The 144,179-nt window shown below is 37.7% G+C and overlaps 2 protein-coding genes, 2 non-coding genes and 1 pseudogene across 4 annotated transcripts; 2 read left to right on the top strand and 3 right to left on the bottom strand.

Annotated features, from left to right (window-relative positions):
* Nucleotides 1-26,497: 26,497 nt before the first annotated feature.
* Nucleotides 26,498-27,392, top strand: LOC124896693. Its single transcript, XM_047408378.1, has 3 exons — nucleotides 26,498-26,711; nucleotides 26,797-26,956; nucleotides 27,152-27,392. Exons 1-3 carry the CDS (start codon nucleotides 26,498-26,500, stop codon nucleotides 27,390-27,392), a joined length of 615 nt encoding a protein of 204 aa, XP_047264334.1.
* A 20,399-nt stretch (nucleotides 27,393-47,791) lies between these two features.
* Nucleotides 47,792-50,514, bottom strand: LOC124896602 (annotated as a pseudogene).
* Nucleotides 50,515-50,522: 8 nt separating this feature from the next.
* On the bottom strand, nucleotides 50,523-73,585 carry LOC107863602 (protein cornichon homolog 1). Its single transcript, XM_016709599.2, has 4 exons — nucleotides 73,201-73,585; nucleotides 72,542-72,723; nucleotides 50,932-51,054; nucleotides 50,523-50,835 (listed from the first exon to the last, which is right to left on the bottom strand). The coding sequence occupies exons 1-4, from the start codon at nucleotides 73,273-73,275 to the stop codon at nucleotides 50,664-50,666; spliced, it is 552 nt and encodes a 183-aa protein (XP_016565085.1). The 5' UTR covers nucleotides 73,276-73,585; the 3' UTR covers nucleotides 50,523-50,663.
* Nucleotides 73,586-103,125: 29,540 nt separating this feature from the next.
* LOC124897442 lies at nucleotides 103,126-103,232 on the top strand. The gene has a single exon (XR_007054161.1). It is a non-coding gene; the product is annotated as a small nucleolar RNA R71 (small nucleolar RNA).
* Nucleotides 103,233-126,215: 22,983 nt separating this feature from the next.
* LOC124897376 lies at nucleotides 126,216-126,321 on the bottom strand. The gene has a single exon (XR_007054098.1). It is a non-coding gene; the product is annotated as a small nucleolar RNA R71 (small nucleolar RNA).
* Nucleotides 126,322-144,179: the final 17,858 nt, after the last annotated feature.

Here is a 144,179-nt window from a genome sequence, read left to right as displayed (position 1 = left end):
GTTAGTTTTTTGTACTATCTTTATTTTGTTTGTGATGATATCTGACGAGCATTTCCCTATGATAGAATGACTGACAATATTCTTAAGGGAAAGTCATTGGGATTGGGTTTTGAGCCATGGATACTGAGGAAGTCCAAGTACCCGTAGCATCAAGGTAATAAATACAAGGGAAATCTAAGTACTTATGGCATTTTGGGATTTGGGATCGCACTTGTACCTATGGCAAAGTCTGAGTAGCCATATGGTTTGCCTATGTAAAAGCCAAAATGTGAGACGAAGGCTTATGTTGGTACCATAGTTAGCAAATTATGCTTAGTGCAAATGCAAAGAAAACATCCCCCTCCGTCCAAAAAGTTTTCAAAAAAATCGAGGGCACGAAGGTGAGAAACCTTGTATCGACATTTTTTTCTCTTTTTTTGTGACTCCAAAAATTTTAGCTTGTAAAATTGGTAGATACTCCATTTTGTCTCTAGCGGAAGGGTAAATATAGCCTCCTTGGTGAATTTTCATGCCATGTGTTGTGAGCTTATTTTTCCAAATCTCATGTGTACTTGTACCATCTAGAACTGGCCACATTAGTCTCTCAAGGCTATTTTTTATTGTACTTGGTTGGGGATATGATCTTAGGCCATCTTTGTGACATTAGAAGTCCACTTTAACCTAACAAGCCTACCCTTGCATAGATGTTATCCCTAATCACCCACTTTGAGCCTTTAGAACTTTCTTTGACAAACACATTGCAAGCCGTGAGCCTTTTAATTTTTATCCCTCTTTTGATCCCTACCCTTCTTGAACTTAAAATTGCAACTCGATGCTAAAAGCCTAAGTTGGGGTGGTGTTGAAAAAGGTAACTTTGGACCACAAAGTTATAAGTGAGTACCTATGATCTTAAGTATTAAGAACAAATAAAAAAAGGATCCAATAAAGGAAAAAGAAACAGAAAGAGTGCAAGAAAAAAAATGAAAATAAATTGGGTGAACCAAGGAAATACTTGTAGACACATGTGTAAAAGTAAAAACAAAAAAAAGTGGCACCCATGATCAAAAGTTTGATGGAATAGTGTTATGTATATGTTCAGGGAGGGTATAGCCATGTTGTTCCTAAATTTTATCCTTCCCTATCCTGAACCTACATTATAGACTCAAAAAGCCCTTCGTGATTTCCAACCAAGTATTTTCATTGTAGTGGTGATTGAAAATAGGGGCAAGCCTATGGCATGGTACTTGTTAGCATTGAGAGTTTTTGAGAGAGAGTGTGTGTTTTACACTTAAAGTTCTTGTTGCATAATTGATGGCTTGGTGTTTGGAATTTTCTTTCTTGTGAGAAGGCATGTAAACAAGTCAAGGTGGGTGATTTTGTCATCTCCCACAAAATAAGACAAAAAGGAGTATAATCAAGTTGAGGTCAAAGGTGAGTCATTTCTAAAGTATTAGTGATTGTTTCATGGTTGCTCTTTAAAGTCTCTTGAATCCTTTAAATATCATGTTTTATGATGAGGGGTATCATGAAGATAGTTTTGCCCATGTTTGAAAAGCTAAATTATGGTATTAACTAAGCTTGAAGTTATTATGATTATTGGGTCATTCAATTTAGGCATAAATATGCATAATCTCATGGTAAGAAGTAGTATTGCTTGAGGGCAAGTAAAGCTTTAAGTTGGGGGTGTTGATGAGTGGTGTATTTAGGGCTCATTTTCACTTATCATTCATTCACACTACTATGATTTGAAGACATAAATGAGACAATATTATCATTAAATGCACTAATTTTCATATTTTATAGGCATACAGGTGATGAGATAGAATGATGTGGAATTGAGCTGAAAAGGAACAAGGAGAAGAAGAAAATTACACAACTGAAGGACAAGTATAGAAAGAGGATCATTTACAGCAATCACTATCATAGCCAGAATTCTAATTTTCACTCCTTGTGGATTCGACCTAAACAAAATTTGAGTTATTGACAATGACCATTACCACTTTATATGGTATAGGTGAGCGTTATCACTTTTCCAAATACTTTTAGGCCTACCTTTAGATTGTCCCATACCCAATATACTAGCCTTTCTAAAACACCTTGGGTTTTGGCCCTTGGAAATTTCCTAAACTTTGAGCTCACTGATCTTGTAACAACTCACTATATGAGTTATGTGGTGTGGTTATGGTTCTAGGGACCCTAGTCATATGTTGGTTAGATGTTGCTGTCCAAGTTCTTTCTTAGATACAAGAGGCACCATACAACTCGTATGTTGATGTAACGAGGGGGTTGAGTCTAATTATATGTTGTCCAGTGTCTAGCCCTTGATGTTCTTCTTAGGATATGACGTGATGGTACTAGTCGTATGGTATGGTGACTGGTTGGGCAAAGGAGTCATAAGTTGGACAAAATGTGGTGTCCAACTTTCTGATCTAGTGACGACTTGAGGGTACCACTCCTATGTTATGGTGATGAGATGGAGGGTCCACTCGTATCCACTTGAAAGTTATCTACATCTTTTAAGTTGTGGGTATTTTGGACATTTCCCTCCCTAAGCCCTTAAGACCCCACGTCTTATAATATTTTTTGGGCAATCACTCTACACTTAGAAAAATTAAAAACTCCCTAAACTCTCTCAAAAACCTCTCAATAAGATTTGTCTATGGTTTCATCAAGCTATCCAATTAACACTCCCAAGAGTGGTTTCTCACTGTCTTCCTTGGTATCTAATCCATATTACTCCTCCTTCATTGTTAGTTCAACTGAAAGTATATTTTAATGAATGGTTTTCATGGTATTATTGTGGATTTGTTTTGGTTTTGAAATAGATACTGAGGGTTTTTGGTTGTTTTGGATAATGTTTTCCCATGTTTTATTTATGGTTTTTCATGTTATGATTATGGTTTGAAGATGTAGATGAATGGGAATGGTCAATTGATACTTCATTTTGGTTTTGGAAATTATATGCCCTCAACATGTTCGTTAAAATGCCAATGAGAAGGATTTTGTCACATAGTTTGACTATTCTTGAAACATTTGTATTGTATAATATAGTAATGGAACCTAAAGTGGTTTGGTTGATTTTAAATGTTTTAGAAAGGCCTTGGTGGCCATGGCTTTGGTTTAATCAAAAATCTTGTGGGGTACATAGAAATCCCCTAAGACTTGGCTAAATGGCATTGCTCCCAGGCTATAGTCAGTATGACGATACCATTTTATAATTCCTTGATAATTGAATTTTGGAATTGGTTGTTTGGTTATATGCTAAATATTTTAATTGGGCAATAATGGTGGGTTGTGATAACTAATCGTGAAAGTGTAAGTCCGATGGACGGACACTGAAAACTCATGTTTGCCGACAAGAGGGTTGGTATTGGTGATGATATGCTTATGGGGTACACGAAAATCCCCAATTTTATACTTTTAAATATGTATCATGGAGGGAGAAGGGTACACGGGGATCTCCAGCCCCTATGATATCTCTGATTCATGTGGCTACACATACTAGGGACCGTTTAGTAGGTAATATTGGACCCATATAGACCATAGGTTGATTATGAATATAAGGCTACACAACCCAGGTTAAAAGGTTTTGAAGGAATGATAAATCTTGTTCCCTATCGCAACAAGGTATATATATGTATATATGTGATTGCATATGGTTGTTTACTTTGGTTTTGAATTACTGCATTATTTTATTTTATCCCTAAGTACATGCTAGAATTCACTCCGCTAACCATCTTCGGGTGTTGTATCCCTATGCGATGCAGGAACCAGCCATACTACTATTCCTCCTACTTAGTGACTTGGATTCAGGGACAGTTTTGAGTCAGACTCAAGTGGTGGTCTTTCAAACTCCGGAAGACTCCATTTTAGGCTATGGACTTCTTTTTGTTATATCTATTTCTTGGATTTTGGTTTAGGCTATAGTTGGGGGCATATACCGACCGATGTTATTTGATTTTGGTTAGAGGCTTTGTTGGACTACTATAGGCATGGGCAGTGTCGGTATTGGTGTCAGCCTTGGTATTAGTATTTTCATTAGGGTGGGCACCGGTTGGATATTTCATTAGGGTGGGTAGGTTATTTGATTATGGTTACAAACTTTAATTAATTTCTTTGAATTATTATTATTATATCTTGTTATATGTTCAAAATTTATCTGACATAGGGTGCAGGGTGGTCATGGTTAGGTATTAAGGGTGGTCTTTGATCCCGGTTGGGCTTGAGGCACCCGACATGACTAGGCCCTAGTTTGGGTCATGTCAAATTGGTATCAGAGCCCTAGGTTCATGGTCAATTCGGAGGTCATAAATCCATGTCGAGTAGAGTTTCTTTTAAAGGTGTGAAGCGCACCACACTCATAAGGGGGAGGCTACAAGGCATTTAGGAATGTTTCTCTTTTTTGTGTTCTATTTTCAAGTTGTAGAGTCTAAGATTTTGAAATCTTCTCTACTTCTCATTTGTTCTCTTTTCATATCATCCCTCTTCGATAATCTAAAGCTAACAAAAACTCCCTCTGTCCCAATTAAGGATAATATTGATGGAACGTGTTCTATTTATAGGGTCCAGACCAGGTCTAGAGGTCTAGTTCCTGATTGTCCTGTAGTTCCATCGGTTCCCTTTAGTCCTCCGCAAGCTCCTCGGGCTGAAGTGACAAATATTGGTTTCGTCAGTCTATTCATATGTTGCACAGTTGGTAGCTTCTCAATCTAAGCGTGATCTTCCTGTTACTCCATCTTCTGGTTGTCTAGTCTATGAGGTTGAATCCTTCGACCTTTATTATTATTAGGGTTGAGGAGTATCCCCAGGGTCTTCTGGATGAGGTGGCAAAGATCTTCTGTGTTATGCATGCCACGAATATGGAGGGCGTGGAATTTGCCGTCTACCAGTTGAAAAATATGGCATACCAATGGTACAAGAAATGGGATTAGGCTAGGGGTGACGATGTTGAGTTGTCTCTATGGGAGGATTTATCTAATGTTTTTCTAGATCGCTTCTTAGGAGTTAAGGGAATGGAAGGTAGAAGAGTTTGTTAATCTGAAGCAAGGCAAGATATCGATCAAGGTGTATGCCTCAAAGTTCACCAGTTATCTTAGTATGCTCCAGATTTGGTTTCTAGAATAAGGAAGTTCACTTCCGATTTATCCCAAGATTTGATCTTGGAGAGCACGTTTGCCTTATTGAACAAGGACATGGACATCTCCAGGTTAGTTGTGTACATACAGTAGGTAGAGAGAGAGAAGAAGAAGAAGGTTAAGAAAGAAGAGAGGCATAGCAAGAAGTTTAGATTTTTTTAGCAGGGTGGTGGCCAATAGCAGAGTGAAAGGGATGGTGGTAGGTGGACCAAGAAGAAGTATGGCAATTCTAGGACTTACTCGACGGCTAATTCTCCCAACCCAAAGCCATTGGGTGACAAGCATTTTTATAGTGGCAATAATTTTAGCGCACAGGGTGCCCAATTTCAGGCTAGTGGCGCCCAGTCAACTTCATCATATCCTTCCTACAAGTTTTTGGTCATTTGCATTGGGGTTTCTGTGATGAGGAAAGAGATAGGTGTTTCAACTGTGATCAGTCATGGCATATGCTTAGAAACTATAATGTTGGTGAGGTTTTCTCTGGTTGCCTCTTCATCAGCTCCGGCACCAAAGGGTGCACCATCTTGATCCGACACTAGTTCGAACTATTTTTATAATCTCACTACCCGAGAGGAGTCCGAGGCATCGCCTGATGTCGTGAATGGTATGTTAAAACTCTTTTCTCATGAGTCCACACTCTCTTATGTGATCACATTTGTGGTTGTGCATTTTCATTTAGGTCCCGAGTTTATTTTGAACTATTTTTTTGTTCCTACCCAGGTGGGCGACTTTGTGGTGGCTAAAAGAGCCTATAAGGGTTGTGTGGTGTCTGTGAGTGGTCGGAAGACTCTGGTGGATTTATTTGAATTAGACATGGTTGATTTTGGTGTCATATTGGGTATGGATTAGTTGCATTTATGCTATGCATCTCTAGAATGTCAGACCGGTAGAGTTGTCTTTAAATTCCCTAATGACCCAATTATTGAGTGGGAGGGTGGTACCCTAAATCCTAGGGGAGGTTCATATCGTATCTTAGAGCTCGGAGATTAATCTCCAGAGGGAGTCTCTATTATCTAGTCTGGGTTAAAAATTCTAACTCGGAGGGTCCTTCTTTGGATTTCATTCCGGTGGTGAATCAATTTCTTGAGGTTTTCCCTGATGCCCTTTCTTGTGTCCCTCATGATAGGAAGATTAAGTTTGGAATTGATCTTGCTCCAAACACTCGTCCTATTTCTATTCTCTTATATAGAATGTCTCTAGCTGAGCTGAAGGATCTTAAAGAGCAACTAAAAGATCATTTAGATAAGGGTTTCATTCATCCTAGTGTGTCCTCGTGAGGTGCACTTGTATTATTCGTGTATAAAAAGGATGGTTCCCTTCGGATGTGTATTGATTACCGGTAGTTGAATAAGGAAACGATAAAGAATAAGTATCCTCTTCCAAGGATAGACTATTTGTTTGATCAGCTTTAGGGTGCTAAGTTTCTCCATAATTGATTTTCAATCCGGGTATCATGAGTTAAAGATTATGGAGGAGGATATCCCTAAGACTACTGTCCGTACTCGGTATGGATATTTTGAGTTTTTGATTATGTCTTTTGGGCTGACCAATGCCCCAGTGGCATTCATGGATTTGAGGAATATGGTCTTTCATCAATTTCTAGATTTGTCATCATTTTATTCATAAATGATATTCTGATGTACTCTATGAGTGAGGTGGATCATGTTGATCACCTCTGTATGGTGTTGCATACCTTGAAAGAGCAGCTGTTGTATCCTAAATTTTTGAAATGTGAATTCTAGTTGAACGTTGTCACTTTTCTGGGGTATATCGTTTCTAGTGAAGGGATCATGGTGGATCCAAAGAAAGTCCCAGTGGTTAAGAAGTGGCCTAGACCCATGAATCCAATTGATACTCAAAGCTTCTTAGGTTTAGCTGGTTAATACAGATGTTTATGGAGAGTTTTGCTTTTATAGCTTCCCCGTCGACTAAGTTGACATAGAAAAAGGTAAAGTTCCTATGGTCTGATGCTTGTGAGGGTAGCTTTGAAAAGTTGAAGGATAAGCTAACTTCGGCTCCAATTTTTAATTTGTTGGGAAGGCACGGATGGATTTGTGGTCTACTTTGATGTGTCTTGTGTGGGGCTTGGTTTTGTTTTGATTCAACATGGCAAAGTAATATCTTATACATCTAGACAGTTAAAGGTGCATGAGAGGAATTATCTGACACATGATTTGGAATTATTAGCTATGGTGTTCGTATTGAAAATTTGGTGTCACTATTTGTATGAATTTCGTATGGGTATCTTTTCTGATCATAAGAGCCTGCGGTATATATTTACTCAGAAAGAGCTTAACCTCATCCAAAGAAGATAGTTTGATCTCCTCAAGGATTATGATGTGTTTTCACTTCCATCCAAGTAAAGCTAATGTAGTTGTTGATGCTCTTAACAGGTTATCCATAGGGAGTCTAGCTCATGTGGATAAGAAGAAGTAGGAGTTGATAAAGGATATTCACCATTTGGCTAACCTTGGAGTTTATCTCTTGGACTCTAAGGAGAGTGGTGTGTTTGTTCGAAAGGTGGTGCAGTCATCTCTTAGTGCTGAAATTAAGGAGAAGCAAGCGTTAGATTCTGTCTTGATGAGGATCAAGGGTGAGGTATGATATGAGCCAAATTGGCTCCACTCTTTGGGATCTATGCTTCAAAGACCAAACCTAAGGATCCACAACTTGATCATCTCATGGAAGAAATATGTGATTGGAGGATTGCTTGAAGCACGGCAAAGGCTATATTTGATGATGCCCTCTATTGTAGTATTGAGCCACGACACGCTTGGAAGATAGCGTGGAGAGTGCGAGGTCCACAAAGCAAAGGAAGGGCATTTGGGCCCACATGTAGGGCATTTGGTATTTTGAGTCACTTTTGGGCCCCTTGATATTTAAGGTCACTTTTGGGCCCATTTTGTAATAAAGGCCATTGGCCTATAAATAGCTAGGTTTTCCATCATTTATAGATAACTTTGATTATATTTTGAGAGATATCACTTAGAGATTGTTTATACAAGTGTGGATTCACTTATGGCCGAACGTGGATTCATTTGGTGTTGGTTACCCGCTTAGAAATGAAGGTTGCTTAGGGATTTCGGTTCCGTTGAGGTCTTCATAAGAGTGTGGTGTTGTTATTGTGGGAATTTTTGGGGTTTTAGTGTTTGATTCACACTTTAGTTCCTATTTCTTGGTTTCTATTTTTTGAATGTTCTTGTTGTTCTTCATGTTCATCATGTATTGATGAACAAGAACATTCAAAGTGTGTTGTTTGATCTTAAAGAGTGGAGAAATAAAGTGTGTCCTTTGTTAGTCTTGAAACATAATCCTAAGACATCCCAAAAAAGGGGGACAAAAGGCTTTCAAAAGTCTTGTTTAACCAAAAGAGAGAAAGGGCACATTCCAAGACTTACAAAAGAGGAAAGAGTTAAAAGGCTTTCAAAAGGGTGATTTGCCAAAAAGGTGCAAGGAAAGCCAAACCCTTTTTGAATTTTGAAAAGGCTCCAGTCTTGTTGTTTCCCTCCAAAAACCGAAATTCCACTCTTCCAATTGAATATTGATCAATGTGAATTGGAAACAAGAAAATTTCCAAAATTTCAACTACATTTCAACGTCCAATAAGAGGCTGCCATATCATCATCCTTCAAAAATAACCTTAGGCTCAAATTTTGGATTTCTAAGTTTCTTTTCCTTGTTTCTTTGGTTTCATTTCTTGTCTGTAGTACTAATTAGCAACTAGTAATCATCTACTAGGTTGTGGATTAGTTTTTGAATCTGTTTTCTTCGTGTTAGCATTCTTTGTGTGTTTCATTGTGCCTCTCTTCATCGAGTCAAGTCGTTTGACCTTCAAACGCATCATCAATAGTTATTTCATCCCTTTTCTCAATTATTCTAAGGAGCTATGGGTGGAGAAACCGCTGAAACCATATTGAAAGCCCTCATGGATTGGCGACACTAATTGAATAGTTGGAAGGAGGATGGGTCACGCTTGAAAGGGAATTTGTAAAAGGTGACATGTTTTACTCCTCAAACCCAAACACCATACTATCCACCCTATCAAGGAAACCCACAAATCCATACACCTCACTACCAAACACCCCATTACCAAAGACCACACCCGATTCCACCTCAAGAACATGTTCCCTCTACCTAACCCACTACAAACCAAGTTCCCAAAGACCTTATTCAACCAATCCAAATCCAAATTGAAAATACCAATTCCAATATGGAACCACTGTCACTCGCTAACCATGATGCTAGCATTTTACCTAGCATCACTCCTTCATTTGCATAGGTTCATTAACAAATAATCTCAAAGGAGGATGCAAGGAGAATGCCTTCTAAAAAGGAGCTTAAAGTCCTAACGGAGTTCTTACCAAAGGATTCCAAGCTTGGGAGGTATGATGAAAAGTTAAAAATGAGTTGGATTCGAGGACGAATCCTCTTCAAGAAAGGGAGGATGATACGAGCCAAATTGGCTCCACTCTTTTAGGATCTCTGCTTCAAGGACCAAACCTAAGGATCCACGACTTGATCATCTCAAGGAAGAAATTTTATGATTGAAGGATTGCTTGGAGCACGGCAAAGGCAATATTTGATGATGTCCTCCATTGTAGTATTGAGACATGACGTGTTTGAAATATAGCATGGAGAGTACGATGTCCATAAAGAAAAGGAAGGGAGTTTTGGCCCACATGTGGGGCATTTGGTATTTTGGGTCACTTTTGGGCCCCTTGATATTTAGGGTCATTTTTGGGCCCATTTTGTAATAAAGGCCTTTGGCCTATAAAAAGCTACGTTTTCCTTCATTTGTAGATAACTTTGGTTATATTTTGAGATATATCTCTTAGAGAGTATTTATACAAGTGTGGATTCACTTATGACAAGTGTAGATTCACTTGTGGCTGAACGTGGATTCATTTGGTGTTGGTTACCCATTTAGAAACAAAGGTTGCTTGGGGATTATGGTTCCCTTGAGGTCTTCATAAGAGTGTGGCCTTGTTATTGTGAGTATTTAGGATTTTTAGTGTTTGATACACACTTTAGTTCCTATTTTTTTTAATTATATATGTCTCACTATCTATCTATCCTTTATTTTTGTTGTAATCTTAGTTTGGGTTGTTGGCTATTTTTGAATCGTTCCCATGTGTTTGATAGTTGGTTTGTATCAAGGTAGGTGGGCATAAAGTGATGTCCTTCGATATTAGTGATGATGATAACTTGCGTTACCTAGGGAGATTATGTGTTCCTGACATCGATGGTTTGTGAGAGAGGATCTTGGCTGAGGCCATGAGTCACACTATGTTATTAATCCTAGTTTGACAAAAATATATCATGACCTTAAGGAGATGTATTGGTGGAACAATATGAAGTAGGATGTGGCTAGTTTTATGGCTAAGTACATGGTATGTCAACAAGTAAAAGTAGAGCATATGAGGCTACCTGTGTAGAAGTGGGAAGTGATCAATATGGATTTCATTACCGGTGTTCCTCAGTCTCGGAATTAGTTTAATTCAGTTTGGGTGATTGTGGATAGGATGACAAAGTCTGCTCACTTCTTGCCGGTGAGGATTAATTTCTCAGCTAAGGATTATTAAGGTTGTATTTCCATGAGATTGTAAAGTTGCATAAGGCAGCTGTTTTTATCATCTCAGATCATGGTACGTAGTTTTCATCTTACTTTTGGTAGTCGTTTCAGAAAGGTATGGGGATCAAGGTGAGTCTTAGTACTATTTTTCACCCATAGTTGGATAGGCAAGCAGAAAGGAATATTCAAACAGAGGATATGCTTTGCAGTTGCATGATTGTCTATGGTAGTAGTTGGGTTGAGCACTTATCTATTATAGATTTTGCCTATAATAATAGCTATCACTCTAGCATTAGAATGACTCCGTTTGAAACTTTGTATGGTAGGAGCTGTAGGTCTCCTATTGGGTGGTTTGAAGTTGGCGAGGCAGATATATTTGGCCCAGATTTAGTTCACCAACCCAAGGAGAAAGTAAAGGTTATTCAGGCTTAAAGTCTCCAAAAGTCCTATACAGATGTGAGGTGAAGAAAGTTAGAGTTTGAGGTTGGGGATAGGGTGTTCTTGAAGGTATCTCCCATGTAGGGGGTAATGAAATTTGGGAAAAGGGGAAAGCTCAGTCCCCGATATGTTGGTCCGTACTTGGTTCTGAGAAGGGTTGGTAATATTATGTATGAGTTGGAGTTGCCATCTATTTTGAGCTCCATTCACCTGGTGTTCCATGTTTCTATGTTGAGGAAGTGTAATGGTGATCTATCACAAATTGTGCCTATCAAGGATATTGGTATTTTGGATTCTTTATCTTATAAGGAGATCCCAATTGAGATCTTTGATTGGTAGGTTCGTTGGTTACGGATCAAGGACTTGGCCTCGGTAAGGGTTCAATAAAGGAACCACAGGGTTAAAGAGGCTACTTGGAAAGTTGAAGAGGACATGAAGTCCAAGTATCTGTTCTTGTTTTTCGCTATGAAAATTCATGCGTAAGGTATGTATTCTTCGTAACATCTTTGTTTTCTAACTTAGTTAAAGAAAATATTGATTTCCTTGCATCTTTGTTTTCTAACTTAGTTAAAGGTCAGAGCAGTGGTGTTGGGGTTTAATCGTGTTTGTACTTCCTTGTTCTATCATTTGAGGACGAATGATCCAAATGAGAGAGAATTAAAACACCTTGTTTTTTGGCCCTTGGAAATTTCCTGAGCTTTGAGCTTGTTGTTCTTGTAACAACTCAACATATGAATCATATGGTGCGGTTACGATTACAGGTCTAGTGTTGATGGCCAAGTTCTATCCTAGATAGGAGAGTGATCGGAGTACAAAGAGTACAACATCTCCCTCAAAGGACCAAGATCGAGATTACAAGTGGGTTAAGACCTTTTGAACAATTTACAAGTCTTGGCCCAAGTTGAAGAGAGAAGAAGGGTCTATGCATTCCAAAGCCACCCCTTGCCTTCTCATTAAGGGCATTGTGCTCTTTTGAAGCCTTTCTTTTACACTCCATGGGAGCCCCCTTCACTAAGGGTATTTTAGTCTTTGATTGTAATAACTATAAATAGATAATTAGGCTTCTATTTTTCATTAGTTTTTAATGAATATTGAAAGACAATTCTCTTGAGAGAGAGTGTTTGTAGTGTAGGTCTTGGAAAATCCATAATTGAAACTAGGGTTACCTTGAGTGTGGATTCACTTGGATTGCAAATTGGCTTAGAAACGTTGGTGCTTTGTGGAGGTTTGAGCCCCTTTTGTGTCAACATAAGAGTGTGGTGTTTCTATTGCAAGATTTAGTGGGTTTTGGGGTTTGATACACACCCTGGTTCCTATTGCATTGTGATAGTTATGTCTCACTATCTATCTATAATTTCATGTTCTTAGTTTGTGTTTTTGTCTCTTAATCCGTGTGTATTGTTGCCTTCTTAGTGTTTGTTCATCTTCATCTCTTTTCTTTAGTTTATTTTTGATTTTCATTGTTAGATCAATATCATTTGGTATCAAGAGCCATGTTTTATAATTGGTCCTACAACTCTAAGTCTTGGATTGTTATTACCTTGAGAAAATCAACACAAAAAGAGTGTTAAAAATCCAAAAATCAAAAAAAATTATTGTTCATGTTTTTGTACTTTGGTAATATTTTTAAAACTTATATCTAGGTAATTTTTGTGTGTTTTGTGAGTTTCTAGTGCTAAATCCTTGTTCCCTGGCACTAATAGAGTATAGATCTAAGGTTTGAGCAAGATCCGGGTTGTTTTGAGCATTCCACCATTGTTAGACTTGAGTTTGAAGCTTTGTGAAGGCGGATTTCATGTGGTGTATGGTGGTTGTGACGTTTTGAAGGAGATTTTGTGTTATTTGTGCTTGGCTTGGCAAAGGGAACCTAGATCTACAAGAAAATTTGAAGGAGGTCATTTGCCTTATGGTCAAACTTGGTTAACTCTTGAATATTCATGTTGTTCTTCTTCATCTTCATAGATTGTTGAAGAAGAACATTTAGAAAGAGGGTGTTTGATCCACAAAAAAAACTAAAATAGTTTGTACAAAGAATATTCCTAGCATATTCTAAGTCATCCAAAAGAAGAGGGAACAAAGGAATATTTAAGTACAATAGAAAGTACAAGGTGGGGGACCAATTCAATTCAAATTCATTTTGAAGCTTGAAAAGGCTCCAAAACTTGGATTTTCCCCCTCAAATTTCGTCCCTCAATCTCTTAATTGAAGTTTGGCCGAGACGCAAAAAAAATTAAAGTTCAAAAATTTGCAAAGTCGACGTCCAATCATGAGGTGCCACATCACCATTTTTGTAAACAAGCAAATTGTAGCTCAAACTTAGATTTCCTAGTTTCTATTATTGTTTCATAGTTACATTTTGTTGATTCTATCACTAATTAGCAAACTAGTAACTTCCTACTAGGTTGAGAATTAGTTTAGAGTCCTTTTTCTTTCATGTTAACATTCTTTGAGTGCTTTTATCATTTTGTAATTCGATGAATCTTGTTGTTTCAAGTCTGAAAGAAAATTTTCTTTGAGTCAACTCAAACAAAAACCTATTCCTGGCAAAAGTAGACTCATCCCTTAACCACTCACGAAGTACAAGCTGAATTTTCAACACTTGTGAAACCAAGTGTGAGGTAAACACTGAGAGTGAACGTGGTGAGGTTATTTGAACTAACTTGTTTGCTCGTTTTGTAGGTTTGTTCTTTGATTTTAGGTACTTTAGCTATGGAACCCGAGGGTTCAACTTCCCAAGCCATGGACAACAATGCCACTAATGTTATATTGGCTCGTTTTGAAGCCATTTCCCGTGACATGGCTAGATTGAATGCGGGTTGTGATAGACTATGTCCACCAAAACATCCAAAAAATCCAAACTACCAAGTCCCAAATCCACTTGACCAAAGACCCTACACTCCACAAAATCCAATGCCATAAATCCAAATCCATCATTCACTAAATCCAATGCCTCCTCTCCAAGCTCCACTAATCTGAAATCACCCCATCCAAGTAGAATACTATGGTAGAGGGGAACAAGAGGGTTATGGTTCTTACAATTATGACTACTTGATTAAAGAAGGGGAAGAGTTAGAATCCGAGGAGAATGAAGTCGAGCCTCAAGATGAAGAGAAAATTGATGGTAAGGTACAAGAAGAATGTAAAGAAAAAGACACTTGGACACAAGATGGTGAGTGTCAATTTCCAAACTTTGTGGTGAGAAGGGTCATGGTGAGCAAGGCAATAGATGGTCCAATTCAAAGAGAGAACCTATTTCATACCAAGTGCCTTATCAAGGATGGTGTGTGTACCACAGTGATTAATAGTGGGAGTTGCACTCATGGCTGAAGTTTCACTCTCCATCCTCTTTCACCATCTAAAGTAAATGAAATTCGTCAACCAGTGGGGGATTTGAAGAAGAAAGAAAAGAGAGAAAAGGAAAGAAAAGTCGCGGGTAGTGAAGTTTGAAAGGGAAAGAAACACTTGATTATGGGTCTTGCCCTCAAAGGACCCTTGTTACTCACCAACCCAAATGCTATACTTTTGACTAGCATTGATTCTTCTTATGTGAAGGTTCAAGGTCATATACTATCAAAGAAGGATCCAAAAGGAGTTCCACCCAAACACATGGTTGATGAGCTATTGAAACCCTTGGCCGAGAGTTCCAACTTTTGGAAGGGTGAAGAAGAAATGATCCAAAAAGGGATTCTTGACACATTCCCTTGTAATGAAAGTTTCCTAAAGAAGCATGTGGACTTCCATGGTACAAACTGAGGTAACAATGCAACTCTCTACACTCTTTTAAGCTTACAATATCGTGATGTGGCTAGTAGTAGATAGTGTGTTGTAGTTTTGGGTTTACTTAGTGTAGAAGTGTATGCACCTTTCCTTGGTAGTACTTTTGGTGTTTATGATGATCAATTTAATCTTAAGTATAGTTCACTACTTGAGCATGTAAATGGTTTGATTGAAAATTATCAAGTTAGTGTTGATGCCTATAGTGTTGATCATGATAATGGACATGATCCTTTGAAGTCCTTGTGTGGTGAAAACCTTGTTATTAGCTTTGTTCATAGTGATCATATGTATGAAAAGGTTGTGAATAATGGCATATTTGTTTTTGAGGGAGGACTTTTAGGCCACAACCCTTTATTCTTGAATGTTAGTATTCTCTTAAAGACAAATGTCTTGTATGATTGTAAGTATGATACTCTAGTGGAAGGAATGAGTAGTCTCGACTTATTTCCTTGGATACTTATTCCATTTGATCTCGGTGCACTATTGGGGTGGGGAATGGATTGTCTCGGTTTGTGTTTCTTATTCTTTGATATTTACCTTATCCATGCCCTTTGTGCCATCTATGCTAAGCTTTTCATGTCCCACACAAAGGACCCGTGGATGTATTTCAAGTGTGAACAACCTTGGCATGATGATATTTGTGGTACTAATACTAACCCTCATACCATGAGGATTGTGTGCTTGTTTGTCCTCTCTTTGGTTTTGCAAGGTATGCATTTGAGGTCAAATTCCTTTCAAGATGGGGAGGATGATACGAGTATAAAGAGTACAAGATCTTCCTCAAAGGACCAATCTCGAGATTACAAGTGGGTGAAGACCTTTTGAACAATTTCAAAGTCTTTGCTTAAGTTGAAGAAAGAAGAAGGGTCCATGCATTCCAAAGCCACCCCTTGCCTTCTCATTAAGGGCATTGTGGTCTTTTGAAGCCTGTTTTTTACACTCCATAGGATCTCCCTTCATTAAGGATATTTTAGTATTTGATTGTAATAACTACAAATAGACAATTAGACTTTTACTTTTCATTAGTTTTGATGAATATTGAAAGACAATTCTCTTGAGAGAGAGTGTTTGTAATGTAGGGCTTGGAAAAGTCGTAATTGAAACTAGGGTAACCTTGAGTGTGGATTCACTTGGATTGCAAATTGGCTTAGAAACGTTGGTGCTTTGGGGAGGTTTGAGTTCCTTTTGTGTCAACGTAAGAGTGTGGTGTTTCTATTGCAAGATTTAGTGGGTTCTTATTGTATTGTGATTGTTATGTCTCACTATCTATCTTCAATTTTATGTTCTTAGCTTGTGTTTTTGTCTCTTAATCTGTGTGTATTGTTACCTTCTTAGTGTTTGGTCATCTTCATCTCTTTTCTTTAGGTTATTTTTTATTTTCATTGTTAGATCTATATCATATGATTCGTATATTAATGTAACGAAAGGGTTGACTCTAATCATATGGTGTCCAGTGTCTAGCCCTTGATGTTCTGCTTAGGATATAACTTGATGATACTAGTCGCATGGTATAGTGACGGGTTGGGCAAAGAAGTCGTATGTTAGACAGAATATGGGGTCCAACATTCTGACTTAGTGACGGCTTGAGGGTACCACTTGTATGTTGTGGTGATGAGTTGGAGGATCTACTCACATCCACCTACGAGTTTTCTATAGCTTTTAAGCAGGAGGTATTTTGGACATTTCTACCCTTAAGCCCTTAAGACCCCACATCTTATAACACTTTTGGGGCATTCATTCTACACTTATCAATATTAAAACACTCTCTAAACTCTCTCAAAAACTTCTTAAGAAGGTTTGGCTAGGGTTTCATCAAGCTATCCAATTAACGCTCTCAAGGGTAGTTTCTCGCCGTCTTCCTTGGTGTCTAATGCATGTTAATCCTCCCTCATTGTTAGTTCAACTAAAAGTATGTTTTAATGAATGGTTTTCATGGTATTATTGTGGATTTGTTTTGGTTTTGAAATAGATATTGGGGGGTTTTGGTTGTTCATGGTTGGATTTATTTATGTTTTTTCATGTAATAGTTATGGTTTGAACATATGGTTGCATGGGAATGGTCAATTTATACTTGATTTTGGCTTTGGAAATTATATACCCTCAACATGTTTGTTAAAATACCAATGGGAAGGATTTTGTCACATAGTTTGATTATTCTAGAAACCTTTGCACTTTATAATATGGTAATAGAACCTAAAGTGGTTTGGTTGATTTTAAATGGTTTGGAAAGACCTTGGTGGCCATGGCTTTGGTTTAATTAGAAATCTTGTGGGGTACATGGAAATCCCTTAAGACTTGGCTAAATGACATTGCTCTCGGGATATAGTCGGTATGATGATACCACTTTATAATGCCTTGATAATTGGCTCTTGGAGTTGATGGTTTGGTTATATGCTAAATGTTTTAATTAGGCAATAATGGCGGTTGTGATAGCTAACCCTGAAGGTGTGAGTCTGATGGAAAGAAACTAAAAACTTATGTTTGTCGACATGAGGGTTGGTCTTAGTGACCATATACTTGTGGAGTACACGGGAATCCCTTAAGTTTATTTAACATACACCATGCCACCTTATCCTGAATAAACTGTGTCAACTCATCCATCACAAAGGCATATAGAAAATGGTTAAGAACTAATCCTTGGTGCAACTTCATCCTAATAGGAAAGTGCCCTGATTCTCCTCCTCCTGTTGTTCTAATCTAAGTCTTGGATCCATCAATATAAATTAATAAAATAAAAGATTTGTTTTAATAGAAATTCTATAGATTCTTTTATACAATTACAGTTATAGGTGATCATAGCTAAAATACAAACAATGTTTAATAAAATAATAATATTTATAATTTTTCTTCAAAAAATTCATGCATCGAATGGTTCATCTACTAGTAAGTATAATACAATAATATATTCTTAATTAAACTAATATTTTTTTTGTCAAATTCACAAATAAATGATTCATAAGTTTGAATCAAACAAAGGGTATTTGTACATGCAGTCATGATTGATTTACATACATCAATTTATTTTCTTTTTATAATGCAAGTGTCAAGTATTTCTATAACAAACTACTTTTTTTGTGGGTTCCTAATGAAGACATAGATCTACAAAAGAAAATATAATTTTTACAAAATACTTCTTTCATTCAATAAAACTTGATATGCATGCTATTGTAAAAAAAAAAGACTAAAATTACAATGTCTTGAAGACAAGATACAAACTTTAAGACGCAAAGCATTTGTAATCATAGCCATCTTTGCGTCTTGTAACGACTTGTCTTGTCGTTACTAAACACAGCTTGTCCAGGGACACGGGTAAGAGAATTTTGTAAAATATAGTTTTGAATGGGTGCATGAAGACTTAAGTTGAAATAAATTTAAATTTAAATTTTGAGGTGAGTTGACGTCATTTCGCTATAACGAAAATTCTTCCGCTACAACGGTGCCGTGGTAGAGGCCTAACAGACGCTATAGCGGGACACTGAGGACTAGAATCTGTTCCCCATTTTTCTTTAATTTCTTTCTCCTCTACAGTTACAAATAGGACAAGGTTTACTTCTAAAAAACTCCTTAGAGTTTCCTCATAATCTTCGTGCAATGGAGAGAGAGGGGAATACACTTGAGCGGAGTAAAATCCATTATTTTCTTATGCAAAAAATCACTAGTACAAAGTCAGAAATTCAAATCCATGCCCCGAAGCAGCTACTTGATGTCCAGGTATGCTAGATTTAATGACCAGTATAGACCTGCGATAAGAAACATAGACATGATATAAATTGACGAGAGATTTCATGTTTATGCCTGCAAACAATGATGTTCAGATAGATAAAAATAGTAATTCTAGAGTTTCTTAAATACGACTTGATGTTGTGTGTAATATTGAGATTATGATATGAACTGGTGATTGTTATTAATGTTAAATCAATTTGAGGTTAATTGTGTTATTGTTCTAAAAAGTTGTGTTAGAAACCAATGAAGATCAATTTAGAGATGATCGGTAAATCAATATAAGTTAAATAAAAATGCTAGGTAGAGAAGTAGTGATAACTTAGGGTTAAGATGGAAGATTGGAGGTATCAAGATGCAAACCAAGTGTGTGGATGCATGTCTTGGATGTTGAAAAGTCCTAGATAAGCCCTCAATTGATATATGAAATATTGGTGTGGCATGTGACCTAGTAGATGGTGGTTAAATGTAGTTGAACTTGGCTTATATCTATATGTTAACCATTTCTTTGTATACTTGTTACAATGCATGTTTAAGGAGAATAAGTTGTTGAATGATATCCTAAGTGTTAATCATATATAATGAGGTTATATTAAAGTCTTATTGGTTGTACAAGTGTGATTGTTTTATTCTCGTTATGATTGTGGTTGTTGTAATATATGTTATTATTGTGAGATGAGCCAGTAAAGCACATCTTCACAGAATTTACTTATTTTTGTGAGATAAGCCGATATTGATATAAGACTAGTAGACACTAGATGCATGTGATATTTGGTACATGGACAAAAGCCCGTTCCCGACAGATCATGATTGGTGAGCGACCATAAGACACTTAACATGTGTTCATAAGGTATGGATGAGTTTGATGATTTTTTGAGTAGACCGAGTTTATGACTATTGTTATTATTGCTATTAACTTGAATACTTGAATGGTACGGACTAAAATATAAATGGATGGTATATCTTCTATTGATGTTTACTGAGTTATATATTTGAGGCAAGGTATAACGTATTGTCGTAAGTCATGATTTGTTGACCTGATCTATAAACATAGTCATCATCTTGACTTGGTATATTGTCTATGTTGACTTACACTTGATTGAATTCTTAGGTGTTGTTTGAAAAGGTTGATTGGTACATATTTAAGGTAAAGTTATTTGGTAAGTGTTTGTGGGTGCACTTATTTACATGGTTATGCTTATTTGTTCACTCGTTGACATTGTTAAGATTAATTGTGAAGTGTTGATGTCTTGCTAATTAATTGATCATGGACATTTTAGTGGGGTCCTTAATTAGGTGGGTGTTAAACGCATAATTAGGGGTGACAAAGAATTGATAAATGTCGCTTAGAGTTGAATGTGATGCGATGGTTGACTTCCAAATTAGTGAGACTGGCTAAAAGATAAGGGAGTTTTTGATAAGAGTATGTCAAACTAGGGAGATTAACAGTTAATAGAAAGAAGGCTCTCTAACTAATAAAACACTTAAGTGCATGATTATTCTTCTGAATATTTATGTGGTGTTTATGTGATTTAATTTGGATCGACTAATGAATGCTTATCAGTACATGTCATCTGTACTGGTATTACTTTTGCTATATATTTTTGGGGGTATAATCTAAGGATAAACAACATAAATTCCAATCTCTATAAAAGTAATTACATAGGATTCCGGTTATACTTTTTCTCTCCTAATTTTTGAAAAATATTTATACATTACTATGTCTCTTTTACGTTACTATAATGTATGAGGTGAACCGATTTGCCTACAATTATGAAAATAAAATCCGATACCATTATAATCTCTCACAATTAACGTCATTAATTAATGCACTAATTTTATGGAGGCATGAAATTAGTTAGTAATGATAAACTTCAAATATTAATTTAAACAAAGTAGTAGATTTCTTCCATAATTATGCACGTAAAAACAAGGAACATTTCTATTTTCTCCTAAACAATCAACAAGTCCTTTTTTTACCATTAATTAAATACCCCTAATCAATTAACAAATCCTTTTCACTACTAATAAACTTTAAAAATAAAACCTTCTCAACAGCCATCAACGATCTACCCCATAATAAACTTTAAAATAAAACCTTCTCAATAGTCATCTAAGAAACACAAGAAAAGAGGTAAACATAGAATTAGACTGCCAAAATAAATAAAGAACAACCTAATACAACAGTCCTTCATATGTATGTGTAAACCTTATACAAGTCATAAAATAATCTTATATACTTTCACATGTATGTGTATGCCTTATACAACTCACAATGTAATCTTAACAAAATGTATAATGTAATCTTATACATAGAATAAGATTTGATACCATTTTTTTATATAATCTTAACAAAAGTATATTGTAATCTTATACATAGAATAGAATGTATAATGTAATCTTATACACTAAACCAACAACAGTTTCGCATATATGTGTAAACCTTATACAAGTCATAATATAATCTTATACAGTTTCACATGTATGTTTATACCTTATACAACTCACAATGTAATCTTATATAGCTCGGACCAGACTCCATCACAAAGTTTATACTTTAGAGATTAACCACTTTCAAATAAATAGCAAAAAAAGTAAAGATCTGACTTTGAAATATATGAAAAAATACGAAAAAAATCTACTCTCACAATGGTATTGAATTACAAAAACGGATACTTTGATGAGTACATACCTGCAACAAAGAAAAATTTGAATCCAAATTTGATTTGGTAAAGTTGAAAAAAAAAAACTTAAAATTAAATGAAGTTGGTGAGCTTTGTTCAGTTAATGGTTGATAACTTAATAATTTGAAACTCCCCAGATCACATTAGCTTGATTCTAGGCGTAAATAAAGTAGCAAAAAAATGGAGCAAAAAAAATGATGCACAAAATATGAAGCAAAAAATGTTATTTTGGTATGTATGAGGGGATGAGAGAGAAAGAATAAAAGTAAGAGATTTTCTGTAATTAATATGAGATTTTTGTAATTACTTTTCAAAATAAGGATTTTATGTAATATTTAATAGTTAACTTGTGTATATATGTAATTTTACCATAATCTAATTGCAGGATCATTTGGTGTTTCTTGCCTGATATGATAGAATTCTTGAACAACTTCTATCTTTTCATTCCTATGGTGGAAGTTGAATCTTGGTTACTTTCTCTGTCTTATAGTAGCTCTTGTACTAGCTAGACTAGAATCTTCAGGGTAGTATTCCTTGAGTAATTGAAGTATCGTAACTAATGTTAATTGTTAACGAAGGTTTTAATATTTTCTTTATGACTTTCGCATGTTTCTTAAATAAATGGTAGAGTTCTCCTATCCAAGTAGATTAGAGTAGGTGACACACGATCTTGTTAGTTGGATCGGAACATATCTGTTCACATTTAAACTATGTATCATTGAAATATTATCAGTAACTGCGTAAGAAAATGTGATTCATTGATCGTGTAAAACTATAAATTATAATAGTGACCTTGGTAATAAAAAATAATATTGCTAAAGAAACGTTTCTTTCTCTTGTAAAAAAATAAAGGATATCCTTTCAACTTCATTTGTTCACAACTTTAGATAAGATAGTACTTTGAAATGATAACAAATCTTGATTGTAAATATTACACGAATTTTTAAAAGGGAAAACGCAAACAAAGACTAATATTTCCATGGAACTGAAAACTAATAAGTTTATAAAAGCCAATAAAAAGCTTGAAGTAATATCAATATTTGAATTTTAACAATCGAATATCAATTTCCCAAATATGTTGTGGGTGTATTCTGTTGTAATATCAATTTCTCAAATACGCTGGACAAACCTTCAAAGGGCTCTACCAATAAGGATTAAGGCATAAACCAACGAGAAGTAGAAGCAATTCAAAAATAAATCGCGACAAAATCTATTATTCGAATGCACGCTGAATTGCAAGATATACACATATCAAGGCTCTACGTCTCTGCTCATAGTGTTTATATGTTTTCGGAAGCCAAATGAAACTTTCAGAGTGAAAGACCTCATGGCATAAGGGGGAGATGATGACTTCGTAAAATGTGTCAAACAAAAAGTTCTTGATGCAGATGCATTGTATCCAAATGGATTTTTTGACTGATATCAATGTTGTATTTTCAATTACAATTAGTAACGTAATAGTAAGAACAGGCTGAGGATTTACAGAACCACATAATTGATCGCGAGCCTTATTTGTCATAAGGCAACTCTGCCTGGAGATTTGCTTCAGCATTTCTTTCTGTATAACAGAATAATCAGAAATGCAGGGGGATTTAAATAGGACACAGCGGCCTTCTGAGCTGACTTGTATACTTTATGCAAAACAATGCAATAGGAAAACCAACAGAGAGAACCAAAAACAACTCATCTCCAGCCCGGGAGACAATGAGGCTTTCTATTACAAGTCTAAAGGACATTTACAAGTTCACATAGCTCTTGTGGACATTCACCAGCGAGAGCTACACAACCAAAAGTAGGAGTGCGTGGAACCGAGGAAAAAAAGAGCAACCGAATAATGTAATGCCGAAAAGGCGGCCAAAAGTCAACCCTGACACGGTTTGCTGGAAAATAACCAGATACAAATAAGAGTAAGCAGGTTTGGTCAGAGTTCAAGTAGAGATTTTCCAGGACTATGTTGGTTGATGAGACCTCAGCTTCTCCTTGACCAAAAACTGATAAATATACTTCAAATGAAACTGGGCAATTGCAAAGAATCAAAATCTATAGCATCATCTTCATCGACTAGAGCATTGATAGAAGATAGGACCAGACTGCATGGAAGAATTCATTTTGATCAGAAAAGAGAGAGAAACATGTATGTTACAGTCAACAAAATTATCAGCAAGGAATAGAAGGCTTCTAAATATCAAGTGTGCGGTATGTTATACTACTAAATAGGCCCATCCTTTTGTGTAGGAGGAGTTAGAAGCTTGGATGGTCACCCAACTTAGGATAATTGGGCTCCATAATCACCCTGCTTTGTTTTGTCTTTTAAAAATAGCTCAACTTTGGGTAATTGGCCTCCATAACCACTCAAATTTATTGTAATTTCAAAAGTCACTCAACTATGAGAGTTAGCTTTCATGATCATTATTTAAAAAAAAAAAAAAAAACAGTTCGGTGCACTAAAACTCTTGCTATGCACAGAATTCCGGAAAGGACCCGACCACCAGGGTCTATATAAAATTTAATTTTTGGTACCTATTTAGTGACGCAGTAGCTGTAATTTTAAAAGAAAAAATCAAAAAATTATAATTAATATTTAATTATTAACCAAAGGCAAAACTATTAATAGCTTCAACAAAGCTCAACCTTCAAAATTTAAATTGAACATATGACAATCATCCACCACTCCATTGAAAAAAATAGAGGAAACTTTACTCAAGAAGATCTCGTCCCTTTTTTTACCGTTAGATCTTAAATAATTTAAGTAGATAATTATAATAAGTTGTCCATAAAAGATAGGATGATAAATGAAAAATAAGATAAATTATGTATAATAACGAGTTAAAATTTCAAAATCGGATAAAAATTAAATTAAATTAAATTCATTTCAAATGGTCACCATTTTCATTATCCTTTTTTGTTGTTATTTGGCTCAATCAATATGTAGGGATATTTTTTGGAATTGAACTTTGATTTTCTTACGTACAATGAATATGTACAAATTTATTTATTTGAGTATGTTTCAGTAACATATTTAACATAGCCATATTTAAAATAACTCTTATTAATTTAATTAAGAAAAAATACGAGATACAGAAGAAAAATAAAAATTATGGAATTGCTAAGATAAGACGGTAACATTAAACATGGAATTGACTCTTTGAGTACATATGACTAACATATCTAAAGTCATGTTTAAAAGAATACCTTATTTTTTAAAATGAAGAATAATGCAAGACAGAAATTAAATAAAAATTTACACAAATTCTAAGATGAGATGATATAATCAGTTCTAGCAAATATGAATTTCACTATTTTGAGTAGATCACATAACATATCTAAAATATTCAATATTTAAAATATTCAAACTCAAACTGAAGATAACACCATATTAAATTCGATGAGTGAAGCATAACAAGAGAAAAAACTAAAAAAAAAAATAATAAGAATAAGAATAAAAAAGTTGACTGAGAACTCAATAATTAAATATTAATTTAAACTTTCCAAAAAATTTATAGTTGGCATATCATTTTATAGGTATGTAAAATTACACAACAACATACCCAATATATTCCCACAAAAGTTGAGTCTAGGGAGGGTAAGTGTGTGCAATCCATACCACTACCTCAGAGGTGAGACAGAGAAATTATTTTCGATAGACCACTGGTAAGACAAAAACAATTTAGAACAAATAGTTAACGGAATAAGAAACAATAGGTATTTAGACACCAAATAATACATAAACAAGACTATCACTAAGTAATACGACAAACAATGACACATTCTAAAACAAGACGAGCATTATAACCATTAGACGAATAATAAACAAAGTACTCCTACCTAACGTCTCTCTCTACCTAACGTCTTTCTCTCTTACTCTGGCTAACGTCTTTCTCTCTCTCCGGCGAAGTAGACGCCGGAGTAAGAACATCGCCGGCGACAGGTAAGTACGATACCATCTCCCTCTCCCTTCGTCTCTCCCCCTCCCTCCTTCCCTAAAGCTGGTTCACTCTCTTGCCGGACTGTGGGTTACCGTTTCCACTCCGGCGACGGGATAGAATCGAAGTCAATCAAAAAATAATATTCAAAAAAAAAAAGACCAGATCTGACCCGGCGACTTTCCGGCGACACTCCGGTGACGTTATTCCAGCGACCAATCTACCCCAATTTGCTGGATTTCAGCGCAGGAAGCAGGAGCTGAATACTTGATCTACGTATCCCGGTGACTTCTAACCTCGAAACTTTATTTTAACGCACTATCTTGTATCACGCCTTTTTATATTGTCTCCACTGTTTAAATTTTGTGTTGGTTATTTTGCTACGGGCTGCGTGGTATTTCTAGGCTGTCTGGTTATCTTCACTAATTATTTCTAGCATCTGTTCTTGAAATTTTTGTTGCGTTGTATGCTTTGCGTTTGCATTTTATAGTTATTGCAGTTTTTAGCCTTCTCTGTTCTTTCCGTGAGTGGTGGCTTGGGTGGCTAATGGTGGAGTTGGGTCATGTCCTAGGGGGTTGGGGTGGGTTAGGTTGGAGATTCGGAGTACGAGGTTTTAAGGGAGGGGATAAGAGAGATGATAGGTTGAGGGTAGGGTCGTGGAACATAGGGACCTTTCAAGGTAAGTCAATAGAACTGGTAAAGATTCTTAGGAAGAGAAGAATCAATATTGCGTGTGTCAAGAGACCAAGTGGGTAGGTTCTAAGGCTAGGGATGTTGATGGGTACAAGTTGTGGTACTCGGGTAGTAAGACGCGTAGGTATCTTAGTGGACGAAGAGCTTAGGGGGCAGGTAGTAGAGGTTAAAAGGGTTAGTGATAAAGTGATGTCTATCAAGTTAATTGTTGGGGGTCTTCTGTGAACATCTGTAGTGCGTACGCGCCACAGGCGGGCCTGGACGAGGAGGAGAAGAAGAAATTTTGGGAGGTTTTGGACGAGGTGGTAAGAGGCATGCCTACTTCAGAAATATTTTCATATGAGGGGATTTTAATGGGCACATCGGGTCTCTGCCGATGGGTTATGATGATGTGCATGGAGGTTTCGGGTTTGGGGATAGGAATGTTGAGGGAGCTGCTCTTTTAGATTTGCGAGGGCCTTTGGGTTAGTAGTAGTGAATTCCAGCTTTCCGAAGGAGGAGCATCTGGTTACTTTTCGTAGTAGGCTAGCCAAGACTCAAATTGACTTTTTGCTGCTTAGGAAGGGGGATAGAGCAATGTGTAAGGATTGTAAGGTTATCCCAAGTGAGAATCTTGCGACCCAGCATAGACTTCTAGTGATGGACTTGGGTATCAAGAAGGGCAAGAAGAGACGGGGTGGGGAGGGTCGTCCTAGAGTTAGGTGGGGTGGACTGACTCCAACTAGTGCTCTAGAGATAGGGGCGAAGTTGGAAGGGATGGGAGTTTGGGAGGATAGCGGGGACGTGGATAGTATGTGGGATAGGGCTGCGGGATGCATCAAAGAATTTGCTAAAGAAGTGTTGGGTGTCTCGAGGGGATTGGTGGTGGAATGAAGATGTTAAGAAGAAGGTAGAGACGAAGAAGGCGACTTATGTTAAGTTGGTGGAGAGTAGGGATGAAGAGGAAAAACGGGTTAGTATGGAGGAGTATAAGTTAGCTAAGAAGGAGGCTAATTTAGCAGTTTCAACTGCTAAGACAGCAGCTTTTGAGAGTTTGTATACGGGGTTAGAGGAGAAAGGCGGGGAAAAAAGGTTGTTTAGGCTTGCCAAGGCTAGGGAGCAAAAGGGTCGGGATCTGGATCAAGTAAAGAGCATTAAGGGGGAAGATGGCAGAGTATTGGTAAAGGACGCCCTCATTAAGAAAAGATGGCAGTCGTACTTTCATAAGCTCTTGAATGACGAGGGGAATAGAGGTGTTGTGCTAGGGGAGTTGGAGCATACCGGGGAGTGTCGCGATTTCGGCTATTGTCGGCGTTTTAAAGTAGAGGAGGTCAGCGAGGCTATTCGCAAGATGCGAATGGGCAGGGTAACGGGGCCCGACGAGATTCAGGTGGATTTTTGGAAGTTTTCTAGCGTGGCTGGGTTAAGGTGGCTGACCAACCTGTTTAACAACATTTTCAAGTCCGCGAAGATGCCTGAGGCGTGGAGATAAAGCACGATAATTCTTCTATATAAGAAGAAGGGTGTCATTCAGAGTTGCAACAACTACCGAGGAATTAAGTTGTTGAGTCACACGATGAAGATTTGGGAGAGGGTGGTGGAGCAAAGGTTGAGAAATATTGTGTCTATTTCGGAGAATCAATTTGGATTTATGCCTGGTCGCTCGACGACTGAGGCAATTCACCTTGTGCGGAGACTGGTAGCAGTATAGAGAGAGGAAAAGAGATCTTCACATGGTGTTTATTGACTTGGAAAAGACGTATGACAAGGTCCCTAGAGAGGTTCTTTGGAGATGCTTGGAGGCGGGGGGGTTCTTGTGGCGTACATTAGAGCGATTAAGGATATGTATGAAGGGGCAAAAACTCAAGTAAGGATGGTGGGAGGAGATTCTGAGCACTTTTCGGTCTTGACAGGGTTGCATCAGGGATCAGCTCTTAATCCGTTCTTATTTGCCGTGGTGATGGATGTGCTGACGCGGAGCTTACAAGGCGAGGTGCCTTGGTGTATGCTTTTTGCGGATGATGTAGTTTTGATTGATGAGTCGCGGCAAGGTGTTAATGATAAGCTGGAGGTTTGGAGACAAACTCTGGAGTCTAAAGATTTCGGATTGAGTAGGACCAAGACGGAGTATTTGGAGTGTAAGTTTAGTGACTCGAGGCAAGAGGAGGAGGTGGTGGTGAAGTTGGACTCTCAGGCAGTTTGCAAGAGGGATAGTTTTAAGTATCTTGGGTCTACGATCCAGGGAAATGGAGAGATAAATGAGGATGTCTCGCACCGTATTGGGGCAGGTTGGATGAAATAGAGGCTCGCTTCGGGGATTTTATCTGATAAGAAGGTGCCTCCCAAGTTAAAGGCAAATTCTATAGAGTTACAGTCCGGCCGGCTATGTTGTACGGAGCAGGGTGTTGGCCAGTTAAGACTTCCCATATCCAAAAGTTGAAGGTGGCAGAAATAAGGATGTTGCATTGGATGTGTGCTTACAAGGGCTGACAGGGTTAGGAATGAGATTATTCGGGAGAAGGTGGGAGTGGTATCGGTGGAGAAAAAAATGCGGGAAGTGAGGTTGAGATGGTTTGGTCATGTGATGATGAGGGGCACGGATGCCCCAGTTCGTAGGTGTGAGAGACTAGCGTTAGATGGTTTCAAGCAGGGTAGGGGTAGATCGAAGAAATACTGGAGAGAAGTGATTAGACGTGACATGGAGCAATTACGTCTCACTGAGGACATGACCCTGGATAGGAAGGTTTGAAGGAAAAACACTAGGATATAGAGATAAGGTGGGTGGATGAATCGTAGTCCGTAGTTATGAGGGTTTTGGTGTCTTTTGTTTGGTATTGTACATTACTTTTGTGGATGTTGTATCTATGTTAGTTTTATCATGTTTCATGCTTTGAATATTTTTGTATATTGTCCTGTGTCTTGAGCCGGGGGTCTATCGGAAACAGTCTCTGTACTTCTTTAGAGGTAGTGGTATGGACTGCGTACATTCTACCCTCCCCAGACCCCACTAGGTGGGAATATACTGGGTTTGATGTTGTTGTTGTCCTACCTACTAACAAAGATGCACTGCATCCTAATAACGCATCATCCACACCTTCCTATCTAGGGTATATCCTCGGTAAGTTGAAGTTGCTCCATGTCATGTCTAATCACCTCCCTCCAATATTTCTACGGTCTACCTCTACCTCGCTTGAAACCATCTCTAGTCAATCTCTCACAATTCCGCACTAGGGCATCAATGGACCTCTACATTACATGCTCGAACCATCTCAATCTCTCTTCCCACCTCTCGACTGCCACCAAAGTCACTCTCATCTTATCTCGAATAATCTCATTTCTAATCCTATCTTTCCTAGTAAACCCACACATCCATCCCAGCATTCTCATCTATGTTACCTTCATCTTTTGGACGTGAGAGTTTTTGACTGGCTAACATTCCTCCCATACAACATAGCTAGTCTAGCCATCACTCCGTAGAACTTACTTAAAGCTATCTCTATTTTGTATGGCATGAGTATCAACCTTCACAACCACATCAGCCCTCATGTGTCACTTTGCTGAATTTGCGCTCCAAATATTCCGTCTTGGACCTCAACCTAAACCCTTTGAACTCTAGGGTTTGCCTCCACACCTCCAACTTAGCATTTACCCCTCCACGGATCTCGCCAATCAAGACTACATCAACCGCAAATAGCATACACCATGGCACCTCACCTTGAATTTGCCACATCAATACATCCATCACCAAGGCAAATAAAAAAATCGATCCTCAGTGTAACCTCATCAAGACAGGAAAGTGCTCAGAGTCCCCTCCCACAGTCCTAAAACAAGTCTTGGCTCCTTCGTACATATCCTTTATCATTGTAGTATACGCCACAGATATCTAGCTCTGAGCACCCTCACCTCCCTCCCTCCGTCCCTCCCTCACTGGGACTATCACGGGTTTTTTCTAAGTAGATGAACACCATATGCGAGTCCTCTATCTTCCTCTCCCTATGTTGCCTCCCTCTTCCTCTCCCTATGTTGCTCCACCAATCTCCATACGAGATGGATGGCTTTAATAGTCAAGCATCCTGGCATGAAACCGAACTGATTCTTAAAAATAGCCACAATTCTTCTTAACCTCAACTTAACTACCCTTTCCCAAACCTTCATAGTGTGACTTAACACTTTGATACCCCTATAATTGTTGCAATCCTGAATGTCACCCTTGTTCATATACAACAGACTTATCGTACTCTATCTCCAAGCTTCAGGCATCTTTGTCATCCTGAAAATAATGTTAACCAACCCAGTCAGTCACTCCATACATGCTCTTTCTGTGCACTTTTAAAAATCCACCGAAATCTTGTCTTAGCTCAGTCACTCTTACCTGATACTAGCATGGACCCTTCAAGACCATTTACTCATAGTAGAGCAAAAACGCTTCAAGATCTACAAACAATGTTTGCAAGGAAAGAGGCTTTAGAGGAACTTGAAGGGTAACAAAGGTAGACATTCAATGCATGGAAGGTCAATCGATGATAAGAAGGGGAAGAGAAAGGGTTAAGTGTACAAACAGTCACTTTTTAAATTCAAAGATTTACAAAAGAGAAGAAAGCTAAACAAAGCCCTTGTTTCATTAAGGACATATTTGTAAGAACTAATTGTCCTCTTATTTCTTAGTATATATAGGATATTTTCTTCTTTTACATGGGAGTTTGGATGAATATTGACATTTTTGAGAAATTGTATTTTCTTAGTAAATTCCCTTAAGAGATTAGTGAAGTAATTAGTGTAGATATGGATTAATTAGTGTTGATCTTGGAACTATAAGTAAACTTTTGACTTGATTAATCGAAGAATTACCCATTTGTGGTTCTTGTATCATTGATTGTTCAAGCTAGAATTTGTATTTGAGTGTTGAAATTAATTGAGAGGTGAGGATATCAAGTCCCTTGTTGCCCATAATCTCAAAACTTAGATATTAATCCACATATTCATCTGTTTGTTTTTTTTTTGGAAAAAACATGTTTTCCCCCCTAAAGTTGCAACGAAAACTCACTTTAGCCATTAAACTTAACCAGTAATTGTTTACCCACCTTTAACAACTTTCAAGTGAATTAAATACAACCTCAAAATCACAATCCCACTCTCACAACAGAGTGCATCACACGCGTCATGTCATTGTCAAATCAGTGCCACATCAGTGTCATGTCATTGTCATGTAAGAAATTATAATTTTAAAAAAAAAGTAATCTCACACACATACTATTTTTATATATATATTTTAAAAAAGTAAAAAATATATCTGTACTATTTATATATATATATATATACATATAAAATATTTTTTAAAATATATATATTAAATAAAACATGCCTCCCCCCCCCCCCCCCCCAAACCATTTTCCTTCTTCAGACCCCCCACCCGTTCCCCCTGCCTCTAGATTCACTTCTAGAAACCATCACACCTGAGAGCTTGTTGACCTCATACAGCAATGCGGCTGAGAAAAAGAAGCTGCATTAAGAACACCCAATCAGATTTATAAACATTATACTAAGACACCAGCTGTACTGCAGACAAGTTCTTGAATGACAACGTTTCTATGAGCTAAAAAGATTATTTACAGGAAGAATCAAGGTCAACATTCTTCAACCTTGCCCCTCATCTTATATTAGCTTCTCTGGTTTGGTAGATAAGGGGGCACAAGTATTAATGAAAGATATGAGACTGCATCTGCCATTAGAGATAGCAAAAGGGGTAATCGGCTAAATAACTAGTTGTGCATGTTAGTTTGATGAGTATGACTAGCTTCACCACACTTATTACCCATATATTATGGTGATTGGACATTTGTTCAGCACTTCCCCATTCTCTATTCTTTCTTTCCTTTCCCATTGTTTTGATGCCCCATTTTACTGCTCTTCGGGTTTTTTTGGGGGTTGAAATTTAGCAAATTCTTGAAGAATGGTATCTTAAAGATTTGATTTTTATATATTTTTTGGATTTAATTTGTTGATTCTTGATCTTTATAGAAAATTTATTTGTTGTACAATTTGTGTATTTTATTATCGTGTATTTGATTGAAGATTTTTGGTGAATAGGAGTGAAAAAAGAGAAGAAAATTTTGATTGAAGATTTTTTATGCCCCATGATTGAAGACATGGGGTGGTGGGTGTGAGGAGGAAGAAGAAATGGGGAGTGGTGGGGTGTGAGGAAGAAGGAAAAAAAAATAATGGTTAAAATTTTTTAAGTGGGCCCCACTTAATTTTTTTTATACTTTTTTATTATTAAAACGCGCTTTTGACTTTTTTTTTTTGCCACATCAACCATTAAGAGGGGTAAATAATTATAGGTTAAGTTTAATGGCTAAAGTGAGTTTTGGTGACAACTTTAAGAGGGAAAACATTCTCTTTTTTACTTCTTGTTCTTCTCTCATTGATTCTTATCATTTCGGTATCAACAGTCCAGGTTAGATTTGCTTACACAAATCTTAATCTTGGGATTTTGATCTCTCCCAAAAAAAAAAAAGAAGAAATCGACAAAAATTTGTTTTGATTTCTTGTTTTGACATTAGATTTTGTTTCTCTGGTGTTTTTTGAGCCTAAATCTCGAATTTCAAGTAATTTGGAGGTGTAGATTTGAAGATACCATTGAAGGGTTTTGAGCTTTGAAACTTTGTGGATTTTGAAAGGTGAGTTTATTTTTGGCTTGATTGTGAAGGCTAAAAATTAATGGGGTTTGTTTGTGGCGTTGAAAGAAACGCATTGGTGAAAATTTCATAGAATTTGGAATTGAAATGAAGTTAAGAAGTTGTGAAGATTGGGGTTTTTGTAGGTGTCTTAAACATCTTCATCTTGTTCTTGAAGAAGAAGATGGCAAAGTATACATTGATCCAAAAATTTGAGGTCAAAGTTGGTCAAGGCGTTAGTGGGGCCACTTGTGAAAATTTTGAAAAAAAAATATTTTATAAAATTTGAATTTCCACGTGGCAAGCCACGTCAGCAGTCAAAGGGTTGACCGCTGATGCAACAGCCACCTGGACCTGCCACGTTAGCGGTTGGTAGCAAGTCAAGGGGCCAGCGCATGTCGGGCGTGTGACAGTCAGCTTCAGAGGCCAAAATTTGCACTTTTCAACACAGTTTTTTTTAACTTGGGAACTAGGACCCCAAAATTTTTCTAAGTATCCAAACTCCATGGTTCTTTTTTCTCTACCTTCTTCCTTCGATTTATCAACCAGTTAGTGAGTAATTAACATATTTAATTACTTATTAACTAGTTTTAAATCATCAAATCCTTTTTATGATTCCTCAAATTAAGCAACATAAGTAATTTTCTACTTTTGTTACTTATTTTTTTTAATACTGCTTTTTTTTTGTGCTTTTTTCTTCAACTTTTCCCATCTTAATTCATTGACCCTAGACAGGAAAGTGTGGAGGTCGCGGATTAGGGTAGAAGGCTAGTGTGAGTGTGTGGGTTGTAGCAAGGTGGTAGGAGAGCGCTAGTGTAGCCGGGTTAGTAATTCTAGGTCTGTGTCCTTGAGTAGGGAGCCTCTAGTCATTCAGGAGGTTTTGGGTGTGGTGGGTGTCCTTGGTCTGGCTACTAGGTGGGTGTCCTCTTTCTTATGTCTTATTGTGAATTGTTAGTATTTCGCTTATTTTCGTATATCTCTGATATTTATTTTGTATTTTATGTTTATTATTTCTTATTTCGTATTTCGTTTATGTCATCCACCCGGTTTCATGTTTCATTACGGCCTTAGTGAACTATTCTCTATCTTGAGCCGAGGGTCTATCAGAAGCAGCCTCTCTACATCTGCGGAGGTAATGCTATGAACTGCGTACATCTTATCCTCCCCAGACCTTACTTTGTAGAAATACACTGGGACTGTTGTTGTTGTTATTGTAATTCGTTGATAAACTTCTTGATTCAAGTCCTTTAACCTTTAATTGAGTCGTCCTTCTTTCAAGAGACAAGAATCCACTCCACTCCAAAGGATAGGTGATCTTAAATTGATTGAGCCAACTAGTACACTATAAATTTGGAGACGATGCTTTAGGAGATGAGTTGAGAGTTTATATACGAGTGACATGAGGCTTTTTCTACTAATATTGTTTTTTAAGTTTTGTAGGTACCATGTCAAACGCAAGTCCAAATAGGGAGGGCTCCAACCACATCTTACAGGCCATCACCCACCTCCCCAAACAAGTGACGGAAATAAGTGTGGATATAAGTGGATTAAGAATAGAAATAAATGGAAGATTAAGAGGTATGGAGGAAAGGTTAGTGCAGGTAGAGAGAGGGAAATTAATTCAAATAGAAAATGAGGGGGTAAGGAGGTAAGGGGGTAAGGAGGGCATCGGTGCAATCCACCACCATTACTCCGGGGCAAGCTCACGAGTTATGTTACCCTCCACCAAATCAATCCCAAAACATCCAACAACCTACCTTCCAAACAAACGGCACTCCAAATTTCCCAAGGCAACCTACACCATATCCCAACTACAATTCTATTATCCTCCACCAAAGAACCGTTCTTTTGGGGACAACCAAATCTGATACCAAACTCCACTCTGAAACACATCAAAGGCATCCTTACATGATTCCCACACATCAACCCCACAAAAAGCACCACAAATGCCATACCAAGACTACCAATACCAAAATCCACTCTGATGAAATGAATGATGAGTTCAATAACGGCGAATTTAGGGAGCATAAAGGTAGAGGTAGTTATGGAGTACCAAGGGAAAGAATACGGCCTCGGGAATTGAGGTGGGACCAAGAAATAGAGGGTCAAGAATACGGAAATAAAGGAGATAGGATGGGAAATAAGAGATAGGTTTGGGGAAAGGAACGATCAAGACCAAGGCTTAAAACCATCATGGCCACACTTCCCAAGTTCAAAAGAAGTAGTGACCCCAATGAGTTCTTGGAATAGAAAATTCAAAGTTAGCGGATCTTTCTCACAAATAATATCTCGGAGACATTGAAGGCGAAGTATGCTCTCACGCAATTCGAGGCTATGCATCCACTTGGTGGTAATCAAAAAGAGGGAGTCACCATGACTATGAGTTACCTATGTGGCTAGAATTGATTACACTTATGGAGATAAGGTACTTGACCTTGAATTACTACCAAGAAGTGCTCAAGAAGGTAAATATGTTGAGGCAAGGTTCCAAAAGTGTGGAGGAATACTACGATAAGTTTGAAAACTTGAGGATGAAGTATAAACTTGAAGAAAACTTGGAATGTACGGTGATTCGATCTATGGCAAATTTGAGGCATAATATTCTGAGACCTTTGAAGCTTAAACATTATGATACTCTCGACGCAGCCTTTCATGATGCCTCAAAGATAGAAGCGGATTTGAAAGAAGAAAACTCCTACAAGGCCAAGACTTCTTCCACTTCCACATGAAACAAGAACAGAGATACTTGGAGGGTGACATCTTCAAAAGGGCAATCTAAAAGTGTTGGTCAAGATACTCAAGTGAAGCTTGATTACAAGTCCAAGGCAAGTGAGAAGCCGTAAGGAGGTAACTATATCAAACCTAACATTCCTCGACCTTCTACAATCCAATGTTTTCGATGTCAAAGGGAAAGAGACATGTTGCTAGTGAGTGTCTCAATAGGAGAAGGATTGTTGCACTTCGAAGGGGTATAGAATGGAGGATAAAGAAGAGGGTGACGAAAAGACTGAGAAAAAGAAAGATAAAAGTGAGGAAGATGGAGATTCTTCGGGGGATCAGAAAGAAAGGTTGGATGAGTGGGAGAATTTTGTTTGTTTCCATGAGAAAAAAAGACCCTTGATGATGATGAAAAACTAAAGCTGAATACCAATCTTTCATGTGTTGTGAGGCGGATTATAAGAGCCCTCTCTAAAGAAGAACTTGATCAAAGGGAGAATCTATTTCATGCCAAGTGCAAAATCCAAGATAAGATGTTTCTTTGATTATTGAAAGTGGGAGTTGCGCCAATGTTGTGAGTAGTTCTTTGGTGAAGCGTATGCTAATACCAACGAGAAAGCATTCCAACCCTTAAAAATTACAATGGCTCAATGAGAGTGGTAAGATGAAAGTCCTTAAGCAAGCAACTATCTAGTTTAGTGTGGGCAAGTACAATGAGGAGTTGATTTGTGATGTTGTGCTTATGTTGGCTTGTCATGTATTATTGGGATGACCGTGGCAATTTGATAGAGATGTTGTGCACCATGGGAGGTCCAATAAGTATACTGTTGTGATTGAGGGTAAGAAATATGTGCTTGCACCTCTCACTCTCTACCAAGTAAGTGAGGACTATATGGCCATGAAGGAGCTCAGTGAGAGGATAAGGGTGGAAGAGACGAAGGGTGAAGGTCAAAGTTCCACCATTGTGACAAAGGAAGGAGGCGACTTGGCTAAGAACAGGAAGAACATGTGTATGATAGCCAAGCCAAGCAAGTGTCTCACGGGTGTGGATGAGGTACGCTTTCTAGTGTGCCTCGCCAACACCAAGCATTTGTCAAATACTAACCAAGATATTAGCACTTTGCCTAGTATTGTCAGTGCCCAGTATTGTTTTTTCTCTTTTGCAGGACTATGTTGATATATTTTCGGAGGAGATGCCCAAAGGATCACCACCCTTGAGGGGGATTGAGCACCAAACTGATTTTGTGTCGGGTTCACAAATTCCCAACAGGCCGGCCTATAGGAGCAATCCGGAAGAGACATGTTTGGATGAATTGTGTGGCTCAAGTGTCTTCTCAAATGATAAAATCCATCCAAATGGCCTCCATATCATTAGAGAGGATGCCAATGGGTCAAGAGGCACTTGATGACTCCTTGGTGGATATCAAAGGGTGCCATTGGATGATTATGATGATAAAGAAGGTTCAAGGGACGTCACAGAAGACAAGGGAAGGCAAAACGAGGCAAGAAAGCCCCCAGAAGGTGACATGCGCCCCATATGTTTTAGAATTGCTCAAGCTGACGCTTAGTGGGCTTCTATGCCTTGTCTTTCCTAAATGGATCACTTTTGGGCCCATAAGATGTAATAATTAACCCTTGACTATAAATAGGCCTTAGACATTTCATTTCCTTAAGACTTTGATGAATTATGAATGTAAACACTTGTGAGAGTGTGAGACAAACGTCGAATCGTTTGGGTTGATCTTTCATTTAGAAACATGGGATGGACTCCGTACACTTTACCCTCCCCATACCCCACTTGATGGGAATACACTGGGTATGTTGTTTTTGTATCTATCTTTAGTTTCGTTTTCATATAGTAGTTTAGTTTTTCGTTTTCATACTTTGTTTTCATATCATTTGGTATCAGGACTGAGCTTGATTTTGTTCCCATGAAGTCAATCTTTGGTTTGTTATCTCAAAAATCAACAAAAAACTGAGGTGTTAAAATTGAAAATTCCAAAAAAAAAAAGTTACTATTCACGTTTTTGTTCTTAGGTCAAATTTTGAGTTTTTGACTCTGTTTTTCTCATGTTTTTATCTAGATTTGTGTTCTCTAACACTATAGGAGTCTAGATTTCAAATTTGAGCAAAATGAAGTCATGTTGAGTGAGCTACCATTGTTGAAAGCTTAGACTTGAAGAAAATCAAAATAGGTTGAAAAATATGAAAAAATTGATTAAGAATTTGGGCAAAATGACATTCGGAATGAGTTAAGAACGTTGAAAAGTGCTTACGTTTAAAATTTCAACTCATTCCGAGATTGGGTGAAAAAGTTGGTGTTCTTGGAGAAATTCAAATCTTCAAGCTGAAATTTTATCAAAAGATGGTGTTTGATCTAAAAAGAAGGAAGAAAAGTAGTCAAAAGTGTTTGTACTTGAGCATCAAAAAAAGATTCCAAGGATATTCCAAGAGAAAGGTACAAAAAGGGACCACTAGAAAGGCAAAATCGCCCATTCAAGAGAGAGGGGCGGATGACTTGCGCGGTAGGTGCGCCTAATCTGCTCCAGACCTGTGGCCGCACCTCAAGGCAGTAGCTAAGGCCCCCCTCTGTATCCAAGGTGTGTTGGGGATACACCCTAGCTGCTGTAGCAGGTCCCTACGCAGATCAACACTTCTCCAAGGCAAATCAAGCTTCTAAACACATTTAAAGCTTTTCGATTCCATTTTGTTCATGGTTTGATTCCTAAGTTTCAATTTCTTGATTCCTAATCTCTTCTTTTGATTCTTAAAGTACTCATCAACTAGTAATTCATCTACTAAGTTGATTGATTAGTTCTTGAGTCCTATTTCTTTCACTGTCCTATTTCTTTCAACCTTTTCTCTTTTTCAATTCATTGTTAAGAGTTCTTGATTCAAGTTCATACGCAATTTTTGTTTATTTGAGTCATTTCAAACAAGAATCTATTCTGACCTCAAGCCACAATTGGTACCAAGCATTCTCAACTGTAACTTGTTTGTTGTCTTTGTACTTGTTTAGTATTTCTTTTATTAGGTACTATGGCATCGGGAAAGATAACCTTAGAAGATAAAATGGCGGCCATAATGGGTGTGAAACAAGGCATCAATGAATTTGGGAGTCAAATGTAGAGAACATGTGGGAAGATGGATAACATGATAGATCGTATAAACTTCCCTAACTCTACCATATCTAATCCACCAAACTTGCAAGCTTCCTTGGATAAACAAGCTCCAAATGAACTTCAAGGTTACCAAGCTAACTCTTGCACTCTAGTCAACGTGAAAGATTATTGTGAGACTAGTAGCCAACTAAGTGTGAATGATAGCTTATCTTTAGATAAGCCTAATGTCTCTTTACTTCATGATGATGATGTACAACTTGAGAGCGTGGTTACACTAGTTCATCCTAATGATGACCAAATTGACTCTTCTAGTAAGATCGATTTGTGTTCACCTAGTGTTGAAGCTCTTATAATGAGTGATAGTATATTGTCTTGTGGAAATTATGTGGACCAACTTGTGTGTGAACCTAGTCCACCACCTATGGATGTTTGTGATGTGGTTAATGAACCTGAAGTGAGTGATGATGTTGAACGTATTGGTCAATCGAATAGGACTGACTCTATTTGCCTTTAATGATGCTCATACTAATGTAGAGGATATAACTCTTTGTATTGGTGGTACTCTTGGGGGAGAGGAGTGTTGCTTAAACACATATTTACAGCCACTCTACCCATTTGAACCCGGTGACCATGTGGAATGTGGCAGCTCTTATTCACCCCACTTGGTGCTTGGTCAAGATGACAAGCAAAGCATGGTTGAGGTTGTTGGAACTCATCCATGTGACTCCCGCCACTCTACCCATTTGAACCAGGTGACCATGAGGAATGTGGCGGCTCTTATTTACCCCACTTGGTGCTTGTTCAAGATGACAAGCAAACCATGGTTGAGGTTGTTGGAACTCATCCCTATAATGGAGAGTCCTTCTTGAAGATTTCTAATCTACTTGAAGGACCAAAGTTGTGTAAGGAAGGATCTCCAACAAAGATGAGTGTTATAGAGGGATTATGTACTTATTGAGACATGGAACCCATGTGAGCCTTCATGAGCAGTTGATTGATTACCATGGTTCCTTTAGCCTTCCTCGTTGTCCAAATCTCTTGAATGGCCAAGTAGTTTCTATAGTATGGGGTTACACACGCTTGACTGATCATTTTGATGCTTGGTTATATTTTTAAGTGTGAGCAACCTTGGCATGATGATATTTTTCTCATATTGTATAGACCCTTGAAATTGATTGATATCATATCACATCATGAAAGTATTAGTGTCTTCATGATTCTTTTATGGTGTTTGCCTTTGGCGCTTGAATTGTGTAGGTCTTGTAATCTTAATGCCCAATCAATTTGTTGCTTAGAGAAGAGTCCTTGGTGAGTACTTGATGTACAATTTATGTTTCCTAATCCTTGTCACACTTGTGTGGTTGGACAAGTTGAAGTAATAGGAAGTACTCTTAGGAGCATGCTAAGTGCCATGAAAGGAAGTCACCTAACTTCTAGGGGATACCATTTGGCTTAGAGTGAATTGGTTTCTCATGGACCCTTCAATTCCTCTAATTGCATGATTCCATGGGTGAATGCACTTCTTGTAGGAAGTTGCTTGAAGAGAAAAGATGAAATGTGTTTCAATTGTCATGCCCTATCGTACTGTATATATATACTCATGTATGAGAGTAATTTAGATGAGAATGGTGGCCTTAAATCTTTTCTTTTCTATCTTTTTGCCTATGATGATGGCCATGTTGGCGCTAAGAATGTTTTGTGTACACACATGCTTTGTTGTGAAAGGAAGGGTAACCTACACCCTAATGACTATTTGATTTTACCCTTAAATGTTCCAACATATAGTGATTTGTTTCGCAATCATGTTAATGGAACTAACTTAGGAGAATTTCTTGATGCTTATCATAGCCAACTCTTTTGAACTTTAAATGTTAACTTCTCTTCCATTGTCTTGAAGGATGTTTGGTTACATGTGAAATGGGTGTCTCCTTGGCATGGGTGTTTCGATTTTAACCCTAGTGCTAACCCTCGTGCCTCGAGGAAATATTGGTTGTGTTCTACTCTTGTGTTTAAAGGTTGTAGATTCGAGGACGAATCTTCTTCAAGAAGGGGAGGATGATACAATCTATCCAAATGGCCTCCGGATCGTCAGAGAGGATGCTTATGGGTCAAGAAGCACTTGATGACTCCGTGGTGGATATCAAAGGGTGCCATTGTATGATTATGATGATCAAGGAGGTTCAAGGGACGTTAGAGAGGCCAGGGGAAGGCAAAATGGGGCAAGAATGCCCCTGGAAGGCGCCATGCACCCCGCATGCTTTGGAGGTGAGCCCAACCCGCTCTAGATCTGCTAGAGCGGGTCAAAACAGTTCACTATGCGCCCCATGTGCGCCCCATATGGTTTAGAATTGCTCAAGCAGATGCTTAGTAGGCTTCTATGCCTTGTCTTTCCCAAATGGGTCATTTTTGGGCTCATAAGATGTAATAATTAACCCTAGAATATAAATAGGACCTTAGACATTTCATTTCCTTAGACTTTGATGAATTATGAATGTAAACGCTTGTAAGAGTGCGAGGCAAGCGTGGAATCGCTTATGTTGATCTTTCGTTTAGAAACATGGCTTGCTCAGAAATTCAATTCCCTTAAGGTCTACGTAAGATTTAGGTGCTTTGCTTGGTGAATTGATTGAGGGTTTAGGGTTTACACTTTATTTGCTTTCAATTATTTCATTATGTCTATCTTATTGCTTTCTCTATCTATCTTTAGCTCTGTTTTCGTATCATAGTTTAGTTTTTCGTTTCCATACTTTGTTTCCGTATCATCAAAGATTGACCTTCGAAGTGAGTACCATCAAATTCGCATGAAACCGGGTGATGAGGGGAAAATGGCTTTCAAAACAAAGTTTGGGTTGTATGAGTGGCCTATAATGCCCTTTGGGTTGACCAATGTTCCAAGTACTTTCATGAGATTGATGAACCATGTTTTCAAGCCGTTCATCAACAAGTTCGTGGTGGTTTATTTTGATGACATACCTGTGCATAGTAAAACCATTGAAGAACAAGTGACCCATTTGAAACAAGTTTTTGATGTCTTACTACAAGAGAGACTCTTTGCTAATCTTAAAAAGTGCTCATTTTGTTTGAGAAAGTTGTCTTCTTGGGTTTTGTGGTTAATGCAAATGGTATAGAGGTTGATGAAGGGAGGGTGGAATCCATCAAATCTTGGCCAACTCCAACCAATGCAACTGACGTAAGAAGTTTTCATGGTTTAGCAAGCTTTTACCGACAGTTTGTGAAAGGTTTTAGTTCAATTGCTTCTCCCTTAACCGAATCGATCAAAAAAGATGTACCTTTTGTATGGGGTGGTGAACAAAAAAAGTCTTTTCAAGCCTTGAAATCCATGTTGAGTTCCTCACCTTTGCTCCAACTACCCAACTTTGACGAAGCTTTTGAGATTTGAGTGCGATGCTTCGGGTGTTGGTATAGATGGTATGTTGATGCAAGAAGAGAAAACAATAGCTTACTTTAGTGAAAAGTTAAAGGGAGCTACTCTTAGGTACTCGACTTATGACAAGGAGTTGTATGCACTTGTGCAGGTATTGGCTCATTGGCAACACTACTTGTGGCACAAGGAACTCATAATAAGGACCGATCATAAACACCTTAAGGGGCAATCCAAGTTGAACAAGCGGCATGCTAAATGGGTTGAGTTCATTGAGACCTTCCCCTATGTCATCAACTACAAGCAAGGCAAGGAGAATGTGGTAGCGGATGCTCTATCAAGAAGGTATGTGTTGGTTAATGTTTTAGCTTCTAGGATGATGGGATTTGAAAGCTTGGAGGGATTCTTTTCTATGGATCCCAACTTCAAAAAGGTTTTCGAAAGTCTAAATCAAAGGAAACGGGTCGATAGGTTTCAATTGTTTGATGGTTTCTTGTTCAAGGACAATGCCAAATTGCAAACAAGCCAAATCCACAAGTCAGCGTCAAGGTAAGTATACTCATTTCCCTACTCTTAGTGGTCCCATGGATGGACATTTATATGGATTTTGTGTTGGGCCTTCCTAGGACTAAGAGAGAACATGATAGCATATTTATGGTAGTGGATAGATTCTTCAAAATGACTCATTTCATTCCATGCCATAAGTGATGACGCGTCTTTTGATGCATCTTTGTTTGTCATTAATGTGCTTAAATTGCATGGGGTCCCTCAAACTATTGTGAGTGATACGGATGTCAAGTTTCTTAATCATTTTTGGAAGAGTGTATGGGGTACACTGGGTACCAAACTTATGTTCTCTACTTGCCACCCTAAACAAAGGGGCAAGTCGAAGTAGTCAACCGGACTCTTGAAAGCATGCTTAGGCGTATGATTAAGGGAACCCCAACTTCTTTCTTGATTGAGTTTGCATATTATCAGTCTTTTCACTCTCCCATTGGAATATCCCCATTTAAAGCATGTTATGGCTTTAAACCTTTGTTTCCATCAACCATGATTCCTTTGTCTAGCCATGTTGTTGTGAGTTTAGATGCCAAGCAAAGAGCAAGAGAAATGATGAACATCCATTCCAAGGTAAATGAGGTCATTGACAAAAATAATTCAGAAGTGGCCAATCAGTAGAATCGTGGGATAAAGAGGGTGATCTTCAATCCGGATGATTGGGTGTGGGTCCACTTTCGCAAAGAAAGGTTCCCACACGTCCGAAAAGAGAAGCTAAGTCCAAGGGGAGTTGGGCCTTTCAAAGTGCACAAGCGAATAATGATAATGCCCACATGATTGACTTGCCAAGTGAGTATAATGTTAAGTGATCTTTTTGCCTGTGTTGTAGGTGAACCTTTGGATTCGAGGACGAATCCTTTTCAAGAAGGGCAGAGTGATATGGATCCTTCAAGACCATTCACTCGTAGTAGAGCAAAAGAGTTTCAAGATCTACAAATCATGTTTGCAAGGAAAGAGGCTTTAGAGGAACTTGAAGGGTACCAAAGGAAGACATTCAATGTATGAAAGGTCAATTAATGTGAAGAAGGGGAAGAGAAGGGGCTAAGTGTACAAAAATCATAGTCGCGAAGCCTCTCAGAGTGCTCCAAATCCCATCACAGGTATGTAAAATCATATTTTCTGAAATAATGACCATGGAAACTAACTTTTTAAAGTTGAGTGACTTTTGAAAGACAGCAAGGTTGAGTGACTATTAAGGCCAATTACCCAAAACTGAGTAACTTTTAAAAGACAACAAGTTCATGACTATGGAGTCCTATTACCCAAAGTTTTTTTTTTTTATCAAGTTGACTGAAAATGGAGTCCTACTACCCAAAGTTGAGTGACTATGGAGTCCTATTACCCGAAATTGAGTGACCATCCGAACCTCTAACTCGGTACAATCAAACTTGTTTCTTAACATGACATCTATCCCTTCCATACTTGACCGGATTTAGCAAAAAGAGAACATCAAGTGCTTTATGCTATTGAAATCATATCAAAAACAACTGTCATCTAGTCTGTTAAATAATTTGATGCAAAATCTGCAAGTATGAATTGGCACTTCACTATACATAATCTACTATACCAATTATTTCATAGCAACTTCATACTTTGCTTCAATCCCAAAATTGAGTTCAGTAGAATAAATCTTCAATATCATTCTTTGGGTCCATAATATTTCAATATTCAGCAGTTAATGATTATTAAACACTAGGGATTCTCTAATATATTCTAGTGGTTACATCTCTAATATACTAAGAATCTTCTATTCTACCCATCTTCTAGTTGGTATCACCTACATAGAAGATTCTCAACTTCCATTGTTTTCTATCTTTTGCAAGAACTGTCTGGATTCTGAGTATACTAAATCTTTTGAGATATCTTCATTTCATGTAATTTTAGGTCTATTGCTTCACACCTTCGATAATCATATTTTCAAATCTCAAAACTGACATATCTGAAAGTCTATGTAACAGGACAAAACCCTCTCAAGTGATGCTCTCTTATTTTATCCTCTACTTGCACCTTCTTACAGATGTGATCATTTATGATCTTGTATGACCACACATCTGTCTTGACATTCGCATCTACATGACACCCATCTTGTGAATATGTTGGGTTGCTACACAGCCATATGGCTGTTCTATACAACTTAGCTTTCACTTCCACTTTTTAATGTAGCTTTCTTATCGCATTACACGCTCATGACACTCCTCCCTTTCAACTATCCTGCTTTAATCCTATGCTTAGCATCTTTATTGAGCCTAAATTTTAGGTACCTCAATTCATCCAATCTCAACTAAACTTCTCTTACTTTGTTGTCTAACATGCATGTATTTTATTTTCTACTTATTTTAAATCCCTACTCTATAAAGCACTTATCCACAACTTAAACTTTTAATTGAAACCCTCACTAGATTCATTGATTAAACAGGATTATCAATAATGAGCATGCACCATGGTACCTCATCATGTATGTTATTTGTTAGCTCACCCATATAACAAGTGAAAATAGGCAAGGGCTTAGCATAGTGCCCTAGAGAAAACCCATGGTTGTGAGGAATTCCTTTGTGTCTCTTACCACCCTTCTTAAGCTTGTGACAAATATACATCCTTTTTCCTTTTCAACACACAACAAAGGACACTTTTTGACACTCTATCATACGGCTTCTCTAAATCTAAACTCCATCAATCCTCTCCGTAAAAATATAGCCTCTTATAGACGTACTAGGCATAAATCTAAATTGGTCCTCTATCACTCTTGTAGTGCACTTAAGTCTCCGCTCTATTATTTAATTCGCAAAGTTCTGTTTTATGGCTCATAAGTTTAATGCCCTGATAGTTAGCACAACTTTTAATACCTCATTTGTTCTTGTACATGGGAACCAAAGTGTTTTTCCTTGCTTAGTTGGCATCTTTCCGCTCATCAATGTAGCATTAAATGGCTTGGTAATGTTATTTAACTCTAGTATCTCCGGGGCACTTACAGACCGCTATAGGGGCACCATTTGGTCCACAAGCTTTTTTAACTTTCACAGTTTATTGGTGTCCTTTACACTGTGGTTATAATTCTACTACTGCAGTCTAGCACAGAAGTACAAATATCTACAAAGTTATTCTCATGGCTTGAGTTAAACGATTGATCAAAATTTGCTCTCTCTTGTTTATCTCACCATCTCCAAATAAGATTCCAAGACTCGTCCTTGATGCACTTAAAATGGTTTAAATCTTTACCCTTCTCTTTCGGACATGCTAGTTTATACATTTTTTTCTCTCCATCTTGTGTCCCTAACTCTTTGGTGCAAGCCATCAACAGCTTTCTATCTAACTTCGTTGGCTACCTGTTTGGCCCCTCACCTAGCTCTCTTATATTCCTCAAATGCTTCCCTTTCTTTTGATTTTGATACCTTCCTATGGTCTCCGCTCGCCTCTTGGTTCTTAACACCTTTTTGCACTTCCTCATTCCACCACGAATCTTTTGGTCAAGGACCTGGACCTTTAGACACTCCTAGAACTTTACTTGCTACTCTTGATGCTTCCTGGCATTTTATTCCATAGCATTTACTTGCTACTCTTGATGCTTCTTGGCATTTCATTCCATTGCATATATGTATGCCTCTTCTTTTTTTGCAAAGCATATCCTTAAATACTTGGTTTGTGCAATTTACTGGGCGTTTGGACATGAAAACCAAATCTTATACGAAATTTTTAAAGTTGGAGTTGGAATTGTGTTTGGTCGTACGGTTTGCAAAGAATATTTAGAATTTGAATTTACTTTTTTCTAAATATGGTTTATACCGCCAATTTCGAAAAACTAGCAAAATCAACTACCTTGACTAATTTACTTAAAACATATAACCAAATTTGCTCTAAAGAGTAGTATCTCAAAATACATAGTTACATCATTTCATACATTAGATCCCATATACGATCTTCTACATACTATACAAATATTTTCTTCATTTGAAATTGGAGTTGAAAACGGAGTTATGTTTGGTTATAGTTTTTACAAATTATATTTGGTTGTTTGAATGTCCTTTTCCTAAAGTATATTGGTTGGAGTTGTGTTGGAGTTGAAGATGGAGTTGTTTGGTTATAGTTTTTGCAAATTATATAACCATTTGAATTTACTTTTCCTACAAGACATGAAATATAACTTCAACGAGGTCACTCCAATAAAAAATGAAAAAAATTAGGGTAAAAATGAAAAATGATAATATAATGAAAGTGAAAATAGATTTTGGGTGTTTTCCAAATTTCAAATACAACTTCAAGTTAATTTGAAATTTTCATAGTCAGACGTTGATTTTCAAATAAAGAGAAAAAACTTTTCCAAAAAAAAGTGAATAATTCTCATAGACAAACGGGTCCTTAGTACCCACCACCTAACTCTCAATAACTCTCAATATTATATGTTTTCTTCGTAAACTTGATACTCTTCCTCTCCACATCAATGACTATCTATGGTGGGGAATTAGCATTTCTCTTAGTATAACCTTACAATCTTACATGTGGCTCTATCACATCTTCTGATAAAGAGTATGTACATGTCCATGTACGTGTATATGTAGGTGTATATGTGTATGTGTACAGTTACACACATCATCATCAACAACAACAACAACAACATACCCAGTGTATTCCTACCTAGTGGGGTCTGGGGATGGTAGAGTGTACACAGACCATACCACTACCTCAAGAGAAGTAGAGAGGCTGTTTTCGATAGACCCCCGGCTTAGGACCAATAACAGTATAACAAATACAAAAAGTAGGCGCATATAAACTAGTATGGTACACAAAACAAACTAACCGTATAACAAACACAAAAGATAAGTGCATAATAAACTAGTACGGGATGCAAAAAACCCAACACCACTAGCCCCAAACTACAGCCACAACACTACGAACCAGAAACTCCAGACCCAATGGAGCACTCCCCTATTATCATATTTGGCTGTTTTTATCCTTTTTATTACTATTTTAAGGAGTCGTGAAACTTAGAATACATGCTATAACTCTATTGTGAACCCGAAAAGAATAGCCACGTATAGACAGAGCATCTGACAGTTTAGAGAACCACTGTCGAGAGGCCTATTTGAGACCATAGAGTGATTTTCTCAATCTACAGACCAAGGGAGCAAAAGTAGGAATGCAAGAAGACAAAGTTAAACCAAGTGGAGGCATCTACCCAGTTCTGCTTGAAGGTAGGACCTATTGGAGGGGTTCACCACCCATATACAAACTAATAACTAATACCAATCTCCAATACTCCTCACCACCTCTGCGCTCCCACCCCCCAACCCTCTACCCTAATCCGCGTCCTCCACACCTTCCTATCAAGGGTCATGTCCTCTGTAAGCTGTAATTGCTCCATATCATGCCTAATCACCTCCCTCCAATATTTCTTCGGTCTACCTCTAGCCCGCCTAAAACCATCCGTAGCCAGAGTCTCACACCTCCGTACTGGAGCATCAGGGCCCCTCCTCATCACATGTCCGAACCAACGTAGCCTCACTTCTCGCAACTTATCCTCCACCGAGGCAACTCCCACCTTTTCCCGAATAATCTCATTCCTCACCCTATCTTTCCTGGTATGTCCACACATCCATCGCAATATTCGCATCTTCGCTACCTTCACCTTTTAGATGTGGGAGTTCTTAACTGGCCAACACTCCGCTCCATACAACATAGCCGTCCGGACTACCACTCTGTAGAACTTACCTTTAAGCTTTGGGGGCACCTTCTTATCACAAAGAACTCCCGAAGCGAGCCTCCACTTCAACCACCCTGCCCCAATACGATGCGTGACATCCTCGTCAATCTCACCATTACCCTGAATTATAGGCCCCAGATACTTGAAACTCTCCCTCTTCTGGATGGCCTGAGAGTCTAGCTTCACAACCACTCCATCTTCTTGCGACATATCACTGAACTTACACTCCAAGTACTCCGTCTTGGTTCTACTTAACCGAAAACCTTTAGATTCAAGCGTATGACTCCAAATTTTCAACATATCATTAACTCTACCCCGAGTCTCATTGATCAGAACCACATCTGCAAATAACATACATCAAGGCACCTCCCCTTGAATATGACGCGTCAAAACATCCACCACCAAAGCAAAAAAGAAACGGGCTAAGAGTCGATCCCTGGTGCAACCCTATCAAAACTGTGAAGTGCTCCAAATCTCTACCTACCGTCCTCACACAAGTCTTCGCACCATCATACATATCCTGAATTGACTTAGTGTACACCACGGGCACCCCTCTAGCCTCCAAGCACCTCCACAGAATCTCTCTGGGAACTCTGTCATATGTCTTCTCTAGATACACATGTATATGTACATATGTGTGTGTGTATGTATATGTATGTGTGTGTACACACACACATGTTGCATGGACTTCTCATTTTTGTTGTCGAAGCCGTTTCATAACGACACTGGTGCGGATGCAGGCTGCGTGTCGGATTCGGTCAATCCCGTCCAAATACTTTGACCAGAATCAAACAAATTTGGAGAAAAATTGAGAATTTGATTTCTCAAACTAAAAGATAAAACAGATTTAAGACATGGGAAATGGCATACCTTTGATACTATAAGGAAAATCACGAGGTTGTGTTTCGACTTCTAGTAGACCGTAACAGCCATTTGTAAGAGAGTTAGAAGGTCTTGAATGGCTTTCTTTTTCTTTTTTGAGAGGAAGAACCACAAAGGTAGGTGAAAGTCGTCTTGGGAAGACACCCAGAACTCAAAAAGACTAATTTAAGACGACGTGAACATAGAGAGATGCAGTTCTTGAGGGACTGTAATTAAAATAATAAATAACCCTTTTATTCCCCTAGTTGTGACACGTACGTGAAAGGTACAGCATTGTCACTTGGATTAAATTTTATATATTGCAAATAAGTATATGCACTAAATAAACACATTTTATTCAATATCCAGATTATGCTATTTATAAATATTTTTAGACGACGTGAACATAGAGAATTGCAGTTCTTGAGGGACTGTAATTAAAATAATAAATAACCCTTTTATTCCCCTAGTTGTGACACGTACGTGAAAGGCACAGCATTGTCACTTGGATTAAATTTTATATATTGCAAATAAGTATATGCACTAAATAAACACATTTTATTCAATATCCAGATTATGCTATTTATAAATATTTTTTTCTCATTAGAAAAGAGGGATAATTTCTAAATTAATTATTAGCATGTTGATTTCTTTGATAATTAATTTAAATTTTGTATAAATTTACTAGTTGTACATAATAAAATTAATCCTTTTAGCCAAATCACCGCACCCGTATCCATACCTGAATTTGCATCCTGAATCTTAAAATTTAGATTTTGCCCAATCCATCCCTCGAATCTGCACCCGAGTCCGAGCAACTAGTGTGTGTGTGTGTATAAGTAAAACAGTGGGTTATACAAACAGAGTATAGCTTTGCTATTTCTTAGAACAGAATCTGAAACCATTTTCGAGCTGACATTTGACTCCACACCATTATTGCAGTTTCCACTAACTAAACAATATCAGTCAGGTTACCTACTATATTTTTCATTTTGCTCAGAAATGCAAGGTAAGACTGCATACAATAGATCCTAGTGGTAGTGGTCGGCCGCCCTTCCCCGGACCCAGCACATAGTAGGAGCTTTAATGCACCGGACTGCCCTTTTAACTAAGTGGATGATTATGGCTTCTTATTTTCAAGTACTAACTTTATAATCAAATTTACAATGTGCAGACATTCACAATTCCTTTTTTTAATAGCTCTTAAGATACTGTTCATCACTTTAACTCATAAAGTGAATATTCAAGATTCTTTTTCAAAAGAAAAACTATTTAAGATTCCATTTACTGTAGTGCAGAGAGACAATTGTTGCCATCCGTTGGCTCATAAGAATTCAAAAAACATCAAGCTTAACCACAAAACTTGGGAATATATTGTACCAAGGCCAAAGATTTTACTCTGGACCTTGCATTACTGGACTTATCAGATGATAAGATAGAGGGGGCTACACAAGCTGTGAAGAAACTTTGACCAAACCACACTGAGGATCAAAGCATTTCATTCTGGACCATAAAATGAAACAGAGATTAATGATAAGCACAAAAATCATTACTGGAGTTATCAGATCGTTAGGTAGAGGCTCCACAAATTGTGAAGAAATTAAGAGCAAGCTACAGCTGCTTGATATTCTCATTGGATCTAAAGCTTATTCTATAATTTCATATCAGTATTACTAATTGTAGAAAATTCGAAAGAAACAGAGCCTAAATGGAGAGCAAACAAGAACAGGGTGTCATATCACATATTCATTCCTTATCTTATTATGAGATAGAGGAGCACATTATACTTTTCAGAATCAAAGGAGCCACCTATCAGACCTAAGAACCGTCTAGAATTCAAGAACTGAGGACTGAATGTAAAAATCTCCAACATTGGACCGGAAAACTGATAGCTAAGTAGAGAATGTGTCCTGCCATTGGATAATCTATGTAAAAAAAGCAATCAAGCTGCGTATTAGCATATCTTGAGAGAAGATATGGGTAAAAGCAGGAAATAGCAGGGTCAAGAGTAATAATAAAACCTGACAAGCACCAACACAAAGAGGACCAAGTAGAAACCCAGCTTGAATATCCGAATCTTCTTCTCAGACTGAATGAACCTAAAAACTTCAGTCACGTCAATAAGATGCTGCCGGCTTAAGAATCTGCAATGCAAAAACACCTCTCTTAGTTAAGATTCAAACAAAACAATCTAAAGAAAGCATCTTTTGAAGACTAGAATATAAACTTTAAATGGTAAGATAAAATACTTTTTTCAGTGTCAAGTAAGAACGTAAACAAGATAAGCTGCACCATCACAGCAGGAGAAACACAGACAAATATTGATTGGAAGGGCTTTTTGGTCTTTTAAAAAGAATTAATAATAGATTTTTGGGGTTCCTCTAAAGGAGCGCTAGCGCTTGACTAATCAACAGAAATTGATGAGTCCTTAAACATAAGAAGGGAAAGGTGGGTGTGAGACAGTCTGATTTGGTATCATTTCTGGTGCCTCTCTCTTCTCCCTCTTTCGTCTTCCCCATACCCGGTGCCCACTCTAGCTTTGACTACATAGGTAACTTCCCAAAGCTTTTGAAAACTAGAAACATCCAATCAATGGTATACTTAGCCAGGACATTTGCAAATGCATTTCCTTCTAGAAGATTTTGAGAGCTTCGCAAACATTGTTTCTACAGCAAATCTTAGCACAAAACCAATATCAAAATAGGACCCATAAAATTCGGAGAGCATTTCATGAGCAACTTAATAACGAAATCCCAAATATACTCTGGGAAAAAAAATCAAACTGATCAAACACATAAATATTCCACGTAGATGCAAACAACTTGTTTATCTATGAATCGTTTGCTCACAACTTGCAAAACAACAGATGCTTAAATCTGACCGGAGCTGGAGGTGATCAAGAAATTGAGGATAAAGGAGACATTAAATTTGGGGATTTCAATGAAAGACACAAGTATCCTCATTTTAATTACATTGTAGGGGTATTATAGTGAATCAAAAGTGGGTACAACACTAAGTACTGTAGGGTTAGCATTACAAGTTTACAACAACAACAACAAAATACCCAGTGTATTTCCCACAAAGTGAGAGTAGGGTTAGCACTGTACACATTATTTTTTTAAATTGGTAACTGTGGATTAATCCATCAAAAACAGTACTTACGTAGCACTGAAACCATACCTACAAAGGAGCACTGTAGTTCTTCTATCCCTATCTAAAGTGAGTCTAAAACATCAATGATAAACATAGTATCCCTAGAGTACATCTGATTACACCAAAATTTAACAATAGGTATCATAGTAGATGAAGAACTTAAGGGGCAAGTGGTAGAGGTTAAGAGGGTCTACGTTAAACATTATTAGCGCCTACGCTCCGCAAGTGGGATTGGACGAGGAGGAGGAGAAGAGCTTTTGAGAGGTTTTGGATGAGGTGGTGAGAGGCGTGCCAAGCACTGAGAAGCTTTTCGTAGAGGTGATTTCAATAGACATATCAGGTCTTAGTTGAAAGGCTATCATGATCTGCAAGGAGGCTTTGGTTTTGAGGAAAGGAATGAAGGAGGAGCCTCTTTTTTGAATTTTGCTAGGGCCTTTGGGCTGGTGGTAGTGAATTCAAGCTTCCTAAAAATGGAGGCGCACCTTATTACCTTCGATAGTTCGGTGGCCAAGACTCGAATAGACTTTTTGCTCCTTAGGAAGAGTGATAAAGCATTATGTAAAGACTGTAAGGGCATACCTAGCGAGAATCTATCAACCCAGCATAATCTTCTAGTGATGGACATAGAAATAAAGAAGGGTAGAAAGAAGAAAGGTGTGGAGGATCAGCCCAAAATTAAGTGGGGTAGCGCCACTGTGACTGGTGCTTTAGAGATAGAGGAGAAGTTGACGATCATGAGGGCTTGGGAGAGTAAAGAGGACATGGATAGGATGTGGGAGATGACTGTCAGTTGTATCAGAGAAACAACTAGAGAGGTGTTGGGTGTCTCGAGAGGTCGATCTGGTAGGCACGAGGTGACTGGTGGTGGAACGGAGAAGTTAAAAGGAAGGTGGCTTATGCTAAGTTAGTTGAGAGCAAGGATAAAGAGTAGAGACGAATGAATAAGGAGGAGTATAAATTAGTCAAGCAATAGGCCAAGTTAGCAGTTATGGCGACTAAAATGGCGGCTTTCGAGAGATTAAATGCCGCATTAGAGGAGAAAGGCGGGGATAAAAAGTTGTATAGGCTTGCCAAGGTTAGGAAGCGGAGGACTCTTGACCTTGACCAAGTGAAGTGCATTAAGGAAGAGAATGGCAAAGTATTGGTAAAGGACACTCTCATTAGGAGGAGGTGGCAGTCTTCTTATTTCTATAGACTTTTAAATGACGAGGGTACAAAGGCTTGGAGCAGAGGAATTGGATCACTCGGAGAGGTTTCGCGACTACAATTATTGTAGGTATATAAAGGTTGAGGAGGTCAAGGATGTTATTCGTAGAATGCGTAGGGGTAAGACTACGAGACTAAAAGAGATTTCTGTGGATCTTTAGAAGAGCATTGGCCAGACAGGTATGGTCCATATATGGTCCATATGGAGTGGTTGACAAAGTTGTTTAGTATCATTTTTAGGAAGGCGAAGATGTCCAAAGCTTGGAGATAAAGCACAATCCATTATACAAGAACAAGGGCGACATTCAGAGTTACAACAACTATAGAGGCATCAAGTTGTTGAGTCACACTATGAAGGTTTGAGAAAGGGTGGTAGAGTTGAGGCTGCGGAGGATCATGACTATTTTTGAGAATCAATTTAGTTTCATGACAGGTCGCTTGACCACTAATGCTATAAATATCGTGAGGTGATTAGTGGAGCAGTATAGAGAGAAGAGGAAGGATTTGCACATGGTGTTCATCGATCTTGAGAAGGCCTATGACAAAGTTCCCAAGGAGGTTTTGTGGAGGTGCTTGGAGGCTAAAGGTGTTCTCTTGACATACACTAGGTTGATTCAGGATATGTATGACGGAGCGAAGACTCATATGAGGATGGTGGGAGAAGATTCGAAGCACTTCCATGTTTTGACAAGGTTGCACCAAGGATCGACTCTTAGTCCATTTTTATTCGCCTTGGTGATGGATGTCCTAATGCAGCATATTTAAGGGGAGGTGCCTTGGTGTATATGTTATTTGCTAATGATGTATTTCTAATTGACGAGATCTAAGAAGGATTTAATGACGAGATCTGTGTACACTTTACCCTCCTCGGACACCACATTGTGGGAATACAGTATGTTGTTATTGTAAAAAATTAAGCTTGATCTTCTGCACATCATCTTCAATTCCTTCATAACATCTGGCATTCCTCTCTTTTCAAGTTGTCTAACATATGCAAGCAGGAATCACTTTCCATCTGTGTTTATCCTTAGAAAGAGCACTCATTCCTTCGCAGCTTCTTAGTACCTCTGAGACCTTTTCTGGCATTACCCAAGCAATGCCTTTGAGGATTAGGATAACCCTCCATAACTGTCCTGGTGAACTTACATTGTAAAGTAAATTATTAATTGTTTTTGTTGTCGCCTTGCATATGAAGCACCTTGGACAAAGTAGCAATCCTCTCTTCATCAAGTTATCTAGTGAGAGAACAACTTCTATAGCCAATAATAAACATACAAAAATAGTTCACTTTATATGGTATCTTTTTTACCTTCCAGATTTATTTCCATGGTCAGTTGACTATCTGCTCATTGGACTTGTTTAATTTAATGTTGCACGAACCTTGAAGAGGCCTTTGTTGTTAGCAATCCACCAAATAGTATCTTCCCCGTGTGGGATCCATTGAACCTACTAAGAGTACTCACAAACTCAACCACCCTCTATACTTCCCAATCATTGACATGTCTTCTAAGGTTGATATATTCCATCCCAGTGCAGACCGTATTTCGACTAATGTCCCTTGATAGGAAGGTCTGGAGGACGCGAATTAGGGCAGAGGACTAGGGCCAGTTTGAGTCGCTAGTGTAGGGAATTACTTGGTGGGGTTTTTTTCTTGTTAGGAGTCCGTGTTCCATGTTTTATTATAAATCTGTGTGTTTTCCTTTATTTTATATTACTTATGGGTGTCGTATTTATGTTATGTAATCTTGTGTTGTACTATGTGTTTGTGTGGTATCTCGTGTCTTGAGCCGGGGGTCTATCGGAAACAGCCTTTCTACTTCTTCAGAGGTAGAGGTATGGACTGCGTACATCTTACCCCCCCAGACCCCACTAGGTGGGAATACACTGGGTTTGTTGTTGTTGTTGTTGTTGTTGTCCCTTGCTAGAAAAAGCAAAAGTTGAAAACATCAGCGAATACCAGCACTCCAATTTGCCTACCTCATGCCAATTGTCCTTCCAAAAATTGGTCTAGTTCCCATTTTGCACATTTATCCTTGTATAAGTTTGAAGTTAATTCCACAAAATCTTGATTGACTCCAAAGGGTAACCCCTAAAGGTGTGGTAATCTCCTTGCTCATATTTAGCAATTACTCTTCTCCACATTTGATGTTATTCATTAGTCTATTTCCAAAGCCACGAGAGCCACGTCATCTCGAGAGCTATACGGTGTGCTTTCAGATACTTTACACACAGGCCTCCTAAATGATCACTGCTTTCCACTAGAGTAGATGGAATTTTTTCATTCCGAATTACTATTCCACAGAAATCCTGAGCCTATCCAACCTATTGATGACTCCTTTTGGAACAGAAAACAGAACCATCATACATGTTGGAAGGACATCAAGTGTAAAGTTGATGAGTGTCAATATGCCTCCAAGGACAAATAATGTGACTTCCATCTGGTTAACGTCTTTCCACACCTTTCTCAATCATTCTTCCAAATTTTGCATACTTTGATTTAGCTCCTAGAGGCATTCCCAAGTAAATAGTAAGTAATTCCCAAAATAGCAACCAACTGCACCATATTTGCAACATCATTTATAGGGTAGAAAAAGCTTTTTCTCCAATTGATATGTAACCCAGAGAAGCCTACAAAAAGAATTAGCATGACTCTGAGATACCTTAGCTGATCATTTTTAGCCCTATAGCAAATAAGAGTGTCATCTACATATTGCAATTGAGTCATCTACCAGCCCTAGCATTTCAAATCCTCTGATCCAACCATTCACCTTAGCTGACTTGATCATGTTGTTAAGTCCTTCACTCACACAACAACAACAACAACAGCAACAACAAACCCAGTATATTACCACATAGTGGGGTCTGGGGAAGGTAAAAGGTACGCAGTCCATACCACTACCCCCGAAGGAGTAGGGAGGTTGTTTCTGATAGACAAGTCCTTCACTCACACAAACAAAAAAAAATAGAGGATCCCCTTGTCTTAACCCTCTCTATGAATTAAAGAAGCAGCAGAGGTGCCATTGATAAGTAATGAAAAGTTGAACGTAGAAATACAGATTTTGATCAATTGGATCCACTGGTGAACAAAACGCATCTTTTTCGAGAGGTTTAGCAAGAATCCCCCATTCACAGGATCATAAGTTTTTCCTATGTCTAGCTAGCAAAGAATACCAGGGTTTTTTTCTCCTTCTGTCTACAATCCACAACTTCATTAACTACTAGAACAGCATACATAATCTTTCTCCCTTTGATGAATGTCATTTGTTGGCCATCCACCAATTTGGAAATCACTTCTTTGAGTCTCTCAGTGAGATCCTTACATGATACGAGCCAAATGTCCATCATAGCTTTTGATGCCATCATTCGAGGCCAACTCATAAGGACTCAAGCTTTGGTCACCTCGAAGACACAAGAAGATGCATGGGGAAACCATTTTGGGGACTCAATAAGGCAAACCCGTGTGTGGAAGATTGTGTAGGAGCTTGCCATGGATGAGTGTAAAGAAGAGGAGGGGGGGGGGGGGGGGCACTTGAAAACACTCCAAAGCCGACCCTTATCCACACTCCAAGGCCGTCTCCCTCTTCAAGACTCATTAAGGGCATTGTGGTCTTTTGATGCCTTTCTTTTACACTCCATAGGAGCCCCCTTTCATTAAGGGTAGTTTAGTCTTTCTGTAATAACTATAAATAGACTTTTAGGCTTCTATTTTCATTAGTTATTGATGACTATTGAGTGAACTCTTTAAAGACTTTTCTTTCTTCTCTCTTGTGAGTACAATCCGAAACTAGGGCATCCTTGAGTGTGGAATCACTCGAGTTGCAAATTGACTTAGAAACGTTGGTGCTTTGGGGAGTTTTGAGTCCCTTTTGCGTCAACGTAAGAGTGTGGTGTTTTTATTGCAAGCTTTAGTGGGTTTTGGTGTTTGCTACACACCTTGGTTCCTATTGTATTGTAATAGTTATGTCTCACTATCTATCTTTAATTTCATGTTCTTAGATTGTGTCTCTTAATCCGTGAGTATTTTGCCTCTTGTGTGTTTGTTTCTACTTCATCTCTTTTCTTTTAGGTCATTTTTGGTTTATATAGAGTAGATCGTATATCATTTGGCATCAAGAGCCACGTTTTAGAATTGTTCCTACAATTCTAAGTCTTGGATTGATGTTACCTTAAGAAAATCTTCACAAAAAAAGAGTCAACAACAACAACAACAAACCCAGTGTATTCCCACAGCGTGGGGCACAAAAAAAAAGTCAAAATCCGAAAATCAAAAAAAAAAAAAGGTGTATCACGTTTTTGTTTTTGGACAAAATTTTAAATCTTAGATATACTTTATTTTTGTGTGTTTTGTTAGTTTCTAGTGCTAGATCCTTCTTCCCTAGCACTAATAGAGTCTAGATCTAAGATTTGAGCAAGATCCGGGTTGTTTTGAGCATTCCACCATTGTTAAACTTGTGTTTGAAGCTTTTGGAGGGTCGATCTCGTGTGGGTTGTTGTGAGTGTGACATTTTTGAAGTAATTTTGTGTTATTTGTGCTTGGCTTGGCAAAGGGACCTTAGATCTTCAAGAAATTTTAAATTTGGAGATCATTTGCCTTGTGGTCAAACGTTGGTCAACTCTTGACTATTCTTGTTGTTCTTCCTCATCTTCATATCTTATTGAAGAAGAATATTCAAAAATACATGCTTGATCTTGAAAAAAGAGGAAAGAGAGTGTAGTACTTGTTTAAGGAAATTTTCAAGCACCTTCCTAGTCATCCAAAAGAAACAACACAACAAAAAGGAAGGAATAAACAAGTACAATTGAAAGTACTAAGGGGGGGACCAATTCAATTCAAATTCATTTGAAGCTTGAAAAAGGCTCCACAACTTGGATTTTCCCCCTCAAAATCATTTCTACACTCCCTTGGTTGAAGATTGGCCAAAACACAACTTGAAGAACAAAAAAAATTTGCAAAATTGACATCCAACCACAAGCTGCCACATCACCACTTTGGGACAACCGAATTTTAAGCTCAAATCTTGATTTCTTAGTTTCTAATTCTTGTTTCTAGGTTGTATTTTGTTGATTCTAGTGCTACTTGACAAACTAGTGACTATCCACTAGGTTGTGAATTAGTTTTTAAGTCCTTTCTTTCGTGTTTTCATTCTTTGTCTGTTTTTTTCATTTTGAGTTCGTTGTGTTTTGTTGGTTCAAGTCCGAACAAGATTTCCTCGAGTCATTCAAGCAAAAATCTACTCCGAGCAAAAGTAGACTCATCCCTCAATCACTCACGAAGTACAAGCCGACTTTCAACACTTGTGAAGCCAAGTATGAGGAAAACCGAAGATGTGAGAGTGTGGTGAGGATACTTTGAGCTAAATTGTTTGTGGTTTTTGTTGTTGTCTTTTTTTTTTTAGGTACCATGGACAAAAACACCGCTAAGATAATTTTGGCTCAACTTGAAGCCCTTACCCATGAAATGAAAATGATAAATGGAAGGTTGGGTTGCATGGGAGGTCAAAAGAACTCCAATCACTCCACAAGTGATGAAAAGGTGATACAAGGGAGAAGTCTTGACAAACTCCATTGTGATGAGAGCTTTCAAAAGGAGCAAGTGGGTTGCCATGACACACACCAAGGTAAAGACCGTACCCCATGTGAACTACAAGGTAAAAACGCCATCTCCTACACTCCTACAAACTTAGAATATTATGATGTGGCTAGTAGTAGCCAAGTGGATGTAGTTGGTGGTTTGCCTAAAGGGAAATTGCAAGAGTCGGCCCTTTATGATACTCTTGATATTGCTAGGTTGCATGAAGATCCAATTCTTATTGTAAGCAAGGAAGCACTAGATCCTATAGATGACAAAATTGATTCTTCTCGTAAGAATGAATTGAGTCCACCTAGTGCTAGCACTTGTGACTTGAATAAGGTTCCATTACCAAGTAATAAGAGTATTCACACACTAGTTGACCCTTGTAAAGACCAAGGTAAGTCGACGTTGGTATGTGAGTTGCCAACTAGTGAGGATGTGAAAAATGATCAATCGAGTGAAGGTGTCCTTGATATGCTTAAATGTGTAGGAAACCCAAATTGTGATTGTTCTTTTGAAAATGATTTTAATTGTGCCCCTTTGTATGACACCCCACCCTTGCTTGATGAATATAGGGATGAGTTGCTTGAGCCATATGGTAACTTAAGTTGTGATTCCTTTGATGTTAATGGTGGTTGGTGTCTACTTGAGGAATGCTCCTTTGAAAGAGAAGGTGATATTTGCTTAGAGGTTCTATGTACTTCTTTGTGTGTTTCCTATGTTGAGCATACCTTTTTTTTTATAAAGGTAAAGTTGTATTCTTCAGCATTAAGGGTATGCTGGCTACCTCCAAAAAGTTACAAACTAGTACCATAATTACAAGGCCCCTAAGAAATCTACTAACTGTTCTACCTCTTCTATACGTTCTTCTTTACACCAAAAGTACAGAGTGTTAATACAATTTTCGTTAACCTTTTGTATTGTGTTGGTAATATTCTCAAAGCATCTAAAGTTTCTTTCTCTCCAAATTGACCACCACACAAGATGGTACTAAAGTCCACCATCTTTTTTGAGTCTTGCTTCCTTCCCTTCTACTCCAACAGCTTAGGAGGTCAACAGTGTGCTCAAGCATCACCCAAACCTCTTGAGATAAGCTAAGAAACATATGCCATATTTGCGAAGTGATCTTGCAATGAAGAAACAAATGATTGTTGATTTCCTCCTTCTCATGACCGAAAAAACACCGGGAAACAATCTGAAAACCTCTTTTCTTAAATTTTTCCTGTGTGAGACATGCCCTTCTCAAAACCAACCATGTGAAGCATTTCACCTTGGCTGGAATGTTGAGCTTCCATATATGTTTCCATGGCCCTGAGATGCCCCCTGATTGTGACAATATCTCTTTCTTATATAACATTAGTATCATGTTTCCACCCTATATTATCCATATCTGTAGTTAAGCCTGTAAATTCTCCCAATCTGAGCAGAAGTTCAGCAACTTTGTCCACTTCCGAATCATTCAAAAATCTTCTAAAGATAAGGTTCCATCCCTGATGAGACCAGGTCTCGGCAATTGTTGCTTCAGGGTTGTCACAGAAGGAAAAGAGGTCAGGGAAGACTACTTTTAAAGACTCTTGGCCAATCCATTTGTCTTTCCAGAAATAAATTCTAGTGCCTTCTCCCACTTTGTATTCTGAGTTCTCCTGCAAGTGGGGCCACAAGTTTCTGATTGATAACTTAGTCAATACCCCATAGGTGCTAGAAACTGCATTAGAAACCCATTGTTCGTTCTGGCCACACTTATTGAGGATTACTCTCTTCCATAAAGAATGATCTTCACTAACATATTTCCATAACCACTTCGAAAGTAGACGTTTATTCTGAATATCCAGACTTTTTAATACCAAGCCCCCCTGCCTTCTTGCTAAGTAAGGATGTTTGCCAATTGATCAGATGAATTCCTTTTCCTTCCTTATTGCCCAGCCATAAAAAATCTCTCCGCATCTTGTCTAATCTCTCTTCTACCTTCGAGGGTATAAGAAATAGATACATTACATATGTAGGCAGAGCATCCAATACTGAGTTGATTAGTGTGACTCTTCCTCCAAGTGATAGGTGATAGGTACTGAGCTTTCCAGTTGGCTAGTCTTTTCTCTGTTTTCTCAATAATTCCATCCCAAATCTCCAGCTTCTTGTGATTATTTCCAAGTGGCATTCCCCGATAGGTGGTTGGGAATTCTTCTATCTTACAATGCAAGATGCTTGCTAGACACTGTAAGTTAGCAACTTCCTTGACATCGAAGATGCTACTTTTCCTCCAGTTCACCGCAAGACCAGAAACAGCCTCAAAGGTTGTCAAAATAACTCTGATGTAACAAATTTGCTCCGCATTAGCATCACAAAAAATGATAGTGTCATCTGCATATAGAAGATGACTTATTTGCAACTCATCCCCAGCCTAATTCCCTATATTGAACCCTTTTATCCAGTTATGCACAATGGCTACCCTCATTATACTATTAAGTCCTTCCATAGCTAAAATGAAAAGGAAAGGGGAGAGGGGATCACCCTGTCTTAATCCCTTTTTGAAGGAAAAAAAACCAACAGGTTCTCCGTTCACTAGAATTGAGAACCTAACGGTTTTGACGCAAAAACCTATCCATTTCAGCCACTTTTCTCCAAATCCCATCTGCCTTAGGATGTTGAGCAGGAAATCCCAATTAACATGATCATATGTTTTTTCTATGTCAAGCTTACACATGATCCCTGGAATTTCTCCCTTAAGCCTGGAGTCCACACATTCGCTAGCTATTAGGGTTGCATCCATAATTTGTCTACCATGTATGAAAGCCATTAGATGTCTGTTTACAAACTTACTGATCACTGTCTTCAATCTCTCTGACAAAAGTTTGTCAAAGACCTTGTAGACTCCACCAATGAGACTTATAGGTCTAAAGTCTCTAAGATCTACGGCCCCTGTCTTTTTTGGGATGAGGGCCACATACATAGTATTGAGGCTCTTCTCAAACTTATGACTTTCATGAAATTGGAAAACAGCATTCATGAAATCGTTCTTTAGTATTCCCCAAAAATTCTGAAAAAAACTCATGGGAAAACCATCCGGACTTGGAGCTTTGTTACTTGCACATAATTTTATACAATTTAGAACCTCAGCTTCCTTAAACTCTCTTTGCAACAATTAAACCCAGGTCTCCACTGCTCTGTTTCCTTATACAAATTTTGATAGAAACTGATGATTGACCTTTTAATAGCTTCTGAACCTGTCACTATATCCCCTTCCACCATCAGCTTTTCAATAGTATTGAACCTTTTATGGGCTATGGCAATCCTATGAAAGTATTTAGTATTCTTATCTCCTTGCTTGAGCCATTGCACTCTTAACCTTTGTCTCCAAGCTATTTCCTCATTTTTGGATACATTCTCAAACTCCATTGAAAGGTGCAATTTTTGAAGTAGTTCATCTTCTGATAATAATCTCCTTTCCTGGATCTTCTCTAACTCTGACATGTGATTAAGAATTTCCTCTTTCCATTGTTTCCAGTTGCTTCTATGCTCCATTTTCCATTCTTTTAGCTTTCCCTCAGTTTTGAAGCTAAAACATAGGATCTTGTACAAGTGATGTTGAAAGATGACTACCATTGTTCCACTTTGTCTGAGAAAGCCGCCACCCTAAACCACCATTGTTCGAATTTAAAGTAAGATTTCATCAAATTTAACTCCCCACATTCAAGCACAATTGGATTGTGGTCTGAACCTATTCAAGGAAGTATGTTCTGTTGGATCTTTGTAAATGCCTCACCCCACTGTGGTGAGAACAAAAATCTGTCAATCCTTGAAGCGGATGTATGATTGTCCCCTTTTCTCCATGTAAAAGAACCCCCAAATAAATGAGGGTTGATGAATTCCATCTCATTGATCCATTCGGAAAACTCAGTCATAACCCCTGTTATTCCATGTCTTTCAGATCTTTCATGAGGGTATCTTGTGGAATTGAAATTGCCACATGCCACCCAAAGACCATTGCACACATACTTAATATTGATAAATTCTTGCCAGAGCTCCCTTCTAACTGTTAAGTCACAAGAAGCATATACTGTTGTTAGAAACCAATTGAAATCCTAATTAATGCCTTCGAACTTACAAGTCGCCGTTTGATTAGTTGTTGTCACCGGTTCCCCTTTCCAAACCCTCTTATCCCACATCACTACGATTCCTCCACTTCTGCCAATGGCATCCACGTGAAACTCACCCATCCATCTATTCTGCCATAGCTGTTTGAACACTCGTACTTCTATTCCTACACTTTAGTTTCTACCAACACGTAAATGTCAGCTCCCCATTGTTGAAACAATCTTCTGACTACCCCCTTTTGCTTTCATTAGTCAACCCCCTCACATTCCAAGCAAAATCCTTTCATTGGAGATTAGCAGCTGTTTTCCTCCCCCCTGTTTCTTGGCTCTCCTCCTTTAAAATTAACATGAAATTCCAGATTTCTGATCACCTTTGGAATTGTGTTCTTTGCCCTGTTTGTTGATAACTCCATATTCTTTTGCCTCAATTCCCTCCTCTTCTGATCAATTCGCAGCAAAAGCTCAAAAGCTATCTTGTCACACCCTTCGAAAGTTGCCCCAAAAATTTTGCTGAGTTTGGGTACATTTGATTGTACCCAAAGTGATGCTCTATCTTCAATTTCTTGTTCTGAGAGTGAGTCATTAATTTGAAAGGGAAGAGGGTCTTCAAACATCGAACTCCGTACAATTGAGCAGTTGCCTTGATGAAATACTCCTCTATCAGTATCTGCTTGTCTCTCACCTTCATCTTCTGTAGCTAACCTGATCACATGCATGCTATTAGCTTCGTTTTCTATGTCTCCCACTGGTTTGGAAGACAACTAATTTTCCGACAATAAATTCCGGTGGTATGGCAACTCCCATCTCTTTTTCAGAAAGAATTATCCTCGGTTTAACTGAGAGTTTTGATGTAAATAAATTGTCCACAAAAGGTTCAATTTCAAAGTTCAATGGGTCATTAATTGGTGTTTGGGCCTCCTTTGGCCCACAATGTAATAACCCTAAATGACCCAAACTTTCTTTTAAAATTTCTGGGCCCATTTTTTAAAAGAGTTCCTTCACATACCCAAGCACGTGATCATCTTTCCCTTTTCTATCATGTTTGACCTGCACCTTTTTATTCTGTGGACAAACCCCAAGCACCTTATGGAAAAAGCTCTGCGACGTCTCCGTCAATGTTTTCTCCCTTCGAGGTACAGGCTGTAGTGCACTAGGGATTTATTCAAACTGCTCGTCGTCAGACTTCCACCGGTATCTCGTCGGCACCTCGCACCACACCGGCAAGGAGAAAATGTAATCTCCATCACTCACTTCAACATATGCGGGGATGTCCTTTAGCAGGCCTTTGACTCGCAGACAAGCCCATCTCAAATGGTTCCTGATTTGGGTTTCTTCTTCCGTTTCGATCCATCCTCCACATTGCTCTCCAATTTCCTTCATCACCTCCTCAGACCACAATTGAAGAGGCAACCCTAGGATAGGGACCCAAAACCAGTTAAATTGTTTTTGTGAAGGAATAGCTCCCTTCATTGGTGACCACCACTCCAGCTTTAACTGGTGATTGTTTCTTCTCCATTTCCCTTTTCGGCATCTCTTCTTGACTGGAATTAAAAAAAGAAATTGGATCCCATTCAAGTCGAAGACCTAAATGTTGTATATGCCTCTCCAAGTTTGCTGAGCCCATTTCCTGATACTAATAGTGATGAACTTGAAACTAGTGATTACATGCATAAGGACACCATAGTTGAAGTTGACTTGACACCTTTCTCTACCCTCTTCTTGTTCATGATATTACTAATAGTAGTCTAGAGGGTATACCTAATTTTGAGGATGGCACCTTAGGGAAAAGTGAGAATGGCCGAGACCTAAGTCCTTGGCTACTTCTCCCATTTGACCCCGGTAACCTCTTGGGATGTTTGATTGTGAGTGTTGGTATCCTTCCCTATGATGGAAAGTTATTATCGTGGATTTGCAACCCACTTGATAGACCCAAGTTGTGCATGGGGGAATCTCCAACAAGGTTAAGTGTTCACTAAAGAAAGGGAGTAATAAAAGAAACAAAGATAGTTCACCCTTGAGTGTTTCCATTCTTGATCAAGGTATCACTACTTGTAGGTCAAGAAGAAAATTCCCTCTTGAAAACACTTTAGATGAACTCTATTCTTATGATGTCCTTCTTTGTGACTTGGTTTTGATAAGAGACCCCTTTCTCAAAGGTAGTTTCATGGTTAAGGACCCTAAGGCAAATGTGTCATTGCCTCTTTGGGGTATTGCTTATACATGTGCATCCTTGTTTGACACACTTGTGCTTAAGTTGCTTGAACCCCAACTTGTGGATGCCAAGTTGATGTTTCACTTGAAAGGAAGAAGCCACATGTGTTTAAGTGACTTGATTCCATCCTTATGTGCTATATCTTTCGACTCAATTGGCATTCTTATAGATGATAGCACCTTGGATGATGCCTTTACACTTGATGCCTTCCTATACTACCTCTTTTCTTATGATGATATCCATGCTAGTCTTGGATTTGTTTTACGTAGGGGTAGGACATTTGTTAGTTGGTCCACTTGTAGTGACAATGCTATATGGCTTTTGTGGACCTTTGTAGTTTCCTTGCCTCTTGATGGTTGCAATAACCAAATCCTTTGTACCCTTTTCAATGTGTTTTTAATATTTCAAAAGAAGGATGCTTGGTTATATGTGAAGTGCGTGTAACCTTGGCATGATGCTATGATTAATTGTGTTAACCCTAACCCTCATGCCATAAGGAAAGTGTGTTGCTTGTGTCTCCTACTGTTTTGCAAGGTTTGGATTCGAGGTCAAATCCTTTAAAAGAAGGGGAGGATGATACGAGCCAAATGGCCATCATAACTTTTGATGCCATTATTCGAGGCCAACTCATTAGGACTCAAGCTTTGGTCACCTCGAAGAAACAAGAAGATGCATGGGGAAACCAATTTGGGGCTCAATAGGGAAAACCCGTTTGTGAAAGATTGGGTGGGAGCTTGCCATTGGATGCCTACCCGAGAGTGTACAAGTTAAAGTGTAAAAAGAGGTGGGGCTTGAAAACACTCCAAAGCCGCTCCTTATCCACACTCCAAGGCCGCCTCCCTCTTCAAGACTCATTAAGGGCATTGTGGTCTTTTGATGCCTTTCTTTTACACTCCATAGGAGCCCCCTTTCATTAAGGATAGTTTAGTCTTTATGTAATAACTATAAATAGATTTTTAGGCTTCTATTTTCATTAGTTATTGATGAATATTGAGTGAACTCTTTTGAGACTTTTCTTTCTTCTCTCTTGTGAGTACAATCCGAAACTAGGGCATCTTGAGTGTGGAATCACTAGGGTTGCAAATTGGCTTAAAAACATTGGTGCTTTGGGGAGGTTTGAGTGAGTGTGGTATTTCTATTGCAAGCTTTCGTGGGTTTTGGGGTTTGATACACACCTTGGTTCTCACTATCTATCTTTAATTTCAAATTCTTAGATTGTGTTTTGTCTCTTAATCCGTGAGTATTTTGCCTCTTGTGTGTTTGTTTCTACTTCATCTCCTTTCTTTTAGGTCATTTTCGGTTTATATAGAGTAGATCGCTATCATTAGAAAATCTTTTTTACATGATGTCTATTAAGCTAATACGCCTGAAATCTCCAAGTTCCTTGGCACCTTTCCATTTAGGGGCGAGAGCTATGAATGTAGCAATGAAATTCTTCTCAAAGACTCCCTAATCATGTAAGTTATGTATGGATTCCATAATATCCTGCTTCTCAGTCTCCCATTAGTTGATAAGAGAACCCATAATGAATCTATCAGGGCAGGAGGGCCAGGAGTGTTGTCTGTTGTACACATTTTCAAATCTTTAAGAACTTCTCCTCCTTCAAAGTTTCACTGTAGGTTCCCTCTTTCCTCCTCAGTTAGAACTGGACGACCTGGATATAAATATGTCATTGTATACAACTTCTCATAGAACTCAGTAATGGCCCCTCAATTCTTGCAGGCTCCACTATTAGCTCCCCTTGGATTACCAATTCATCTATGTTGTTGTATCTTTAATGAGCATTGGTTACTTTGTGAAAGAACTTCGTGTTCTTATCACCTTCCTTCAGCCAAAGGGCCCTAGACTTCTGTGTCTCCAAGATATTTCTTCCTTTCTGATTAGCTCCTCAAAGCCTAAATTTAGATTTGCCTTCTTAATTTTACCTCTTCGGTTAAAGGTCTGTTGTCTTGCAATGCATCTATTTCTTCCATTTGTTGAACAGAGATCTACTTTGGATTTTCAGATTACTTTGGCTCCACTCCTTGAGTTTGAGTTTTAGGGCCTTTAGTTTGCATGCAAGAATATAATTTTTCTTCCCATAGAAAACGAATGAACCCTACCAATCTTTGACTATATCACTGAACCCCAGTGTGTCAAGCCACCAGTTTCAAATCTGGAGTACCTTCTATTATTGTTCTAAACTCCTCCTTGCTGAACTGCTGGTGAAGGATCTGAAGAAAATCTTTATAGTGTGCTCTGCTTTATATTACAGAAATTGTCATCCCACTCCTCTGAAATTAGAAATCAATCTAATCTAGAGGATACGTCAAGATTATCTCCTTTAAACCAAGCGTACGTACTATCTTGGAGTTGAGCATCTATAAGGTTCATGTCTTCCAAAAAATCAAAAAACTCCTCCATTCCTTTTGATCTTCTTCTGCAATTCATTCTTTTTTTCCGAGAGAAATCTAGTAGTGTTGAAATCCCCACAAGCAACTCAAGGGCCTTCCATCAGTTCCCTAACATCTGCAATTTCATACCTTCCTTCTTTAAATGTAGCAATTTGGTGCATATACTCCAGTGATGTGGCAGTTAAAGTTTTGGTATTGACCCTCAAATTTGCAAGCCAGTGTGTAGGCTCCAATTTCCAAAATCTCACCCTTCCCAGCAGTTAACTCCCCCCCCCCCCCCCCCCCCCCCAACCCCCCCCCCCCCCCCCCCTTCCCCCCCCCCCCCCCCCCAAGTGGCACTGGCCTCCAAGAAAGCATGTCTGATCCATCTTCCTCCGTATAACAGTTTAATCATGGCTGTGAACTCCCCATCTAACTTAGTTTCCTAAAAGCAAATAATGTCTACTTTCCAGTCTATCTCTTTTTCCCCACTACTTGGATTCTCTTCAAATGTTGTTGTTTGCGTCTTCTCCAGCTCACCCGTGTCGTACGATCCAAACTAGTTGCCTTTGTTATGTTTGACATCGCCTTATACCAGGGATCTGCAGGATCGACCATCTCCATGTTTAAATACATGCAAGGCTTTCTTCTCCAGAATCGGCTCCATAACTTCGATAAAATCATCAACATAATTCTCCAGGGCTTTACTTTCTTGAAAGTCATTTAAAATGACTTAGGCCACTGGATCAGACTAAACAGATTTAATATCTAAAAACCTTTGTTGGCCTTAAGAAATGACCAACATCTCCCTCTTCATTTAATTGAACCATGTACATCTCACGTGCCTTGGCTGTAGGGGCCAGTCCAGCTGTCAACTCCGATTCCCCCACATGTTGATTGGTCCTAGAATCCCTTAGAATTAAGGATTTCTGCTATGCACAGTGGCAACTTTCTTTTGTCCATTGGATAGAAGAGTTTACTCGTTTCTCTGGTACCATGACTTCCTTTGACAAATGATCCGACATATCCGACACCGCTTCCTTCTCAGAGGGTTTTCCGACCAGATTAGAATATGGAAAAGCAGACTTTTTCATGTTATGGAGACCTTTCTTGGAACGTTCCTTCCATCACTAACAAAATCTGGCCCATTTGAGATGATTCTTGAGTTTCGACTCCTCTGTGCGCACCCAACCACTGCACTGCTCTCCAATTTCTTGGAAGACATTTTGCGACCACAATTAGAGCAATTCCAATTGCCTTAATCCAAGTAGTTTCTGATTTGTAGGCGTCTATGATACAGCCCACTGACGGACTCCACCATTGGAGCTTCAGTCTATTTTTCTTCCAAACCCACTGTTCTTTGAGGGTCTTCTCCGCCATGACCATATTCGGAAATTCAAAAAGGAAAACCCTCCATACATCTCATAAATGTTCGTTCCGTAGATTTTTTTCAGACAGAGGATGTCCACCTCCTCACATTCGCTAGTGTAGGTGTTTCCAGAACTCCTCTTCGAAGCTCCCTACTAGGCATCTCTTTAGGGGTCCACTAGCATGACCTGCTTCTTCTGATACAACTATGTTGCCTTTATTGTGGGTGACCTCTACTTCGCAAAGACTGTGTGATTGCCATTTGCTTTCCTGAACCACATTAGCATAGGGGTAGTTGGTGTTCGTTAGTCTAGGGGAGGCTTCCTTGATCAGAATCTTAGAGCTTTTAATGAAGCTCTATATCTTAAATGCAATATCCTTCCAGCTTGCATTCACTGCTAGTTCTGGAACAATTAATACAGATCCTCTCCCTCTACTTAAAGAAACAATACTCAGAAATCTCCAAAATCTTTTATGTTTCCTATTGCAGAAATGCTCTGCATCCTGCTCCACAAATTTCCGTCTCCAGATTCTGTTTTCTTTATCACTAGAAGCCTCCTTGAGTATGAAGCTTACCCATTCTAAGCATTTACAACTCAAAGTAGACCTCATAGTAGAAGTTCGGCCGTTATAGTAGGGAGAGTGCTATGTTTGTATTTGCACCTGGAGTGTTTTGTTCATGGCGTTTCGGTGATGTCTATAGATAGTTTATAGTAGTACCTTGTGGGTGTCTTATTTCCTTTATTATCTAGCAGCGTGTTATCCCATTTTGTTGTGTGCTTTTATGTTTTTTATTTGTTATACTGTTATATGTCCTGAGTCGGGGGTCTATCGGAAATAGACTTTCTACTTCCTTTGAGGTAGTGGAATGGACTGCGTACACTTTACCTTCCCCAGACCTCACTTTGTGTGAATACACCGGGTATGCTGTTGTTGTTGTTGTAGACCTCATCAGTGTCCGACTTCTCTCAACCCACTCATACCAAAAAAAATAGTCTGAGCACCATCCGGTAACATCAAAAGACCTCATTCCCGCGTTGAAGTAAATTTCATTTTCCCCCGTGACTGGAAGAAAGAAGTTAAGAAGTAAGAAAGCTGGGGAGTGTTCAGATATGGTGAAAATCTGGAGCAAGAAGAAGAAAGACAAGAAGCGTAGAAGATTATCACAAAAGGTGATCGCCTGAAGAAGGGGAGGAGGAAGGAAGAGAAAGGCTTTCCAGCGTAAGGCCGTGAGAGAGGAAACTCTCCCACCTAGAGAGAACTATCTTGAAACCTATGCCTGAAAGCATTTCAAATTTCCTTAAATTGCATGCATTGTACACATTTTTTGCTTCTCCAAAATACCTTAATTATTTGACACCACATTAAATTTAAGGACATTTTTGTCATTAAACGAAATTTCACCATTAACCTAAATAACTAACCCCATTCCCCTGCACTCTATGCTCCTCCAAACCTCGAATTTATTGTCACTATTTGCCAATTCAAGTTAAGTTGATAATCTTCTCGAGATTTGCAACACCATATCTCTTCTTGATGAATTCCCCAGAAAGGAATTCCAGCACCGTTTTTCTTTTTGGTGATTGTACACCATTCTAGAAAGATTTCAAAGTCAATTTTCTATTTTTCGAAATAAGCATACCCAAGTTGGTTTTCTTATTTTGAGTTTGAGGTGGCATCTTAGAATATCAAGTGAATATGGTTCTAGATTCATACATGACTCGATTCATGGTACTTGAACAAGGAAAATCATATGGAATATTTGTCAGATACCTTCAGATATTTTGTTGTTAATTACATAATATCTATTTACCTTATTAAATATAGGGATTGATTACCTTTGATATATAGGTAACCAAAGACTCCCAAAAAAGAAGCACCTCCTGCACCTTGTTAATCAAGTGACTGAGAAGCATTTCTATTTTCACAAAGACCAAAGCAGCAGGCTGCATAGCAGCACTAGTATGCAATGAGGTCGCATATTTATACAATTCCAAGTTGGCCATGTACTTTGACAAAACAAAATACAGAATAGGCAATTAGAATATTAACGAGCAGCGACGTTTTTTAAGGTAAGCCAGTAGGCTGCATAGCAGCACTAGTATGCAATGAGGTCGCATACTTATACAATACCAAGTTGGCCACATACTTTGACAAAACAAAATACAGAATAGGCAATTAGAATATTAACGAGCAGCGACGTTCTTTAAGGTAAGCCATAAGTATCTATCATGTCAAAAGTTTCTCCTCAACAAAAATACTCTACAAAATCGTTTCTTCTCCTGTGCTGAATAGTGTCAATTCATTTATTGCTGAAACTAAGCACGTGAGAGACAGCAATTCTTTGTGAATTTCTTGGCATTCAAAATGGAGTGCTGAAAACATAATCTGGTGTCATAAAAGGTGAAAGATGAACAGGAGGTACTATGCTTCCACTCAAATGGGTCAAGCAATGCCTATTGAGGTTTTTTTGGTTATTCCTTTTTCGATAAGCTTTTATTTCTATTGCTGTTAAAAGATAACCAAACATGACTTTCAAATTCCCCTTTCAACTTAACGTCAAACCAAACATGACTTCCAAATTCCCCTTTCAACTTAAAGTCAAATTCTACTAACTAATGTCCAAACGCCTACTAAGAATAGGAAAACTGAAATTATCTACTCTTATATTGGTAACAACTCAACCCTATACTCTTAGGATACAACTCTATATTTGGGGCTAATGAGTAGTTTTTCTTTAATCTTTTTGCGGTTGGAGGTGCCTAACTCATAAGGAAAGCCTAACCCAATTAGTTGCCACTCTATCTCCATCTATATTTACGGACAAGAAATGAGAAAATGTTCTTGATGGCTTTCATGGCACCTTATGCAAATCATGTACCCCAGACACCTATAAGCTCAAATATCACCTTGGTACTTACATACTCCGAGTCAATTTGGATACATATTCCAATAAATACAATTTTCCTATCTTTCCATCTTCAATGGTGGACCCATGAATTAAGGATTGTGGGTGCTTACAACAGAAAAAAAAATAAAAAATTGCCTCAACCAGGTTCGAACCCGGGGCACACCTACTAATAAAGAGCCTTAAGATCAACCTAAATGCCAGTGCACCCAACCAACTTCCTTTTTTAGTGGGTGCTTTTATATAATTTATACCTATTTTTGCATATTTTCTATGTAGTTATACCTATTCCGCGTCGAGTTTAATGGGTGCTGGAGCACCCCAAAAATATGAATAGGTCCGCCCCTGAACTCATTCCTCATAAGTGACATATTAGAACAACCACAACAGAGATGATTGCTAATTAATGGCTCAAGTAGCTCCATATTACATTAATAACATCACAACTGGTTCACTTTGACAAACGAATAGTATTAACACAAAGCCAGATTTCAGGAATAGAAGTGATTCCATTTATATGGAAATCTATCCTACTCGGATCCTCCAAAAGTGTCAGATTTCAAGCATGGAAGTACAATCTCATTTATATGGAAACCTATGTTACTCAGATACTCCATAATGCTCTATGCTATAAGGATCCAATACGCGAGGGCATTTTTGGAGGACTTAAGCAACAAGACAGAGACTAAATAGCATGATATCATCTTGATATAAGATGTAAGAGACATAAATTTGAAGAAGGAACTTACTTTCTCACATTATAGTAAGTAGGAAGAAATGTTAGCAGGGAGATAAACCAATGCCCTGTAATAAGGAATAGGATGCAGAATGCACCATGTAAAATATACTCTTTAAGGACCACAGAGTTGATACGAGATGAAGATTCGTAAGGGTTCATATAATCAGCTTCCAAATCTGTTAAGCACACGATCTACAGGAAACAAATAAAGAACTTCAAGATAAACAAGAAAAAGAGAAATGAATTATGTGGAGGAAAGAGCAATTTAGTAGTACTGGGATAAAGTAACAAGCTGACAAGGGATTTCATCATTGCAAATCAATGTAGACAGCCGGAAAAAACCCATAAAAGTACACAAAAACTGAAACTTCTGGTCATCAACGTAACAAAGTCTAGAAAGATTGTTTGCTCCGCAAACTCAGAAAAGAACAAAATGGGTTTAAATAAAAAGTAATTAAAAAAAAAAAAAAAAAAAAGATAAACTGCCCCAGAGAGAAGAGTGGAACAAAAATCATACAAAGTCACTATCATCGTCCACACCAACCACCAAACGACAAAGCATATGTGAAATAAACATTGAATTATATTTCCAGTTATCCTCCAAAAAACCTTAACAAGGGGGACAAAAGAGAACAAAACAATTAATGGGGTTTACGAATTAAAGGTTACCTGATAGATGACTAATGAAATTAGTGCAATGTTAATGACTAAAAATATCAGCCAAAGAATGGGTTCCCAAGCCATTTTTTTCGGTTTGGTTTGGGATAGGGTCCTCTACATGCAGAGGAAGAAAAAGCAAATCCGTAAAAGAGGATGTTGATGAATATGACTGTTTACGAGGAAAAACCCAGGAATATTCGAATTTGAAAATGCATAGGCGCTAGTCTACAATGATTCTGAAAATTTGTATGATTAGGCTGATTGAGGAACACAGCCCTTAGGCAGGAAAAAAAGTGTTCTGGGGTGAATTGGAAAGTTCATGGAAGAAAAGATGCTGAACGAAAAACACACCCTCGTTTTTAAGAAAAGAAAGACGCCTTGGGCGTTAAGAAAATAAGTGAAACTTTTGAATATTGTCATACTAAATTAAAATTTATATATAATTAAAAAAAAAAAAAAGTAAAAGCAGAAGCATTAAAGGTGTCTTTGGTACGACGGAAAATATTTTCCTACAAAATATTTTTCTGAAAAATAAATTAATTTTTTATTTATTTTTTTATGTTTAGTTGGTGAGTGCAAATATTTTTTGAAAAATATTTTCTAGTGTTTGATTGGTAAATGAAAAAATATTTTTTAGAAAGTACATTTTAGTATTTAGCTAAAGAGTAGAAATATATTTAAAAAAATAATTTTTAACCTTAAAAATACGTTTTTTTGGTGTGTTCGATATTAAGGAGGAAAAACATTTTTTTAGAAAAATAAGTTATTTATAACTTATAATCTTGTGTTCATTATGCAATTTGGGTAAGTATATGTTTTCTAAAAATATTTGTATATATTTTAACAAAAATAATGAAAATGAATAGGATAAAAGGGTTGGGTAAAAAAAAGTTAGTAAATATTTTTTAAAAAATAAATTAAAAATAATTTCTTTAGGAGAAAGGGGGGTTGGCAGGTTGGGGTTGGGTTGTCAAAAGAGGTAGTAGGGGTGAAATTGATTTCTTTTAAAAAAACAGTTATTTTTTTTTTTGGGGGGGGGGGGGGGGGCTAGTAGGGGGTGAGAGAGGGGGAGGGGGAGGGGAGGGGGGGTGGAGTTAGAAAAAAATTAAAAAATTTAAAAAAAAAATTGGAGGGGAAATCGGATATGGGGTAAGAAAAAAGTTTAAATTTTTTAAAAAAATAAATATTTTTTTTTGGAGGGAGTAGAGGTTTGAGTTTTGGAATAGGAGATTATGTAAGAAAAAAATTAAAATATTTTTTTTGAACGAGGGTTGGCAGGGGTGGGGGGCGGGTGGGGAGAGTAAGAAAAAAGTTTGATTTTTTTAAAAATAAAAATAAAATATATATATCTTCTTGAATGAATTGGGTTTTGGATAGGGGATAAGGTAAGAAAAAAATTTGAAATATTTTTTTTGAATGAGGGGTGGGGTGAGGTGTAATACCCCAGGAAATTTTTCGTTGAAATTTTGTGTGTAAACGTGTTGGGTTCTATCTTCTAGAATGAATTATAAATTTTTCCGTATGGAATGTCTTAGATTATGACCCACCATTGCGTAGAGTATCGAATAAGCTTTCCAACGATATGTGGATCATCCAAAACGGACACCCGAGCAACGAGTTATGAACATTCCGATCGAACCGTGAATAGTAGTGAACAATAAAACGTGCAGGAAAAAGTAATGAGGCCTGGCGTATTTTTGCTCCAACTTTAAACTATCATAACTCCTTGTACATAATAATCTGGGTGATCTACTATATATCAACGGAAAGTTCTGCGACTCCTCTTTCCAATGGAATTGGTTTCATCCAATTTGTCTATCGGAGCAAAAAGTTATGGTCGATCTACTTCAGCCTATCAAAAGTGAATTTTTGGGTCAACTTCAAACGATCATAACTCCTTGTACACAATGATATGGGTGAGATACTATATATCAACGGAAAGATATGAGAGTCCTCTTTCTAATGAAATTGGTTTCATCCAATTTGGATATCGGAGTAAAACGTTATGGTTGATCTACTTCAGACTATTAGAACAGTCCACCAAAGGACAGATTCGAGAATTATTTAATTTTTAGGGGCATTTTGGTCATTCCCCCTCACCCAAAATCCGTCCAAACCCTATAGTAAAGCCTATTAGAAGCATTATATGTTATATTTCATCAAATTCCCTCAAAAAGAAAACCCTAAGCTCCTACATCCAACTTCAAGAACCTTCAAAGTTCACCATTAATTCTGCAAATTTATTCAAGATTCCAAGTTCCTAGTTCAAGAACTCCAAGAACCATCATTCAAAGGCACGATTAACATCTCAAAAACGAGTATCAATCTAAAGTTCATCATTCAAGGTATGTGGGGTTTTTCAATAAGAACTCTCTTTCGTTCTTGTGCTCAAAAGTAATTTTCTTTACAAAGGCATGATTTTTATTTGTATTTTACGAATTTGAAGCATGAACCCATATCTTATGATAATTATTATGAAATCTTGATGTTTATGATTTTGAAAGATGAATTTACATATATGGAGATATAAAGCATGAATCTTGAACGATATTTATCATGATTTTGATATTTGGGTCGTGAATCCCCATTGGAAATTGTGTTTTTTTTTAGAAAGTGTATGTTATAAGCACGTTGATGTTGAATATTTGAGATATTTTGAATGATTTGACCTTTTCGTGTTAATGGAGTTATTTTGAACTCGAGTGTGAAAGAAATCCACAACGTGGTTGATTTTGATAGATGGGAAGCATGATGGCTCCCTATGTATATTTATATATTACTGAAATTGTTTTGTTGTGGATTGTCTTTGAAATGATCTGAGCTAAGTCCGGAAGAAATCTTTAGTACCGAGTAGGAGGTATAAAACGCCTTACTTCCCTAGAACTATGTGCCCCCGTAGGAGTGAGCCTGAGGCTGATTTATATAGTGATCACTAGTTTGTGTGGATTTGATATCGATAGTCCTACTCCGATGGCAAGGATAGGATAGTTCTCCCAAACGTGGGTTGTACGTTGGACTCCATATAGCTCATATGGTTTATGTCGGTTATAGGATCTCCCAGTATGTGTGTGTTTCCTTGTGTCTATGGTGACCGGTGAAGTGATTTGAAAGTGGAATTGTGAAAGTTACTCTTTCGAAAGATTTAAATGATATTTACATTATGAGAATTGATATTCTTGATGAACTGAAAGTGATTGACAAATTATATGATGACTCACATGTGTTATTGTACTTATTTCATCCTCTCATGATTTTGATGATTTTCTTCGGGCTATGTGAGTCTTTCATACATCCTGCATATTTCTTATAAATATTTATGATGATGATGTTTATACAACTGCATACACCCCCATATACTCGGTTCCTTTTCATGGTACTGACCCACATATTCGGATATGGGCTACATTTTCTCGAAATATAGGTTTAGGTGCTCAGTTCCAGGTTCGACAGTGATTCTTCGGGCACTCTGTTCTACATCATCTGTTGTGGTGAGTCCTCATGTTCTGAGGACGTGATGTCTGATGTTGGTTTCACGGAATTGTTTACATTTGATAACTGAGTATGAGTCAGTTGGGGCATGTCTCAATGGCTCGCTGGTTTTATTAATTTTCTTAGAGGCTTGTCAGACTAGTATAGATGTTGGGAGTTGACTAATAAGTCGTATTTTGTTATCTTTCTGAAATTCTTTTATTCTTGGATGATGATTACTCTGTTGATACTTGAGGGTTATTTATGAAAACCCCGTTGATTTGTGTTGAACTGAATGAAAATGGCTCAAAGGGTTAGCTTGAGGCTACTCATAGCCTCAAGCACCGTATGACGCTCCGGGACCCATTTTCTGGGGCGTTACATGGGGTGAAGAAGGGTAGGGGATTGGGGGTCGAAGTAGCGTGAGTGATTTGAGAGTTGGATGAACATTTCAACTTAAAAGTGAGGTGAAAGAGAGTTTTTGAAAAATATTTTTCCTTGCCTTTTGAAGGAAAGTCATTTTCCTTAGATTTTGAGGAAATAAGTTGATTTGGAAAACACTTTTCAAAACATTTAAATTAACCAAACAAGAGAAAATTGAAAAATATTTTTCTTCATACCAAACATACTCTAAAAGAAGTCTAAGAAGCTCTTGAAAAGTCATGTGATAGTTTTAGGATAAAATTTAATATTATTTGTAATAAAATTTTGAATTAAAAAATATCAAATATTTAAATTTAAAAATATATTATTCTCTTAAAAAGAAAAAAAATCACTATATCTATATCTATATTTACATTTATATTATATTGAGTGTGGGAAGAATAACTTGAGAAAATTCGATGCTTTCTTCTGCTAACATGGGTTGTGGTGCAGTGGATGGGGTTGCTCCACCCTTAATCAAAGGTCGAGGGTTCGATCCTGGTATGGAAAAAAACTTTGTTGGGAGCGCTGCCACCTTAATGGGCCCTGCAACGCGCGATCCGGATTAGTCGGGGCTCCAATGCGAGCACCGGACACCGGATGGAAAACCAAAAAAAAGTGTGGGAATGTACTTGTAAATGTTGTTTGAGTTTTTTGTTCTTCATTAAAACACTCCACAATAGAAAAAAACATTTTTTTCACCTTTCTACTCTAATTGTTAATTATTTTTATAAATTATAATTAACAATGGATAATTAATTATTACCTAAAATCTAGCACTTTTTGCATATTTTTGAAATGCAAAATACAAAGACAGGTCCCTGAACTTTCTGACTTTTTTCGTATTGGCATCTCAATTAGGACATGTACCTATTGAATTCTTTAGTTATTTACAAATTGTGTCAATTAAGCAAAAATGCACAATTTCATATTAGATTTGGCACGTGAAAGTCATTTGTCATGACATGAAAACTATAACTGATGATAAATTACATGACATTCAAGAAAAAGAATAAAAAAATAAAAAAAAGAAAAATAATTTTATTTTTTTATCTTCTTCTTCCTCTAGTCTTTATCTCTTTCCACCATTAAAGCTCACATTCACTCCTCCATTTTTCCACTAAAACAACACCCAACAGTCATTAGGGAAAGAAAAAGAGTAACAATACAACACACATTTATATACAGCAACAAGCAACAATAACAAAGAAGAGAGCCACGCGATTTTGATTTTTCCAGCAAAAATTTCACCAGAAAAACATCAATGCAACAATCAGCCACCTAGTTCTCTTTTCTCAAGCTCCAATTCAAATTTCAGATTTTGATATTTTCATCCCCCAAAACACCTAATTTTCAAGAGATACAAATTCTGAATTTTATATTTTGATGTTGAATCTCAAGCTCCAATCAAATTAGTTTCAATGAACTGGAAACTAGCTTGTACATACTAAAAAGCAGATTTTGATGTTGAATCTCTACACAAGAAATCAGATTTTGATGTTTTGATAAAATTTTGCCTTCAATTGATAAGAGAAAAAAAATAAAAATAAGAATAAATTATGACTTCTGACTCTCCTAGTGGAGGTGAGGTGTATTGCACATGTCATGTCATGTCAGCAACTATATTTAATTAACACATTTTATGAAGAATTTAGGGGCTCAATAGAAACATGAATTAACTGAGTATCGATACGAAAAAAATCAACAAGTTCAGAGGTCTACGTATGTATTTTACCTTTTTAAAAAGTGTCATGTTTTTGGTTTGGCATTCTTTTGAATTTTTGAAGGATTTGGGAACTTTTGATTTTTTCTTTATTCAGAACTCTTATTGTCGTAGGTTTAGGTTTAGATTAATATTGCCTCTATATAAATTAATTTGTGACTAAAAAACCATATTTTTTGTGGCCAATACTGAGGGTGTACAAAGATTTTCAAAAAGATAGTGAACCCATGTAATTTCTCATGTTCTTTATATTATTTGAATATGGTTTCTCATGCTCTTTATGTTATTTGGATGTAGTTAAACCATGGACAGAGGCAAGTGCGTTCTTTATGTGAAAGAGAAGATGGGTGATTGGAGATAGAATTGGGTGGATTTTATAGTGAAGGAATGAATGATTAAAAAAAATAATAATGTGTCTTAATGAAGTTAAAGGTAAACACCTTAAATGAGGGCTTATGGTTGAGGGCATTGATCTTAGACCCAAATAATTCTATCAAGATTTTTTGCTTCTTCTTTTTATGATATATTGTATACAAATTATAACTTGTATAAAATTATTTTTGCACAATTACAATTTCTGGTGTGTATGGTGTAAAAAAATAAAAAGTGTCCTCTTTGAATCGATAATTTGATTAATATTTAAAATACTATTTGTATTCAATATCTATTAGTTTTATTTTCTATTAAATTGCTAGAGTTCTTTAAGTTCTTTGATTCTGAAGTTGGTTCATGTTTATTTTATTTTGTAGTCAATTAAAGTGAATACAAAAGCAAGTAAAATTAATGTTCTGTTTTTTCTTTTTGGATCCAAGGTATTTGCTCAACCTTAAATTTTATGTTGCTTTTGTTTTTCCTTCGAATGTGTTCCGCTACTTTTGATTTTCTAGGTCGGTAATCTTTGTTTAGTATATTGATATTATTAGTTATTTAAATTCCGCACTTGCATATATGTATACATAATTTACATTAATTTTATAAATTTTATGTAATTTTTATCCTAATACATCGAAGCAGTTATTCGCTTTAGTTGGTCAGTCTATGATTCACAACATGATTTCTTCATATAAAAAAGTATGTTTTTTTGCTTATTATTTTTCTTAGTCATGATGCAAGCTTATGAATTTTGCTAGCTCATAAAAGAAAAATAGGAATTGAAAAAGTTTATGCCTTTCATTCTCTTTCCCTGATTTTCGATTAGTTTTTAGGGTGAGTTGTGTAGTTTAGCTCAAAAGAGTGTATTTTTACTAGATTTGCTAAATATCATACGATTTCGAGAATTGTTCTTTATGATTTGAGGTAATTTATTATGTTTTTAAGAAAAAATTACATAGCATAGATAAAAGGGGTCCTTAATTATCTATCATGGTTAATATTTAAATTAATTACCTGACATAGGTAAAAGTTAGTTAAAGAACTATTATTTAAATGAGCCCGCATACACAAATATAATAACTTGTATATCATGCAATTCATATCTCTCATCTAATTCATCGGTTATCTCATAGTAGGGACTTGATTTTTAGTTATTAATTGTTTGGCTTACAATTAAGTTTTTCATTGATCACTTGTGTTTGCTTAAGAAATAATGAGTCACCATAAGATTTCGAGAATCGTTTCTTATAATTTGAGATGAACTTACTTTATCTTAGAACTTATTTGGATGGTTGTTAACTATCCTATTGTATGTGCTATTAGTTTAATACAATATTACGTGACACATTATAAAATAATTTGTAACAACCATCCAACAGAATGTTAGTTTGCTCTTGAAGTTATGTAATAACATATAATTAATTATGAATTTTTTTTCTTAATTTCAAAAATTTATCAATAAAATTGGCTAAGGCCCGAAAGAGAGAACATTCAATTAAAATTTGTTTTATTGTAAGATAAGACTCATATAGACAAAGAGTTACCACGATTTGGAAAAAAGTTATAGTGTGGTTCTTTATTTTTGTGTGTTATAGGAAAGATTGGTTTTTTTACTCACAATACAATTTCGTAGATGTTTTTATATTTTTTGTATACTTTATAATTTACTTATAACTATTAATGTATTATTTGTGAGAAGAGGAGTTAAAGGTTAAAGCCTTAATCTTCGGCTACTCATGAACTTGTTATTTGATCTTTAAGTTCTAAATTTGAATATCTTTTGGTATTATCTTTTCATAAGTAGTGTTAAAGGAAGTCCTTAGAAATATATTCCTCTTTATTTGTTGATTCAAAGGATTTTAAAATATAGAAGATTTTCGTTTGAGGCATTCCTACTATCATGATTAAACGGTCTGTTGATTGAAACATTTTTCAATAATAGTCTCTATACTTCCAAGAGGTAGGAATAAGATCGATTTTCACTTTAAATGGCTTCCACAAACTCTACTTATATAGTTACATTAAATATGTTGTTGTTGTAAGTTGATATGTTTCCACTACTCTTATAACAAATTATATAGTCTTTCATCAGAATTCTTATAACTGTTTTGTACTTTTAAGAGCTAGAAACTATTTCATTTGCTTGGATTTTATTGTTGAGGTAACTGATTAGGTCATTCATCCTTGACATGGGTAAAGTTGGTGGATAAAAATATACCCCAATGAAAACATACTCGAGTTATAAGGAGGGTAAAAAACATTGTAAACCACATTAGCGTATGTGTAAAGTATCTTATTATAGCAATTGAAATAAAAGAGAATGACTTTTTTCATATTAGCCACAACTTTTGTAATGACATGCATATTTGTCGTTCATAGCTTCGATTCCGATATCTCTTATGTCATGAACCGATTTACGAGTCATGATTGCACCTACTTTATCCCGCCAGTAGGTAAGTCAAACCCTAGCCCGAAGCTATTAGTAATGGGCTAACTTGGTGGAAATGCCCCAAAAAGGGATGAATAAGCAATTCAATACATAAATAAGCAATGCAATAAAAATAGTCTAAAGGTAGCCATAAAATAGAAAATCATCTCACGACCTTGTAGAGCCAGTATAAGAGCTACTATAAATACAACCCAAGTCTAAATTAATTAATATAATCCTGTCTTGAAATCAAAGGCTAGACATAGATATATAGAAGGAAATAGGGCAACTCCGACTACAAGAGCTCACCCTATCTTCGCAATCCAACACAGCAGATCCTCAAATCAACAGTGAAAAATATTTCTCGGATCTGCACCAAAAAGGTACAAAAGTGTAGTATGAGTACTAAAACCACGAGTACTTAGTAGGCATTGCCAGCCGACTGAGCTAAATTATGATATAAATACGATAGAATGCAAGATAACATAACTAAGTCAAGGCAGAGACAAACCTGAATCAACTCCAATATCGTTGCACATAAATAAGTAAATAACCAAAATAATAACATAACATAAAGGATCAAACAAATGTGATTATGACTACAAAATTGGCCCCCATGAGTTAATAAGTGCGGAAAAGTAAATAACCCGATTCAAGCCCCCATAAGCCTGGAGGGTACACACAAAGATAGTATAACCCGAACCACCATTATTTACCAACTCTCAAGGTACAACCAAACTCTATCCACATTATGCCACATTAAAACAAATTCTACTTTCGGACTTAAAATCAATACCCATATCATCAATATCATCCTCCATAACTAACATTATAAGCATCAACATTGTCGTTATCATACCACCAATATCTTGAACCATAGTAATATCCGAACTTGAACCAATAAGTATTGATAACGCTCACCTATACCATCAAAATTGGTAGAGGATGGTCGTTGTCAATAGCTCAACTTATGTTGAGGTCCAATCCACGAGGAGCGAAATTATAATTCTAGTTCTATGGGTGTTAAATGCTACTAACAAGTTACCCGCAATGTGAATAGAACAAAATGCATAAATAAAAATGGGGGAGGGGGTTGTTTGGCACCTGTTTTATCAATCGCAACTCAAGTTAACAAAGTGAACAACAATTGTGATTTAAATTCGATATGAGAAGAATCTTGGGATAATGTTTACCAAAGGGAAAGTTATGCATGGGCACATGAAGATTTAGTGTACATGATAGTTATCAATAATATGGTAGGCTAGGTCGAAGATTCTTGAGGCTAGTTTCTGACAAAACCTCAAAATTTTCATTTATTGACCCTTTCGGGTACCTAACAAGTGTGTCAAATTTCAACCACCCATTACCTCAATTGGGCATCCTATTTCTAGGAAGATGCTCAAGATATAGTCAACTTCTTAATCACTCTTATATCTAAGATAATGAAAATTAGTAAACTATATCCATTAATTGTCTACTATTGCCTTGTCACCAATATCCCTTTTTCAAGGATGATATGGGTTTCAAAAGCTCACCCAAACCCCTCTTTAAAGGATGGTTTGAGCTTTCAAGAGTTTGAGGTTTTCGCCCACAAACCCATTTTGGGTATTTGAGGCTTTCACCCATAAATTTCAACTAATTTAACCAAACAATAGCAAAACCCATCATCAATAAACTAGCATATACACAATTACATTACAACCTACATCATAATTGCACCTTAGTTCAACATAATCCCAAGACAATGAAAATTTATCTACTCATGAAGAAAAGAGAGAAAAACCTACCATAGGGATTGTTCAAGGAATCCATTCTTCACAAATACTAAATTCAAAATTTGATATGAGAAGAATCTTGGAATTATGTCTACCTAAGGGCAAGTTATGCATGGGTGCATGAAGATTTAGTGTACATGCTAGTTATAAATAATATGGTAGGCTAGGTCTAAGATCCTCGAGGTTAGTTTATCAATAAAACCTCAAGAATTTCACTCATTGACCCTTTCGGGTACCTAACAAGTGTGTCAAATTTCAACCACCCATTACCTCAATTGGGCATCCCTATTTCTAGGAAGATGCCCAAGATATAGTCAACTTCTTAATCACTCTTATATCTAAGATAATGAAAAATAGTAAACTACATCCATTAATTGTCTACTATCGCCTTGTCACCCACATCCCTTTTTCAAGGACGATATGACTTTCTACCCTCTTTCAAGGATGTTTTGAGCTTTCAAGAGTTTGGAGTTTTCACCCATAAACCCATTTTGGGTATTTGAGGCTTTCACCCACAAATCTCAACTAATTTAACCAAGCAACAGCAAAACCCATCATCAACAAACAAGCATATACACAAATACATCACAACCCACATCATAATTGCACCTTAGTTCAACATAATCCCAACATAATAGAATTAAATACTCATGAAGAAAAGAGAGAAAAATATACCATAGGGATTGTCTAAGGCATCCATTCTTCGCAAATACTAAATTCAAAGTCTCCAAATCAAATTATAATTCTTATCCAATTTTGGGTTTACACTTCAAATTCAAAAATATTTCAATAGTCTAGAATACCTAAAAGAGAAGGGGTTTTAACTTATAAAGAGAATTGGGTTCGACTGAGTGAAATTACGAAATTGCCCTGGGCCAAAATCTTGCTAAGCCGCAATCACATCAGTTTCTTTGAGATCGCAACTACCGTGATCGCGATAAAGTTCATACAATCGTGGTGGCTGACCAATATTTACTGGCCGCGATCGTAGCCCTTAGACTGCGATCGCGGTAACTGAGCCTGATCTGTGCAAGGTCTTCAATTGTGCACTTTTCATCTCCTTTTGATCTCTATTTAGCTCAAACCCACATTTTTCTATATCATCATCTATGTGCATGCTAAAAATATGGAAATTAGTGCATTTAATCACAAATATGTCTCATTTATGTATTCAATTCGTAGCAGTATGCATGATTGTTGAGTGCAAATAAATGGTAAATTCACCACTCATCAACACCCCCAACTTAAAGCTTTGCTTGTTCTCAAGCAATATTACTTCTTTCCATAATACTATGCATATTTATTCCCAAATTACATGACCCAATGATCACAATGACTTCAAGCTTAGTTATTGACACAAATAGCCCATCAAACATGGGAAACACTATTCTCACAATACCTCTCAATATGAAATGAAATTTTGAAGGGTGTGAAAGACTTTAAAAAGAAAACATGCAACAATCACTAGTACTCTCAAAGTGACTCATCTTTGACCTCAACTTCGATATACTCCTTTAGCCTCAATTTTTTGGGAGATGACAAAATCACCATGCCTCCTCACGAAAAGAAAAATCCCACACATAGAAAGTTATCTAGTATGAAACAAAGGGGATTTAAGTGTAAGACTCCTTCTCTCACAGAGACTCTCAATGCTAACAAGTACCATGCCATAGGCTTGCATCTATTTTCAATCGCCACTATAATGAATACACTTGGTTGGAGATCTCGAAGGTCTTTTTGAACTTATAACATAGGTTGGGGGTAAGGTAGGATATCCTTTAGGAGCAACATAGCTATACACTCCTTGGACATCTACATCGCACTATTCTATCCAACTTTTGATTATGGGCCAAATCTTTTGTTTTCACTCTTTACACATGTGCCTACTTTTATTTCCTTGGTTCACCCATTTTCTTTTCATTTTTTTTTCTTGCACCCTTCGTGTTTTTCTTTTCTTTGTTGGATCCTTTGTTTATCTTATTCATTTGTTCTAAATGCTTAATTCCTTAGGCACTCACTAACAACTTCGTGGCCCAAAGTTACCTCATCCAATCTTTACCACCCCCAACTTAAGATTTGGTTATAATTTTAAGTTCACGGAGGGTAGGGTTCAAAAGAGGGATAAAAATTGAAAGGCTCGCGGCTTGCAATGTATTTGCCTAAGAAAAGTTGAAAGGCTCAAAATGGGTGACTAGGGATAATATCTATGCAAGGGTAGGCATTTTAGGCTAAAGTGGACTTCCAATTTCACAAAGATGGCCTAAGATTATCTCACCAACCAAGTGCAATCAAAATTAGCCTTGAGAGACTAATGGGGCAAGTTCTAGATGGTACAAGTACACATGAGATTTGGACAAACAAACTCATCACACATGGCATGCAGATTAGGCTAAGAGGCTCAATTGCCTCTCCTGCTAGAGACAAAAAATGGAGGATCTACCAATTTTTACAAGCCATAATTTTTGGAGTCACAAAAAGAGAAAAGGTTTTGTAACAAGGTCGCTCACATCCATGCCCTTAATTTTTGAAAAAGTTTTGATGGAGAGGGGTATTTACTTTGCATTTGCACCATGCACAATTTGCTAATTATGGCACCAACTCAAGCTTTCCTCTCATATTTTGGCTTTTTTACGGGTAAACCATATGGTTACTCAGACTTCAACATAGGTAAAAGTGCGATCCTAAATCCAAAATGCCATATGTATTCAGACTTCCCTTGTATTTGTAGCTCTGTTCTATGGGTACTCAGGCTTTCCCTGTATCCATGGCTCAAAACCCGATTGTGATGCTTTTTTCTTAAGAATGTCGTCACTCAATCCATCATAGAGAAATGCTCGCCGGCTATCATCACAACCAAAATTAAGATAAACCAACAATCTAAAAACAAAATAGAATGACTAATCCATGCAAATGTGGGCACCATTAGAGTGCCCAAGTATTATAAAACAAATAAAAATAGATATCATCCAAAAGAACATCAAAATATCCATAAATGTCAATAATACAGGCCTAAATAAATAAATGCAGAGAGACAGGTGCCCCCAACTAAAATTTTGCAGTGTTCTTACTATATAAACAATAAAACATAAGAAGGGATAAGGGTGCTCCCTAAAACTGCATCAAGAGATGCTCTCGCTTTCAGACTTCGCATCACCATCTACATCCTCAAGATCTGACCAGTTGGCTGAGGCTTCATCGTCGCTCTCAACTCGGGAGAAAGATAGTCTTTCTCGGGGCTTTAGGACCTTTCAAAGGCCCTTTAGTCTCTTTCACATCTTTCTCAAGAATTTGTGTCTCTTCTTTTCCCTTTTGATTATCTTCTCATATGAAGCTCGGAGCTCTCAGTATGACTCCGCCAAAGATGAGTTGGCTCTCTTAAGCCTAGCAATGGTAGCTTCCTACTTCTTATGATCCTGTTGGTACATATCATAGTCAGCGTGGGACACATATGAGTGATAGGTGGTAGAGCGATCTCCCAACCCTTAGCACAATGCGGATAAAAGCTCCCTTATGGCTCTAATCTTATCAGAAATATCATCAAAGAGGTTGGCTATGGATGGCCTGCAAGGCTCTGACTCCTGAGATGTTGATTTTCCCAAATCGATCTTCCTATTTTTGGTCTTACCTGGTATGCCCTCATCTCTAATTTTTAGAAGGTAGATGGAGGTGTCGGGGTGCACCCAAGTATCTCTTGGGCACTTCTTAACTTCCGCTCGCCTGCATAACTTTGTAATCAATGAAGGGAAAAGAGAGGTGCATACTATCTTGGATCTTGAAGAATTTTATCTCAGATATCACAATTCGATCGACATTTAAAGGGATGTTGTCTAAAATACAAGCCACCATCCTACTTGCATGTCCTCTGTCATATAGGTGTAAGGGGGGCCCAACTACAATTGATATTCAACCAAATTTGAACCTTTTGTAGTGAAGTCATTCATGGATATATTTATTTTTGTTGCAACCTAAAAGACCTCTTTGCTTGGGCACAATCTCTCCGCCAACTAGCTGCCCGGCTCACACTCACATCCTTTTACCTCAAAATCGGCCATGTTTGTATTTGGGAGCCCATATAGATTATTGATTTTCTCTGCACCAAAGTCTACTAGATTTCCTTAGTTTCTAATAGTCATGTTGGATAGGTCTGAGAAGGATACTATGCTAAGGCTAGCGTAGAATTCCCGGACCCACTGCTCATTCGCCTTGCAAAGATTCGGGGTGAAGCACCACCACCCTATGGCCACAAGCTTGTCATGAAAAGTCAGAAACTTTTCCAGCACCTCTTCCAAGTATATTCCTTTCTCCAGGAGCAGCTATGTCTTCGGAAGATCCCCATAGTAAAGAGTGTAGCACTCGGGTGCCATGAATCAGACTTGGTTGTATTCCTCCATGATATGATCCTGAAAAGTAAGAGAACAATGCAACCATATTAATCATTGACATATACATGCACAAACTATTCCATGTTATTCACTAAAGCTCATGGGAAGGTTTCTTGGTGGAGTTTGGACAAAAATTTAAAGTGCAAAATTTTTAACCCCGGTAAAAAATCAGCCTCAGTAAGCATGATCGCGGGCCATGGTGCCACTGTCGACTTGAGATTAGTTTCAAGCCAAAATTTCCAATGTCCAAGAATTCAGATATTAGGCTAAAACATGTTCTACCACAAGAGTTTACGCTGAAAGCATTGAACATGGTTACTAGGTACTTGATTATGCCCTTAAGATGTAAAAACAACTACCTATGACTCGTTTGGCATTTTATCAAGCACGTGGTGTGTATACTTTATTTTACTCAATTTCACACACAATTTTCGGTACTCAAGACTTTCCCACGTGTGTGTACACCATATTCTAGTAGCTAACAACCACAAAAGTTCATTGCAACACATATTTAGTATGAAAAATCATAGATTTAGCCTTTCCTAGAACATGTGTTCTATGGCCTATTTTCCACATTCAAAACATTGATTTAAAGCACTTACCAGAGGGAATGATGCAAGAGGGATGCTCTAATGCTTTTGAATGCCACAAAGGTGCTCAAGAGAGGGTACAAATTGAGAGAGAGTTTGAGAAAGAAGTGTGATAAAATAGGAAGTCTGATGGTCTTTTAAACTATTTTATCTGCAATCGAAAACATGAGGGTGATTATGATCGCGACCAAAGGTCCGCTATTATGGTAACAAAGAGCATTTCTGCTCCCCTATTTTCCATGTTCAGCTCATTGCTCAATTTTGACACATTTTACCCTGTTCAGTTCATCATGCACAGATTTCACATTTTTCCTTTCTCAAACACATTCAACACACTTCGTAGTGCTACAAATGCATGAATTAATCAAATGAAAAAAATTAAAATCTACACTAAGAAATTAAAAACCAAAGATACGAGCCACTTTCATGGCATTTGTGGGTTGCCTCCCACATAGCGCCTTAGTTATCGTCATGGCACGACGTCTTTCTTCTTTCTCAAGTTGGGTCCTCAAGGGACCCCTCATTCGCTTTATCGACTTCAACATTTTTCCCAACATCCACTTTCTTGTCAAATAAGTGGAGTTCATGGGCTAATTTCTCAAGTTTGCAACCAAGAGATGTCATTAAGATGAAGAAAGATTCACATGAACTCCATAGGTTTACCCTTTGGGTTAACGGGTTGATGCCTTAACAGGATCAACCCTCATGAGAGTGTTATTAAATAATGCATGAATCCTTTAAGTTCGAGAGAAGTAAAGGGTAAAATCCTCATTAGGTTCAGAAACACATGGGTAATCCTTAGAATTCAATAATTCTTGCAATTGGATACATAAGTTAAAATTCAAACACAAACTCACAACCCTAATTGTTTGAACATCTTGGTGAGCATAACTCTAGTTAATTCATTCTCATTGAAATTACAACTATATTTACTTTTAGTAGCTGGACTTTTGTGTAACACAAATACAAAAGAACACCGTTAACATTTCCAGACCCCTTTTATTTCGAAACCTTAGATCAACAGTCTAATAACAATCACAATACTTGGTGAACATTGTATTCCCCGTGGGATTTGACACCCAACCCAGCTAGGTTCTATATTTGACAACGACCGCTTACTCTCTCATAAGAGAGGTGTAATTTTGGCATATCAAATTTCACCCTCAACTTAAGGCAATTGCTTATACTCAAGCAACTCAACTCCAGGATACATATATGAACAATATTATGATGGACATTTCACAGTAATACCAACACAATCATACAATTATTCCACTACCCATTTGGTTATGCCATCTCAACACACATGGATCCACTACTGGCATTAACTACTAATCAGCACATTCATAGCTACAGATACAACACCCCAAAGAACTAAATAGAACAGATATAACTCAACATGCCTTCATAGACAAAGAAGTCCACCTCACATCACACAGTTAAATCATAGATAAAACTAAGCTTCTCACTCTCAAAAAAGAAGTTGCCAACATAATGTACACCTATAAGCTTGCCCTTATCATCTAATGTTCTCTTATGATTGACTCGCTAAGATCAAGTAGGACTTGCTAAGGGTTGTAATGAGGTTTTAGGCTCGGTGAAGGTTATTCATTTGGGTAAGTGACTTAAAGTACAAGAATTTCACTCTCTTTACCTTTTTTGGTATCTACTTACCAGAATTAAGGACCCTCTCATTCATTTATAGTTATTCATCGGCACTCTTGTCATAACCTCTTTTTTTTATTAAGAACTCAACATCAGCCACCCTCAACTTATGTTGATGTAGAAGATTGAGGTGCATAATATCTATTTAGATTGCTAACTAGACCAGGGACGGATACTACCCCTTAAATTACTTTCAACTCAACCTCCTAGGCTGCTAACAATCCAGTAGTAGCCACCCTCAACTTAGGTGATTTGCCTAAGTTAAAGTGCATAATATCCACAATTGGACCAGGGCCAAAGCTAAATGCTTAACACCTTCTAGAGAGTGAATCAAACTTATTTGGACAGAAAAACACTACTACAGCTCAAAACGGTTGACAAAAGGAACACAATGTTTTTGGCAGGTCAATCATTTGTCTAAGTGGACTAACAACACACGATGGCCTACTGTCCTTTCTTAATGAGTCAAAACACACGACAACATCTGATGAACTGGGTAAGTCCTAGGTGTAACACTTATGTCAGAACATAGGCACTGAGTTAATTTCTATCCTACTAATTCTCGGGATCCAGATCACATAGCTATGCTTTGCTTTATTACTAACTTCTAATGCCATTAACAGAGTCACTCATGGTTGCACAATATTTTGCCACTTGGTACGAGTAATTAATTATACAAAAAAATAAAAAAACATACTTTTGCTACCATCAGTTGTCATCTGCATATGTACAATAAGGTGCTAATGGGTATGGAACTTTTATTTCAACACCAACAAAACATGAAAATAAACATAGTGAAAATGAAAATCTAACATCTTAATAACAACCTAGACATGCTAATTCTCTTAGATAACATATTGAAGAAAAATAATATCGGCAACACAACCCCCTCATGGTACAAGTACATATCATCCCCCATAAAAAATTAATGATTTGCTCTCAAATGCATAAAATTTTAAGTACAAAGGAGGGGAAAATACTTGTTGTGCCTCTATTTTAATCTGAGGCATCTGTGAAGTGCGGTAAGGCTGCTATGTCCTCACCCAGTGCTATGTTGACTCCCATGGTGGTGGGAGTACTCATAATCTCTCCCTCTAGAATCTAAGGTACCACATCTCCAACTAGATCTACAAGTTGCCTCCTAGCTGGGGCAGAACTGGTAGACACTCCTGCTGCTTCATTTTTTCCTTTTTTTCTTCTTCTTTCCTCATCTCTCCTTGACCTCTTTCTTGCCTTTCTCTTATCATACTCAAGTTTTTGCTCAGGTAACATGGCTTCTAGCCTTTTTTTCTTGGTATTCTTCTTTGCTGCTTTCTTAGCCTTTTGATCTGGTTCAGTTGCTTTCTTGCCCTTATCCTTGATTGGGCACCCAAATAAGTCAACTAGGACCTCGTCCTCATTACTAGCACTTTGGACTAGATCAAAGATGGTCTGTTGTGGCTGCTGCTTTATCGTTTCTACATCCGCCCAGAGTCGTCTAACCTCCTCTATCACTTTAGCAAAATCTAGGATGGATATTATATCCAGCTTTTTGTTAATTCGCTCCTCTATGCTATCCATTCACAACTGGATATTTCTGAAAGGGTGTAATTCTTCCTCTACAATCCTCTCAACAAATGGTTTGAAATCTTTCCCCCATATGGCCTTCTGTTTTTCAACCTTTTTGAAAACCCATACAGTCTTTGCAAAGTTTTTATGGTTCATCCTGTACAAAGAATATTAGGGTGGGATAGATGCAGAGTCTGGAATTCCATCTGTAGGCATTGAATCTGAACATGCAGATTTAGTAGGAGGCACGTACGTAGTAAGTGGCAATGGCATACCTGCAAGACCCTCTAATAATTCAGGAACTTACACAGTCTGAGTCTGCTGAGTTGGAGGTCTGCTGACTCTCATATCAAACCTCGATTCATCCCTCGTCTTTTCAATGTCCTGTTTGTGCAGTGCTAAGACCTCTTTATGAATCCCACTAATCCAAGAGACATTTGCCTGCTTGCATAAGTAAGTGATAAGGCAAGGAAATAACAGCGTCGTCTGAGTCTTATGAGCACGAAAAAATAACTCATCAGAGATAATGTGACCAAAATCTATGGTCAACCCTTCTATCCAAGCAACCACAATCACAGCTCTAGTAAGTTCCAGGCTATCATTGCCTTAGTGGGCATGAACCTTAATCGCATAATTGCCCACCAGAATTTGGCTCTGAATATGAGGGATTTCTTCGATAGTTGCTCATGGAGGTCATGTAACCATGCAGGCTCGCCCCCGTCTGTCAGGATCCTCACTAACCAGGGCCTTTGTGTAGCCTTTTTGAATAATCAATTCTCCAACTCAGGAATTGCCCCTGGTATCTAGTATTCGGGCCTAAATAAGAACCTATTTAAATTTCGCTCTAAAATATCAATATCAACTCCACGGACAGGAACTATCTCAACTTATTCATGTCGGCAACTGATGCACCCGTGGGATAATCTTTTTTCAGCAATGCCAAATAGTTGGCAAAAAACTTGTGAACCAAGTTAGGTTTGTAGGATCCAAGTGGCTTACTCATCCAAGCCAACTCATACTCACTGAACCACTGTTCCAGTTTGGGATACTCGTGTAGGGTTGTTGTTATGATTTGATACACCTAAAAAATTGCTCTTTTGATTGGAAACCTATCCGTTGGTGCCAGTCTTTGTAGAAGATATCTCGAGCACCCACCACTGTCATCTTATGGCTTCTTGTACTTGGGGATCCTTGCATCGAATTAAGTTAGGATCCTCCTGTTGTGGAGCCTCCTCTTGAACGGGGTTGGAAGTTTCAACCCCCATCTCAATTGGAGTCAAACTGGAGCTGCTGCTGCTACTATCTTCAACCTCTTCTTCAGACGAGGAGTATGAAGAAACCACTTGACGACTTCGCCGAGTATTAGGCTGCTTGGCCTTAACCTCGGCCTCCGGTTTGTGGTAATTTAGGAGCCATGGTACCTAAAAATATAGCATTTATCAATATATAGTTTTAAACTAGAGAAAAGAAATTTTTTGAACCAGCGACAGTTAAAAGCGATGGTCTATCGAGTATGCGACGGTCCATTGACCCCAAATGTCAGGGTCATTTCAGTAGCTCTACTTTTGTAGAATGTACGACGGTCCAATGCGATGGTCCATCAAGTGTGCGATGGTTCGTCGCATATACCATTGACTGTAAATGGCAGATGCAACCCTCATTTCGGTATTTTGTCAAACACCTTGCGTGCATCTCATGTAAGAGTGATTTTTATGATATTTTGACAGTAATACATCACCCTAACTTGCCATTCTTGGTCCATGGGTTAGTCAGACTTCCCCCAGGACAATATATGCTACGGTTCGACTAACATCAATAATATACCAACAAAATTGAAAAAGAAGTGACTTTGATGCACTGAGTTGTTTTCACCTATTTGATTTCTCATCATGTTGAAAAAAAGGAAAGGAGAATTCATACCTGGTTGATACAGTATTGAATCACTACTTGGACTTGTATAATGTACTTCGAACAATCAGATAATGATTTGATTTAGTGAAATGAACTTATGACTTGTGATGAGAAAATGATAAGGGGGAAGTAGCATTTAAATAGAAAGGGAAAAAGGGAAGTTGAGAAGTTATAAGGGAGAATGAAAAGGCACAGGTGCATTGAATAGGTGGGAGTTACTTAACCCTTCAAATTATCAGTTTAAAACCATTTGGATTAGATAAGAATTAGAATCCGGCTATTTAAACTGATCCGACCCAACCCGTTAAACTAGGGTTAAGTGCGATGGTTAAATCGATGGTCCATTTAGGCTGTGACAATCCATCGAATATCCCATCGTGACTATCCAGTGAACTAACCTTGGGGCCAATCTACGATGGTTTACATGATGGTATGTCGAGGGTGCGACGGTCTGTCGGATAATCCCGTCGTGACTTTTCAGGATTCTTAATTTCTGGGCATGGTTGCGACGATTGATCACGACGGTTCGTCGAGCTCTCGATGATCCATTGGGTGATCCATTGGCCACCTGAAATTCCTTCAGCTTCTATTTTCCCTGCACCGTTGTACCTACACACTTCCACAAACCCTTCAGCTTGCACAAATCAACAAAACAAACAATAAAATAACTTAAATAAATGCTATATAACAAGACAATGTGGGTTGCCTCCCACTAGCATCTGATTTATCATCGCGACACGACTTTGTTATATCGATTACTCAGACTTCATATAGATAGAAAGTAGCAATACTTTTTATCGAGTCTTTTGGACCGATATAAAGTTTGACTCGTTGCCCGTTGACTTTGAAGACACTTCCATCTTTATTTTCAAGTTCAACTACTCCAGATGAGTAGACTTCTCTAACTTTAAACAAGCCTGAACACTTGGACTTAAGTTTACCTGGGAAAATTTTGAGTTTGGAGTTGAATAAAAGTAACAAGTCACCTTTCTGAAATTCCCTCTTTTCAATTTTGTGATCATGGTATTTCTTCATTCGTTCCTTGTACAGGTTAGCTCTCTTATAAGATCTGAGACGGAACCCATCTATCTCATTAAGCTGCCCCAGTCTCATATTTGCCAATTCATTACAGTTCAGATTAAGACGCTTCAGCGCCCATAGTGCTTTATGCTCTAGCTCAATCGACAAATGGCATGACTTGCCATTAACCAATTGGTATGGCGACATGCCAATAGGTGTCTTGAAAGATGTTCGATATGCCCATAATGCATTGTCCAGCTTCCTAGACCAATCCTTCCTGCTCGCATTCATAGTCTTCGCAAGGATAGCCTTGATTTCCCGATTAGAGATTTCCACTTTCCCACTTGTTTGTGGGTGATATGGCATATCTACCTTATGCTTTTTAACTCTATATTTTTCTAATACAGCTCTAAATATCTTATTGAAAAAGTGTGATCCTCTGTCGCTTATGATGGTCTATGTTACCCCAAAACGAGAGAAGATGTTTCTCCTCAAGAATGCAACGACTCGCTTCCCTTTATTATCTTCTAGAGCCACAGCTTTGACCTATTTTGACACGTAGTCAACAACAACTAGTATGTACTTCATCCCAAATGAGCTCACAATAGGCCCCATAAAGTAAATGCCCTATACATCGAACAATTCAACCTCTAACATCTTGGACATTGGCATCTCATGGAACTTTGAGATAAACCTTGGCCTTTGACATTGGTCACATATCTTTACGAACTCGTAAGCATCCTTAAACAAAGTGGGCCAATAGTAACCAGTTTGAAGCACTTTTCTAGCAGTATGATCACCAGCATGATGACCTTCAACTGGGGAAGCATGAGTTGCTTCTAGTACTCTCAATATCTCCACTTATGGAATGCATCTTCTAATAATGCCATCCGCATACTGCCGAAAAAGATACGGCTCATCCCAGAAATAGTGTTTCACATCATGGAGAAACTTTTTCTTCTGATAGAAGGAAAGATTTTCTGGAATTACCTTACTTACCACGTAATTTGCAAAGTCAGCATACCAAGGTACTTTTTCGAGCACTGCAGCCAATACTTTCTCTTCCAAAAAGGAATCACCAATCTCAAGCTCGTCTTTTGCTACTTGCTCACCTTCGAGTCTGGATAAGTGGTTAGCCACCTGATTCTCACATCCCTTATGTTCCTTAATCTCAAGGTCAAATTCCTGAAGTAGAAATACCCACCGGATCAACCTTGGTTTAGCATTCTTCTTCCCCATTAGGTACCTCAGGGTAGCGTGGTCAGTGTGTACCCTACTACCTTGGTACCTAGCAAATTCACCCAAAACTTCTCGAAAGCATACACCACTGCTAGAAGTTCCTGCTCTGTGACGGTGTAGTTTTTCTGAGCTGTATTCAGTGGTTTGTTAGCATAATAAACTGGATGAAATAATTTGTCCTTCTTTTGCCCAGCATAGCTGCAAGGGCAACACTACTTGCATCACACATTATCTCTAATGGTTTTGACCAGTCTAGTGCAATAATGATAGGGGCCTCAACCAGCTTCCTCTTAAGGCATTCAAATGCCTTAATGCATTAAGCATAAGAAAAGAACTTAGTTTCCTTCTCCAAAAGTTTGCAAAGTAGATTTGCAGTTTTAGAGAAGTCTTTTATAAACCTCCGGTAAAAGCCAGCATGTCCAAGAAAACTATATAGCCCTTTCACCGAGGTGGGAGGTGGTAGCTTCTCAATAACTTCTACTTTGGCTTGATCGACCTCTATCCCTTTTGCTTAAATTTTGTGCCTGAGAACAATGCCCTCCTTCACTATGAAGTGGGATTTCTCCCAATTAAGCACAAGATTAAATTCCACACACCTCTGCAAAACCCTACTCAAGTTCGCCAGACACAGCTCAAATGAATCTCCAACCACAGAAAAATCATCCATGAACACCTCCAAGGTATCCTTAACCATATCTAAGAAAATGGACATCATACACTTTTGGAAGGTAGCGAGTGCATCACATAAGCCAAACGGTATCCGCTTGGATACAAAAGTGCCATACGGGCATGTGAATGTCATTTTCTCCTGATCTTCAGGAGCAATACCGATCTGATAGTAGCCAGAATATCCATCCAAGAAATAATACCACTCCCTTCCTACCAACCGATCAAGCATCTGATCTAATTGGGAAGTGGTCCTTTAAAGTCCATGAGTTTAGTTTGCTGTAGTCCATGCAAACTCTCCAACCAGTCACAGGCTTGAGAGGAATCAACTCATTCTTTTCATTTGCAACAACAATCATGCCCTCTTTCTTGGTCATACATTAAACTGGGCTTACCTATTTAATATCTGAAATAGGATAAACCACTCTTGCATCTAGCCACTTAATAATTTCCTTCTTAACCACCTCTTGCATCGGTGGGTTAAGTCGGCGTTGATGCTCAATGGTAGGAGTATATTCTTTCTCAAGTTGTTTCTTATGAGTGCAGATGCCAAGGGGGATGCCAATAATGTCAGCAATAGTCCAGCCTTTTGTTCTTTTGTTTCTTTGAAGCACCAAAATAAGTGCTTCCGCCTGCTGCTCACCAGGGTCAGCCGCAACAATAATAGGTAATGTATTCCCCCATCCCAGGAACACATACCTCAAATGACTGGGTAACTCTTTCAGCTCCAGGATAGGTGGCTCTTCAATAGAGGGCTTAGCAAGTGGACTTGGACAATTTTCTAATTCCAAGTCAAACTTCTCGGGTGCGTATGAGTAAGACTCCATGCCAGTTAAGGCACAAGAAGTCTCCTCATAATCCTCTATACCATCCTGATCAAAATTTATCAACACGACAGCCAATGTTTCAACATCAAATTTCTCTTCAATCGGCACTTCCTGCTCCCCTCATAATAGACATCCACAATGGAAAACACACTTATTTCTTTCTACTGCTTTATTGATTGGCACACATTAAATTGTACCACTTCATATTTCAACCTAAATAAGAGCTCATTAGCTCGCAAATCAATCAGCACACTTTCAGTTGCGAGGAAAGGTTGACCCAAGATTATGGGCACCTTGAAATCCACCTCGCAATCAAGAATGATGAAATTCGCAGGAAATATGAAACTAGAAACCTTCACCAGCACATCATGCAAAATACCAACAGGTTATTTGACCGACCTATCCGCCATCACAAGTCACATGATAGTAGGTGTGGGGTCTCCCAAACCCAACTTTTTGTAAACAGCTAGCAGCATCAGATTGATGCTAGCTCTCAAGTCGCACAGAGCATTTGCAAAGTCAAGAGTCCAATAATGTATGGGATCATAAATGCTCCTGGATCTACCTTTTTCTACACTAGAGACCTTATGGAAATAACACGATAATGATAAAGATTGTCCATCGGCTCAAAACTAACCGACCTCTTCTTTGTGAGGAGGTCTTTTATGAACTTTACGTACCCGGGCATTTTCTCTAATGCCTCCAACAGTGGTAGATTAATCGTCAACTGTTTTAGCATAGCCATAAATTTGTTGAACTTTATGTCGTTGGCCTTCTTCTTCAACCGATGAGGAAATATAGGAGGTGGTTTTAGAAGAGTGGTAATTACCACTTCATCTTCTTTCCCTTATTCTTCTCCAACTCATTAACCTGCTGACTGTTGGATGGTGTGTCATCAATGACCTCATTTGATTTCCTAGACTCCATCGGATGATAAATCGCTGCTTCATAAATATCATCGGCTATAATATCAACCACAGGCTTACCCACAGGAGGGCCTGCCAATACCTTACCATTTCTAGTAGTGATAGACATGTAAAAACCATCATTTCATAGATTCTAAATGGTATCACTTGGCAATGTTCCAGTCTTTCTCTAATTCAACACTGCCCAGAGCTGGTTCATTTGTTGCTCCAACTTCTTGATAGAGGTAGAGTGCGAGTTTACCAACTGACTCATAGAAGATAAATCGCTCTTCATGGTAGTCACTCTAGAATTGGTGGCTTCAACTTCTTTTATTAATTTCTCCATTAGTTACTCTATGGACATCTTGCCAGAGCTAGTTGCAGCACTATCTCTGCTTCTGGAAGGTACATATAGCCCACTCCTATTATTCTTACCTTTCCAATTTCCTTATTCCCTATCCTTGTAACCAGCCTTGTCGTAGTAGTTTCGACCTTGATTTCCTTGGCTATTTTCTTAAAATAAACCTTGATTATTCAAATACTTATCCTCTTCTTCCAAATCAGAATCATCTCTACCTTTGGCTACAACAACTTTTACTTTTTAAGTCTTTGTAGATAATAAATGCTTGGTCAACAGATCCATCTGCGTCTTCAAGTGTGCCATGTCTTGATCATGTTCTACCTCTTTTTTATGTTGTTCTGCAGTCATGCCAATTGATACAACAGGTCTTGTTACCATAGAATTCCTAGTATGCCAAGCTCTACTTTATTTGGTCATATGATCAAGCATCTCTGAGGCCTCCTGAAAAGTGAGATCCACAAATAATCCCTCTGCAGCATTATTAATAACTGGCTTCATAATAAAGTTCAACGCCTAATAAAGAATCTCCATCAGATGAATATCTGTCATATTATGGTTCGAACACTACGTCAGCTTCTTTTTCGACCTCTCCCATGTCTTATGAAGGGCTTTGGTTGGAAGCTGCCTAAATTTTCTGATCTCATCCCTCAACTGTACCCTTCTGGAAGGTGAAAAGAACCTTTCTAGGAAAGCCTATTTCAATGGCCTCCAGTTGGTTATAGAATCGAGTATCAGCTTATTAAGCCATAATGTTGCCTCCCTAGACAGAGACAATAGAAATAAACATAGGCGGATGGCATTTTGTCCCACTTTTGGGTTATTAAAGAACTTGTAAATAGTGACAAAATTCACTAAATGCATATTGGGATCATCTCTCGGGAGTCCACCAAACAATCCCTTCAGATGAAGGAGCTGGATCATTATACTAGTAATATTGAACTTTGCTCTTAGGGCTAGAGGTGGAGGAATAATAGCTCCAGTGGAACCAACTCTATCCGTTCCATCTTTATCATCATTAAAATCAAATTGAACAGCTTGACGATCAGGTCTCGCCCTGAAATGACGGTTTCTGTTCACATTTTTGTTCACTGGTGCAGCTACATTCTCTTCACGCCTTCGATTAGCAGGATCTAACAAGTCATCATCCCCCAAATCGTCATTATCAAGATTAGGATGACGTGCCTGCTGGCCATTATTCTACTGATTTAGTTGAGCTCTAGTCAACGCGGCTAGTCTCTCAGCATCTTGGGGTTCTATCATTCTGCCAATAAATTATGGTTTCAGATGTATTGGTAATAACGGTGTAACCAATCTCTATGTACTTGGAATACACAACAACTCCCCTGCTTAAACAAAAACAACAAATAAATGTAAAATTTGGAAAACTTGACCAAAGGTCAATTAACAAAAACAAACTTAATTGACAACCGTATTCCCCAGCAATGGCGCCAAAATTTGATACGCCCAAATTACACCTCTCTTATAAGAGAGTAAGCGGTCGCTGTAAAGTATAAAACCCAACTGGGTTGGGTGTCAAATCCCACAGGGAATATAGTGTTCACTAAGTATTGTGATTGTTATTAGAATGTTGATCTAAGGTTCCGAAATAAAGGGGGTTTGGAAATGTTAATAGTGTTCTTTTGTATTTGTGTTTCACAAAAGTCCAGCTACTGAGAGTAAATGTAGATGTAATTTCAATGAGAATGAATTAACTAGAGTTATGCTCACCAAGATGTTCAAACAATTAGGGTTATGAGTTGGTTTTTGAATTCTAACTTATGTATCCAATTGCAAGAATTATTGAATTCTAAGGATTACCCATGCATTTCTCAACCTAATGATTATTTCACCCTTTACTTCTCTCAAACTTAAAGGATTCATGCATTATTCAATAACACTCTCATAAGAGTTGATCCTGTTAAGGCATCAACTCGTTAACCCAAATGGTAAACCTATGGAGTTCATGTGAATCACTTCTTTTACCAACATCCACTTTCTTGTCAGACAAGTGGAGTTCATGGGCTCACTTCTCAAGTTTGTAACCAAGAGATGTCATTAAGATGAAGCAGGATTCATGCAATTTCGATAGATTTTAGAAATCAAACCCATTCACAACCCCAAAATAGTTCTCTACATCAAGGCTCCCATAACCCTAGTTATGGGAGTTTAGCTACTCATCTCCATATAAGAAATCAAAGTTGTATTGATTTTTCATAAATAACTTCAGAAGAGTACTTACAATAGTCGTAATATTGTTCTTCTCAATCTTTGATGGAGAATATGAAAACTAATAATCAACTCTTATTCTCTAGATTCAAATCCCAATGAAAAGTAGTACAAAGCTCTCACTAGAGGAGAAAGTATGAAACTGAAGACAAAAGATATGGAATAAACCCTAATACTTGGTATATATGATTTCAGAACTGGGGTTTTAAAATTCAAACTCAGATTCTCCGCGTTATGGTCGACGGGTCAAACGATGGTTCGGCGCAGGTCCGATAGTCCATCGCTTGCACCATCACTGGGTGTCTAGTGAATCTATATTCTGCTTCGTGGCGACGTGTAGTGCGATGGCCCATCGCAAGATCGACGGTCCATCACCTGGACCATCGCATGACTTCCAGTGATGATGTGTTCTGTAACATGGTGTTGATTTAGACCGGCAGCCCATCGCCTGGCTGACAGTCTATCGCCTAGACCGTAGTATGATGTCCAGAGTCTATGCCTTCTGCTTTTGGTCGACGGTTTAAACCGATGGATCATCGCAAGGTCGATGGTCCGTCGCCTAAGCTGTCGCTGCTCATTTTACTTTTGTTTTGCTCAGATTGTCCTAGTTACCCTTTACACTCAGTACTTATCCTGAAAATACTAAAATACTATGTTAAATACAACAGTGGCTGCTTTAAAACACACAATTGTCCTAATAAAATAGCCTAAAATATTCTGTGAAAAATCAAAAATCTCCATAGGTTGTTTCTTTTTTTACACACCCGGAAGGACACTTCAGCATTATGAACTCTAAACCTCATTTCCCCAAGCTCTAAATGAACAATGTCTCTCTTGATGGCAAGAAAAGGTCAACCAAGAATGATAGGAACCTCTTTGTCTATTTCACAATCTTGCACTACAAAATCTGTCAGGAGAATGAATCTATCAATTTTCACCAACATGTCAAAGACAACACCAATTGATTTCTTCATAGACCGGTCTGCCATTAAAATCCTCATTGACATTGGAGTAGGAATTCCTAATCAATGCCTTTTATATATTGCAAAAGGCATGATATTAATACTCGCACCAAGGTAACATAATGCTTTTTCAAACTTATGTGTTCCAATGGTGCATGGAATGGTAAAGGCCCTGGGGTCTTCTTTCTTTTCCACTATTTCGCTACTCATGATGGAACTACACCCATGGGTTACTTCAATGGTGTCACCTTCAATAGGCTTCTTCCTTAACATCAACTTTTTCATAAGCTTAGCATACCCCAGGATATCTTGGATAGCCTCAAGTAATGAGATATTAATGGAGAGGTTGGCAAGCTTAGCCATGAATGTTTTGAGTTTAGAATTATCCTCCCTCTTTTTTAGCCTTTGAGGAAATAGAGAGGGAACCATCATGGTAGGTATTAGGTCATTTTTCACTTCATAATATTCAACTACCTTTGGATCGCCATCAACTTCTTCATTCAACTCTGAATCTTTTTCTTTCCCTTCATGAGACTTTAGAGTCTCTTGCTTTAAATCATTCACAAGATTTTTCTCCACATCGGGCTCTTTTTCTACATCTACCACAAGATCACCAAGGGTTTTACCACTCCTAGTGATAATAGCCAACACTTGGGCCTCATTTTTTGGGTTCACAATAGTGTCAATAGGGAGGCCTCCCTTTGGCCTAGCATTGAGTTGGGTGGAGATTTACGTAATTTGAGTCTCCAATTTCTTGATCGAAGCAGAGTGGGATACAACTGTTTGGTTGAGTTGTGAAAAATCTCTTTTCAATTCACAGACCACTTTTTCTGTTCCCTCCACTCTTATCAAAATCCTTGCTATCATATCTTCCATTTTATACTTGTCGAGGTCAACGGAGTTGGAATCCTTACTCTTTTCCCAAACATGAGAGAGAACATAACCATCATGTTCATGATCCTTATCCCTCCAATCATGGTCACAGTCCCTATCTCTCTCGTTCCAGCCATTGATTCCACCTTTTCTTTGATAGGCAGGGTGAGAAACCCTTGAATAATTTGCTAAATACCGAATCTCATCATCAAGTTTCTTGGCCTCTTCATCATTATATTCCTTGGATGCTAGGACATTCACCTCTTTTGTGGGTGCACCCATCATATGTTTTATCAAATGCTCCAATTGAGTCATCATTTTTGCTATATTCTCCTCTCTCTTCTCGTCTCTTTTTTGTTCCTTGTCAACAACAGAGGTAGTAAGAGATCCTTTTGGTACCTCAGCATCCCGAGTATGCCACCCCCGATTTTTCTTGGTGACTTCATCAAGCAAATTTGAAGCCGCATTATATGTCAACTTCACAAGAAAGCCCCCCGCCGCATTGTCTGCCATAGTTTTATTGAGCGGATCAAGAGCCGGTAGAGGATTTGGAAAAACATCTTCTCGAGGACCTCATAATTAGGACAATGCAAGAGTTTTCCATTGAATCTTTCCCATGCCTCGTACAAGTGTTCCCCATTCAATTGTCTAAAGTTTATCATCTCATCCCATAATTTAAGCATTTTGAACGGTGGGAAATACCGATCAAGGACGACCATAATAAGTTTATCCCATGATGTGATGGATTCGGTAAAAAGAGAGCGAAGCCACAACACCACCTCTTCCATTAGAGAAAATGGGAAAAAAGGAAGCCGAATGGACTTTTAAGTTACGTTTGCAATATCAAAGGGTGCACACACTTCGATGAAGTTCTTCAAGTGCAAGTTGGGGTCCTCATAGGCTTGTCCCCCTTAAAGTCCCTTTATCTGGAGCATATGCAACATGACACTCATGACATGAAAGACACTGTTCCCTTAAGTAGGTGGGATACGGATGTCACTTGATCGACCAACGTCATTGAGTTGCTCTTCATCATTAAAAAGGCCATCGAAAGACCCAAAAATGCTTGCATTATCACTCATGGTTCTATGAACACTATGAGAATCATCTAAAAGGGAAACAAAAATAACAACGAAATTTAATACAAACCACTAAGGGTGTACCCAAAGTAACACTCAACACCGTACAAGTGAAAACTAAATTTTACTCCCCGACAACGGCGCCAGTTTGATAACGCTCACCTGTACTATCGAAATTGGTAGAGGACAGTCGTTTTCAATAGCTCAACTTATGTTGAGGTCAAATCCATGAGTAGTAAAATTAGAATTCTAGTATTATGGGTGTTAAATACTACTAATAAGCTACTCGCAATGTGAATAGAATGAAATATATAAATAAAAATGAGAGAAGGGGATGAGGGTTGGTTTGGCACGTGTTTTATCAATCGTAACTCAAGTCAAAAGTGAACAACAATTATGATTTAGATTCGATAACAGAAGAATATTAGGATTATGTCTACCTAAGGGCAAGTTATGCATTAGCGCATGAAGATTTAGTGTACATGCTAGTTATTAATAATATGGTGGGCTCAGTCTTAGATCCTTGATGCTAGTTTATCAACAAAACCTCAAGAATTTCATTTATTGACACAACCCATATCATAATTGCACCTTAGTTCAACATAATCCCAACAACAACAGTATACCCGGCATATTCCCACCAAGTGGGGTCTGGAGAGGGTAAGTGTACGCAGTTATACCACTACCTCAAATGTTAGATAGGGAGGCTGTTTTCAATAGACCCCCGACTCAAAATAAAACATTCTACGATATGGAATAGTAATATAAGGAATAGTAAAAGAACAAGATACAAAATAGGGTATAGTACTAGTAGGAACAGGAAAAGAACAACATACAATAGAAATTAGCATATCCAATAATACCATAAGCAAAATACTCTAAGAAACACACCAAAAGATACAATATCTTAAACTCAGACTAATCTTCTACCCTAATTCGCTTCCTCCACAACTTTTAATCTAGGGTTATGTCCTCGGTAAGCTGGAGCTTTTCCATATCATGTGTAATTACCTCCCCCAATATTTTTTTGGTCTACATCTACCTCGCTTGAAACCATCCCTAGCCAACCTCTCACACCTCTGCCCTGGGGCATCTATGTTCCTTCTATTCACATGACCGAAATATCTCAACCTCGCTTCCCTCATCTTGTCTTTCATTGAAGCATTCCCATCTTATCTCGAATAACCTCATTTCTAATCCCATATTTTCTAGTAAACATACACGTCAACCTAAGAATTCTCATTTTCACTACCTTCATCTTCTGGATATGGGCTTTCTTAACAAGCCAACACTCTATCCCATATAACAAAGCCGGTCTAACCACCACTCTGTAGAACTTGCCTTTAAGTCTGAGAGGTACTTTTTTGTCACACAAGACTCTAGAGGCGAGCCTCCATTTCATCCACCCTACCCCAATTCGATGAATGACATCTTTGTCAATCTCTCTATTCTCTTGAATCATGGACCCTAGATACTTGAAACTATCTCTTTTACTGATAGAATTGGTGTCAAGCTTAACTACTACATCAGACTCATGAGACATCTTGCTGAACTGATACTCCAAATACTCTGTCTTAGACCTACTCAACCTAAACCCTTTAGACTCTAGAGTTTTCCTCTAAACCTCCAATTTAGCAATAACTCCACTATATGTCTCGTCAATCAAGACTACATCATCCACAAAAAGCAAACAATAAGGCACCTCACCTTGAATTTGTCGTGTCAAAACATCCAACACTATGGTTAAAAAGTAGACTAAGCATCGAACCTTGATATAACCTCATCAAGATGGGAAATTGCTCCGAGTCCACTTCTCCTATCCTAACCAGTATCTTGGATCTGTTATACATATCCTTACTTAACATACACAATAGGCATACCTCTAGTATCTAAACACCTCCAAAGAATCTCCCCGAGAACTCAATCATAGGCCTTCTGTAAGTCAATAAACACTATGTGCAAATCCTTCTTCCTATCCTTGTACTGCTCCATCAGTCTCCTGACGAGATGAATGATTTTAATAATCAAGCGCCCTGGCATAAGTTCAAAATAATTTTTAGAAATAGTAACAATCCTCTGCAACCTCAACTCTACCACCCTCTCCCAAACCTTCATAGTATGACTGAACAACTTGATACCCCTATAATTGTTACAATCCTGAATATCGTCCTTATTCTTGTACAACAAAATTATTGTACTCTACCTCAAAGCTTTCGTCATCCCTGCCATCTTGAAAATTATATTTAACAATCGCGTTAACCAATCCATACCTGCCCATTTTGTGCACTTCCAAAAATCCACCGGAATCTCATCGAGTCCCGTCGCTCTACCTCTTCGCATCCTACGAATAGCCCCCTTAACCTCCTCTACCTTAATATGCCTACAATACCCATAATCATAAAACCTCTCGAAATGCTCCAAATCCCCCAACACAATGGTAGTATCCCCTCCTTTATTTAGGAGCTTATGAAAGTAAGACTGCCATCTCTTTCTAGTACGGACCTCCTCTACCAGGACCTCGCCATCATATCCTTAATACACTTCACCTGATACAGGTACCAAGACCTCCTTTCACTAACCTTATCAAGCCTATACAACTTTTTAACCCCACTTTTACTGTCCAACAATGTGTATTAACTCTCAAAGGCAGCATCTTTAGCCCTCGTGACTGCTAACTTCGCCTCTCGCCTAGCAATCTTATACTCCTATCTATTCTTTCATTTGTTTTATTCATCCTTACTCTCAGCCAACTTAGCATACACTCTCTTGTTAGTCTCCACCTTACTCTTGAGATTCCCAATACCTCTCTAGCTATCTCCCTGATGCAGTTGGTAGTCTCATACCACATACTATCAATATCCCCTCCACTCCTCTAAGCCTCCCTCACCATTAAATTATCCCCTATTTTCAATGCACTGGCCAAAGTCATACTGCCCCATTCAATCCTCGGCTGATCCTCTACTCTTTTTCTCCTTCGCTCCTTCCTGATCTCTAAGTCTATCACCAAAATCCTACGTTGGGTCAAAAGACTCTCATTCGGTAAGACCTTATAATCCTTACTAATACCTCTATCTCTCTTTTTAGGGAGAAAGAAGTCAATCTGAGTCTTGGACATCAAACTACAAAATGTAGCCAAATGAACCTCCTTCTTGGGAAAATTTGAATTAACTATTACCAATCCAAATGCCCGAGCAAAATCCAGAAGTGACACTCCTTCCACATTCCTTATCCTCCTTACATATCATCATAACCTTTTGAAGAAGACCCTTTGTGCCCGTTGAAATCACCTCCTATGAAAAAATTCTCATTACTGGGTACACCCCTCACCACCTCATCTAAATCCTTCCAAAATATCTTCTTCTTTTCATTACTAGAGCCTACATATGGTGCATACACACTAATAATATTTGAAGAAGACCCTCCAATAATGAGCTTAATTGACATCACCCTATTATTGGTCCTCTTAACCTCTACGACTTGCTTCCTAAGATAATCATCGACTAGAATACCTACACCATTTCTGTTCCTCATGCTTCCTGAATACCACATCTTATAGCCATTTACTACCCTCGACTTAGTACCTACCCATTTGGTTTTCTGGAGACACACTATATTGATTCGCCTTTTTTAAAGAATTTTCACTAACTCTAATGACTTCTCTGATAGAGACCCTATGTTCCATGATCCTACTCTTAACCTATGGTCATCCTTTGCCCCTTTACCCTTCTTTCCCCCTGCCTATGCCCCAGCCCCTACCCTAGTTCCTATTTTCGACCCTAATCCCAACCCTGATGCCAACCCCAAACCAAGCCCCGCCTGACGACATGACCCTATGCTAACACCATCTACCACAGCCACTAGAAATAACATAAACTAATAAAATTTAGAGCATAATTCTTAAATAACAAAGCAATCCAACAAGTACTATCAAGCCTACACTACAGAACTACTAAGTACAAAATGACTAAAACATAAGTAGACTTAACAAGTACAATGCTACTATAAAATACAGAAATAAACAAGTAAATCGTCACCACAAATAAGGTAGTCAACCAAGACGCTAGAAACAAAATCAAAATAGTATTACACAAGACAGCCAATAGCAACCACCAGATCAAGAAAGTTATACACACGACAAGTAGAGATGAAGCAAGTGCACCTGGTCAAAATTAGGTTAGTTTTCTTGGTTGAGTTGCCGGATTCCGATAATTTATGGCAGAAATTGGTTGCCAAAACTATGCTGTCGCTGCCTTAGAAGGTATACTGGATCTGCATTTGTAATACCTGCACTGGGTTATAAGAAATAAAAGAGAGAGATCGCTAAAAATGGGTCATCAGAAATGGGCACCGGAGTTGCGGCAGTGCAAGAAGGACGCCAACAAAGAAGTAGTCACCGATTGAGCTGTTCTCTGGAGAGGCCGGTTATGAATAAGAGACCGGAACTAGAATCAGGGTTTGATCTTAACTGGAAAAAGAGGGTCTTCAGAGACGATGACGGAGATGAAGATCAAGATGGCTATGAATATTGTCCATGACAGTGAGTCTGTGAGATACAACTGATATGCACGTATGTATTGAGAAGGAGCTTCGGCACCGGTGAAGAAAAAGTACGGCCGTAATTGTTTCAATATTGGTGAAGAAGAACTCACTTAATTGCAAGACTAAAATTATGGGTTAAAATTAGAAGTGAAATAAGCTTCTTACAAAATAGCTATGAGATCTATCTTTAACATAATCCCAAGACAATGAAATTAGCTACTCATGAAGAAAAGAGAAAAATATACCATAAGGATTGTTTAAGGCATCCATTCTTCATACATACTAAATCCAAAGTCTCCAAATCAAATTTTAATTCTTGCCTAATTTAGGGTTTAAACTTCAAATTCAAAAATATTTCAATAGTCTAGAATACCTAAAAGAGAAGAAATTTTATCCTATAAACAAAATTGGGTTCGACTGAGTAAAATTACGATACTGCCCTGGGCCAAAATCCCACTAAGCCGCGATCATACCAGTTTTGCCGTGATCGCAGCTGCCACGACTGTGATAACATCCACGTGATCTGATGGTTGACCAATCTTTACTAGCTATGATCGCGGCCCTCAGACCGCGATTACGGTAACTGAGTCTAATCCATGCAAGGTCTTAAACTGTGCACTTTTCCTTTTCTTTTGATCTCTGTTTAGCTTAAATCCACATCTGTCTATATCATCACCCATGTGCATGCAAAAACTATGGAAATTAGTGCATTTAATCATAAACATGTATCATTTATACATTTAATTCATAGTAGCATGCACGATTGTTGATTGCAAATGAGTGGTAAATTCACCACTCATTAAGTATATTATCATATCATCATCAATATCGTTATCAAGTGCCAAAGTTTCTCAAAATTATCTTTATTAGCAATTTCAAGATGTACAACAAACATATAAAAGGTTTTCAATAGTTAACACCAATCTTGGCCTAAGGTTGATCAAAGGCCCACTTCAAAATTCTCGAAATCCACTACTAGGCAATTTCTACCTCAGACTAGGCTAAGGTATCTAAATCCATTTTTAGATGTCAAACAATCCTTAATTTGCCCTAAGATGGAAATTCATGAGCTAAGAAACTATGCCAAAGCACCTAAATTATGATTTTTGAATAGCCTAGAAGGTCCAACTAACCCAAACATTGCCATTTCTATCCCCAATACCTAAAACCCATCCCAGATCTTACATAATATCATAAACATTCTATGACATAGCTCAATCTAAGAAGAGGAGAAAACCTAGCCTACCTGGACGCTAAAGAAATCTAAGAAAATCCTCTAAATCACTGACTTTCCCTATCAAGAAGCTTTCGCACGATGCCAAACTATCAAAATCAAAATCTACTCATCAATATGAGAATAATGATATCCATATTGCACCATTATACTTTGGGTCCAAAAATCACACCAAAATCCCTTGTGGATCCCGCTTATGGAAATCATATTTTAGAAACCTCCCCAATATTCTCTCAAGGAGTAATTACCTTCAAGAATGGGTAAAATTCAAGCTAAATTGAGGCTAAAATCAATCCACCAAGGTTTAGGTATTTTGAACAAGAAATAGGAAAATCTACTATGAAATAGAGAAATCTTACCACAAATTTAAAGGATAATCACATAATAATTGTCACCTAAGCTCCCAAATCACCCTTAAGCTCTAATCCCAAGCTTATCCACTCTTTAGGGTTTAAGTCTTAAGATAAAGGATGAAGAAATGGGCAAAAATAAGCTAAAAAGGGTCTATTTATACCCATACTAGGTATCTGGATGTTACTATTATGACTTGGTACCTCGTGATTGCCACATCTTGAGGCTTTCAAGGTGAGTCGCATTCGCGATATGTGACCGTGATTGCGGCACTACTGACCTGCCAATGGTATCATGATTGCAATCCCTGGCATCGTTATTGGCGATTGCAGCAGATACAACTCAGACTTAGAATTTTTCAAGTCCCTACATACCCCTCGGGATTCATCCGAAATCCCATATATTCAAATGGACTATGCTACACACCAAATTCAACGTTTTGGATCCATATTTTATTTTCTTAATATTTTGACCAATAGGTCAAAATGAGTTTGGGAATCTCGGGACCTAAACCAAGAGTCCTCCTAGCCTAAACTCAATATTTTAGAGCTGTTGGAATAGTCAAAATTGGCATACAAGGTCATTTGACTAAAGTTTTTGCCCGGTATCTAATTCAAATCAACGAAGACTTCAAAATAGGATATTGACTCTAAGAACCAAACGAACTACCCAATAACTAAACTGTCAGTCGTAACAAGTCATAAATGACTTAGGGCGGCTATGGAAAAGCTCTAATGGTGAAAATAAGTTGAAATATAGAAAATGACATAAAGGGTCATTGCAATATCCACTACTAAAAGAACTTTTGTCCGCGAAAGTCAAGGATTAGGATGTACCTGAAGTCTCAAATAGGGGAGGATTCTGGGTCCACATCTCACTCTTGATCTTCTAAGTAGCCTCCTCTACTGGGAGGCGCCTCCACTGAACATTAACTAATGGAATCCCTTTAGTTTACAACCTCCTAACATCACTAGTAAAAATAAGCACAGGCTCTTCTATGATGGTCATCTGCTCATCTAGGTGGGTTGTGTCCCATCTAAGCACATGAGATAGATCAAAAATATATCACCGTAACATGGAGACATAGAAAACCTGATGAACAATAGCAAAATCTAGAGGTAAGGCTAACTCATAAGCCACCTTGCAAATTGTGTGAAGAATATCAAAAGGTATAATATATCCAGGGCTAAGCTTTTCTTTCCTCTCGAACCTTGTTACACCCTTCATGGGCGATACATAGAGGAATACCTGATCACCAACTCCAAATCTCAAGGAACAAAGTCTATGATCTGCATAAGCCATCTGCCAACTTTGAGCTGCTCTCAATTTATCCTAAATTCCCTTGACCATCCAATGACTCCTGAAGCAAATCAGTACCATGGGGTATAATCTCGAAAATCATCAAATCAGTGAACGACATTGCCTACTATATAAAGCCTCAAAAGGCACTATCTCAATACTCGAATGATAACTATTTTTATATGCAAACTCTTCCAAGACTAAGTGTTGTTCCCACTAACCTCCAAAATTCATAATATTAGCTTGGAGCATATGCTCAAGGGTATGAATAGTCCACATCGGTTGGCCATCGATCTGTTGATGAAAAGTTTTACTAAGATTTATCTGAGTACTTAACTCTTTTCGAAAATCTCTCCAAAAGCTAGAAGTGAACATAGAATCCCGATCTGAAATTATAGATGTAGGCACTCCATGCAAATGGATTATCGTACTAACATAGATACATGCCTATATCTCGGTACTAAAAGATATCTGAATAATTATAAAATATGCTGACTTGGTTAATCGATCTACAATGACCCAAATACCATTGAAACTACAGGAAGTACGAGGCAAACCACCAACAAAATCCCTGGTAATCCACTCTCATTTCTTTTTAAGAATGGGCAATCTCTGAATCAAACCACCCAGATGCCGATTCTCGGTATTTACCTACTAACAACATAGGCAACGAGCTATAAAGTCTGCCATATTTCTCTTCATGCAACTCTACCAATAATGTTGCCTTAAATCTCTATACATCTTGACTGTACCCAGGTGAATAGAATATCTAGAGCTATGAGCCTCGTGCAAGATAAACTAAATTAAGTCATCGATCCTTAGAACACAAATATGGCTATCAAATCTCAAAATACTTATAGAATCTATGGTGGCCCTCTTACCACTCAACTCCTGATTAAGGAGAATACGTAGCCTATTATCCTCAAACTGGCTATCCATGATTTGCGCAAATAACAAAGGCCTCGCATATTAGCAAGAATCCTCTGAGGGTCTAAAAGATCAAGGCAAACTATTAAGTTGGCTAAGGATTGAATGTCTTATGCTAAAGGCCTTTGAGAAACTAAAATATAATCTAAGATACCCATACTCACTGTCTTTCGACTCAAGGTGTCTGCTACCATATTTGCCTTGATCGGATAATACAAAATAGAGATATCATAATTCTTAAGAAACTCCATACATCTAAGCTGCCTAGAGTTAAGCTCCAATTAGGTCATAAATTGCTGAAGACTATGATAATCGATGAAAATCTCACAATGCACCCTATAAAGATAATGCCTTCAAATCTTATGCACAAAAATAACCATCACTAACTCCAAATCATGTGTGTGGTATTTGCGCTCATGTACCTTAAGCTGGCTTAAAGCATAAGTGATAACACGAGCCTATTATATCAACACACAACCCAAACCAATACTAGAAGTATCACAATACACGATGAATCCCTCACCCTCAACAGAAAGATCCAAAATAAGAGCTAAAGTAAGAAACTCCTTGAGCTTTCCAAAGCTTGACTCACACTCCTCAAACCATCAGAGAGGAACCATCTTTCGAGTCAATCTAGTCATAGGCACTAAAATAGCCAAAAAAATCTCACTGAATCTTCTGTAATCACTGACCAAACTAATGAAGCTACGAACCTCGATCGAACATGTAGGCCTAGCCCAATTATGAATGGCATCAATCTTCATTGGGTCTTCCATAATCCCATCCTTAGACACCACAAGCCCAAGAAATGTCAAAGACTCAATCCAAAACTCACACTTAAAGAACTTGGCAAAAATTATATTATCTCTCAAGGTATGGAGCACAATACTTAAATATTACGCATGCTCCTCTCTATTCCTCGAATAAAGAAATATATCGTTGATGAGCATAATTATGAAAGAGTTTAAATAAGGATTAAACATTCGATTAATCTAATACACAAACTTTGCTGGGCATTAATCTACCTAAAAGACATCACTAGGAATTCATAATGACCATAACAGGTCCTAAAGGTTGTTTTTGTGATATCCTTAGCCCAAATCCTTAATTGATGGTAACCAGACCTCAAAGCAATCTTAGAAAACACCGCTGCACCTTGAAGTGGTCAAACAAGTTATCAATGCGAGGAATAATATAATGGTTCTTCACTGTCACCTTATTAAGCTGCCTATAATTAATACAGATACATATGGAGCCATTTTTCTTCTTCATAAACAATAAAGGAGCTCCCCAAGGAGAGTCACTCGATCTAATAAACCCTCACCAAGAAGATTTTGAAGTTGAAAATTCAGCTCATTAAGCTCAATTAGAGCCATACAGTAAGGTGCCATAGAAATAGGTCGGGTGTTTAGTTCAAGATTAATAAAAAACTCAATATCATAGGCAGGAGGTATACCAGACAGATCGATAGGGAAAACATCAGAAAACTCACAAACTGTAGGAACAAAGTTAAGCGATGGACTCTCCATACTAACATTATGAAGTTAAGAGAGATATGACTAGTAACCCCTCAAAATATGTCTCCTAGCACACATATAAGAAACAATCCCTATCAACCCACGGCTAACTGCTCTCTGCCACATCACTGGGGGTATGCCTAGCATGGATAAGGTAATGGTCTTGGCAAAACAATCCATAAAAACTTGAGAGTGAAATGATCGGTTCATGCTTAAAATAACATCAACATCCACCATGTCTAATATAAAGATATCAACATCTTGAACAGTCAGAACATAAGATCTGAACACCCGATCCACTACTAAAGAATCACCCATGGGAGTAGATACACATAATAGCATGGATTTTAAATTCCAAAATAACTCTAACCATGGATCATAATAAGCAGACACATAAGAATAAGTGAATCCTAGATCAAATAATGAAAAGGACAACTGGCGGCATACTAAAATTGTACCTGTAATAACAACATCCAAAGACTCAGTCTCGAGTTTAGTAGGAACTACATGCAACTGACCATGTCCGCCACTTGTATGGGATCCTAACCGATCTATTGTCTTACCTACCTGAGAATATCCTTAGCACCCTAGAGACTACCCCACCGAAAATGCAAACCACCTTTAGCTGAGGGATGAACTATTGAAATAGGAGGAGCACTTTAAGCTAAAATAATAATTTCCCCATAGCACTCTCATAAATAATACCCATGACCCCCATAATAATACTATGTCCCATAAACTAAATCAGAATTAGAAGATCCAATAGACTCATGAGTAGCCACCTCAATTAGAATGACAAAAAATGCACCCTTTAAAGAATGACCTTTACCCTGACCAGGGCGATCACTAACACAAGACTGACCTCTGTTAATAATCTAGAGCACTTCCTGAATGGGTCTACTAAGCTGACTTTGAGGCTGATACGGCTGATGAAGAGGGTACCTACCATGAAAATCACTGCCTTTAAACTAGGAGATACTATGACTCCCACTAAAACTACCCTGATATCTAGGCCTGTTGTTGCTTCCCTCTTGGGCCTCATAATGCATCTCCTCCATCACCTGAGCATGATCAAAAACCTCAGCAAAAGACCTACCTGTAGCAACTAAACTCTTAGTAGACATGCAAAGAAAAGTCTCAATCCACAAATAAGGAAATGAACCCTCTTATAGTCAATATGCAAAATAGAAGTAGCATGTCTTTCCAACTCATGAAAATGAGCCTCATACTCCATCATTATTGATAACACCCAAAATATATCTCTAATTGAAGGATGAAGCGGTCACTATCAAATATAGTAACCCAACTAGGTTGGGGTTGATCCGATAAGGAATAGGCTAGAAATCCTTCTCAAACTTGTTACAATCACCAGGCAGTGTAGGAAAGTAAAAAGGGGGATTTGTTGTAACTCGCTAAAAGTAACATGGCTTAGTTGGTTGCTTTTGGTTGTAAACAGTCTAAGACGAACACTAGGCTTGTGTTCCCTATGGCTTCTTAACTCAGTAGACTTATCATACATTGTAAAACTATTCCAATATCTTGTATGCAAAATCGATAAGTTATGTACCATCAACAGTCTTTTGGATGAGCTGATAGATTTCACCCTTTACCAGTCTTAGGATGTTGCCTTACTAGCCTTATCTTGATCCCAGTTAACTATTACCTTTTGGGTATCTAGTTATTATATGATAGTTAATGATCTTACTTAGATAATACCTATTAGCATGGATCGATCGTTAATCTTCAAATTATTATTGTGATCTTCTTTTCTTAGTCACTATTCCCTTTTTAGAGTAAGTAGCAATAATCTAGGCAGGATCTTAACGTTGCCCACCACTCATAAATCAATAAGAACAAAGAAAACCCAATACATTCAAGAATATTTATCTAGAACAATTTGGCACTACCTCCACTATATTAATCTTCCAGGGTTCTCACAACCCTAGCTAAGAGAATTAGTTGCTCATAACTTTGAGATTAATTATGGAATCCACAGACAAAATTACATAATTAATCTCAAAATAATGGAAGAATAATTCCTAAATTCTTAAATTAAATAACAAACCAAGAACAACAAGATGTTTATGAACTTGGCCCAAAAGGGCCTCCTTCTCAACCAATCAATATGTGAATGTATATTTTAGAATAATTTCTCAATTAATTGATGAATGAATAAAGTTTAATGGGTATTTTTAGATTACAAGATGCCTTAAAAATCAAATCCTAACTAAAATAGGAAAACCTAATTACCCATACATAGTAGGACTTATAAATATCATATGAGTGTAACTTGGATACATGGAAACCCTAGGAAATGATTTCAGAATGATCCAAAAAAATCACCGTTGATGGCCACTTACAAAGGCCACTTGTGCCTTGTCCTTGGGTGCAGGTAGTACTAGTGGTCTGTAGGAAGGGTGTAGGTAGTGACCGCAAGTGTAACTCCTACACTTCAGCTCTATGGATTTTGACCTCGACACTTACTTTGCCTGCATACCGATCGTATGTGCTACTTGAGGTCCGCAAGTTAACTTAGCAAGTGCAAAAGTCCTAAACATTAGATAGATAATTTAATTAGATTTCTAGCGATACCAATTTTGCCTCAATTCGATATTGAGGTGAAAAGTTCTGGCTAAATTACTGAAGCACTGTCAACTCTTGGGATCTTCAACTCTGGCACTTGCAACCAAGCTTCAAATATTCTATTTCAATCACATTCTTTGGTCACTTATGATTCAAAAAGTGTCAAGAATACCCATAATGATAAAAAAAAATAGCCAGAAACATCTCTTTTTTGCTTGAATTTAGCCTCCAAAACCTAATTTCCTGCAAAGCACTCCAAAAACACATCAAATCTAGCAAAATAGCCTTAAGTTCATGCATATTCTCATAGTTTTAAGCATTGTAAGTGCTATATTTATATAGCACACCAATCGTCATGGAGACCTACTCCAATCTTAAGAATTGATCCCTCAAATGATCCCTAAGGCTCTAAGGCATGTACTTTTCTAAGAAAATCTCGGAGAACAGAGCCTATGTCAAAGGAGAAGATCCAACTGTCCTGGAATCAAGATGACCTCTCCACTAATGTTGGGCTACCAAGTCAAACTAAAAAGTAGTGTAATCCACACCACAAGTCTCAACAGGCCTAAATTATGTAGCGTATCCTCATATATAATCAAAAACTCAATGTATCCTCGCTCGGTGCACCAGAAAACCTAGGTAGAGCCAATCTCAAGAATTTGTCCAATATCTTCTGCTCCTTAGCAGACATAACAGACTGGGCAATCACTGGCTGAGCAACTACCAACATAAGAGAAACCTCAACTCTAGGAGCCTCAGTACTATTCTAGTTTGTCGATTATGCACCATCAGACGATGTACCACTAACCAACCTAAAAACTTGAACCAAAGCATCTGTAAGCACTGAAGAGGAAATAAACCCCGGTGATGCCTGGTCTTATCCATGGCCCACTACTGGCTAAGGCAGAAAAATCTCTGGCTTAGAAGAAAGAATAGGGTCTAGTGGTGGTCTTTTATCCTAGACCCTAGCTGGGGACATGTAACACCCTAGGTTTTGGCCTAAAAATTTTGAGTTTTTGAACTCACTGTCCTAACTATGACTCCCCCTACGAGTCATAATGAGTCATTGCGGGTCATAGGACCCCAATTATAGAGTGTTTAGTAAAGGTAGCCCAAGTCATTATCCTGACTACGAGTGGATCCTAACGAGTCATAAAGACTCTAAATGAGTCGTATGGGCCCATCTATATCCAAACTAGTATGTGCCTCGAATGCTTCTGTCTTGATTACAACTTGGATCGTCTGAGTCGTATGGTCACGTGATGAGTCATGTGGTATGAATCATAGGGTCACCAGATAAGGATCCTTTAGCTACTGTCTTGACTGCAACTCATGGTGATAAGTTTTAACGTGTCCATGCGAGTCGTATAGTGACTCGTAGTCATTGATGATAGTATTTCAGCTTTTAATGAAGGACACTTTGGATATTTTTTTCCCAAATAATTAGCCACGACTCAAAACCTCTTTAGGGTGTCATTATCACTCCACAACAAATTAAAATAACTTTTCAATATCTCTCAAATTCTCTCAAGCAATATACTTAGGATTTCCAAGAAGTTGATCAATTAGAGCTCCCAAGAGCATATTCTCTCCATAACTCTTGATTTAGGTATGTTACTCTTCCTCAATGATTACTTTGTGAAAGCATATCTTTTATTTAGTTCCCTATGTGGTTTTAATGGTAGTTTTAGAATATGTGCTGAGCATTTTGAGTGATTGTTGTTAATGTGATCTTTCATGTTTACATATGCATGGTTTATGTATTAAATGGTGGTTTTAAAATTAATTTGATTCATGAGCACGGTGAATAAATTAGGGGATTGTGATTTTCCCAAATTTTATGAATATTGACTATTGAATTGGTTACTACCCCAACCCAACTTTGTGAAAGTGATTTGAGTATGAGTAAAATTGCATTGAACTATTTTTGAAATAATTGTATGATATAAAGTAGTTCTTGAAACATGATGGTTTGGTTTAATGAATAAAGGGACTCGATTTCCCCTGTATTGCAAAAATAAAAAGAGTTGTTTTTCTAAGTTAGTGGAATTATAATAGCATTTGATATTACCTTGGAAGTGTAGTTGGTATGAAAGCACCAACAACGTATGCCTAAATGTGTTTTATGGTTTAATGAATAGGAATGTGTGATAAATAATTTAATGAGTCTTAAAAGAGGGTTGTGTAGCTGGATCGTGAAGTTGAAGATCTCGAGGGACCAATACCGGAAACCGTGTTTGCCGTTGCAAGGGTCTAAATGGCTTAGGATTCAAGTCCCCTTGCTTGTGATTGGGTGGTTCGAGTCCATATTATTATATGATTAGGAGGTTTGATTACCCTATAATACATTACATGATCGGGTGCTTAAGTCACCTTACTATATGGTTGGGATGTTTGAGTCCCCTGTGTATATATATGAGATTATTCTTTGGTTTGTGCAGCTACATACACTACGTCCGACCGAGTGGTAAGAGTTGGGAACCATATAGCCCATGTGTACTATTATATAGTGGTTAAGTTTCATAATCTAGGTTAAAGTTTTAAAGTGCATGTTAAGCCTTGTTCCCGATCCCAGTATTTTATATAAGCATATATGTATGTACACATGTAAGTGAAAATGTACATTAAGTTGAACTGGATTTTCAATTGTCATTACTTTATCCTTATCCTGGAATTACATGCTAGTGCTCAACCTACTAACCATATCTGAACAATGTATCCCCTTGAGATGCAGGGTCCAAAGGCAATCCTACTTTTCCTACATAGTTCTAGGTGGATCAACTTGATTATTCGGTCGTTTGCAGCGTATTAGTGAGCTTCTAATTTTTGAAAAACTTAATTATTCCATCGGTTTATTTTCATAAACTAGAATTAAAGAGTTTAGATTAACATTATCATTGTCATTGTCAGGGTCGGGTACATGTCCCGACTTAGATTATTTTTGAATTTGTTGAGGTTTTATGGATGTTACTATGTATTGGGTATTTATTTTGACATGCTTAAATGTCTTTGAGTTGTTAATCTTATTATCTTGTTATATTTTTGGATTTCCTCTGCTACTAGAAGTGTTATATCCTATTTGGCTAGGTAAAAAAAGGTGGTGGTCTCCAGTCCTCAAAGGACTTGAGATATCCGTCTTGGCCAAGCCCTGGTTTGGGTTGTGATAAAGATGGCATCAGAGCCTAGGTTTGGTATCATTGGGCGTCTACAAGGTCGTGTCAAGTAGAGTCTCTTTTATGATTGTGTAGCGCGCCACACCAATATGGAAGAGGCCACAAGATATTTAGGAATGTTCTCTTTTTTGTTGTTCTACTTTGGGCTATAGAGTATGAGGTATTGAATATCCTCTAATGCTCATTTGTTTGCATTTTATATCATGCCTCCAAGAATATCTGATGCACGTGGAAACTCTTTTGTCCCATTTGAGGATATTGTCAGGGGAGTTCGTGCTACTTATGGAGTTCAGACCCGATCTTGGGCTCCAGCTCCTGATTGCTCTTATGGAGTTCCATCGGTCCCTACTAGTCCTCTGCGAGCCCCTCGCGCTAATGATAATCATTCCTCACCACCCCAAGGGGACATTTTTAATGTTGAGTTTTTCTGATCTATTCATCTGTTGACCCAGTTGATAACATCTTAATCATGTCAGTCTGGTCCTACTAGTATTGTTGTGAGTTCTTCTGAGGCTACTCATGTTAGGTAGTTTATGAGGCTCAATCCTTCGACCTTTACTGGCTCTAAGATTTTGGTGGATCTTCAAGGATTCATAGATGGAAAAGATTTTTTGAGTTATGCATACTTCTGACTCTGAAGGTATAGAGTTTGCCATATATCAGCTAAAGGATATGAAATATCGATGATATGAGGAGTGGGATTAGTCTAGGGGTGATGATGTAGAGTTGGCACTACGGGATGAGTTCTCAAGCGTTTTTTAGATCATTTATTTCCTCAGGAGTTGAGGGAGTCTAAAGTTGAGGAGTTCATGAATTTAAAGTAGGGTAGGATAATTGTGAAAGGGTATGCCCTAAAGTTTCACTAGTTATCCTGTTATGCTCCTGAGCTAGTGTCTTCCATAAGAGCTAGATTAAGGAAATTTACTTTTAGGCTATCCCATGATTTGATTTTAGAGAGCAAGGCTACTTTATTGAATAAGGATATGGATATCTCTCGACTTATGGTATATATGCAATATGTCGAGGATAAAAAAGAAAAAATAGGAAAAAATTGAGAAGAGACAGAGTAATAAGTTTTAGTATTTGGATCAGGCGGGAGGTCAGCAACAGAGTGTAAAGATGCTAGAAAATGGTCTAAGAAGAAGTGGGCAATTTTGGTTCTTATTCTATTAGCTCCTTATCTGGTGATTATTATTTTTAGAGCAATAGTGGATTTAGGGTATAGGGTGCCCAGTCTTAGTCTGGATGAGCTCAATCAGCCCCGTCTTATCCCTTTTGCCTATTTTATAGGTTGGTGCATCATGGATTTTCTAAGGAGCAGAGGAATAAGTACTTTAAGTATGGTCATTTGGGCCACCTATAGTGGGATTGTCTATCATTTAGGGTTGTTATTGTGCTAATAAGGTTTTGATTGCCACGTCTTCAACTCCTACACTAAGGGGTGCTACTTCGGGCTCTAGCACTTTGGAATACCTTTATGCTCTCACCACTCGCTAAGAATCCGAGGCATTTTTGGTCACTGGTATATTACAACTGTTTTTTTGTGATGTGTATTATCTGTTTGATCTGAGGTCTAGCCTTTTTTATGTGACCTGTTATGTAGCTATTTATTTTTGTTTTGGTCCTAAGTGTATGTCTACTATGATGGGTGATTCTAATGTTGCTAAAAGAGTCTATAGGGGTTGTGTAGTATCTATCTATTGTAAAGAGATCTTCGTAGACTTAATAGAGTTGGATATAGTTTAATTTGATGAGATATTAGGGATGGACTGGTTGGACTCGTGCTATGTGACTCTTGACTATAGAATCCAAAGGGTCAATTTCCAATTCCCGAATGAATGGGTGAATGAGTGAGAAGGTAATTCCTTAGTTCCTAAGGAAAGGTTCATTTCGTATCTTAGAGCTCGGAAGCTGATCTCCAAAAGGTGTCCATACCATTTAGTCCATTTAAAGATTCTAGTTCTAAGGATCCTTCATTGCAATCTATCTCGATGGTCTGTGGATTTCCCAAAGTGTTCCTCGCTGATCTTTCCGATGTTCCTCCTGACTGGGCGATTAATTTTAGGATTGATCTTCTTCTGGACACTTATCCTATCTCTATGGATCCCTATAAAATGGTTCCAACTAAGTTTGAAGAGCTTAAGAAGTAGTTAAAAGACCTTCTTTACAAGGGTTTTATTTGTCTTAGTGTTTCCCTATGGGGTTCTCCCATGCTCTTCGTGCATAAGAAGGATGGGTCCATTCAAATGTGTATAGATTACTGCTAGTTGAATAAGGTGACGGTGAAGAATAAGTATCCCCTTCCTAGGATTAATGATCGATTTGACCAGCTTTAGGATGCTAAGTACTTTTCTAAGATTAATCTTCATTCGGGATATCATTAGCTAAAAATTAGGGGGTGGATATCCCTAAGACTACTTTTCGTACCCAATATGGCCATTATGAGTTCTTGGTCATATCTTTTGGCTTGACTAATGCCTCTGTGATATTTATGGATCTTATGAGCCGAGTCTTCTGTAGTTTCTAGACTTATTTATCATTATGTTCATTTATGATATCGTGGTGTATCCTAAGAGTAAGGAAGATCATGTCGATCATCTTTTGGCTGTATTGCGGACCCTTAAAGATCAGCGATTGTATGCTAAATTCTCTAAGTGTGAATTTTGGTTAAATGTTATGACCTATCTGGGTTATGTTGAATCTAATAAGGGGATCATAGTGGATCCACTGAAAGTTAAGGCGGTTAAGAAGTGACCTATACCCACGACTCCAATTAAAATTTGGAGTTTCATAGGTTTAGCCAGTTATTATAGGAGTTTTATGGAAAGTTTCTCTTCTATTGCTGCCCTATTAACTAAGTGGACTTAGAAAAAGGTAAAATTCTTGTGATCGAATGCTTGTGAGGGTAGTTTTGAGAAGTTGAAGGATAAGTTGACTTCGGCTTCAATTTTGACTTTACCTGAGGGTATTGAGGGTTTTTTGGTTTATTGTAATGTGTTCCGTATGGGGCTAGGTTGTGTTTTGATGTAGCATGGCAAGGTAGTTCAATATTCTTCTAGGCAATTAAAAGTTCAAGAGAAGAATTACCCGATGCATGACTTAGAATTATTGGTTGTGGTCTTTTCTTTAAAGTTTTGGCGCCATTATCTGTATGGGGTTATGTCGATATCTACTCAGATCATAAGAGCTTTCAATATATGTTTACCAGAAAGGGTTAAATCTCAGACAAAGGAGATAGATTATATTGCTCAAGGACTATGATATGAGTCTTCACTATCATCCAGGTAAAGCTAACATGGTTACTGATGCTCTTAGCAGGTTATCTATGGGAAGGTTTTCTAATGTGGAAAGTGAGAAGCAAGAGTTGGTAAGGGATATTCACCGATTGGCTAACCTTGGGGTTTGTCTCTTAGACTCTGAGGATGGAGGTATGATAGTGCAATAGGTGGTGAAGTCATCCCTTAGTACTGAAGTGAAAGATAAACAGGTTTTGGATACAATGTTGATGCGGATTAAGGATGATGTGGGACAGCAGAAAGTAATGGTTTTTAAGATTGGTAGTAATGGTATCTTGAGATACCAAGGCACGTTATGTGTCTTTGATATTGTGGGATACACAAGAGGATCTTAGTTAAGGCTCATAAATCGAGGTATATTGTTCATCCTGGCTCTACGAAAATGTACCATGATTTGAAAGAGATCTATTAGTGGAATAACATGAAGAGGGATGTGGCAAATTTCTTGGCTAAGTGTATGGTTTGCCAACAAGTGAAAGTGAAGCACTTGATACCTGGTAGGTTATATTAAGAGATTGAGTTGCCCAAATATAAGTGGGAAGTGATCAATATGGATTTCATTACTGGTCTTATTTGGTCCTACCATTAGTTTGATTTGATTTAGGTCACCATGGAAAGGATGACTAAGTCTTATCATTTCTTACCCGTGAGGGATAATTTCTCTACTGAGGATTATACAAAGTAGTTCATTTAAGAAATCATCAAGTTACATGGTGCACCTATTTCTATTATATTTGATGCTGGTACTCAGTTCTCCTCGCAACTTTGACATTCTTTCTTGAGAGGTTTGGGGACTAAGGTGAACCTTTGCACTGTTTTCCACCCTCAGACAGATGGGCAAATGGAAGAGACTATTTAGACTTTAGAGGATATGTTAAGGTCTTGTATGCTTGACTTTGGTGGTAGTTGGGTTGATCATTTTTCCCTGATAGAGTTTGCGTATAATAATAGTTACCACACAAGCATTGGGATGGATCTATTTGAGGCTTTGTATGGCAAGTGATTTTGTTCTCTTATTGGGTAGTTCAATATTGGCGAGATTAGGTTGTTCAGACCTGATTTGGTTTATCAGGATATGGAGAAGGTGAAGATGATTCGGGATATACTTAAGACCTCCCAAAGTCTCCAAAAGTCCTATGCATTCGTGAGGCAAAGGGTGTTGGAATTTAAAGTTGGCAATTGGGTATTCTTGAAGGTGTCTCCCATGAAGGGAGTTATATGGTTTGGAAAGAAAGGGAAGCTCAGTCCTTGTTATATGGGCCTTTATTTGATTTTAAAGAGAGTAGGTAATATGGCTTATGAGTTAGAGTTGAGTCCCTATTTGGGTTTTGTTCAACTGGTTTTTCATGTTTTGATATTGAGTAAGTGCGTTGATGATCCTTCCTTGGGGGTTTTGTTGGGAAGTGTATGTGCTTCTGACTCTTTATCATATGAGAAGGTCCCGATTGAGATTTTGGATTGGCAATTCTATCGGTTGCAGACAAAGGCTGTGGCTTCGGTGAAGGTTCTATGAAGGAACCAAAAGTTTGAAGAAGCTACTTGGGAAGTTGAAGAGGACATGAAGTCCAAATACCCATTCTTGTTCCCTATTTTGGATAATCATGCTTAAGGTATGTGTTAATCTTACCATCTTTATTTTTTATGTGTTAATCTTACCATCTTTATTTTTTGTTTTTGTTAAAGGTAAGTATAGGTGAGTTTCTGCATTAGATTGTGCTAGTGGATTTCTTTACCTATCCTTCAAGGATGGATAATCCTGGGGGGAGGGGATGGAGAATGTGATACCCGCTTATGAATCATAACGAGTCATTGCGGGTCATAGGACCCCAATCACAGGGTGTCCAGTAAAGGTAGCCCAAGTCACTGTCCTAACTACGAGTGGCCCCTAACGATTCGTAAATATTCTAAACGAGTTATATGGCCTGATGAGTGGTGAATTTAACACTCATTTGCATTTAAAATTTGTGAATAATTTGAATGTATAAATGAGACAAATTTGTGATTTAATGCACTAATTTCCATATTTTGCAGGCTTATAAGTGATGAGAAAGAAAGATGTGGATTTGAGCTAAAAAGGATAAAAAAGAGAAGTGCAGTGCAGTTGGAAGACCTGGAGAAGAATTTGGTCTCAGTTACTGCGAACGCGGTCTGGTGGCCGCGACCGCGGTCAGTCAAGATTGTTCAAGTACACGTGATAGCAATATTCTTAGCACGGTCACGGCAACCCTGATTGAGGATAAGCTGCAGCGATCCCAGTTAGACAAGTTTTATACCTAGGGGCAGTTTTGTCATTTTGCCCAGCCAACCCCAAATCCGTTATTATGCTAAAACCCTTTTCCATTCGTCATCTTACACTTTGTAGAATTGAATTTTGGCAACTTTGTAACCCTACTAATTAGGGAAACTTTTGTGTTTGAATTTTCAATTGGATTTTAGTGAAATTGAGGTGTAACTTGAAGAATCTTTTCATTCTCCATTATTATGGAAGCTTTGAATGAACCTTATGGTATATTTCTTTCTCTTTACTTCATGAGTAACTAAACTTTCCTTGTCTTGGTATTAGTTTAAACTAAGGTGCAATTATCTGTGGGTTGTGATGTATTTGTGTAGATTCTAGTTTATTGATGATGGGTTTCACTATTGCTTGCTTGAAATGGTTGGGGTTTGTGGGTGAAAACCCCAAATACCCAAAATGGATTTGTGGATGAAAACCACAAATTATTGAAAGCTCATATCATCCTTAAAAGAGGGGCGTAGGTGAACTTTTGGAACCCGTATCATCCTTGAAATAGGGATATATGCGACAAAGCAATAATGAACAATAATGGATGTATTTTCATATCTTTTTCCATCTTTGAAATAAGGGTGAGTAGAGAGTTAGATATGTCTTGGGCATCTTCCTAGAAATAGGGATGCCCAATTGAGGTATTATATGGTTGTAATTGACACACTTGTTAGGTACTTGAAAGGGTCAACGAGTGATATTCTTGAGGTTTTGTTGACAAACTAGCCTAAGGACCTTTGACATAACCTACCACATCGATAATTACTAGAATTTGCACCAAATCATCATGTTTCCATACATAACTTGCCCTTAGGTAGACATAATCCCAAGATCCTTATCATATTGATATTTAAATCACAAGTGTTGCCTTAATTTGCTGACTTGAGTTGACATTTACATATCCTTGTTCCAAATCAACCCCCCTAATTTTAATTCATGAATTTTACTTTGTTTACACTATGAGTATCTTTTTAGTAACTATTAACACGTATAGGACTAGAAATCTAATTTTGATCCTTGTGGATTCGACCTGAACATAAGTTGAGCTATTGATAATAACCGTGCTCTACCAAGTTAAACGGTATAGGTGAGCGTTATCAAAATAGTGTCATTGCAGGGGAGTGAAATTTAGCTTTAACTTATGCGGTGTTGATTTTTATGTAGGATGTACTCATAGTGGTGTGTATTTATTTTGGTTGTTGTTTTGGCTTCCTTTTTAGGTGATCTTCATAGTATACACGGAGTCATGAGTGACAATGGAAGTCACGCTAGACGGCTATATTATGGTTTCGCTCTCTTCCGAACGGATCAATTACTTCATAGTATGAACTTTCCATGGTCCTCCTAGACCGGTATTTCCCACCATCAGAGATGCTATAATTGCGTGATGAAATCATTAACTTTTGTCAATTGAATGGTGAACCCTTGTACGAGGTGTGGGAAAGATTCAAGGAAAAAGTCATGCAATGTCCCAACCATGAGGTCCCGGAGAAAATGCTTCTCCAAATCTTCTACCGGGCTCTTAATCCACTTAACAAAACCGTCGTAGACAACACAGTGGGGCTCTCTCTTGTGAAGTTGACTTCTCATGAGGCTACAACCTTGCTTGAGAAAGTGACCAAGCAAAACTAGGGATGGTATAACCGTGATGCCGAGGTACCAAAAGGCTTCCTTACTACCTTCTTTGTTGATAAAGAGCAAAAGAAGAGAGATAAAGAGAGGGAGGAAAACATGGCAAAAATGATGATGCAATTGGAGCTTTTAACCAAGCATGTGATGGGTGCACCCACAAAAGCGGTGAATGCCGTGGAATCCAAGGCCTATTATGATGAAGAGGCCAAGAGGCCTGATGAAAAGATTCAGTATTTGACTAACTATTTGGCAGGTTCCCGCTCCGCTTATCAAAGATAGGGTGGGAATCAAGGTTGGATGGATCGTGATCGTGACTGTATTGGCGGGACAAAGTCCAAGAGTATGATCGTTATGTACCCTTTCATGATCGAACAAAGAACAAAGATGCAAATCCCATTGACTTTGACAACACTACAAAAAATGGGTCAAATTGCAGGGGTTAATTTTACGGTTTGCAGGGGTTTTAAACCCCCGCAAAATGTAATTCTGGCGGTTTTCAAAACCCCCACAATATGAGCCGTCACAAACGATTTGCGGCGGTTATTTTTCGGGGGTTTAAAACCTCCGTAAATTTTATTTAAAAATTACGGGGGGTTTAAAACCTCTGTAATTTTTATTTAAAAAATTGTAGGAGTTTAAAACCTCTGTAGTTTTTTTTTTTAAATTAGCAGGCCCATCAATTTTCAATAACTAATTATAGATTCTAATTTATCTGAAATTTAATTGTTCCTTTAGACATAACCTACAATCCAATATTTATTTAATTTATATATCATTAATACAACATGACTAATTAAATAATGTAATTCATAAGTATATCAAAAATACATTGACTATTAAACTTCATAATTAAATTTTCAATATTAACATCTTCAAACTCCAATTTTTCAACATTAACTAGTATGTTCAAATTCCAAAATCAAATATAAACACAAAATCTTCAATATTGTAAGATTCGCTCCAACCACACAATTACATGTATCATCAAAAAAAAAATCCACTTGCCGCATCAATGAAATCAACGACTGTCATTAAGATCACTATCATCACGTGTCCTCCTTGCATCCATGGGCGAAATGGGCCCACTAGCCGTATCACTTGGCTACATAAAAATGCAAAGTATAAAAATCAATCAGATCACGCATTCATTTGTTAGCATGATTGAAGATTCAAACAAACTTTAGAACAACTCATTATTGAGTTTTAAACAACAAGTTAATAAGCCAAGGATACAAAACGAAATAAGATAAGTTAACAAAAGGTAAATCTTTTATGCTCCTACAGTATAATTTCTTACTGAAGAATAATCATTAAGACCATAAAGGCAAATGTTTGATCCTTATTTTAACATCTTATTCAGGTTAGCAGGTTGACAACAGTTGAGCTTATTGTCAACATGCATTGTGAGGCATGTGCCAAGCAACTTAAGACAACGATTCTAAAAGTGAGAGGTACACATACACATTCTCCAATATTAGTTAGCCAAATTTTAAGTTGGTGGATCCAGAATTTCAAGTTTGTAGATGTGAAATGTCACAACAAGTATAACTCGGTGTCTATGAATTTTGCACTTAATTAAGTGATCCGAAATTCAGTAAGAACCCATCGTAAGTTTGGTAACACATTCACATTGTTGTGGAGTACTTTATTTACATGCTCATAGTAGTTTAGCCAACTACCTATAGATTAGACATATATTTCATCAAATTATCAACTTACACGAAACATAATAACCTAATAGGAGATCAGTTGTTATAACTTGATATATGGTACTAATAATCCTCTTCATAATTTAATTTAGGGGTGAGAACAGCGGAAACATATCTGAAATCAGGGAAAGTAATACTAACAGGATGCATTAGCACCAACAAGCTCATTGACTATGTTTATAGGAGAACAAAAAAGAAGGCCAAAGTTGTCCTGAGATAAACGAGCTCGTTGTTTATCTAGCATTCAAAATCCATTTAGCCTGTCTAAATACCATCTCTTTACTTACTATCTCAATCTACATGAATGAGAAACTCATAATATACTTTTTTCTATAACCTTGGTGTCGGGGCCAGCTTGTGGTCATCTCTCTCTACTCGAATTTGAACCTGAGACCTCATAGTTATCAACCTACTTCCTTGACTACTAGCTACTCCCTCAGGTGTACTCACAATATTTGAATAAACCAAATAGGTTGCTGAAACAAGTGATTGCCACAGATGTTAGTGTCTTGAGAACATGTTACGACTTATTATCAACAACAACCATTAGGTGTTAGTGTTTTAAGAACATGTTACGACTTATTATCAACAATTGTCTTGGCATAAACGTCCTTACCTGACAAATGATTGATGTGTCCATTTTAGAATTAACCATTATTTTGTCCAAACATAAAAGAAATAGCTGCCTCTATTGAGAAATATCTCATAAAAAGCAACACTTCCACCAATCCAGGTGATAGAAAAGGGAATGATTGCTGAAAGGTAAACATTTTTATACATATGCTTCTTTAGGATTAGATATCAATGAAGTTCTCTATCTAGGAAAATATCGAAGACTCACTATCACAATGAAGAGAATCACGAGCTTTCAAGTAATTCTGCTCTGCTGTAACTGACTACAATGCATCTCTTAGTTTAGCAATTTTGACACTGATGGGGTCCAAATGTTCAGCAATTGTCAGTAAAGATTAAATCTTAAAAGTGGAATGGACGAATAGAATATCTAACATGCTTAATTGATAATCCTAGACATAGAAGAACGATACTATAGCAAAGAAGAAAAACCACTAAAGTATTATCAGATTAACAGTAATGTCTTACTAATACAAACTAATTCATCTACATCTAACAATCTATATCATGAAATATATAGACTTCCTGGAACAAGAGGATCTCATAAAGAATGAACCGTTTTGCATTGCATTCTTAATAGTACTAAGTAGTTACCAAATTCACATAACAACATTTACTTGAGGAATTTACCTTGTTTCTTATGATCTCCATAAGCATTTTCTTGAAAAGATTGTCTGGGCCACAGGACCAACGATGTTGTCGATAGCGGTACGCCTTAAATGTACTTGGTAATTCATTTTTCATAATGTCACCATAGTTGTATGAAATTTTATTTTTTTGTAAGTAGGATCTATCACTCGTATTTCTGGATACTTTACAGGAGGGAGAACTTCAGTATTTACGTTGAGAGTAGATAGGTACAAGAATTTCCAGCCCTTGAGACTAGCACGAACAGCCAGGTCTATATCCTCAACTGTTGTCCTATCCTTCCAACCTTCAGCCTCGTCTATTGCTTTTAATCTCCAAACATCTGCTGTCCCTGTGTTGTTTTTCACACAGACACATACACTGTGAGCTTTACTTCTATTCCTACGTAAAAGTAACTACTACACGTAAATTCTAAGCAAGTTAGGGTCGACTATATGAATCCTCAATATTTATTTGTTTCGTTTAAAATCAGTTCCAGTACAATATCAGAAATTCTTGGTTTCTCAAGCATTTATTAAATAGAAAAATCTCAAAAGCAAACAGAATCAACATTCTTTTGGACCACTACAATCAATATTATTTTGTCTATTAAGTTCCCTCCTCTTTGATTTCAATAATATATCACAGTATTAGGAGAGGTAAAGATAGGCCAAAGAAAAATTGAGGGGCAAGATCTGCGCATATCCTATTCTACCCTCTCCAAATCCCATTTATGAGATTTTGATCGGTATGTTATTGTTGAGCAATCATATTCTTGATTGCTCGAACTCTTAAAATATGTCAGTACACTCATATTAGATCCTCCAAAGATGCACTATCTTTGTATGATTCCACACATAATCAACATAGGTCATATCTGTTGTATATTAATTATAAGGGATATGGTCATTTAGTAATTGGTCCCTTAGAGATTTCAAAAGGGTCAGTCTTAAAACATTAATTGGTGTATAAAATTAGCTGAGATAAGGAAAAATAATGAGTGGGGAAGAAGATAGTTGATACCATTAAAACCAAAAAAGGCATAGGTGGAAGAGCCCACTTCTTGCTCCACACTGAAATGGAAATCCAGTGACATCTCTTGCATTCTTATCATCAAACATTCATCAGCATTCACTGCAACCTTACACACAACAAATTTTTATCACTCACAATTCTATTAGTATGAGTTTAATTAACCATATAATGTGATATTGTAAATTCTTTTATGCATATCAAATCACTTAAAGATTATTACTACGTGAATTCAAAACTCTAAAACAAGCAGGATAAGTTACATGTTACAATAGGTATACTCTACTAGAAGGATAACTCGGCCCATAAAGTAGCTCGTATTCACACAAAGTTTGGGAATAGTTGTATCCAATGCAACGTAATGTAGACAGTTTACTGTGACATAAAACTAATTCACTATAATGTATGACATTTTATTTGTTTGTAAATAGGATCTATCACTCGTACTGTGAATGCTTTACAAAAGGGAGAACTTTAGTATTTACCTTGAGAGAAGAAAGGTACAAGAATTTCTAGCCCTTGAGACTAGCGCGAACAGCCAGGTCCATATCCTCAACTGTTGTCCTATCCTTCCAACCTCCAGCCTCGTCTATTGCTTTCAATCTCCAAACACCTGTTGTCCCTGTGTTGTTTTTCACATAGACACACACTGTGAGCTTTAATTCTATTCCTACATAACAATAACTACTTCATATAAAATCTAAGCAATATAAAAGTATTTGAGAAGGGGCATATAAAATTAGGAGAGGTAAGGATAGGTTGATCCCTACAGAAGGGGCACACAAAATACTCAGAGAAACAATTTGAAAAGAAAAGGTTGATACATGCCAAGACTTTTGAAGTGTAAACAATGATAAGGATTTTGCAGAACACAAGAAACTATGTGCAATCTCAATATATTTCTCTCCTATTTTTGCTAAGTTACATCTCTTCCTGTTGTGCAGACTTAATATATATAAGATCTTTGCTGACTCTTACCTACTATCTTCTGAATTCATCAAAAATTTTATTTACTAGCTTAGCAAATAGAAAATGGTATGCCTGATCTTCATACTTCTCATACAGAACAGGTACTGTGTGGAGCACCACAACAACTGTTCCAAGAAAAAATTACACAAAATTAATCTCAAAATCCCAGCAGTTGAAACTAAATTTAAGATGGGATTTACTAATCTGGTATTTGAAGTTGTGTACTTACGTAGAACAAGGTCAAGAAATCACAGAAACCGCCCAAGTTTGACACGACCCACAAGCCAGCAATGACCTAGTGAAATAAATAATATTTTATATGGATTATCATACCCAATTTCCCATATATATAGTTAGTAGAAGCAATATTTAGAGAATGAACTATATCAATATAAAAGTATCCATAAATGTCAGTAGTTAAATTACGTGAGATGCTCCATAAGGAATATCTTCAGATCCTTTCGACCTGCTATTTCCCTTAGAACTACTATGGCGCGATTGACTTCATTCCTAAGAGCAGAGGTGAATTCCAATACAGGTTTCTCAGGGATGTGAACTTTCAGAATGTGTGGTGTAGATGTACTAAGGGCAATAGAAGCAACTATCAATTTTCGACTTGGGGCAGGTGAGGGGGAAATGAGAGAGGGAAAGTGAGGGAAAATAAGAAAGGGAATAATTGAGAGCTACCTATCATTTAAGAAAGTGAGGGAAAATATTTTGCCCAATTATAAAGAGAGGGAAAACGGTAAGCTATTTTTTTAATGATAGCGCGGGTTCAAAACCCCCACAAATTTATATTTTTATGGCTTATAAATTAAAGCGTCATTTTCCGATAGATAGCGGGGGTTTGACACTTTCCGGTAGATAGCGGGGGTTTAAAACCCCCGCAACTTTATAAATTTTAGAGGTAAATTTTTAAACCTCACATTTCATATAAATTTGTGGAGGTTATAATAACCCCCAGCAAATAAACCCCCGCAGTATTGCCCATTTTTGTAGTGCAAATACAAAATCAATGATGTCTTGGCAAAAAATTTAATCAAAGTAGAGGAAAAGGATAAGATGGTCCCTGAATTGAATGGCAATTTCTTTCAAATCAACCAAATAATTATGTCCTACTCCGCTTTAATTAAATAATCGGAGACTCAAATTAGTCAAATCTCCATTCAACTTAATGCTAGACAAAAAGGTCTTTCTAGTGACTCAATTGTGAATCCAAAAAAGAAAGCTCAAGTTTTAGCCATAGTCACTAGGAGTGGCAAGAACCTTGGGGTTTATTTGGGGGATTTCAAGGGATAAAGTGTGGGTGCAAAAGAGCCCATTATTAAGAAAATAAATGTGAAGAAAAAAGTTGTGTTTAAGCCAAAAGAAGAAGCTCTAAAATCTCAAGAAGAAAGGGATGAAAAAGAACCTATGGAAATTGATGAAGAGGTGATTGAGAATGATAAGACACAAATTGATGTATTTCCCACCATTCAAATCCCATATCTGTTCCCTAAGGCTAAAGAGAAAATAAGAGAACGACAAGCTCAAGAAATTCATGGCTAAGCTTAACAACCTCTCTATTAATATCTCATTACTCAAGGCTATCCAAAAGATTTTGAGTTATGCTAAGTTTATGAAGAAGTTGATGTCGAAGAAGAATCTTATTGAAGGTGACACTATTGGATTCACCCATGGGTGTAGTGCCATCATAAGTAGCGTAATAAGGAAAAAGAAGAAATAGCCCGGGTCCTTTACAATTCCATGCACCATCGGGATGCATAAGTTTGAAAAATATTTATGTGACCTTGGTGCGAGTATTAATCTCATGCCCTTTGAAACTTATGGAAGTCTTGGCTTGAGCACTCCTACTCTAATGTCGACGAGGCTTTTGATGGTGGACCGGTTATCAAGAAACCAGTTGGTGTGTTGTTCAATGTGTTGGTGAAAGTGGATAGATTCATCATTCCAACGGATTTTATGGTGCTAGATTGTGAAATAGACAAAGAGGTGCTTATCATCCTTGGTCAACCTTTCCTTGACATTGGTAGAGCCATTGTTGATTTAGAGCTTGGGGAAATAAAGTTTTGAGTTCATAATGGTGAAGTGTCATTCTGGGTATTCAAAACAAAGAAATAACCCATGGAGCTTCAAGTGGTATCGGTTATTGATGTTGAAGAGGAGGAAGTGAATGATGGGTCCCTTGATGATCCAACTTAAAAATAATGAAAGACATCATGCCACAACGATAACTAAGATGCTACGTAGGAGGCAACCCACAAATGCCACGAAAGTGGCTCGTATCCTTTCTTTTTAATTTGATAATATAGATTTTAATTGTTTTCATTGATTAATCCATGAATTTGTGGAACTATGAAGTGTGTTAAGTGAGTTTGAGAAGGGAAAAGTATGACAAATTTAGTATTAAACTAAAATAGAAGAATATAGAGGACCAAATTTTGGCCTCAGATACCATGATCGCGGGCTTCATGCCTCTACTATCGTGTTCACCCGCCTATTCACAATCGTATATCCTAGACCACGGTCATGGTCAAATCAGTCTATATGACCATCCAAATGCACCATTTCCCTCACACTCCCTTCTCAACTTTTCTCTTAAATTGTACCTATTCCTGGCCATATTTTGAGCACTCCAAAAGCAATGTAGCATCCATCTTACATTATTACTTTGGTAAGTGCTTTGATTTTGTGCTGTAATTATTGAAAATAGGCCATAGAATGCATGTTATAGGGAAGTCTTAAAATTATGATTTTTATTGTTAAATACTTGGTCTATTATACTTGTGTGGTAATTAGTTGCTAGAAATGGTGTGCACACATGTGGAGAAGTCTTGAGAACCCAAATTGTGTTTGTAATTAAGTAAAATATAGGGTGAACACAAAGTGCTATATCAAATACCCAAACGAGTCTATAACTTGATATTTTTGCATTTTAGGGGCATGATCGAGTACTTAGAAACCAAGTTCAATGTTCTTAATGATTAATTGCTATTTTGGAACACAATTTGGCCCAGAAATTGGGGTCTTGGACTATTGAAAATTCTAGCTCGAACTGGCCTCATATACTGCAATCGCGATCATCGGGATCACAATCGCAACTCTATGGCCTGCAATTGCTACATCTGAGGTTGAATTCCAATCTGGGCCAAAAATTTTGCACTTCAAATTCTTGTCCAAACACCACCAAGTAACTATTCCATGAGCTTTAGTGGATAACATAACATAGTTTGTGCATGAAAAATATTGATGATGAATGTTGATTTGTTATTCTCATAATTTTCAGGTTTACATCTTAGGAAACTATGATCAAGTTCATTTCATGGCCTCTAAGGATAAAGCTACTTCTGGAGACAGGAATGTGCTTGGAGAAAGTGCCTGAAAATTTCCCGATATTTTATGACAGACTCTTGTCCACTAGATGGCGGTGCTTTGCCCCAAATCTTTGCAAAGAGAATGAGCAGTCGGTACGAGAATTCTATGCTAAGCTTAGCATAGTTTCTTTCTCACACCCAGTCATCTAGGTTATTAGGATCTGGAGGAAATATATGAAAATTGGGTGAATAAAATTAATGACATATATGGGGCAAACATAGATGAATTTAATATAAAAGGGTGTGAGATGGGATGTTGGATGGTAGAGAGGCTAAGTTCGGGCAAGAAGTTCCCTTGGTCAGCTACCAAGAGGAAAATATCTATGAAAGACTTCACTGTTGAGGCTTAGATTTGGTTGACTATCATTTGTAGCCGGGTCTTCCCTTGCACCCACATGACCACATTTCTAAATTTGCGGGCCAGGATAGTTATTTGCGTATTAATGACATTTCTTTGAATGTTGGTCATCTTGTACTCTCAGAGATGAAGTCTTTCAATAACCATGGTGGTACACATCTCTCTTTCCCCTATTTAATTACTGAATTATATAGGAGATCAGGCGTTAGGGAGTACACCAGAGATACTGGGGTGTGCCCTAGCACCCTTATTTGCCCTCTCAAAATTTGGGGTGAGGGTGCACCTGGTAAGAGCAAGAAGAAGAAGATCGACTTGGGTAAGTCAACTTTTGAAGAGCCAGAGTCTTGTAGGTCATCCGCAACTAGGCCTCTTAAGGATATCAGTGTTTATTTAAGGGCCATTAGGGAGCTTATGTCAGGATTGCCCCAGGGGATAGGAGAGCCCTCCACCACCCACCATTCTTATGTGGCCTGATCCAATTATTAGAGGTACTTAGAGAACCAGTAGAAGTATGGATCCACCATTTCTAGGCTCGAGAGAGCCTACTCATCATTAGCAAATCCTCACAAAGAGCTTTAGGACTCATACGAGAAGATGAAAAAATGGAAAAGTAGAGGGACAAATTCTTTAGCAAGATTGGAAGGGGGTAAAGGGCCTTTGAAAGATCCTAAAACCCTGAGATAGACTTCCTTCCTCCCGGGTTGAATAATGATGAGGCCTCAATAGAGTGGTCCATATCTGATGATGTTGGATATGATGTAGAGTTTGAGGGCGAGATCAGCTCTTGATCCAGTTTCAGTGAACACCTTTATCTCTATTTATGCTTTATTATTTATGCAGTGAGGACACTGTAAACTTTTAGTTGGGGGTGCCTGTATTATTGAGATATTTATGGATGTCTTCTATGTTATTTTGGATGTTTTTTTTTATTTTTTTTGGGTTGTAATATTCAAGCACTCTGATAATGCCCATATTTTCATGGATTAGTCGTTTTGTTTCATTTTTATATTATTACTATATCTTTATTTTGCTTATGCAGATATAGGATAACCCTTTCACTATGATAGATTGAGTGACGACATTCTTAAGGAAAAATTATCGTGATTGGGTTTTGAGCCATGGATGTAGAGGAAGTCTGAGTACCCATAGTATCAGATCTATAAGTAAAGGGGAAGTCTGAGTACCCATTGCATTTTGAATTTTGGATCGCACTTATACCTATGGCGAAGTCTAAGTAGCCATATGGTTTGCCTGTATGAAAGATAAAATATGAGTCATCGGTTTGATTTGGTGCCATAAATAGCAAATTATGCATGGTGTAAATGCAAAGCAAACACCCCCCTCCGTCCAAAAATATTTCAAAAATCAAGGGCATGTACGTGAGCGACCTTGTAACAATACTTTAACTTTTTTTATGACTCCAAAGTTTTGGAAAATTAGAAATTGATTGATATTCCATTTTATCTCTGGTGGGAAGAGCAATTGAGCCTATTTTAGGAGTTTGCATGCTGTATGTGGTAAGTATATTTGTCCATATCTCATGCATACTTTTACTATCTAGAACTTGACCCGTTGGTATCTTAAGGATAATTTTGATTATGCTAGGTTAGTGAAATGATCCTAGGCCATATTTGTGAACATAGGAGCCTACTTTAGTCTAAATAGTCTACCCATGCTTAGGATAGTACCTTTAGTCACCAAATTAGAGCCTTCAAGCCTTTCTTTGGCGGACACATTGTAAACCTTGATCCATTTAAATATTTTTCCTCTCTTAAACCTGAAATACCCTGGGTTTTGAACCTTGAAAATTTCCTCGATTTTGAACCTTTTGATTACATACTAGTTACACCCTGACTTGTATGGTGTGGGTACAAGTCTAGGACCCTATTTGTAAATTGGTCAGTGTGATATTTACCAATATCTGTTCTTGACATGAGAAGACATCATACGAGTTATATGTACATGATACGAGAAGTAGGGTCCAAACCATATATTGTCTAGTGTCTAGCCTAGATGTTTCTGCTTAGGGTACAACTTGAAGAGTACTAGTTATATGGTGCTGGTATGAGTTAGATGAGGGAGTTGTATGTTGTATAAAATATGGTGTCCAACTTTTTGATTGAGGTACGAGTAGAAGGTACCACTCGTATGATGTAGGTATGAGTGGAGGGGTCATATCGTACCCTTCTGCGAGTCTTCTACAGCTTTTAAGTTGAGGGCATTTTGGACCATTCCCACCCCAAGCCCTTAAGACCCCATATCCTATAACACTAATTGGTCATCCTTTGAACACTTTAGAAGATTAAAAACACTCTCTAAACTCTCTCTAATAACCTCTTAAGAAGATTGGGCTAGGGTTTCTTCAAGGAGGTCATCTTAGAGGCTTAATGATAAAAATCACTCCATGAATCTTTGTAACTCAGGTATGTCACTCCTTCCTTATTGTTAGATCAACTAAAAACATGTTTTAATGAATGGTTTTTATGGTAATATTATGGTATTGATTTGTTTTTGAAATATATGTTAGGAGTTTTAGTTATTCTTGGTTGGATAATGTTTTCCCATGTTTTTTATGGTTTCCATTTTATAATGGTTGTTTGAACATATGGTTGCACGATAATGGTCAATTGATGCTTAGTTTTGGTTTTGAAAATAATATGCTCGCAACATGTTTGATAAAATGCCAATGAGAATGATTTTTTCATTTAGTGTGACTTTTATTGAAAACTTTGCATTGCATAATGTGGTAATGGAACCTAAATTGGTTTAAATGGTTTTAAACAGTTTGGGAAGGCCTTGGTGGCCATAACTTTTGTTTTGAAAACCTTGTGGGGTACATGGGAATCCCCAAGTAATTTTTCTAATGGAGTCTATGGGGTACATGGGAATCCCCTAAGTATTGGCTAATGGCATTACTTGCAAGCTATAGTCGGTATGACGATACCACTACATAATACGGTAATTAAATTCTGGAATTGGTGGTTTTATTATGTGTTAAAGGTTTTAATTGGGCAATAATGAAGGGTTGTGATAGGTAACCGTGAAGGTGTGAGTTCGATGGACGAATACCCAAAACTCATGTTTTTCGATATGAGGGTTGGTCATGGTGACCATATACTTGTGGGGTACACGAGAATCCCCTAAGTTTATACTTATATATATGTATCGTGGAGGGTGAAGGGTAAATGGGAATCCCCAACCCTTATGATATCTCCTATTCGTGTGGCTACACATACTGAGGCCTGTCCAGGGGGTAACACTGGACCTTTATACCCCATGGGTGGATTATGACATTAAAGCTACACAACCCGGGTTAAAGATTTTTAATTCATTCTCCCAGAAAGATATATATATATATATATATATATATATATATATATGTATATATATATGTGGTTGCATATGGTTATTTACTTTGATTTTGAATACTGACATTATTTTATCCTTACTCCTAAGTACATACTAGCGTTCACCCACTAACCCATCTTCAGGCATTATATCCCTATTTGATGAAAGAATCGACCATACTATCACACCTCTTGTTCAATAACACAGTGATACGGAGACAACTTGAGTTAGACTGAAGGGGTAAGCTTCCATTCTTCGGAAGGCCTATTTTGTGTTATGGTTTATCTTATGCTTTTACTATTCTCTTGATATTTATTTTTGGCTATGGTCGGGGGCATGTCTCGACTAGATATTCTTGGACATTATTTAGAGGCTTTGTATGGACAACTGTGGACTTGGGTATATTATGGTTTGGTTTGGTTTGGTTTAGATAAAATAACTTGGTTGGGTTCGTCTCAGTTCTAGACTTATCCCAAAGTCATTCTAATTTTAATACTCTATCTTGTTATATGTTTAGAATTTATCTGACACGAGTTATATATTGGTTGGTTGGATTGGGTATAGGGGTTGGACTATAGTCCCGGTCGGATTTAAGATGCCTGACATAATGAGGCCCTGGTTTAGGTCGTGTCAGATTGATATCAGAGCCTAGGTTTCGGTGTCATGGGGTGTCCACAAAGCCATATCGAGTAGAGTTTCTTTTATAGATGTGTAGTGAATCACACTTATAAGAAAGAGTCTACAAGACATTTAGGAAATATTTCACGTTCTTATTGTTCTATTTTCGGGCTATAGAGTCTAAGGTCTTAAACTCTCCCCTAAATCTTTTTTGTTCACTTTTCAGATAATGTCCTTTCGACGATCTGAAGCTCGTGAAAACTCACCGATCCCACTCAAGGACGATATGTATGGATCTCGTCTAATTCATGGGGTATAGACCCGATCAAGGGTCATAGTTTTTGATTTTCCTTGTGGAGTTCTATCGGTTTTCGCTGACCCTCCTCTGAAAGGTGACACTCATGCTTAGTCACCTTAATGAGATGTTACCAATGCTGAGTTTTGATGTTCTATTCATCTATTAACCCAGGTAGTGGTATCTCTATCATGCCAGTCCAGTCCTTTGGCATGAGAAGGAATAAGGCAAAGGCTAGAAATAAGCTTAGTAAGAAGTTTCAGTATTCAGACCAGGGAAAGAGTCAAAAAATAGTGGTAGAGGTAGTGGACAGTGGTTGGAACAAGGGTATCCATGGAGTTCCAATGTGGTTGTCAGTGTCCCTTATCTTCAGTCTTCTGGTGAATATCATTTTTGGGCTGGTGAAGCTCAGTCAACCCCACCCTATCTTTTCTGCCAATTTTATGGTCGGTTACATAGTGGTTATTGCTATAAGGGGAGGAATCAATGTTTTAGTTGTGGTTAGTTGGGTCATAAATAGGGAAAGTGTCCCACAAGGATTGCCACTAGGGCAAATAGGATCTCGATTTCTACTTCCCTTGCTCCTGCACTGAGGGGTGTTGCTTATGGCTTCGGTACTGGCCGAGACTATCTTTATGATCTCACTACCCGACAGGTGTCCTAGGCATTTCCTGATGTCATTGCAAGTATGTTTAAAGTCTTTTCCTATGATGTGTACTATTTACTTAATTTGAGGTCCACTCTTACTTATGTAACCTTATTTATGGTTGCGCATTTTGGTTTTGATATCAAGTTTATTCCTGACCTTTTTCTATTTCTACCCTGGTGGGTGACTTTGTTGTGACTAAAAGAGTCTATAGGGTTGTGTGGTATCTGTGGATGGTTGGAAGACTTTAGTGGATCTATTTAAATTAGATATGGTTTATTTTAATGTCATAGGGATAGATTGGTTGCACTTGTACTATGCATCTCTAGACTATCGGACCCATAAGGTCATCTTTAAATTTCCTAATGAGACAGTTATTGAGTGGGAGAGTGGTTTCCTAGCTCCTAAGGAGAAGTACATATCACATCCTAGAGTTTGGAGGTTAATCTCCAAAGGGCATCTCTATCATCTGGTCTGGGTTAAAGATTCTAACTTGGAGGGTCCTTCTTTGCATTCTGTCCTAGAGGTGAATAAAATTCTTGAGGTCTTCCCTGATGACCTTTCTAGTGCCCCGATAAGGAAATAAAGTTTGGATTGATCTTGTTCCATACACTCATCCTATTTCTATTCCCTCATCGAGTTGAAAGAGCTTAAGGAATACCTAAAGTATCCTTTTGATAAGGGTTTGTTTGCCTTAGTATTTCTCCATGCAATGATTTCATTCTTTTGTGCATAAGGGGGATAATTTCCTTTGGGTATGTATAGGTATCAGTGGGTGAATAAGGAAATAAGGGTGATCTCCTTATGGGGTGGACCATATATGTATATTTTACACGGGCTACTCTGTTAGTAGTGCGTGATGGTTGATAGACACCAAGTTTGAACCCTAGATATTGATTTGGTGAAAGGAGTATGTTAGCTCAGGGATAAAGAAGTGAGAGTTGTGGGGGTGATTGGTAGTCCTGGTGGGGTGTGAGGAAGAGACGAGGTTGATGACTCAGGGGATACATAAGTGGGTAAGTTATGACATATTGACCGGAGGCCTAGGTTGAGCTGATAGATTGGGGGCTAAGTCATTGAATAGATTAGGGCATGAAGTTTTTAAGACTATGCTAAACTCTAGGTAGCATCCGGATAGACGAGGTTTTAAGAATAAGAGAGCCGAGTGTCTCTAGTACATATCCATGGTGATACCCCTTAGAGCGGAGTGTTGTGCTTATAGGTATAGTAAGGTGGAGATCGAGGGCTAATCTTAAATTTTCTCCTAGGGGTGGATTTCAAAGGGAAAGCCGGGGTGAATTTACTCCTATTGTAGCGATTCCCTCCAATTTTGGTTAAGAAGGCACTCTACTAGTGTTGCACGCATTCTAATAGCGCTTATGCCTAAGGTTCACAATTTGCATACCACACATGTCCATACTCCAGCCCCTGAACCAAAGGCAATGATGGTTCTCAGAAATTCAAACTTTCAAGTGTTCAAGCTCTATGTCATTACACTCATGATCCGTATATTTATGTCTCACGTCATGCCTGGTTCTAAGAAATAGTAGTTTCAAGAGACAATCCTCGCTTTGTTCCTTGAATATAAATCTTGGCTTTATGTTATATTACCCATGATATATGCAGTCGTGTTTCTCCCGATGCTCAGTCCTAAAGACTTATTCTATGGTGTTTCTTGAATATGAATCTCAGCTTTACGTTATATTACCCATGATATATGTAGTCGTGTTTCTCCCGATTTCCAGTCCTAAAGACTTGTTCTATGGTGTGTTTATGTCGAAATGATCCTTCATTTATTACCTAGGTGTTTTCTATGGAGTACCTCATGCCTAATATGTTGTGTTTTAATTTTTAGGTCTCACATTGAGTAGAACAACATATAGGAGTTGTAATTAAGAAGTAACCTCCTCGTTCTTAATATTTGTACTTTAGTTCCTCAATGACCCTTCTTATGTCAGGGTGGTAGTAGTTGTGGAAGCGTAGTAATGTTTTGGGATGAGGGAGTAGACGTCCTTGGTTGTGAAATTTTGGGGTGACTAATAGAGCTAAGGTTATAAGAGTAGATGGAAGAATAAGAAGAACTTTGTCCTATGAAATTGTTAAGGAAAGAAGGTGCGGTGAAAACATTTTGTAATAGTAATTAAAATTCTAGCTCTTAGATGAGAGATCTGTAAACCGGGAGTAGAGAGTCAGGCTTGAATATTGAGGGATGATAGATACCCACCTATTGTGTTATGCGGTTATAGCTCCTTGATTAAGACCCAAGGTTTCATTATTATAGTGATAGACAGGGTAGTATTATCAGAGTGATGTAAAGTATAGGGTCCCATGGCTTCTACTAGCACCTTTAACTCTTGGTTAGTTTTTTAATATGAGATGGATGTATGGTTAAACTCAGGCCCTCTAGTTATGTGTTTGTGGGGGAAGTCGAGAGGTTGAGATGGAGAATTATTATTTGTAATGTCTTGTCCCATTATTCGAGGATGAATGATCCAAGTGGGGGGAATTGAAACACCCTAGGTTTGGGCCCTTGAAAATTTCCTCAATTTTGAACCTTCTGATCATCATACGACTTACACCCTGACTCGTATGGTGTGGGTACGGGTCTAGGAACCTAGTCGTATGTTGGCCAGTATGATACTTGCCAAGTTCTATTCTTGGTATGAGAAGACATCATACGAGTCGTATGTACATGAAACAAGAGGTAGGGTCCAAACCATATGTTCTCCATTATCTAGCCTAGACATTTCTGCTTAGGGTATGACTTGAAAGATACTAGTCATATGGTGATGGTATGAGTTAGGTGAGGGAGTCATATGTTGGACAGAATGTGGTGTCCAAGTTTTTTATCAAGGTCCGAGTAGAAGGTACCACTCGAATAATGTGGGTACGAGTAGAGGGGTCCAACCATACCCTCCTGTGAGTCTTCTACAACTTTTAAGCTGAGGGAATTTTGGACAATTCCCACCCCAAGACCTTAAGACCCCACATCTTATAACACTAATTGGTCATCCTTTGCACACATTGAAAGATTAAAAACACTCCCTAAACTCTCTCTAACAACCACTCAAGAAAATTGGGCTAGGGTTTCTTCAAGGTGGTCATCTAGAGGCTTAAGGATCAAAATCTCTCTGTGAATCTTCGTAACTAAGGCACGTGACTCCTCCCTCATTGTCAGTTCAACTAAAAGCATGTTTTAATAAATGGTTTTCATGGTAATATTGTGGTATTAATTTGGTTTTGAAATATAAGTTGGGGTTTCATTTGTTCTTGGTTGGATAATGTTTTCCTATGTTTTTCTTATGGTTTCCATGTTATAATGGTGGTTTGAATATGTGGTTGCAAGGAAATGGTCAATTGATGCTTGGTTTTGGTTTTGGAAACTATACGCCCTCAACATTTTTGATAAAATGCCAATGAGAATGATTTTGTCACATAATTTGGCTTTTATTGAAAACTTTGCATTGCATAATGTGGTAATGGAACCTAAATTGGTCTAAATGTTTTAAACGGTTTGGAAAGGCCTTGGTGGACATGGCTTTGGTTTTGAAGACCTTTTTGGGTACACGGGAATCCCCTAAGTGATTTTTATAATAGAGTCTACGGGGTACATGGGAATCCCCTAAGTGTTGGCTAATGACATTGCTTGGGAGCTATAGTCGGTAAGACGATACCACTACATAATGCCTTAGTAGTTAAATTTTTGAATTGATAGTTTGATTATGTGTTAAAGGTTTTAATTGGGAAATAATAGCGGGTTGTGATAGCTAACCGTGAAGGTGTGAGTTTGATGGATGGACACTGGAAACACATGTTTGCCGACATGAGGGTTGGTCATTGTGACTATATATTTGTGGTGTACACGAGAATCCCCTAAGTTTATACTTGTATATATGTATCATGGAGGGAGAAGGGTACACGCGAATCCCCGACCCCTATTATATCTCTAATTTATGTGGCTACACGTACTGCGGCCTGTCCAGGGGGTAACACTGGACCCATATAGCTTGTGGGTGGATTATGAAAGTAAATCTACACAACCTAGGTTAAATATTTTTAATGCATTTTAAACCCAGTTTTCTTTCCCAGCAAGATATACAT

Source organism: Capsicum annuum, chromosome 3 (assembly GCF_002878395.1).
Source record: "Capsicum annuum cultivar UCD-10X-F1 chromosome 3, UCD10Xv1.1, whole genome shotgun sequence".
NCBI classification, from domain to species: Eukaryota; Viridiplantae; Streptophyta; class Magnoliopsida; order Solanales; family Solanaceae; genus Capsicum; species Capsicum annuum.
This window is presented reverse-complemented; position numbering and strand designations above follow the sequence as displayed.

Coding starts and splice junctions, on each gene's coding strand:
- LOC107863602 (XM_016709599.2), bottom strand. CDS start 73,275: ATGGCTTGGGAACCCATTCTTTGGCTGATATTTTTAGTCATTAACATT. Junction 51,055..72,541: donor ACTTACTATAATGTGAGAAA/GTAAGTTCCTTC, acceptor TTTGCATTGCAG/ATTCTTAAGCCGGCAGCATC. Junction 50,836..50,931: donor TTTGTGTTGGTGCTTGTCAG/GTTTTATTATTA, acceptor TTTTTTACATAG/ATTATCCAATGGCAGGACAC.
- LOC124896693 (XM_047408378.1), top strand. CDS start 26,498: ATGTGTAAGGATTGTAAGGTTATCCCAAGTGAGAATCTTGCGACCCAG. Junction 26,712..26,796: donor GGATAGCGGGGACGTGGATA/GTATGTGGGATA, acceptor GGTGGAATGAAG/ATGTTAAGAAGAAGGTAGAG. Junction 26,957..27,151: donor ACAGCAGCTTTTGAGAGTTT/GTATACGGGGTT, acceptor CGAGGGGAATAG/AGGTGTTGTGCTAGGGGAGT.